Genomic DNA, 129321 nt, shown 5'->3' on the forward strand with positions numbered 1-129321 from the left:
TTTTTCAGATGTCTGCAATACAGGACATAGTCATAGTTTATATGTTATAAATCATGCAGCTCAAACTCCATGTTTGATGTTGGATATGATGTAACAGGAGTCACACTTTCCATCAAGTTCTAGTTTTGTCTAGAACAGCGTTTCCCAATTCCGGTCCTCAGGCCTCCCTGCTCTGCATGTTTTAGATGTGCCTCTATTCCAGAGCAGCTGATTCAAATGATTGCATGACCATCAAGGGCTGCATAAACCTGTTGATCACCCATATATTCAATCCAGGTGTGTAGCAGAAGGAAAACACCTAAAACATGCAGGGCAGGGAGGCCTGAGGACCGGAATTGGGAAACACTGGTCTAGAATATTTAACACGAAGATCTTGGGGGTATTGGAGATGGTTTGGCAAACTTGAGCTGAATCTGTGTGTTCTGTCACCAGAGGTTTTCGTCAGCTGGGGAGAGTACGGCCTGCAGTGCCTTAGATGTTGCTTTGTGTGTTTCTGTGACTTCCTGGATGATTGACACACTGTTGGAGAAATTTTGAAAGGTGGGTCATTCCTAAAGGTTTAGCAGTGTACTTTTTTCTCCATTTGTAGATAATGTTACTCATTCTGTATATCTAGTTTGTTCTTTAATTTCATTAGACTGAGATCTGTGTCTCCTTCACATTGTCAGACAAGTTCTATTTAAGTGATTTTTTTATTCTACAAGTCATTCTACTCTACAGTGAAAGCGTGTAGCGTGTGAAACCTGTCTTTAATGTTAAGTCTTGTTAAAGAAAAAGAAATAAACTTCTATTTTATTCAAATAAATTTTATTACTTACATGTATTATATTCCCTAATTACTATTCCGAGTATTAAATATCACATGAGAAAAATAAGGGTTACATTATTTAAAACAGCATTTTAAACTACCACAGATGAAAATGGCCGAACAATAAGAGAAAACGTTTGTTTTGGAAAATTCAGTGTGGTAAATACTAGAACATGCTAAATGTGGGGTAAGAAACTCAGAGCCAAGTGACTTTAGAAGTAACTTCCTTTTCACAGTGTGTATTTTTTGATGTTATAACAGCACTAATGCATGAAATACAGTCCACAAAAACAGGAAAGCAGTTTCTTGGGGGAATATACTGGAGACAGATATGCGAACACAAACGTACATTTATTTCACAGTAAATACAAAACCAAGAAAATCTGTTTACATGAATAACAATTAATTTGGATTTATAAAATTTTTTTGAACAATACTTACAAATTGTAACCCTTCTACATTACAGATATAAACTCTATCATTTGAGCTGCAGGTACATTTTCTGCAGTCTGTAATCTAAACTTACGAGTGACTTCCCAGAATCTCGTCCAGGTTTATATCTTTCATCCAGTCGTCGTTTCCAGAGCCCGACTTAAGCAGGGAGTCAATGAAGTCTGAGTCTGCATTGATTCCAGGGACTGTGTTGTCCCCTTCCGGGAGGAAGTCAAAGGTCAGACGGTTGGATCTGTTGTTCTGGTAGCTGCTTGAACTGGGACTGGCATCTGGAAAGCTGGCTGCCGGCACCCTTTGTTCAGGAGAGGCGTGGCTCAGGTTTCCCAGAGGGGATGGACAGCCCATCATGGCCTGACTCGGTCTGGCTTGGCCTGCGTCTCCTAGGGATGGCATCCCGGCGTCTGGTGCTACCTGGTTGGGCGGTCCGACGTGCCTCTGCTGGTACGGGTGATTCGGCAGGTCTTGCACACCCTGCAACTGCAGCGGGTTGGGCAGACGCCGAAGTCCAGCTGTCACTTGCTTGTTGGCTGACCCCCAGCTCAGACTGACATTTGTCATCGAGCCTCCTAGATTCTGTACTGGCACCCTGGAGGAATGCAAGTCAGCTGTTGCCCTCTGATGTTGCACACCTGCTACATTGTTCATCCCAAAGGATTTCCCCTGTGTGCTTGGTGCCAGGAACCTCGGTTTACTTTGACTCAGTCCTATACGACCGTGACTGTTTTGCTGCTGGAACTGGCCGATACAAGAACTTGGATGGCAGTCTGGCCTGATACCGAATCTGCGATCCGATGGTAAGGGGCTCATCTTTGAAGTAGGCCCGCTTGAGAGTTGGCAAGATATGGACTGCAGGTTATTGTCAGGACCGTTGCTGGGAGACTGTGCAGGGTTCTGACCTAAAGAGACATAAAAACTAGTCAGTTTCAGGATTACCAGTCGGGACTTACGCTGATGCTAATTTGCATGTACGGTAATGTTTAGAAGCAGAGTACCTGGAAAGATATTTGCTTGCTGAATCCCCACCAAGCTTCTCGACTGCTTGTAATCCGGAGGTGGTCTTGTGAGATGTCGACTGAACTGATCATGTGTGTTATCTTTATCCTGAAAAGCAGAGAAAAATTTAGACATGTACAATGGATGCTTAACGGACTGAAATGATTAATAGGATTAATCGTGATGTATCAATTACAGAAATAATCGTCAACTAATTTATTAATCGATAATAAATCAATTTGTTCTATCCAAAACTCTTCAATTGGCAGTTTTAGCTTCATCTGGTTCCAGTTCCGTAAAAAAAATAAAATAAATCTCCTATCACTTTTTGCTATCAAATTATTAATCAGTTAATCCAGATAATATTCACCAGATTAGCTCTACATTGTATTGATAAGTCAAACAGAAATGCTGACCTTTTCATATGTTGATGTTAGGAGTATTTTTTTAGCTGCAGAAAAAACCTGTTCGCTTTTTATTTGTTACTTCTAATGTATTTCTAATATTGAATAAGTGGTTTATAAGAAATCTGAAAAATTTGTCCATTTTTAAAAATCAGATTAATCGATTAATCATGAAAAATAACTGATAGAAAAACTGATTAGTAAAATAATTGTTAGTTGTAGCCTTTGCTTGACCACTGCTGAACAATTCTCTCAGCTCTAAACGCAGCTTACTGTGTTGCTGATGGAATGCTGCTGCAGGTTAACCTGTCTCTGAATGGGTGGGCCTCTGGCCGGGCCTTTCTGCTGGTTGCTAGGCGCTGACGGCTGCGGTTGTGATGGGGCTGATAGGCCTCCTAAGCTTCCACTGGTGGGCATCCTAGGACCAGCAGGAACAGCCTTTATAGAGGAAAAAATAAAAGATTTTTTAGTGAAGAATCTTAATAGAGTTGGATATCATTTAAAAGCTAATTTATTTCAGTAAATTATTTTAAAAAAGTGAAATTCATTCTATAAATTCATTACACAAAGTCATATGCTTGAAGTGTTTATTTTTGATGATTACAGCTTATAGCTAATAATAAAAACCCTAAATTCAGTTGCTCATAATTTAAAATGCTGAAGACAAATAGAAACATTTTTAATACAGAGATGTCACTCTACTGAAAGCCTATCCATGTACTTTACACTAAATACATTAGTGCATAATTGCAGCATAGTGTAGAGAAGAAAAGCCTGTGAATCTGCTGACGATTAATGCATTGCATGCATGTATTTTTGTCTGTCTCTCATCCTCCATTTGACAATATTTAATACATACCTCTGGTTCAGTAGTGACCTAGCTCAAGATGTGGAACAGTTCTAGTCTATATCATAGATGAGCCTATAGGTGGCGACACTTGAAGCTCTGACTACAGCTACCATTCAAGCCTTGTTAAGTACTAGAATAGATTTGTGCACCTTTTTCTATAACATTTTTCCTTTCACCAAACCTTTCAGTAAAATGCCTGAATGCACAGTCAATTTCCAACTTCTGTAGCAATTACCTTTAGTAAACGGCGTACTTGTGGCAGTTCTCAGTTATTGCTTTACAGCTGTGAAAGCAGCAGTAATATAAATATGTATATGTTTTAATTAATAATATGTTCTCTAATTTTTTAGAGAAACTATATTTTATGACTAATTAACTATATTAACATTGACATCAATTAATACTTATTCTGTGTTGTGAATCTGTAGAGTGAATTTCTGGTTTTTGAATCAAATTGGCAAAATAAATAAATAAATGCATAACATTTTTCATGGTATTTCTGAAAAGTGCAGATGAGTGTGTAAAACATTCAGTCCCTGCCAAGAGTCTTGAAATGAGCCATAACAAGGAAAATCTGAATCAATGCAAAAACACAAATCTACCACAAGAGGGCGAAATCTTACAAGCTACTAAATATCTGTGTGAAATATGCTTTTCAGACTCCAGAATGTGGTCAAGGCTACTCCCTCTGCAGATGAGAAAGGGAGACTCAGAGAGAGAAAGAGAGGCTTTTTTTGGAAAGGGGATGAGCAAAAGAGAGAGAGAGAGAGCGTCCTCCTCAAGGCCTGCCTCTCCCTTGATAATTGTGTCTAAAGAGAGTGGAAAAAATCCCTGAGACAGCAGGAAATGTGTGCCGATGGGAAGTTAAGCGCCAGCGCCGTGACCACCTCCATTTAATAAGCTCTCCTTTACTGATCACTGCGTGCTTTTGGCAGGGAGACATCCCATCCTCTGCAAATCCATTTGGCTCGTGACGCTGATTAAAATGTTGTAGCCTGCCACACTCGGATTTAATTGAGACATCCAAAAACTCCTCCTCGTATGTTTTTGCAGATAAGCTCTCAGCCTCACTGCTGTTTGAGATCTTAGGCTTTCTAGGCGTCAGAGCGGACCGTTCAGGACGCACCAAGAGAACCAAGTGTCGGGCTTGCAATGTGAGGACACCCTCACGCTGCTCACGAAGGAGGTTAATGTGCACTAAATCCAAGTCAACACATTGTGTGTACAGTGTCAGTCATTGTGTTGACTTAAAATGTTTCCCAGGGTGAAATGGATTAGAAATCCAACAGCGCATTTGGAAAAAGCTATTAGAAGACATTTTTAGCAGAAAATGAATAACCACAGGGCGGTGATTTTGTGATCCCTCAAAAGGAATAAAAAAAAGAAAGTGTTTATGTATTTTCACCGCATGAGTGCGTTTGAGCGAATCTAAATGAATGGCCTGACATTGTGAGAAGTAACAACTCAGATTAGAGAATGATGGGGGTAAAACTCATCATGACTTCCAGAGAATTTAACATTTTCTGCCTCTCTGACTGACTTTTACCCACACAGTAAATCAAGACTGGTAATGACGTTGAGAGAAACATCAAAACAGATCTCTCCTTTCTGCTCTGAGGTTTTGATTCACTCTCTCCAATTAGTGATTGTGGAAGAACTGGTGACCATCACTGAAAAACTGTAAAGGGCTCATTCCACCTAACCCTTGTTGTACATAAATATCCAAAGAAGGGGTGTTTTTAACTCGACTCAGTTATCCTTTAATCCTGATGTGTCATAAAGCTGTTTTCCGTGCCCCGCCGCCACCCCCCCCTTTCCCGTTTTTATTCTTCCCAAGCTTGTTTTAAATGAATACCACATGTGGCTCAGGCTCGAGAGCGAGGGAGCCGAGTGATTTAGCCCCTCATCCTGCGGCTGCGCGGGCCTCGCCTGCTCTCACACTGCACTTCCTCCAGTCTTCTCAGGATGCTGTCCCTGGGGAGGGCCTCGGCATCTGGACTTGGCCACTGCTCCTTTTCCCAGGAAACAAGTACTCCCTTCACAGTGCTGCCAGAGTGACCTGCTGGCTCAACCCACTGGGCCCTGCTCTCAGTCTTACTGAAGGAGGTGGTGCCACAAGATCATCAGCAAAATGTTTAGGACACATGGACAAGTTTTGGCAGGTACCCTCTTTCTTGTAGCCATTTCCTGACTTGTAAAGATCAACACACGTTACTTGAATGCCTTGTTCTTTTGACCTTCCCATTTTGACAATGGGTAAGAGCAATTACCCTGTTTCTAGTCCGATTTTTTTCTTAGATAAGCAAGAAGTTACTTCCTATGTCTCGTTAAGAACATATTACCGAATAGGTCGCTATTCGGTAATATGTCTCACTGCTGAAAGTCTCAAGGTGCATTTACAGCAGTCCAGTTTTGTCTGTTTTAATCAAATTCTAGTTTGTTTGTCTAGAAAGTCTGGTTCATTAACAGAGGTGTGAAAGTGCAATTGGACACTGATGTGGATCTCATATCAGCTGGAGTGAACTTCGGTGTGGTATAAATCTGAATGCTAGTCGGACTGGAGACTGCTCCAAAAGCAGGAAGTGAATCGGGTATTCTGGGTAAATAAAACCTAATCAAACAAGAGTCTAGCGATAGCGGGAGAAATGGCTCGTGTTATTTAGCCAAAGACAACAGAAAATTTCTACTCCATTTTTGCTTGAATTTTGTTGAGAAGAAACTTGCGCTCATGTCTTCTTCAGAGGTTTTTGTGTCATTTCCTTGATAATTTCCTGGTGCAGCGCCACCACAGGCAAACAGGTTTTTCAAAGGGTTTAGATTAAAGTGTGACACACTGCAGTGTGAAAGAGAACTGAATCATCTGAAGACACAACAAATGAACCCCAATTGAGCCGAGTCTGCTGGACTATCACCAGACTGTGTCTGAAACCAAATGAACTCTGGTCATGTCAGTGCAGAAACAATTTTCTTTACATTGACTCTTATATCTCAGAGCTTCCTCTGACTTGACATCAAGTCTATTTCACTCAGTAACAGATTTCTCACCGAAGAGTTTTAAGTGTCAGCATGACCTGAAAGTGCTTATTGTGGTGCATTCACAGATTGGAAAAAGCAAAAAATTCTGAGTCCCTGACTTGCTGGTTACAAGTTTATTAAAGAAGCTAATTTCTTGTAGTCACTTTCTAACTGAGTATAAAGATTAACAACCATCTGCCTTACTTGAATGAGATGTTTTTTTGTCTTTCTTATTTTCAATTCTGTGTACAAGCACATATATTTTTGCATGACAGGAAAAAGACAGTTATGAATTATTCATTTAAGGTTTCAACAGGAAGAGAGCCCCCAATTAAAATTCTGCATAGGACCCCAAACAGTTATTGACCCAGGGGTGGCCAATAACTGTTTGGGGTCCTATGCATGTAAACAATAAGGAATCAATAGGCACAGCACCGCTACAATCACAAAACATAATTCAGAAAGTGAATATTAGAAATAAAACTATTAAAAGTCTTAAATAAACACCAATCTGTGTTGGTTCAAATGAAGGTTCACAGATTTGTTCAGCGCAAGGAAGCCCACTGCTGGTCACTGCTGTTACACAGAGGGATCAAGCTGTTCTTTCAGGACTTTTATTTCTCTGGCATTATTAATTCAGCTTGGAAAAGATTTTGCTCTTTATTTTTTCCTTTTCCTCATTAGCTAGATTTTTAACCCTGTCCCAGCTGACTGCGACAGACAAACACCATTATCTGCATTTTTGAACAGACGTTCTAAAATTACAATGCGGCTCTTGTTTGTTTTCTCTGTTACTTTTTCAACTTCAATATGAGCACTGTGTTTGCATAATTTGTTCAAAACAAAAAAGCTCATGTAAAATACAAGGTCCTAGGGGAAGATGTCCCAGAAACCTTACCCCCTTTGAACTGTACTGCAGTCTCATAACATCAATATCTTAAGTCCTGAGGTTATTCAAAGGGCTTTGGAAGAGTCTGTTTTGTTTTTTTTTCGTCTAATTTATCAAAGTACATTTTTAAGACTTTTTTTTTATGATGCGTTAGTTTTTATTTGTGTTCTGGAATCATTTCATCTTGTAAACATTAAAATAATACAGTTCTATGTATTAGAACTGTATTGTCGTCTAGGTCTGCATGACACAGATAATGGTGCCAAAAATATTAAAAGTTGGACTGTAGTGACAAGAGAGAAATAGACTACGTTTGAAAATGTGAATTTGTTTCAACCAATAATATTGGAAATCCCATTTGCCCTAATATCGTCTTTCCAACAGACTAAATATTACAGTTCAAGCCAGATGTGTTTAAAACCATCCTTTCTGTGCTACTGAAAAAATTAAGAGAGTAGAAATGTAGTCAAGTGTCTGCTCAAAGTTTTGTTAATGACATCAATAAAAATCTGTATTGTTCTATGAAAACTGACAGAACATAACCAAAACCCAGACATCACTTTGACGATCGTCAGGATTGTTGCGGATGACGTCCGTGTTGACAGGTCTCCTCCTATTGTCCCAGCTAAGCATTCGAGCCGTGTCAGCACGAGGAACGAGAAACGGCAGCTGCTGTTGCTGTCGGTGAGATGGAAATGTCATAAAATAGAAAGAGCTTCTCTGTACCTCTCTCTTTTAGCTCTCGTCGCACACAAGGCTGCTGCATTTAAAAATCAGGTCAAACTGAATATCCTGCCTCTGGCGGCTCTGACATGCTGGTAAAACGACTCGCTATGGCTGTATCGCTGGAATCCCACAGCATGTTTGGATAACAGTTTCCATCTTCTGCCTCCAGTTTGCTGTAAATTCAGATGCTCATTCAGACATCTGCAATGTCATTTTGCCAAAATGACACCAAATTTAATTTCATATGAGCTGAAATTAAATTTAATGGAATGGGCAGAGATATCTGCAACATTTTTTTTTTCCTGTTTTCCATCAGTGTAATAACTTTATTCTATAATTTTTTAAATATGTGCTTATCAATTTAGAAGTACAGCTAAAAATATATAAATATTGTGAAAATAAATTGAAACTGAAATATACAGAATCATTGCACTTAGAGTGAAATATTTCAACACTTTTTATTTCTTATAATTTTTGATGATTATGGCTTGCAGATAATAAAGATCTAAAATTCAGCGTCTCCTATATTTTGGGTGTTGTTTAAAAGTTGAGTGGAAGGAAAAGGCACCCAAGCAGGTGAGATAATTGATCTCCTCCAGGCCACAGCGCATTAATGTGGTAACTCAAACTAAACGATCCCCGACCAAGTACTGAGCGTATTGAAATGAACATACTTTTCAGAAGCCTCATATATCTGTTTAAAACATAATTTTCTAACTTCTTGAGTAATATGGTAAATTTCTGAGACTAAGTCTTTTGAGCCTTCATTATCTGTAAGCCATAATCAGCAAAATTACAATAGAGACTTGAAATATTTCATTTAATAATGAAAATGAATCTATTTTATGAGTTTCACTTTCTGAAATGAGTGGAAAAATTACACATTTTTATGTTTGTACTTAAAACTTTAAAAAAAACATGCATGTGTTTCGTTAACTTACACTTTTTTACTATGTTTACCAAAGTTTTGTTTATTAGCTGTATTTCTAATTTCTTATCCTAATCATGTTTAGTCTACATTGACAGACTGAAATGTCTCTTGGGGCATTTTCACCTCTATTTCTGTATGATTCCTATAAGCTTTATGCTTTAATATAAAGATTTAATCAGATAAATGTGGCGCCGTCAGGCATCTGGAAATTGTACATAAAGATGCAGTATGTTTGGAGGCACACATTGCATGTATTGTATATTTACCTCCACTACCTAAAATGTTATGAGGTCAGAAGCTTCCAAAGTTGTGACATCATGTTGACTTTTCCAGAAAACTTTTAAAAGCGCAGCAATCATTGTGTTGGTCAATCTCTGAATATGAAGTTAGCAACAACATATTCTTATACTTCTATTATTCTGACACCAAATAAATTCAATGCTATCCTGATGAATAATATATATATATATTTGTCTCTTCTCCCTCTTTTTTTGTATTTGTGGTTTACAAATGTATGTATTATTTAAGGAATTTATTTATTTTATACTTTTTTTTTGTTTTTTTACAAATTGTAAGCAGTCTTATCTCTTTCACGTCTTTTCTTGTGCGATTTTAATAATTTGATCAGTTTTTAATTTTTTTGTACTTAGCTTGGATGGAGGGCAGTTTTTAAAACATCTTCTATTGCAGAAAGTTGCATGAAAGATGCAAGAATGACTGAAGAACATCTAGATAGTAGATGAAGAGCGTTAAAGCATGATTTGCCATTCACTCGTTTACTTCGATGTCTAAAACTCCCTTCCTTTTCTCCTCCTTCTCCCATCCTCCCCCGGTCGCTCAGGCACTTCCCTTGATCTGCACACTTTACAAGAGCTTTCTGTGTGGCTCACATTATCATTTCACACAAAGGCAGTCGCAGATAGTGTTGGCGCATAAAATGAAAGAAGGGACAGTCTAAATCTCCTCCAATCATAACAAATCAGCGATTCAACCTCCGGCACCAGGCTAAGAAGATTACTGTCATTTTCCACCACTTGTCCCTTGTAGCTAACAACCTCCAATTAGCAAATCCCGCTGCGCATATCTGCGCCCTGACAGGGAGCCACCGCGACAAGCAAAGAAATTAGAAGTTCTGCATGTTAATTCGCCATGCTCTGGCAATCTGTGTCAACGTCAAAACACTTGCAGGGGACAGACGTTTCGAAGGGACTCGCAGCAGCCAAGGTGGAGACATTAGGAAGAGCAGGTCCCAAAACAAACAGAACTACATTAGAGCTGTTTGAGGCAGCGGGGCGGCTGCAAACCGGGGGAAACCGAGTGAAGACGACTCCAAATATGAAGTCTGACTAAGCAGTGTGTTACTTTTACTGTACCTATGTGTGTGATTTTGCTTTCAAATGGTATTTATATGCGTTTCATAGCAACACTACAGATTATGGATGTAATTGTAACCACTTGTCTTAATTTTTCAATATTTGGCGATACATTCTGTGCACTACTCACTTACTGGCTTCTTTGTGAGATTTGTAAAAAAAAAAAAAAAAAAAAGAAATAGAATCCATTCAATACATTAAAAACTGAAAAATAGATTTAAAAAAATATTACTTCTAAGTTTAGTTTAAAAATGAAGAAATCATAAGTGCCACCAACAAAACTGTTGGTGGTGCAAATAAATGTAACTGAAGCATTTTTGTAATTTTTCCTTTTCATTTTACAATGATCAATGTTTAGGAAACATCTAATTAGTAATCTGTGGCTTCCTCACTTATTGGGCACAAAAATGAATATATTCAAGTGATTTTATTAATTTATTATTTCTTTTAATGGATTTTGTGTATTTAGTACGGTGTCCTTGGGTGCCGGGAAAGGCGCTTTCAAAAATATAAAATGTATTAAATTGGCCTGTCAATACTGACTGACTGCGACTACTCTTTAAAAACTGAAATGAGAACATATAATAACATGAATAACTTTTTTTCCAGCTTTCCTGCCACCATTAATTCTTCTTAATAGGAGCAAAGGTAACATCAGAATCCAAATAGCTTTGTTGGCCAAGATTGTGCGAAAAAACAAGGAATTTGACTTAATTTTCAAGCACTCAGAGCGTACAGACATACAGTACAGACCAAAAGTTTGGACACACCTTTCTAATTCAATGGGTTTTCTTTATTTTCATGACTATTTATAAGGCAAGAAATCCCACTTATTAACCTGACAGGGCACACCTATGAAGTGAAAACCATTTCAGGTGACGACCTCTTGAAGCTCATCAAGAAAATGCAGAGTGTGTGCAAAGCAGTAATCACAGCAAAAGGTTGCTACTTTGAAGAAACTAGAATATAAGGGGTATTTTCAGTTGTTTTACACTTTTTTGTTCAGTGCATATTTCCACATGTGTTATTCATAGTTTTGATGCCTTCAGTGTGAATCTACAATGTCAATAGTCATGAAAATAAAGGAAACTCATTGAATTAAAAGGTGTGTCCAAACGTTTGGTCTGTACTGTAAGTGTAAATGTTTAAACTTTACGACAACTAAAGTAAGGATAAAAGAACAATACATCCGTATTTGCAGTCAAATAATTAGTTTTCTTTGCTTTTTAAAATTCTTTTCCAGTGAGTGTTAAATACATTTTTGTCTAATATTTTAAAAAATACATTACAGAGTTGATATTTTAAATTGTCCTCAGCATTACATTAGGAATTAGCAGTGTAAGCTCCACTGGTATTTGTAAAATACCAGTCGATGCGTATTTGATGACAGCGGCCACTGTGGCTCAATGGGAAGAGTAGAGATTTTGTGGTCAGACGTTTCTGGGATCAATTCCAGTTTTCTTACTTACCACATGTAAGTGTGCCCCTGGACAAGGCTCTAAACCCCACTCTGCATATCGATGGATGAAAGTGAGTGCTACTGGGTGAAAGTGACTCTAGTGCTTTGAGTGATCAGAAAAGTGCTGCACCACGTGTCAAAAAAGTCCAGGGTGCTGTATAATACGAGATTTGTAAATTAAAGCTTCCATAAACAGCCATGTAATTAAAAACTGTTTTGCCTTTTTATGGAACAAACTTTTAGAAAACTGTAAAACAGCCAAAACACTGAGTTCCTTTAAATCAAGACTAAAACCCCATTTACTTAAAGCTGCATCTGATTCTTAATAACTGGAGCTTTGATAAATATATTTGATGTATATTTGCTTGATAATTTTGATGATGGCATTTGACAAAATGTAACGTTTTTTGCTGTTTCGTAATTAAATACTCTATTACGTTTTTATGGTGTAAAGCACTTTGAACTGCCTTGCTGCTGAAATGTGCTAATGTGCAAACACACTTGAATTAATCCAATTGTTCTTGATAAGGACAATCAGCTCTGCTCTATTTGTGAAAAGTATTTCATGTGTAGTAGAATTAAATGAATTTAATTATTTTTCATTCTAGTCTTGAACTTTTCAAGCTTAAATCTACATTTTATAATCTTAAAGAGGAGATAATACCTGACTGAAGGTCTTACCTGTTGCTGTTGAGGCATTCTGAATGGCAGTCCAGCAGAAACTGACTTGGGTTGTAAACAGACGGCACTCGACGTTGAGATCTGTTGGTTCTGGAAATGGAGAGCTGAATGTGCCTGGTTCTGGCTCGGCGATGGTGACTGTTGATGCTGCTCCGTCTTGGTCATCGAGTTTGTCATGATAGACATGGACTGACTGGTGGAATGAGAAACTTTGGGGCTGAAGTGCAACGTGGGCTTGGAACTGAGACCTTTCATGTCTAGCTGATGGGAGCCATTGTGCCCATTTGACTTAAACAGGCAGTTGCTGATGCCTTTATTATGAGAGCCCATCTTCTGCTGGTTGAGTGTGGCCTGGTTAGAGACTTTTGCTTTGGCGAAGCTGCTGGTGGTGGGTTGAGGGCTCATGGTTGTAGTCCAGCTGGTCATTCCTACATGCTGGGTCTGGTGCTGGTGATGTAGAAGAGCACCTGGTTGCTGCTGGTTTGCTGCCATCTGCTTGAGCTGCTGTGCGTGGGATATTTCCGGCCAGCAGGGCATGGTTCTGCTGTGTCCGGTCTGGGCATTGCCTTTCTGCGACGTGTTGGTAGAGGCGGTGCTGTTCAATGTGAATGAGGGACCTGCTGAGGCCGGTCGAAGCTGCGGTGAACCATTGTGGCCCTGTCCGAAATCTTGCGAGTGCTCCGTCTTTATCACCTTGTCCACCGGGGAACACAGAGTGGCTGCTGCTCCTGCTGAATTTGGCCGACCTAGATCCAAACCAAAGGTATCGTCCTGCTTTAGAATCTTCTCAAACTCAAAATCATTCAGAGGAGGCACGGACTTTGTCAGTTCATCAAACAGCTCCTGGAGTTCTGGGTCAATTTGCCCGCTACCTTCATCTTTGAAGTCGAAAATCATCTCAGAGTTTGAGTGGCCACAAGACTGAATCTCTTGGGGCTCCTTTTTCATTTCTTTCAGAGTCATGTGGAACATGTCAGACCCTATTCCATGGGGCATCATATAGTTCTTCCTCTGCAAGCCAATGGTTGAGGACCCTTGCAGAGGGTGGGTTAAGTTGTGGTTGCAGGAACCCTGACCCAGGCCACTTGCGTCCAAACGGACACGCTTAAAGTCGGATCCTGAGAATGCACAAGAGAGGCCGTTCTGCTTCAGTCCTGGTGTGTTTCCTTCCATTTTCCTTCGCAAAGATCCTTGAAGCTACAACACACAAAAGAGTAACATATTAGTAATTCAAACATTCAATCAATCCATTTTCCATTCAACTTTGCAGTTGAGGCACTGCTGTTAGTAGTAGGAAATCTGATCAACTAGTGAAATTCAGGAAGAGGCTTTTCTCAACAGAAGACCTATTTACCAGTATAATAAAGATAGGCATTTCTTACAAATACAGTTTTGTAGCATATAATATTACACACGGGGTGGTTACTAAGATCAAGATATTGAAAGGTTTTAAAAAGTTGCAATTTCAAAACCACAAGAAAGTTCCTCTAAAAAGTTACTACAATTTTAAGTAGGGCTGAAATGATTAATTATGGTGAATCAATTATTGTAGTAAACATCCATAATTTTAGTTTAATCATTAACTGGAGTATAGAGATAAAAAAAAAGTTATTTGCTAAAAGAATAACATATGTGGTGGCTTAAGGTGTATTAGTAATAACAATCTACAAGGGATGACTTTATAACACTATAAATTCCCAGCACAGCAAAAAGGTATATCTGCTTATTGAGGTTCTGATAACTGCTACCAAATTTAGCAGGTGTTTGTGCTACAATTTTTTTAATAACATAGAATTTGTTGCTGTTTGTTGTAAATAAAAGCAACTAGATAATAAAAATCTATTTATTTACATAACTGTAAATCCCCCAATCACATAAAAGTAATAGATAATTTCAAATAAGAAGCATATTTAAACATTTGGAGAACAGAAATGAGGCAGTAAAGACACGTTTGATTATGTAGTTCGAGGCAGTGAATGGGATGAGAAGATGGTTAGGAATCTGATACAGACTGTGGAAGGGAAGAATAGCTTCTTTGTCTGTTTCCCTCATTTGCATACATTATATTTTCCACCATTGTGCTTGGTTAGATGGCAGAGTTTCCTTTGTGGCTGAGATTCTGCTTAACATGCTGGTGCAGATATCTGATTTCCTTTTGTGCCATGCTCATCTCTTCATTTACGCATAAATATATAGCCTGACTCACAGCTCCAGTCACTCTGCTGTACTCCACAAAACTATTATCCATTAGCAAAGCAAAACACTGAACCAATTATTTTTATGAACTTGTTCACAAAATAATAAATCTTAATCTTCATCTGATGATAAGTTATTGACAACAATCCATTAGAAACAAGCAGCTTACTGTTAATCTCTGACTGTTGTTTATGCATACAAAAACAAACTTGTCCTGCCATGTCTTAATGTGGCAGCTGCATGGAAACAAAATGGCTCTGGTTGTAGTCCAACCTGCATACGGGAGAGCAGTATCACTGTTTGTTGTCAGTTTCACTGTAGGAACAAATTTGATTCATTTTCACCTGCTGGCAAACATTGCATTAAGATGATTCACCACCAGAGGGTTAGAGCAAATTCTGCACTTCATTACATGCCAAGCCAGCATTACCTCTGCTGCTACAACTGTGTTTGCATTTAAAATTTTTTATGAAATTCTGATTCCATGAATGTGTTTTACTTTGTTTAGTGAGCTGCAGGAAACTTTCCACCTCAGTGGACAATAAAGTTTTATCCATAGAATATAATAGAATTACTGTCCAGATTTAAGGTCTGCATCTCACAAAGCTTTTTATGAGAACTAATAATATTCTTTTGTTGCGTTACTAAGTTTGACTCTGCTGTTTGTTATGGATCTGTCATATTCTTTTATGTTGTTCTTGTGACAATGACAATAAAGATTTATCTTATCTATCTTATCTTAAAACACTAAAATATGCAACAAGTACACCAGAGTGTTTAACATAATGTGATCATTAAACATTGTGTTAATGGGGCGTGCTGTGGGGGTTAGCACGCCCCACGTTTGGAGGCCTTAGTCCTCGACGAGGACGTCGCGGGTTCGGCTCCCGGTCCCAACGACTTTTGCCGCATGTCTTCCCCCTCTCCTCACCCTCCTTCCTGTCTGCGTACTGTCGAAAAAATACGAGCCACTAGCGCTGCAAAAACTCTTCGGACAAAAAAATGGAAAAAACCCCCCAAAAAACAAAAAAACATTGTGTTAATAGGGAGTGTCCATAGTATTGCCTGTGGGGTTCCTATTAGGGTATTTTTAAAAGATGGATATCAGAGAACAAAAAAACTCAATTTTCAAAATGTGTTGTTGGCGTACTGTCTATAAGTCATCAGTCTCTAATGAGCTTTTTTATTCAAAAATTCAACTTGCTTTTTCAAGTGCAAGCCTAACAAAGCTGCATTTAAGTCAACCACATTATTTTGTTGCTCTAACAAACCAGAGTTTTCCTTAGTAATTAAAGTACTTTCCACCATTTACAACATACTGCCTGTGTGATGTCATCTGCTCATTAAATGCTTAATCATTCAAAGTGCAAGTTTATTGCACACACTATTAACTAGCACTGTTTAGAAGAGCCAAATTACCAACAGGTTATTTCAAAATGGAAAGTAAACTATTGCTGGCCAACTACTTAAGCAAACCGCTCCTAACTAGCTGAATTTAATAGATTTTTCTTTGTTTTCTTTTATTTAATTTTTAAAAAAATTTTTACATTCTTGAACAGTATCTCTTTTTATTTGGTATTGACTGACAATTGGTCTTAGATTTCTTGGCAAAACTCTTTTCCCAATACTTCCTGTAACCCAAGCGGCTGCAGCGAGGTTTAAAACTTACAAATAGAAACTGAGTTTTCCATGTCAATCTAAATATTGTTCCCATTTTACAATGAAATCCACAGTTTAAGAGAGATTGCAATGGCTGCTGTTTACGAACCAGAAGAATGAATTTTGCTTTAAGTTTTGACTGCTCATAGTTAACGGAAGCTGTATTTAAATGTTTTACAAGTTATTCTAACTAACACGCTAATGTTAGCTTAGATCTCCAGCCTATAACTCAAGTTTACTGAGGGCTTTAGCTGTAGAGTCAGCTGTTAATATACATAGGGCAGCCCTGCACTCCTGTTTGAACAAAATATAAATAGGAAAAAGGGGCTAAAAATGTTTATGGAAAAACATGTAAAAATTAAATATGTCCATATCTTTGTTCTTTCAGGTGAAGCCAAACATTTCCAGAGGGAGCAGGTGACCACTGAAGAGAACCACATTGGTGACAATATTAACGTTGATTAATTCAGATGCGTGAAAAATGGTTAACAGCAGCTTTAAGAGGAAGCAAGTAGGCATCTGTAAGAGGCTTGAAAAATGTAATTTGCAGCAGAGAGAGCAGCTTGATTAGCTGATGTACTGATCTGAGGCCTTGAAATTGCTTAGCTTGCCTAAACTCTGTAAAATCAAATCACAGATCAGTGAATGCAGAAGCACACCACAGTGTAACAGTCAGGAAACCTATAATATGGGTCCCCAGGACAGTTGAAGCATTAAGCAGTGAATTGTAATGTACAAGCAAGTAATAAATAACTTTGGATGTTTAGTTTCTAGTATCAGTTTTGTAAACTCTCACATTATTAGTGTTATTTTAATCATTTACCTTCATTGGGACAGTTATTACAGAAAGTGTTTTAAATATTGTGAAATGTTACCGTAGAATTTCCTTAAACAGGGATCTGGTAACAGATTACTCACTGTACTTTGTGACCAAAGATTGTCCAAGCTTGCTAAGATATAAAAAAAAAAAATATTGAATATATGTAAAAATAATGTCATATTTCATTTACGTCGCATTAAAAAAAGGTAAATAGTACATTATTTGGATTGTCTTCCTTTCTATTTTTTATGAGTTCACAGATTCTGTGACTTTTCTCTTCAGGGATTATTGAAGGATAATCTATATATATCCATTTATCTTAATTTGAAAACATCTATTTTACTAGGCCACTTGGAAGTAAGTGATTCGCAGTGAAATTATTAAACCTCCACTTGTTTGTTCTCAGCCACCTCTAACATCAAATCATGCTTTTGTTTCTCCACAACATGAAAAAATGTATTAGTAATGCTCCACCAGCACTTTCAGAAACTGTAAAGCCTTAGCGCGTGTTTACACCCTTGAAAACACCCACGGCCTGAGTGCAATACAGAATTAGAATGGTTTTAACTTAATACTAAAAGCAGAAAAGTACAGCATTTTGTTGTACTTACAAAAAAAAGTATGCGCCTACTCACAGAGCTTCTGTTTTTGCTCTTTTTTGTCAAACTTAAGAGAATCAGAACTCCAATTTTTTAAATCAAAGATAACCTAAGTAAATAAACTTCAGTTTTCCAATGCTGATTTTTACACATTAAGAAACTGACATTAAGCCTAATAATTGGTGGTGCCGTGGATCATCACACTTCCACCATGTTTGGCTTTAGGTATGATATTCTTTTTCTGTATTGCAGTGTTACTTTTACGCCACATGTAACAGGACACACACCTTGTGAGCCTAAAGTTTTTTTCTTTTTTTTTTTGGGCAACATAGACATTTCAGATAATCAAGCAAATTTTAATATTATAAGAAATTACAAAATCTAGTTTTCTGATTATAATTCATTTTCTAAATTAAGTTTTATTCCGTTGGAGCGACAAGCCTGGTTACGTATGCAACAATTTTGGGGAAATGTAGCCAGCAATTTTACAGAGGAGCTATGGATTAAACACTAGTGAAGGACAAACTCAGCTTTTGATGAACCTTGAGGCCTCAAGTGGAATCAGCTGGGCATTGTCCATGGAGGCCAGTGCCTACAAATAAGCGTGTTACTGCTGTATGCAAACTGGCATGATGCGAAAAAAGTGTTTTCATTGTATTGTCAACTTCGACATATTCTCATCCTACTGCAAAAACTTAGCAATTTTTTTTTTCTGGAATTAAATACATTTATTTTCAGAATTCCAATATACGCAACTTTATGGTCAGTGGAATCGCAGCATTTGATCCGTACCGAGGTGAAAAAGGCTCTTTTCCCTTCCAGAGCTTTCCCACACCGTACTTGCAGTTACTTTCCTTAACAAAATCTCTGCTGCTGCAGCAGCTTCAAACACGCCACGCATCACTCATCAATCTCAGGTGCGCCACCAGCCCAGCTAAAAAACACTTGGGCTGGCTGTGCCCCGCCCCCGCAGTGAACCACCAAAGATGCCAAAATATAAATAACAAACAATCAGGAGACAGAAGCAAATGCGAGCATGTAACAATCCTCGTCTGGGTACTCTGGCTTCCTCTACAGTCCAAAATTACAACTGTATGTTCAATTGGTTACTATAAATTATTCTAAGGTGTGTGTGTGTGTGGCATGTGATGAACTGGCCACACAGGGTGTACTCTACCTCTTGAGCTGGACGGAGCACCAAGTTTATACCCGCATGGACAAGCAGGTTTAGAAAATGGATGAATGGATTCTAGGTCACAGCTGCTTTTTTTTTTAGTAAAAATGTTTTCAAAAATTTTAATTCTGATATTGAAGTTCCCACCAGAGGATACAGTTCTTCTCTGCTACTACACCTGTTTGATGTTAAATTATTATAGGGGTCATAGAGACGTGTACAGTTTCATTTAAATTGTAAATGTGCACTCAATTAACTTTTTTTCCTTATGATCTCAACTCTTTGGCATAACTGGACATTTTAATGTTTCCAAAAGCAGACATAAAGAGCCCCTCTGGTGCAGGCAGTTCAGGTTCAGCCTTGTTTTGAACAAGAGAGACAAGAGAATGGCTCATGGTGGAAACACATCATGAATAATGGAAAGGAGGGTGCATGTGTTGCAAAAGCTGTTGTGATAATGGGGTTGCTCTCCTCCTGCTTTATGGCATTTAAATTTGTTTAAAGAAAAATGGACCTCATGATCAAACTTTGAGGTTAGAGCTTGAGGTTTATTAAAACCATCTTTGCTGGAGAGAAAAACCAGCAAAACTCAAATCTGGTTTTCAACATTTTCATTAGAAAAGTCCAGTCCAGTTCACACAGCTCTCGGAAGCAGTGGCCTCCTGCTGTAGCTGGCCTGAAATCTTCATGACTGATCTCAAAGTGATCTGAAAATAGATTTTTTGATTAACATTTAATGAGCTCAGATGCTCTGAATCACTTTGAAAGTGACTCCTGCAACACGAGAGGCTTAAACATAGAATATACTAATCATCTTTAATTTCCCTCTCCGAGTCTATTCTAACACACAAAAACAATGTGCAATTAAAATATGTTTTAAAGGTATCAAAAGAAGCAGGATCTTTTTTACACTGTTTGGCTTCACACATAGGAACAATAAGGGATTCCATTTTAAACAATCTTTTCAGTGCGGCATATTTTTGCATTACGCCATGGCAGCAAGGAACATGACCTTCAGCGTGTCAAAGGAGACAAACTATTCATGGGAGCTGGGAGGCTGGGCGCGAGAGTGTCAAGCTAAGCAGTGTCGTGATGCTGAGCGCTGTGGATGGAGCTCCGGGTTAGCCGTCAAGGCAACGCAACACCAGACCTCTTGGTACCATCTGTCAGTCCAGTGGCACAGCCTTCAGAGACAAGCATGCTCAAAAGACTGAGCACACCAGCCTTTAATCTTTTCACCGAAGCCCTGAAAGATGCTGCAACGCTCTGCTGGGAGAGTTAGAGATCTCCCGCCGACCGTTTTAATATGGATAAATGTCTCAAAACAACAAAAAATAAATATGACTGTTGGGTTCTTAAGGAAACATGATATACATGCGGGCGAAAGAGGTTGTTCTTTTTTATGTAGAGAAATTTATGGCTCGTTTATTGCCTGAAAAAAAAAGCCCCAAAACCAGAGACGGTTACATAAAATACATAAGCTACATAAAATTTTAGGACTGAAGCGATTAATTGGATCGATCGTGATGAATTGATTATTGAAATAATAACTAATTTAGTAATCAATTAATTGTTAACTGGAGTATAAAGACTAAACGAAAGTCAATTTGCTGAAAGAACAACATACTAAGTCAAATCTGTACAAAGAATTATACATTTTTTCATTTAAAACAATCTCTATGTTTTACCCAGAACAGTTCTACTGTCACCTGGTTGAAATTCTGGAACAAAATCTTTTGTTAAGCAACTTTTGCTATCAAATCAATGGGTTAATCCAAAGACAGACTACACTGTATTGTTAAGTCAAGCAGAAATGGCTGAGGATTTCAGTTAGAAGTTGTTGTTTTTTGTTGCAGATGCATACTTTGCTACAAATGATCAAGCATACGCTAAAGTGATGCTATCTGACAGCATTTTAAGCAATAAAATGGTTATTTTCCTATTTCAAAAATTAATTGCATTATTTGCATCTTTTAATGTATTTCTAATACATTCTGCTAAAACAGAGCTTCAATTAATTTAACCCTCCTGTTATGTTCGTTTCTAGGGTACAGCAAAAATGTTCGTGGGTCAATTTGACCTGGGGAGTGTTTAATCATGCAATAGTGTCAGAAACCAAAAATTCCTCCAAACATTTTTGTATCTAATTAACTCCAATACTAACCATTTCAATCAATATTTGTGCAATGATGTTTTTTTTATTTCTCACAAATTAAGGATCAATGACGACAACCCACTCATTTACTCATTTGTACATAAAAAATTGAATTTACATTTTTAATGTCCACTGAAAAAAAACCTAGACACAAAGAAACTATAATTTCCTTGAAATTGATCTTTGGTAAAAAAAAAAATTTATATTACACTTTTTTTTTTTTCAATGGGTGATCTTTATAATTGAACTTGAGACACATACTGTTCTGGGTCAAATTGACCCGCTGATTAAAATCAAGACAAATGAGTCATGTAGAGAGTATTTATGTTTTCCTCCACTTCTGCTGAGTGTCACTCAGTGTGGGTGGAGTTTGTCCACGGGAACAAAAAAGAATCCCATCAAAAGTTGTGTGAACACCTGCTTTCTCGCAGTTTCCTAGTGAAGTAAAGAAAATAGTGCGAAAGTGGGCTTGTGTGTGTTGGCGTGTGCAGGGGTGTGTTTGTGTGTGTGTGTGGTGAAATATGGTTCATAGCTACAAGGAAACATATAGAAATGGACATTTTTTAATCTTTTTTTGCACTTTAACCTGACTGCCGGGTCAAATTGACCCGAGCAGTATCTATGTAAAAAAGTAGACCCAGGGGTTGGTACAAATGTGTAAAATGAATAAGTTTTCAATTTATATGTAGAGTGCACCTATTAAGACAAATAGAAAAAGTTTCATGCAAAAAAAATACTTCCAACTATTAAAAAAAAAATTTTAAACTTTAAAACGGGTCGATTTGACCCGCAACATAACAGGAGAGTTATGATCAAGAACATTTCAACAAATCTGAATAACTTCTCTCAGTTAGGGATGCCAAAAGATCTTTAAACCAACAATATTTCTCATCTGAGTCAAATCTGTCTATAAAGCACCATCCTGCTGCTTTCAGGATTTGCTTTCATCTGGAGAAGTTTAATACATGAGGCCCAGATATGAAGGTGAATGCCTTAAGCCTGATGTACGTTTGAGACTCTTATTTTAAAGTAAAAACTGGAGTAATTCATGAGTTACCCTGTTCTGCTGACAGAGCTGGCTCATTATTTTGGGTTTTATATCTTTTGAATTGTTTCTTTGGCAGCACTTAGGGTCGTCTCAGGAGCAAAGAAATAAAGTCAGAGTGACCTGCCATATAAAAATGATTTGTAATCAGTGTCAGAAAACCAAGTCTGCTCTAAGCTGCTCACACGAAAGTTAGCCTCACAGCTTCCAATGGTGCAATATCACATTTTTGTCTGGTCAAAATCAAGCTGGAAAGTTTCACATTGAACAGTACTTGTTTAAAACACACATCTGTCCTTTTTGTGACATTATTTTTGTGCAAAAACTTTCAATGAAACAAGCACGGAAACAATGCATGCACCAGTCCCATCTGGACTAGAATGTTTCTCACTTCTGTGATCCAGATGTACTCTTGGATCACCAGTATTTTATTTATTAAATTCTATAGAGTTTTGCGGCTGTGTTCAGCTTTAGATTAGCAGGAAAAAGCTACACCTGATATCAAACACACAGCTTGCAATAATTTGTGCTACTCTATGACCACTGAGCTTGCCATATTCCATCACCTGAAACCATTTTTTTCCTACTACTAACTAAAAACAAGTACTTCTTTAACCTTTACTGTATCGTCATTAGGCAAAAAATGTTTAGTTTTAAAGCACCATTCATACACATGATAATTCTAGGTGCTTTACAGACAAAGCTACAGATAAAAAAACCAATAAAACATGTAATACTTTTTTAAGTTCCCAAAAAGGTTACTAGTCATTCTTTGCAGCACTTAGTGTTTTTTTCATTCTATTTGATTCTTTTATAACAGAAATAATGAGCCAACCAGAATGAATTGAAGTTGACTTCTGATTTAAAGATTTTGTGCAGTTACAACTGATTCTAATTTCTCTTAAAAACTATAACATAGACTACCAGTCAAAATATTTTTTCTTGCCTTTCTTTTGTGAGTGGTCAATTATTTCAAAAAGAACTGAAGAGAAATGTGTAACAGAGCAATTGGAGTGAAGCGGCGTTTAACTATTATTAGTAGGCAAAATAATTATGGAGTTTCACATCCTTATTTAGTGCAGCTAAGATGACCAAAACATCCTTCCTATGATATGCTGTAAGTTTTGCTCTCTCCCACAGCCTGATTAAACCACAAATCTATTTTCTCTCCTTGTAGAAAAGAACAGTTTCCTTTAAACATCTCTCCGCTTAATCCAACTTTTCACATTTTTAAACACTACATTTAAAAAATAATCAGCGTCCGAGTCTACTTCACTCAGAAACACCCTCCACACTGAAGAGTGTTGCCAACACAACATGAAAGGCTACGATATGCCGCATTAAGTAACTAGAAAACAATTGTATGTCATAGGTTGAGCTTCAAATCTATTAAATTTCTACTTCCTGACACACAACTTAGTTCCTCCAACACACTCCCAACACATACACACACACACACACGCACACACACACACACACCCATCTATTTCTGTGGGGCCTGTGCCATTAGGCTGCATAGGGATGTGAGTACCGGTTCATGGCATGCTTCGCTAATAAGGCTTTGTGCGTACTGGGACAGCGCAGCACACTGCAGAGGTGGGCTACTTTTGGCTCATCAGCACTTTGCATCCCCACACTTCCTGACACAGTTGTATTAGATTGAGGCTTCCCTCCAGAGAACAGGCAGGAGAAAAAGATGAACAGCAACAAAAAATAAAAAAAAGAAATAAAGCCGCTTTATAGCTGCCTCTGGGAGTTTGTAAGAGATCATAAAAGCTCTTTTGAAGACAAATCCACCATTGTTTAAGATTTCCCTACTCCAACAGTAACTGATATTATGGTCACAGTGACTTGGTAACAAAAATGTACTGTGGTCATTTATTGATACAGGAAGATAAAGCTGTCCGTCATCAGCGTACAAATGATAAAAGGGAGACTATGTAGGTATTAAATGAAGGCAGTCCGTAAAGTAAGATCTTTGTTCAAATAAGAATTAGCAAAACCACCTTATATTAAATGAGATCTGACTCGTTCTAGCACACAATCTTATCCACTTTTCCAGTTTATCAACAAATAATCAAAGGCAGCGCTGCGGCCCAACTCATAGTATTTCCTAAGAGGTTTCATATAGTTTCTTATCTGAAGAAATATCACAAGTAACAAAGGTCATGCCAAAGAAAGCTGATTGAATTGTTGCTTAGTGTTTATGTTTGGATGCCAGAGTGCTCCTACAGATACGTTACTAAAAAAATAAAAGCTTAAGTTTTTTTTTAAGAGTACAACCTCTAACTATTTTATCAGGCTTTAAATCACTGAACCGGTTTCCTGTTTGTAAAAGGATGGATTTCAAAATATTGTTGCTGGTCTACAAGACAGTGAATGGTTTTGATCCTAAAGTTGCTAGTCAGGTATTAACCATGTACCCCTCAGGTCATTAGCGGCCTGTTTTTTGGGCGTTGCCAGGGCCTGAATTGAACAAGGAGGGGCAGTGTTTAGTCGAGCTCCTCAGCTCTGGAATAAAAACCCTGAAAACTTGAAATGCTCAGAAACTGTTTCTGAGCATTTCTGAGCATGCATTTCTGAGCATGTCTTTAAATCGGGAATGAAGACATTGTTTACTTTCCCATAAAGGTCAAAGATGACTTCATTAGTTTATTTTTATCATGTCTTAGCTATTTATTTTTTTCATATTAGCATTTTAACATTTCTTCGCTTTCCCGTTGTTCCCATAAGCAACTATTATTAGCAATATATTGCTTGTTTTTACTATAGTTTTCTTTGTTGCTCCGCCCCTCCGTTCCTATAAGGCACCTTGAAAGCACCTTGTATTCAATTGCGTATGAGCGATGTGGTTTCTATAAATTCGCCTTGCCTTTTAATTAAGTGACAATAATCTGAACATTCTTGTTTCAACAAGGCGGTTTTAATGGCCGGCTGCAGATTATATTCATCACGCATCTTCTCCTGACAGATACAATGATTAGAGTCTATGGGTTGTTTCTCTGCCGGGGCATTAAGGCAGCACCAGCCAGGCCTCAGCACTGCAGACATACCACAGGTCACCAACATCGCAGTGACAGCCTGTCACATCACATCACCCATGGCCATGCGGCTCACAGAGCTCCTGACACCGCTGTCGCCTCTCATCCACATGTCATTCTTAACCACAAAGACATTTGCAGAGGAGGTCTGAGGGCTTCCCTGGATTCAGGGACGGAAAAAAAAAGAAACAACCACTGTGGTTAAGAGCAAAAGGATTCCCTTCAATAAATTATGCAAAGCCAGAAACTGTGGAGGGTGTTCTGCTAAACCTTAGCATTAAAAAAGAAGAATAAATTCAGATTTGAGCTGTTCCGTCTTGATCGCATGCTTTAACTTGTTCTTTTTCTTTGCATAAAAGGAAAAGCAAGTTTAAAATTGCTCATAATCTCGTTTTCGTCCCCTGAAAACCAACCGTCTGTCAACTTTTTTTTTATTGGCAAAAGAGCTATTTAAGATCAAAGCGTTTAATGTGATGGTGCGAGAAGCTTAAACTGTTATATGGTTCAGTGCTCTGTGAGTGCCAGAGACACCCTTAAGCTACATTTTAAAGGCTCCATGCTGTGCACCAAAAATGAAAGAGCATAAAGTATCTATCACAGTGTCATGTTTCTTTTAGTTGGGATATAGCACTCTGTCTGACTTAGGGGTTAAGGAACAGTTTTAATTCTAGGAAACTGCTGGAAGGTGTTAGATGGCAGACATAAATCTAAATATTAAAGGATTCCTAATTGCCCAGGTTTAAGTCACCATCAACTCATTTATTTTCCACTTGGGTTCAAAGGGAACTTCCAAAATCCAGAGCAACATCAACCATATGCTGCATTTGTATTACGAGAATTATGAGTAACATTATGGTGCAGAAAACTCCACGAAAACACTTTGAACTTTTGAGCGTTTCATCATTCGACCGCCACAAACTTCATTGGTCTTTTTTTTATTTGGATTTTATGTGATGTCCCGCCACAGCAGTGCAGTCTTGTAAAATAGAAGAAACATGATCCATTTTCTTTAATAAATGCATCTTGAAATGTAACATATGCCTATGTAATCAACTGGCTTTACTCTGATACTTCTTAAAAAAATGTAGTACCACTAATTGCTTTCATAAGGCATCTATAAAAACAAAAACGCAATTTAGAGTAATCACCTCATTGGTGGTGAGTACCGCTAACTAAAAAGTTAGCTATGCTAACTCAAAAGCATAAATCATAAACATTAGTTCTGCTAAAGCTAAACCCACCCAGTGTTTAGCAGAGGCTAATGTTAAAGAATCAACTTCAGTTCAAATTGTATTTGCATCCGGAAGAAAGTTAAATATTTGTAAAATCATGTACTTTTTCCCTTTACATCACAATAATCCATTACAGTGTGTCAATCCTTCTAAAGACAAGTATAGTTTGAGGTTGTATCAAACAAAAACTGTACAAGTTCAAGGGGAATGAACACTTTTGAAAGCCAATATCTACAAAAGGAAGTTACATAAACAGTGATATAAAAAAAAGGTCTCAAGAATCTTTACGTCTAGTTGAAACTACATGCCTACATAGTTTTTAGAATGTTGTAATTTTGATTAAAGGACAAACTTTCTGCACCCTCCGAAGCCTATTGTTACAGCCACAAGTAGCTCTTTCCCAGCAACTGTCAAACACAAGGCCTGCCTCCGGTCATGCCACAGGAAACGGCACATGAGTAGGGAACAAGTTGCCTTCCTGTTTTCAAAGAAGAATCCTATGGCATGCAGAACAGTTTCCTGCTCACTAGCCTCGCTTCACCATCTTCAACATCTGGCTGCTCTTCAGCATGCAGCTGCAGCCTAGCGAACGCCAACTGCTCCACTACTGAGTTGAGCAACACAGTTCTGCGCCATTCCAGTCATTACTTTGACCACAACAAAGAAAACCTATCGTGATGCTACAATAGCTAATGCAAGGCATGTTGGAATTATTCCGATTCCAGGGAAAAAAATTCTGATTAGATAATTTGTCCCACATTTGGTCCTACTCTGTGTTGTTTACGTCAGTTTTAGCCCACTATTTGGATTATAAATTCCTTGATGCTCGATTTGAAGTGCAGCGACTGCAGCTCCTAAACAGGAAACAATATTTGTCAATATCTGATGTGGCCCCAGCAAAGTGCTCTTCAGCGGCATTGCTGTGGCAATTTCCTCACAAAACAGGGATCCATTTTATATCCCGTGGGAAACCTGGGCTGAGTGGTTAATGCTGTGCTAATGCTGCTTCACTCAGCCAGGTCTTCATGAGCCCTGCGCTTTTAGAGAGGAGAAAACACATTTAGTGTTTTAAACCGCTTCAGTGGAGACAGTTTGAAAACTCTACCAGTTGTAAAAAAAAAAAAAAAAAAAAAGAAAAAACGAGTACACTTGTTGAGTTTTGCCATCCTTCTCAGCTTTCACTTCACACAAAATGCAAAAGTGAGCAGTTGAACTAATCTGCACTCTGAAACCATTCTCCTCCTGGTTGGGTTTGAAAAGGGACTGTTGCGGTTAGACGGTAAGGAGAAAAAATAAATAAATGAGTGGGAGGCTTTAAACTCTCGCTCCTATCAGTTCTGACATTCCAAATAAGGTCTGAGTGTTTGGTTCTGGTCGAAACGGACCCACGAAGCACTGCAGAGCTACAGACTCCAAGCAAGGAGGAGTAGGAGGCTGGAACGGCAAGGGGATCATCGTGCAGAAAATATGTGACCTCTAATATAAATTTATCATCAGCCTGATATTTCCCAGAAAGACAACAACAAAATATCATAGGAAACTGGCATAGCTCAGACGGTAGTTAGACATAATAATAAAAAGCTGGTTGATTTGATTTAGAGAATCAGCCAAAAAAAACAAACAAAAAAAAAAAACAGCTTCATCCACATATTGTTAATCACACATTCTTCTAAAGTTAAGTTGTTATTTATTAAAAGTGCTGAGATGTTTTGTTACAAACTCAAACATTTACTGCAGAAACTGGAAAATGCTGAAGGATTTTAATATATTGTGAATCTGTGAACTAATATTTAGTTGTAAAACAGTTTCTGCTCCACATCTGCACTGCCTGGACTCAAACAAATTCTGGCACTGGTAACCATGTATTCCAGCCCAGGACAACTGGACTGCATTCCCCAGAAACAAACAGCTTGATTTCCTTCTATCAGTTTTCTGTTTCATAAGGCCTGAGGATTGGGTCTTCATAATAATAATCTTGTTGGTCTGGAACAAAGAAGCTGCTTTCTTACTGGTGTGTTTGGGATTACTGAACATTTCAAGAGCACTTCCTGATCAGCACAAGTCAACTTGACCTCTTCAAGTATTTTCATGCATTCAAACTGATTCCTGATCAAATGTATGTGATAAATAGGACTGACACGTTAGTATGAGAATCATCACCATATATATGCACCTCAGCCCTGTGCTCCCAGGTACAATATGGAGTTTACTACAACAAAACTGGGTGTCACATGATTAATACATACACTGCAAAATCACAAAATTTTACAAGTAATTTTGGTCTAGTTTCTAGTAAGATAAAACTAACTTATGAGTAACTTTTCAGAAAGAAGCAGAAGCTTATTTTAAGTCAATTCCTTTATACTGATGAAAAAGTAATTGTTCCATTGCCACAAGACTATTTTCTCATGTTATAAGTGGCAGTGGAACAAGTACATCATCAATATTAAGGAATTATTGACTTAAAACAAGCTCTATTTCTTGCTGAAAAGTTACTTATAAGTTACTTTTGTCTGAGTTGAAGTGTACAAAGATATTTGCACTAGAAACTAGGCCAAAAATACTTTGTAAGATTTTGTTTTGGTGGCAGCGTAATTTAAATATTGCATTCTATAAGCAGCACTGTTATTTATGCGTTCATCCTGTCATTACGTAACATTCTTCCTAATTTTTAAATCAGGTAAGGTATTTTTCTTTTCTTTAAACAATCGCTTATTTTGAAATGTATGAACTTCACACAGATTTAAAGTGGGAAGTCGACCTTCTACACAACAAAAATCTGACCAATTCTGATAGTAAAGTGCATTATAAATTCTAAAATAAATTACCGGTATTTGGGAGGCAGACACAAGGAAACTCAGAAAAGCCTCTAACAACACATACAAATATTAATTTCACTGGCCTCATAGAGAAAAATACACCCAGCCAGCCACTATATGAGGGTACCTCCAAATTTTTGTGAGCCTGCAAAACTTTCCTTCCCAGGTAACCTTTCCGGTGCCGTGTTGTGCACATCCTGGTGATGGAACGATCAAAGTTTCAGGGTTTAAAGCTGCAGAGCAGCTAATATCTCTTTGCAAGTTTCTGCATGCAAGCCGCTCTTGTGTGTCTACGGGGCCTTGTAAAACCATGCTTGAGGTCTTTTTTACATGTTGCAGCTGGTGAGAGAGAGACACGGAGTATGTTCTCAGGTAAGTTGTTCAAGTGGAAAAAAACAACTTTCCCATGATGTGATGACTGAGTTTCATCCAAAATCAGAGAGGGTCAAAGCAGCATCTGTTAGAGTTAGGCTGATTAAGCAGATTTACACTGATAAAGTCAGTTATCTGAGAAAATCATTCCCACAAAGCCATCATTTTATACACAAAATAATGTTCAAGAAATAAAAAGTGAAACTAAACATAAGATAGAACGGTATGAATTTTAAAGTTGAGTTCTTTGTTCTGATAACTTTGCCAAACTAAACTAAAACTAAACACAGATGGAGAGTTTATGACAGGAAATACTTGTTGTAGTGATTTTATCTTTGCTTGATAGTGTTTGAGCAATTTTGCTGCATGAAATCACTAATCCTCACTCATTCATAAGTGAAAAGAGAGTCAATATAATCAGAAAAACAAAAGTTTGTTCAAGCCACATCATTTTGAGCTAGTTAATAGTATTACTGCCCTGACTGATGGGATCTCTTCCAAGGATCCCAAAGAAAAGCCCGAACAGCCCTTCAGGCGCCGATACCGATTTCCCGTTTTCTTCAGGATGTTTTTACACCTGATAGCCTGGCAGACTGCAACATTACGGTTACATTTTCAGCCGGTGCAGTTCACTTTCACACTGTACTGCATTAAACAAACCCAAACCCTTCTGCTGTACTGGCGCTGCACCAAAAACCACTGTAGGAAATGCCTTGAAAACCACTGAAGAAGACACACAGCGCAACTTCCATCTTCACAAAATGCCAATAAAAATGGAGTGGCGTCAGTTTTTAACTGTTGTAGAATTTATCTTCCATGAGCCGTTTCTCCTGCTAGCGCAAAACTCACGTGTTTGTTTTGGTTGCATTTACCCAGAATGCCTTGTCCTGTAGTCCGCTTCCTGTTTTTGCAGCGGTCTCCAATCCTCTAGGCATTCACATATGCATTCAACCCCCTTCAGAGTTCACCTCAAACAAACAGAAATCTAGTTTTTTTTAGGCGGATGAGAGTTTACCGTTTTGGTCCGGATCAAAGTTCGTTCATGCCTCCCCAAACAAACCAGATTTTCTACATAAACGAACTGGAGTTTGAATAAAGCAAACTGAACAGGGGTCCTGAGTTGGCTTTGCTTTATTTGCTGGTAAAATCCAATCAGAAAGCAGCTGGTTGGGCTTTAAAGGAGCGTTCACAAACACTGACTGAAATGTATAGCACTTATATAAAAATGATTATAGGCTTGATATGTTTAAAATAATGTTAACCAAATTAGGTTAAAGATTCCAGGACATGTATATTTGCAGAGAAACTGAGATGAGCGTGTCGCTTGTGTGGTTAAACTGTTTCCTGTGCAGTGTCCCTACAGAAATGCAGAACACAAGAGAGACAGTATGAAACATTTACTGCAAGAAATATTTTAACCACTCAGCAAAATTTCATGGGATTGACACAGACAAAAAGACTAAACAGGAAATTGTGGTGAAAGAGTGAAAGGAAAAGATATGTCCACATAAAAATTTCTATTGATGGAAAAAACTTGATTAAAATGAGATAATCGAGCTTGACTTGAAAACATTTTTCAATGGGATTCATTTTCAGCTTGGAAAGCAACAATTTCTGCATATTTTTCTCGTCCGTTATAAAGAGTTGCCAAATTGAAATAGCCGTGAAAGAGATTTCATATATTTATAGAGCCCATTAACAGCAGCAGCTCTTACAGTAGCTCTGATTACTTGAAACTCTTCAGTGGAAAATCCCTGTAAGAACAAGAGTGTACACTCAGGTATGTTTACTAAACTCAAAATAAGAAATGGAATCAAAGAAGGTGCGGTTTGTTGATGTTCTCCAAGACAGACAAAGACTAAATCAAAAAGGCAAGGAAAAAAAATTGATTTTTGGGGTTTTTACAAATTTATCAACAGTCAACTCTGATCAAAAAGAAGCAGGCTGATTGGCACACTACTACAAAGCTCCCATTCATATTAAAGTAGAGAGCAATAAATGAAAATCTTATGATGGTCTTTTTAGTTGCCATAACACACTCTAGGAATACTATGGCCACTTTGAGAAAGAGCTATAAAAATAAGTAGAACAAATCCAACTTTAATAGATATTTAATATTATTTACATACAGTTTGGATGTTTTGACATAAGAAATAAACTTACTGAATGTTTAATTTGTTCAAACAACTAAGATGGAAGCAGCTAAATAAAATAAAATATTGGTTCTATATAAAACATTAACTCAATTTCTAGCTGTAAGTAACTACGATGTAATTTGTACATGTAACTGTAACTTGTATCTGTAAGTAACTGTAAGTAACTTGTATGTAATTTGTAGTTTTATGTAACTTGTAGCTGTAAGTGAGCCCCTTACTTAAACTAGTTTTTAACCATTTTTGTTTTAAAAAAATGGAAGAAGAGATGAGACCCAAATTTAACTTTTTGGCATAACATGCTAAATGCTTTGAATAGAGGAAAACTAACACTGTACAGGACCCTGAACGCATCATCTACAGTGTAAATATTGATGGTGACAGCATCACGCTGTGGGGATACTGGAAGGAAGGCTGTTATAATGGGTAAAAGACTTGAGACTAGGAGAGAACAACAAATGCTTAACATACAGCCAGAGCCACAATGGTACGGTTTAAATAAGATCATGTTCATATATTTAAAAAGCAAAATATGAAAAAGCACAAAGGGTATGGCACTGATTTTGTTACTAATAATGCAGATTTAGAAGTACAGCCTGGTGCAGCAGGTGTCACAATCCCAGTTTCCCTGATAAAGCTTCACCAGCTGTAGATATGTGCTGTAATGGTCATCAAAAACCTTTGACAATGTTGGCTTTTAACTCCAAATAATCTGCTCAAAAAAAGGCAAGAATGAAAATGGGATGAGGTCCATGATCTCTATTTTTGCTGTAGTTAGGTTTTATCAAGGCCGTACACATGAAACTGCCATTTCCACTGCAGGATCTAATATTCGGCCTGGGTGGAAGAGATTATCCTGCTTACTTGTGTGAATTTCACAGCTCAACTGGCAAGGCGTCCCTTCACTGACTAGACAGCTGTTTTTCTCCCCCTCTCACTTTGACTACTTCAGGCAAAACAGATGAGCCTGGTGATTCAAACCCAGCCAAGGCAGCATAATGGAGAGGAAAATTCCCCTCTTTACTCAGAGAATTAATTCACTGGGAATGACAGCGGGTACAAGCACCGAAACAATGTCAGTACTTTAATCTGTGCTTTGAAAAGTATCCTGCACCACCAATCCAAAAGCACATTAGAATTTAAAATTTCTGGATAATGAAGGTCGAACGTTTTTTTGAAACAATTGTTTTACTTTTTAGTAACTAAGTACAAACATCTACTAAATACAAGTTAAGCAATGCTGGTATTTAAAAGCAGCAAATAATAACAATGGAATTTATTCAGTAAAGTACACAGTGGCGCCACCAGAAATTTTCACAGGGCCAGTAAAAGTTTTAAGATGAAACATTTGCATTTATGTTTTAAACGGGGAACATGACTGCATGTGGTTTTGCATGAACTGGACATGACTCTCTGTGGGGGCCAGTGGGGAGGCCGGCATTTTTCCAGGGGTGGCCATGACGCCCCTCCCCTCTTACAAACCTCCTCTGGCCCCCTTTTAGGGGCGCCACTGCAAGTAAACACTTTAATCCTCTACAGTTACAAACAGCAACTCAGACATTAATGACCTGCATGTTATCAAATAAATGCTTTTTCTTTCATAAATGGCATTAAAATGTAAAAAGAAATCCAGAAAGCAATTATTTATTTTAAAATACACTGATTCAAGGTTTCTTGGGTCATATGTTTCATAATGCAGAAGCTTAAAATGTAAACTGTTGAATAAGCAGGTTCATGTTGGCTGATTTAACTGATGTGCAATCATTGGTAGTTTCCATTATGGATGACATGGCTTCCAACCTAGGGCGACATAATGTAAAGAGGCGACATTAGAATAAAAATAAAGAAAAATCTTTTTACATATGTTAGTTCTGTCCCAAACATGTTTTTTACTGCATGTCCAATCAGTGGGAAGGTCACTGTGGGCCCACCGCTTCAGGGGGAAAGAAGTTTAGATTGGATGAAAAGTAAGCTAGGTGGAAAGCTGGAGGTAGGGAATGGCTGTAACAATTGCTGGTGTCAGAATGTTATCTTTTGGACTTGGAGTAGTTTGATCTTGTCTAGCATGATTGTTTATCCCTGATTCTTCCAAATTAAGTTGCTCTACCTGCTGTTTGTAGCAACCAGTTACTGACTTCTCATAACTACTGCACATGACCCTGACCTAAACTAAATTAACTACCCTTGAAATTACAATCAGTCAGCAAATGTTTTTAGTTGGAAAAATAAGACCAATTAATATAAAACACAGAATTTCCCTGTGATTGCTATAATTTTACTAAAGGATGAGAATATCTCATATGCAAGCTGAATTATTCATAACTCTGTTACAATTTGGCCTAATTAAAATGGGCACATTCAAGATACAAAAGCAATTTTGAAATTTTTACAATAAAAATCCTTCAAAGCGTACTTATTCATTCTTATTTGCAAATACTTATTTTTTTTAAATCAAAAAGTGATTGATAAATGTGATAAAATGACATAACATCATTTTTCCAAGTATCTTTCAGATAAGTTGAATCATTTTTTTTTTTTTTAAAACAGCCCTAGATTCAAATAAGGTGAGCACACAAGAAATACAAATACTGGTTAATTTACTGTCAACATATTTATCACAGTTGACCAAGGCTGTGTACAGCTGAACCACAGAACACCACACTGTTAGATTATGGCATGAAAAGGCTGGCTTTGTTGCCGGATGTGGGAAAAACATCCAATAGACTCTAAAAAAAGCACAGGAAGGAAACTGGGGGTGGGGTGGCAGCGAGTAGCAATGGGGGTGTGGTGGTGGAGAGTGGGAGTGAGAAAGGAATGTTCTCTACACTCTCCTTCTTGTTATCATGCATATGCACACATAATAACCCCACTTTCTCACTAACAGCTATGACAAGAATGCAGTATCACAATTTTTCTCTGCAGGCAGAGCCAAAGAATGGGTCCATACTTGTTTAATGATCGCCTGCCACATCTTAATTTATAAGTCCAGCAAAGACCAAATAAATTTAGGAGGGGAACGTGTCAATGAGCTACATTAAGCAAACGTTGTGTAATACTGGCAAAACAGGGGCTTTTGCTGATGCTGGTTATTAATTTATGATCAAATCATGAATTCCTTTAGTTCAAATCGAATCGGAATAAATTCTAGTGACTACTGCTCAGGCTTGTTAAAAAGGCTCTCAGGCAGACGAGACGGGAATTTGTGTGCACCCCTTCCTCCCCCACCACCAACCCTACATTTTTAAAGAGAGTATGCCTTATTTGGATTTATTCTGCAATTCAGTTTAAAAAGCCCCTCTCTCTGCATTTACAGTATAAATCTCCCTAATTGGCTCAAGACTCCTTATTCATCTTCTTGGGGAAACATGCGCCGTGTGGCTTTAAAAGATGGATTAAACAATTTGTACTTTTTTCCAGAGACAACTCCCCTTATTATACAAAAGTATATGGAACTGTAGAAGGGATAGGGAATTAAATCCCTTTATAAGACAGTAGGTTTCCCCAGCAACTTTATAGATATTGCTAATATACATCCTTAATGAGCGGGAAAAAAACATACCTAAACTACTATACATTGAAAAGAACGACCGCACCGGTGACTTCACCACTGATTCTCTACTTCATATAAACTTCCCACAATCCTGTGCTGTATCACTGTCACATGACAGTTCCCTCTACCTTCAGAAACAAATGGCAACAAGACAGAAATAAATATTGGTTGTAAATATCGGCCCAGTTTTATTGATATGACTGATATCGATAGTTTAAAAAATGGCTAATATCTAGCCATTGTTAGTGCAAATATATTGTGCATCTTTAGCTATAACATAAAAAATACCAAAAACTAAGCAATTATTTTAGGCATTTTTGCAACGAAATATATTTTTTTCAAGTCAAAGTACCTGATTATCTCTTAAATATACAAATTTGTAATATTTGTTCATTCAAAAATTTTGTTTTCCATGCCTTTCCTTGGAGCAGGTAAAAAAATTTGTTTAATTGTGTTTTTATTATTAAAGCCCAAATTTAACAAATCTAATACACACCTTTTAAGTTTCATACAATTATCGTCAATTCATAACATACTCTTTATCTTTGCACAACAAGCTCTGTTCAAGCCATCATTAAGAAATTAAATATGTACAAGTAGAAATTTAATTTCTTTTTTAAAAACATTTTTATAATATTCTATTGTAATGGTGAACTGTAAGTAGAAAACCTTCACAATTAGAAATAAAGACTTAGTCACTTTTTGTGTAAAAAAAAAAAAATAACACCCATGTATCCAACATTGGTGTTGATTTATCACATAAAAGCCTTATAAAATACAGTGACTTTTGCTGTTATAGCATGACAAAAAAATGTGAAAAAGGTTCAACAGGCAAGATGCTATAAACATAAAATTGTAGAAATCCCAGAGAGGAGAAAATAACTCACAATCTCATGCTAATGAATGTTGATTTTTACTGAAAACTCAGGCTGGAAGTTGTTCAACAGAGCAGAAAGAAAGCAGATTCTTCCCTGGTTTCATGTCCCATGTACGCTGGAGATGCTACAGCAGTGTCTGCGTGCCTCCAGGCAAAATAGAGAAAAAGCAGGCATCATGACTTCTCACCACGGCACTAATGCAAACATTCCAGCTGCTGCTTTTCAGGTTTACAGAAAGAACGGAGAAGAAACTAAACCATCTATGTGGGGGAGAAAGAAACACCTACTGGCTAAAGATCTACTACCTGCGTCCGGTGTATTGAGCACAGGCTCCGTAAAATCTGAACATACAGACCAAAAGAGTCGCTCTAGGGGTAAAATATCACTTGCTGAGACCAGAATCAATGTATACTTCCTGAAAATTGTTCTACTGTTGCTGCAAATCAATATTCAGAAGACAGAGAATAATTTGCACGGCTGCGTTGGGTAGAAACTATTCTGCCCCACATTAATCACTGATTACAAAAACAAAGATTTCTGGTGATACTACAATGAGCCTTATTTTCTGGTGCAGAAAGAAAGCAGATTCTACATGCTACATAGACTGTTAAAAAGCTTTCATAAGGTGTCCTAATTTTACATGTTCTTAGAGCTGATTATTTATTGCGGTGCGTCAAAGAAATAACATTTTTTTTAAAAAGCAATTCACAACAGGTCAAGGTTTAAATAATGAATGAAAAACAGATCAAGCAAATCTGAAAGAAGCCTGAACAATTTCCCCACTTTAGTCACTGGGATCATAATTGTCCTTTAAAACGGTAGAGAAGTCAGGATTAAAGTATGCTGCATATATTATCACAGAATTAATTACTAAAACCTTGTGGTTTCTTTGTCGTTTCATTTGTCTTTTCACTCTCAACACAGATTCCATTTCAACCAGAAGTATAAAAGTACAATAAAATTAAATTATGACATCTTTTTCAGTATGTTTGTTAAATTTCACAAATCAAGTCATGTTATAATGTCCTCATTATCACTTATTTTTAAAAGGCCAGTACCAAAATCTGTACTTGGTTATTTCTGTTTGCACGTGGTTTGAACATGGATCATATGTGGCAGACAAGCAGGGAGATAAACAAACACTTTGATTTTTATGTTATTTGTTTTTTACATGGGTTTAACCAATTACCGTGGTAACAAAAATGTATAATTCACAAACAAGAGACATTTTGAAAACTTAGTATAATGATGGAGAATGTTTTCACCCTAAACTGTCCTCAAAACATGAGGCTTGTGAATTAGCATGTAGCTTATACATCTGAACAACTCATGGCTGCAGTACGCAGGGGTTGACTTTTGTTCATAATTTTTTGTTGAGACTGTATATTTAGGTAATTATCCCTCCTGGGTTTGGATGCTGTGCAGCTGGAATGATTTTTCTCTTACTTTTTTAAAACTTTCTGACTGTTGTTACAATGTGTAGCCATGGCAACAAAGAGTTGAAAAGGAGGCTTCATGGATGCAGCGCAAAACCAGTCATAATCCCCACTCCAACGTTTCTATGGTCCAGAGATTTAAAGAGGAGTGGCAAAAGCAAATGACGTGGATTAGCAATGCTTCCCAAAAACTAATTATGTCACACAGAACACATCACTGTGCAATAATCGTCTTCCCTGCCTGGAACTCGTGTGGATAGTATGTCATAGCAGTCAGGAGACAGCCTTCAGCCAGAGGCCTTTTCAGATTTGTTGCAAGACTGACTTCAACTGCACATCCTTCCTGTCCACAGCCTCACTCTGAATGCTGAGTTACGACAACATTTAATTTCCCTTTGGGATAAATAAAGCATTATTAAATTGAATCCTTCCTAATTCATTTGACTTATGAATCTACATTTGAAAAAAATTATGCGACAAAGTTCACTCAGTTTCCCATGAAAATCTTTAGTTGACTAGAAAATCTCTACAAGAATTTGGCTTTGAGTGTTGGTTTTAAATCTAACTGAATGGTAGAGTTTTATATTACACCATTTATTTTCTTGACTTTTTCAGTTAATTCATATTAAGCATGTCAACTGCATTCATAGCAACAATTTCCCCCCAGAAAAAAAGATAGAAAAAAATGTCAGGAGTCAGGCTCTAACAGTTTGCACATAAACGCTCCCAATTGTCATATTTAATATTACCGTAGTTTGAGATATTCATTCGTACTCTCACAGTAGTGACAGTATTATTTGAAGCTTGCAAAACAATGTCTGTCAGCAGGTTTTTTGACTTTCACCTTTTTCAAAACGATAATATCCCCCAAAGGACAACTTCTGGAAGGAACAGAACATTACCACAATGCAAATGGAGTCACACTACGACTTCTACCCCAGAGCCCGGCAGAGCGAGGGAGAGAGGAGAAAAATAAGTGAGCGCTTGTGCCTTCTTTTCAGCACTCTACAACTCTGGAGCCTGGGAAATTCAGCAGCTTGGCTGGGCTCTGAGAAATATCCCGAGCTGTAATGTAAACATGTCTGAACTCTGATCTGGTGGGGCTCCTCCCCTGACCCCTCCCAGATTAACCTAGTATTCTGTTCAGTGGGTTGGTTGGTGACATCAGGAGCCCACTTACTCATTTCCTGAAGAGGGTAATGACCCTGGGGAGGACAGGCTGTTTGAAGTTCTGCTGCAAATATAGCTGCCTTTCTCTGAACCTTAGCACAAGGAAAAAATTTCTTTTGAGCCTGAAGTAGTTCTGCTGGGTAAATAGGCCATGGAGTAAGGCTGTGAAGTTAGGATTGAAGTAAATAAAGTGAATCAAGAATTGACATTATTTTTATTTAGTCATATTCATACACCTTAAACATTTTCACATTTTGCCAAATCACATATAGAAAACTTAGGCTATCTTACTGGAATTTTACAGGATTAATCAACACTAGAGCAAACCTGCCATGAGGAAGGACAAGTATGGATCGTTTCCAAGATTTGGTTTACAAAGATAAATCTGATGTACACATTGTTCTTCAGTCAGAGTTTCTACTTTGTTGATTCATATTTTGCTCCACTTACAGCTGTAAGTCGGCTGAGATATGAGCTTTAAGCAGCTAAAGACAAAATATTTGGTAAATTTTTCTGTGTGAAATACCTTACACTTGTTTAGGCTGAATGGAAAGCGTTGGTAAACATATATTTTCAACTCTCACCAATGGTTCTCAGTTAGATTTGGTCTGAACTTTGACTGGGCCAATACCAAATCAACTACTCTGATCTAATCTCAGGTTAAAATAACTGTATGCTACAATTTTCAGATTGTTATTAATAAAACTTGATTATACCCCATATATTGATTCACTCCCCATTCACAACTTTGCACTTGCTTGGCATTGGTCAGTTAAACAAAATCCCAGTAATATACACTAAAGTTTGTGGGTACGACATGACAAAATGTGGAAAAGCTTAAGAGGCATGATTACTTTTGTGGGGTATTGTAAACTGAGATTCTTGCTGTTCCCCACTGGCAGCTGTGTTAATCTGATCTGTTTACAACAGTATCTACAACACGTCCAGGAAACTCTAACATATCAGGTGGCTTATTTATCAGATAAATGTGAGAAGAGCTCCAGATAAGCTCCTGCTTATCCAACCACAACTGTCAACCCCTGAACAAAACACTCATAGTTCCTTCAAATCATTTCCCAAAGCACATAGACTTTTGTATTTCCAAGCTAAAACAATAGCGGTGACTTAGATTTTGTCCGAATGCAATAAAAAGAAATCCTTATGTCACATATATCCATTTGTCCTTTCCTTCCACTTTATGCACATTGGGCATGAACACCTGAATATGCCTGTTCCCACAGGGCTCCAGTTTCAGCACTGGTAGCACCGCGCTCACAGAGAGACACTCTAAGGCGCTACCCTTCACCCTCCCAACCCCCTCTCTCCATTTTCTCAAAAACACAGTTCTGCCCTCGCTTCAACTGAGACAAGCAGGTAAAACTTGACAAATCTGAAAGAGCAGAACAAATTACATCAGGCATGGACAGATACCTCCACAAGTGCCCTTTAAAAGTCTCAATAAGAAAAAGAAAAAAAGAAATCTTCTGCTACGCTAAAATCCCACAATTCGCACTAATTAGCATTCCTAAGCTACAAATGATGAAAAACTACGAAACGTTTGTTTCCTTTGTCCACTTGTTAAGCAGCACTCCATGAGCACTAAAGTATTAGTCTCCACAAATGTTCAAATCAATGGCACAGATAAGATTATTTTCACATAGTAGTATTCATATGAGGTTTAAAATGTAAACAAGAGTTTGTAACAACTGGTAACTTGCTTAAACCACAAACAAGCAACAAAGTGACACAATAGGGACTCCCTAATCCGAAACCACTGGGGAAAAGAGGAACATCAGTGAATTACCCAGTGAAATATTCACTTGTATGGAAATACGGTGTGCAAGGGTAATTTATATTCAAACCATGGAACAACTGTCTACACATATTCACAAGAGTCTGTTGCAGAATCTAATTTACAGTTGGTTGCACATCATTTTTAAACTCACTCTTCTACTACAGCGGGGCAGCTTTATCAGTTTACAGCAGTGGTTTCCAGCCAGCTGCTTGTTATACCTACTCTGCATGATTTACACAAAATCCACAGCTTATTCTTAAATAAATATCAATATGTATATATATTTTTTTTAAAACAGGAAAAAAACTAAACTATCCACACAGCAATAAGCCAAAGCAAAATAAATGGTTGTTAGAAGCAAACCAACAGTTCCCAGTGGTGGACACTCTTCTAGTAATCAGCTAATGTGCTAACAGCAAAGCTTATTTTTCCTTTAGCTCTTTAGCTAACCTCTGAAGTGTTAATCTACTTGCCTGTTTTGTAAATCTGCACTTCAACAAAGTTTGTTTATTTATTATTTTATTCTTTAAGTAGGTAGATGTTTATATCTATGCCCTTATTTTGAAGTGGATGAAGAAAGTTCCATTTTCTCTCTTCACGTTCTCTCTTTTTTTTCCTTTTATTTTTCAAGCGAGAGGCATACAGACAAAATAAAACAGAGAGTAGCAAACAAGATATGAGCATACAATATCTAATACCATTATACAAAACATAAATTGTAATGTCAAAAATAAATTAGCGCTTTAACATTAGCTTTTGCTAAACCATACCTGTCAAGGTTTGGACTTTAGATTACAGGAAATGTCGTTACAGGAGATATTATTGCACACCCAGAAGTCATGTGCTGTTTTTATCTGTATTAGAAACACTGGAGGTAAAGAGTGACTGACGATGAGGGGGGGAAAAAATTGTCATGTCACATAGAACCAGGTAGACATTTTTCATACGAGTAAAGTGCACTACAGGAAGTCGTGAGGACAAAATTGTTTCCATTGCCGATCGGTAATTAAAATGTTGAAAGAAATTGTTCTTCTATGGTAGCATTATTGAAACACATGAACATTTTAAATATAAGAATTGAGTTGTGTGATAGCTGTGCACAGGTAAAGGCTAAATCATTAGGATCGTCACTTTCCCCTGCTTCATTTTTCAAGCATATCACTTATCGGTAACACTCATTAGATGGGAGGCGCTGGATGGTGCTGAGACAGAACAGATGAATGAACTTGCTTGAAAATAGAACAAAAGCCAGAAGGATTGGTGGTGCTGCATCATAAAGCGGTAGTCAGAGGCGATACACCTTTTAATGTGGATTGTTAAAATTAAAAATTACATATAATTTTTCATGTACATCACAGTCTGATGTTGTGTTTTACTGTTACATTTTAGTGAGTTGAGTAAGTCTGTTACTTGAAATTCAAGCGTTCCTGAATAAATACATTTCAATTTATTTTGCTAATGGTTAAGTAAGGCTAAGGTTGGTGACTAACTCAACTTCTGGTTGAAAATTTTAAAAACATTTTTTCCTCTTATCAAATTTATCCTTTTCAGTGTTTCCCCCAACAGAATAAAAGCATTAAAAGCATTAAAAAAATCTCACACTTTGTTTCAGACAAAAATAATGCTGTTCAGCAAAGCACGGTATGGTTTGAATTTGAGCGGATCAATCAAGGAGAAAAAGTATCTTCCAATTCATATTTAAAGATCCATTTTATTTACTGTGGGCATTCTGAATGTGTGAGAATTCAGCAAGTTGAAATTCACAAGAGTGCAACATGGAGAAGTTGTTCCAAAAGAACTGCTGGCATTGATAAAAGAAAGAGAGTCCACAGAAAGTAGAGAAGAGCTAAAATAATTTTGATTAATAGAGTAATCATACAAATGTTGACAGATTTGTCATCTAAAAGAAGAATTACCAGTGCAGAATTCAAAAGTGAAAAATCAAATATCCTCTCCATCAGGGCCTGCTGATCCAACAGTTCTCTGTATAAACCCACATCTGTTATTGATATGGAACAATTTATCTTTCAGTTATTTCAAGCTTTAATAAACTGCCTAAAACAGCCCTTTTTCTGCAGTCTACAATTTCATTCAAATGTTTTCAAAGTCTGGAAAAGTAAGGAAAAAGAAGACAGAGAAAGGAAAAATCTTTGGATCCATCCAATCGACCATCCATTACTTAACCATCAATCGGTCAATCAATTTTCCATGTTTAATATTTGAAATAACCAACAAAAATATCTATGATTTTTTGTAGTAAAGTTTTGAATCTATACTTTAAGCTAAAAAAGGGACAAAAAGTCTGAAATAAAATGGTGTTTAACCCTGAAAATTTCATAGAAATTCAAAATAACAAATAACAGAAAGACTATCATGTAGAAGTAAAACTAAACCGGAACAGCAGCGAATTCCTTTTGTGAGCATCAAGTTTCGGTAGCACATAAAACCTGATCTTATCGTGTGAGATTATGCAGACTCATTCACTTTAACTTACATATTTTTTTATTTCCCTGCACAAAACAGGCCAGTCTGACACAAAGACAAATAAGGCTGCTCCACGAGGGAGGTAATTTTGCAAAGTGGGTGCTGATGGTGTAAATTCTCTAAACTTGTATCTCAAGGTAAAGCTGTTGCCTTGCAAGCTTTGTTTGTGGCCAGGGACCACAGCCAAGGACAGCTGGGAAATGTCGGAGAATAAAAAGGCTTTAGATCCCAGGCAGGCAGTGGTTCCAGTAAAACCAAAGGCAGGATTTACCCTAAAGGTCTGGCTGTTATAAAGTACAGCTCATAAATCAGCAGAGCAGACCAAGCCCACCTGGATTGTCAGAAGATCATGTTTTTTCTGAGCATATACCACTTACAGTGTATCATTCCTTGAAGAGCGAGAAGGAGATGGGTTTAATACATGATTTTTGCAGCACTCTTCAAAGACAAATACAGTCTTCCCATAGGCTGCTGAATAAAACATGAGGAGTGTGCAGCAGGGTGGGTTTTGCGTGCACTTGTGTATGTGGAAGGGTGTAAGACTGGAGGAATGAAAAACGGAAAGGTGGGTGAGGGGTTCTTATGGAACTGCTACTGCAAATACTGTACAACACATGATCTGTAAAGGCTTTTGATTTAACACATATCCTCACTGCCCCACCAGGTGTCTGGAAACTTCTGTCTGGATATTTTTCTTTGTTTTCCTGTGGTTTTTTTTACCTGTTTTTTTATTATGATTTTTATTTTGGGGTGGGGAGAGGCTGGAACCTCTTAACAAAATCTAAATTGGTCGGGGGAAAAAAATGATAAAAGTGGACTCATTTCAGGAAGAGAAGAGAATGCAAATCTTGCCAGGTACAGAGATGTCCCAGATTCACAGAGGATGATTTCCAACAAGAAGCTGCTGCATAATGCTCCACATAAAGCCTTTAAAAAATAAAAATAAAAAAGCTGAAGATAAATATTTTACTTTTTTAAGTAACAACTATATAACTATATGAGTTTTTTGTTTTGTATTGAAGTTGATATGTTATATTTTGGGGCATAACAAGCACCTGAAGAGACAAGATGATTCTAAAGAACAAGACAAGATTCTTAGTACTATTTTTTTTTGGAATCCCCATTTTTTGTTTTCACAAATACATTAAACTTTCAGAAATCACAACGTGTTTCAAGGAGCCTGTAATGAGTGCAGGACCAGCTCACACTCTTCAGTTTTTATGCTTGTCTAATTAGGTAGTAATGATGCCAAAAAACACATCTAAACATAGAAATTTGACTTTTTTCAATTTCACAAATAGAAAAAGGTTTTTTGAATCTCAATCGTTTTTTAAGGATCTCTGCTCTTCATACCTGCTTAGCTTGGTTCCCTTAGGAAGTTGCAAATTAGTTGTTAACTTTAGTACCTGACTAACTTTTACACTCAAGGTATTCTCACAGCGCTTAAAATGTTATCACATGCATAATCCAACAGTGGTGAAAGCTTCTACAGCACCGATATCAACAAGCCTGACGAGCAACTAATTAGTTTGTACATATAGCGCCAATTCACAACACATCTACAAGAATAAGCAATCAATTTGATACTAGTTATCAAACAATATATTTTTAATCCAAACTAGTAAAAGGAAAAAAAAGTTTTCTTTACAAGAAAATCCAGCTGACTGCATTGAGTCATCGACTTCACTCCTGGACCAGTAACGGCAGTGGTAAAATGTTAGCATTGTGTCATCGACTTCCAAATAGTCACTCACAATGTGAGTATGCATGTAGCGACAGTGGAAAGGAAACCTCTTTAACAGGTGGAAATCTTCAGGAGAATCTGACTCGATATGAATGACTACCTACCACAAATGACACAAGTGATATTGTATCTTATGTTTCTAGTTTTCATAAATCTCAAATTGTTTTATAGAATCTTTGTTCGACGTAGCCATTTAGCTAGCTCTAATGCTAGCTTTAACATCCCTAGCCGCTAACTATGATCTATGAAGACTTTCTCTGAGTTTTGTGATCTAGTTCTTGCAACGTATGAGTTGTACCAACAAGAACTTTGTTCATGCAACCTCAATTAAAAGAACTAATTTCTAATTTCTTGCCTTAACTCAATGCAAGCCCCTGGGTTTCCCTAGACAGAAAAGTGTTCAAACAATCTGAATAATAAAATGAACTTGACTGTGTTGAACTGAAAGTTTACAAAATTTTTGTCCAGAAAAATACATTTAGGTGAAGCTAAGTATGCTAAACATTTTCAAAGTTAGCAAAAGCGCTAAACATAAAATTAGCTCTGCTATTAGCTAAATACTGGACAAATTTAGGCATTTCAAGTTTCTCCTTACCATATATTGCACTTGTCTTGCTGAATTGAGACAGAACAGTTTATCAGACTTCAACCATGAATGATTTCATCGGAAGAGTTAACACTTTTCATGAAACAGGTTCAAAAAGGATCGCTAGGAGCTGAACATTGAAGAATTGGCTTCCAACAAGGACATATTTTTTTATTAAAATATGATTTGGGTTTCCCTAAATATTTGGCTTTACCAGAAGAAGTCAGATGCTGACATCAAGTACATCGCTATTTGTCTGCAGGCTTCAGTTTGACAAAAAACTCTGACCTAGCATTTCAAGATCTTCTGACTTGAGATTTCATTTCATCCTCGGTTGTAATAGTCATGACACCGCAAGTTTAGAGTAGTTTATTAAACTGAACATGGCCAAACTCTCACCTGTCATTGCTTTGATATTCAATAAGCTGTTAGCTGTGGCAAAACCAGAAAATTTACAAAATGCCTTGAGAGGAAATAACACTGTTAGCACTTAAGGAAATTGATTGTGATAAAACACAGTGTTTTTTCTTCAGGAAAAAAATAAATAAATAAAATTGTGCAATCAGCAAGATACAGTTTATAATCCCAACTGTAGTCTGGCAGGCTGACTGACATGTATGCCACTTGTACACATTCTAACCTATTTTTATTTGCACGAAAAACTGATTGCAAGGAACAACTAGAAGCACAGTACTGTTTTTGATTAATCATTCTGAAAGCTTTCGCTGCATTTTCTCTTGAACCCCATAAGAACAACCCACGGGTGCACAATACATTTTATTTTTTGGGGCTTGATAAAACTAAAGATAAATGCCTTGACGGAATAGGAAAAAAGAGTTTTAAAAAAATCCCAGTTTTATATCTTTCATCTTTGGTGAAACATTGTTCTCTCTGAAGTAGGAAAAGGAAAATATGTTGGACCACTACCAGAATGGTTATCCAACCTTCCAGACACCATCACACTGGAGCTAAGCTGCTGAATATCTCTACTAAACCCCTGATCACACTGGATAACAGCAGACAACAATTTGTTTGGCTAAAAAAGCCAATGAGTTCATAACATATTTGGTAAATGACGTCATAAAGTTAAAGGGAATGGAAAAATTAAAGCTTCAGTGAGAAATGTCAGTCACTGGTGAATTTGATTAGTGCTTCTTTAAAAATCTTATTTCTGCATTGGCTACCAGAAGAGAAACTTGTTAAACCTTGTAAAGCTGCCTCCCTGGAGAGAGCACTGTAATCTTGATTAAAAAAATATGTGATGTGAAGTTGTTTACAGCACATTTATGCCAATGTTTTTCATAAAACTATAATAACTGATGAGAGAGATATTCATTTCACATTCGATTTAGCCAAAAGACATGTGCAACTCGCTATTAAGGAAGAGGAAAAACTATCAAACAAATGAAGTAATTTAATGGAAACTTGGAAGAGACTGGGATAGCTTTCTTTGTGAGACATTAACGCAGCACACTAACATCCCTGTTCCCTGAAGACAAGCTGTGCTCACTTAAAACTATTTGGTGATGAAAATGTATGAACTGACCTCTGTTTGACTTTGGAATGTCCTGCGAGAAATGTTACAAACACTTAGGTTTTAAAGAATAATAATAATAATGATGATAAAACTGTGATGTGTCTATGATCAAAATGTCTCCATAATCCCTGATTCCAATCAAGAGACTTAAATTCACAAATAAATAGTTTGTGTTTCTGGAAATACGAGGAAGTCTGAGTTTGATTTGGGATGACTTGAGCAAAAAACTATGCTGTAATGAGCAATATTCCCTGATGTGTCTAAACTTTCTGGTTAGTGAAATCTGTGAAGAACTGCGGGTCAAAGGCAATGAATGAACAAGAATTTAAAACACGGAAGAAAAATTATAGACACCCCTCCTGCTTTTTCCGTGTTTGGTGATTGTAAGTTAGATTTTGTTTAATAGACCAAAACAATGTAGCGGGAAATAGTTTAGATGAAGTCTTTTTTTTTTTTCAAATAAAAATCACATGACATGTATTTGTATTCCACCCCAATTATACTGAAACCCCAAATAAAACCCTATGCAACCAATTTCCTTCATAGGTCACCTGTTATGTTGTTTTAAGCCAGCTTAGCTTTTACACAGCATCTCAAGCTGCTTCTCAACAATTCAATTATGGGTGCCAGACATGTTGTCCATAGAAAGAAAGCCATTTTTGAAATTAAGCTAAGAAGTCTTGTTTAAAGCTTTCCACAAACCAGGAAGGGAACAAGGGAAACATGTGGAAGAAGATGCTCTGACCAAAACAAAACTAGAGAACAAAAATACAAAGTATTGACTCACTTCTATTTTGATATGTTTTTGCTGTACTTTACAATCATGTGTCACTTTGTTTTTGAAAGTCTCATAAAAGTAAAACTGTGGCAAAAAACATTATATTGAAACCTATTTTAAATGGGTATTAAGCCTAAAAGAAGATAAAGAACTCTGTAAAGTAAATATTTAAACAAAAGGAACAAAACCTGATTTACAGTTTGTTCATACGATATAAAAACACCAGCAACATTCCACATCAGCTTCCAAGCCGTGACTTCTAAGAGAAAAAAAAATCCTACAGCTTATCCATGACCAGAACTAGGTGGGGCTCCCATGAACCTGGGTTAATTGTTTCACATCACAACCAGCACCTCTGATTCAGACCTGGCATGGCAAGAAATACTCACAGCACACAAACCCTGCCCCACAAACTCTCCATGCTCCACAGAAACCACAAGAGAGTGCAGTGATTTTCTTTTTCTCCACGCTATTTGACTAAGCTGTCAATCCGGTGGTCAGCTAGAAGTTGTATTTACGTCAGTGGTAATAAACTCTGAGGTCTCTCTGCGAGCTTCGAGATTACAGCTGCCACAGCGTTGACCTTCTGGTTGGAAATATCTGATCTGCCAAAAGAAGCAAACGACTCCAGTTGCCTATTTTCAACAATTTGTAAAAAGATTAGACACAAAGACTTTCCTTTTTTTGAGGCATGACAAATAGAAGCAGAATAAAAGCAAAACTTTATGTTGTTTTAAGCTAAAAGACAATAGCACTTCTAGTCCATTCAGTTCTGTGACGATCATTCCCAGATCTTTCACTGGGTAATAACAAAATCCTCCCAGTGCACGCAGGACTGTTAATCACCAGGCATCCCTCGTCTACTGCTTTTTCAAGGCCTGTTTGACTTTAAGTAAACATGTGCAGGAAATGTATTCAGTGGCTCTAAACATTTATATGAGGGCCTTGTGGTTCAAACAGTTTCATGGTCAGCAAATATTTCAAGAAGGTGCTTAGAGAGCCATTTGTTAAGCACACTATAATAGGTTATGACAATGCATTGCACGCTAGCGCGGCTGTATCATTGAGCTCTTAGTTTCCATACCCACTATCGCTCTCGTTGACAGACAGCGTAAGATAATGCTGGATCCCCATCTGATGAAAACAAATGTCTGTAAGATGTAATACAGGGGCTGACGTTTCGTAAGCTCTACTGAGTGACCTATTTCTCTGTTCGGTGCATCCACTGATACAGGTATGAGTGGAAAGAATGAGAAACCAGTGATAGAAAAAAAACTGGAAAAAAACCAGCAATCTAAAATATGACCTATCCCAAAGCGTTCAGTGAGTTCATCCAGACATTAAGGGAAATCGGTTTTTTTTACCTAAGCCAATAAGTAAGCTCTCATCTCTTCTTTCCAATATATCTAAAATTATCTACAAGACATATCTTCTGTTAATCTGGCCTCAGCGCTGTTGAGTGCTGCTCACTCTGCACAACAAACTAGTCATAATCTATCGTTTCGTTTGCCCCTCACTTGGTTTTCCATTCCGTTGCAAATTACAATGTGAATAGTCAATAACATCCACAGATATGCCCTTCGTTGATGCCTTTGTTCACAACTGAGAAGTGTGTACTACAATAACCTACATCATGAAAATCCAACACAGCAAGCTCAAGATTAGCTCTGATAATGGTGGGGAAAAGCTCTGTTTGCCCACCATCATTGGCAGCCATGCTAACTAGCGTGGCCACCAATGTTGTGTGTAGCGCAGTAAAGAGCAAGGGGGAGAGAGGGAGCAGCACATACACAAGCATGACTGACATCGCTAAGATCCTCCCCTTGACTCTGACTGGTTGTTTCAGGGAGACAGGGAGAAGTTTATTTCTGCAGATGGCAGTTGGACTGCAGTGAGGAGCGAGAGGAGCTTAATTTTTTTTTACACATTATCTGCCTCATATTTTAACAAATATGTAAAAACAAATATTTTTATAAAAGTTACTTGTCACATTAACCCAGGTAAATATGCAAAAAGCTATTTTCAATTTACACAGAGGTAATTAGAAAAAAGACACAAACATTAAACTACACAGTTTCCTTTCCTAAAGTAAACCCACAATGGAAATTGGTTTACATTTTGTCACTTTACCAGCACAACTTCAACATCAGTCCCATTCCCTGATGAAAAAAGTAAGAGCTCCACCCAGGATGTTTCTACCATGAACATGTAATTATTTTTGAAATGCCTTTAGCTTTTGCACATTGGTCACATGTGCAGATGTGCGAAGATGTCCTGATTACATCTTCTCCCATATCCTTTCTCTGTTTTCTACATGGCTTTTGACAGTCTCCAAATGGGATTCCTTTTTGCCCTATTTTACAACAATGGCTTCCTATTTGCCACTCCTCCATAAAGACCAGCACCCATATGCTCAAAGATTCTCAGAATCCTCTCAGAGAGAGCTTAAATATTCCTGCCAAAGAATCCCAATTTAACAGTGATTCAGTCAGGTGCTAGGAGCAACTTTGAGTGAAGACTTGACAGAAACTCAGTGAGGAGGTCTGGTTGGTCATGTTGCAAAGTTTGACGCCGTTTTCTAGGGACTGTGATTTATTGATACATGAAAGTAAGACATGAAAAGAAAAAAAAATACCTAAAGCAGGAAATTGAAAGAAATGCACCAATCATACAGTCTAGACTGCATTCAGAAAAGTGTCATGATTATTGAACTATGCAAAATTTAAATAACTGCTACACGGCATCAACATGTTTGATGACGCCTTGTTTACATCATCATAAATAATGAGGAGTTTGTGAACAACCTTCATCTTACCAAGGTCAAATTCTCATAATAGAACTGGAGAAATTCTAAGGTTTTTCCTAAAATAACGTCACCAGAAGCTCGGATTCGTTGAGAATACAGGAACAGATTTATAGAAAATGACTAACAGGTCCATCAGAGATTCTCTTGCCTGAGCAGAGGACATCTGCAGCTCCTCCAGAGTTACCAAGGCCTGTTCAGTTATGTTGCCCAACCTGTCAGTTTAGCTGTTTTGGCCGTCATGTTTTGGTTAAGTTGCATTTGTGCCAGATTCAGTCCATTTTGAATTGAATAGTGGCCCATGCTATGCTACATTATGTTTTCAAAATTAATTTAAAAAAAATTATTTTCCTTCCAGTTTACAGTTATACCAATACTATGCATTAGATTAGATTGTATGATATGATCTAATATCATACAATCTCACTAAAACACTCAGTTGCAAAATTACGTAATGCGTAAAAGAGCAACGGAGATGAATGCTTTTGCAAAGCGTTGTAGTTCTCACCCTCAGAATTTACTTATTTTTGATCAATTTAAGCATTAACTGGCTCCATCAGTGATGGATAGAGGCAGAGCACTTAATATGAGATTTCTGCTACGACTGCTGTTCTGCTTCACCAAATCATCACAAGCTGAGGGGAAAAAAAAAAGAGGAAAAAAATTAACCTCAGGCTTTATATGAACATGTACGCCAGGACTTCATTTCCTCTGCACATCTTGCTGCACTCATCAGTTTTATATAGAACACACTAGTCCCAAGTCAACATCAGTAAAAATGAAACGGTGCATGATAATGATGTTCCCTGACCTCTTTTAGACCGTCAGTATAATCCATGATGCTGCTGTCTTACCTCCTGTCATGTCTCACAGCTGAATTTAACTTAGCAACTTGAAAAGCGCACATGTAACATCCAATCATAAATATAAGGTCTCAATACAGCTGTGGGATATGAAGGAGATAACGTCTCTTGCTTCATTCCTGAGATAAAAAATAATAAAGAAAACTACAGAACCTTACTAAGTGCACTTTTATGGGTTTTACTGGAAAAAAAATGTTTCATTGTTTGTTTTTCTCTCCGGCATCTCGAGTGCATTCGGAAAGAGAACATCTGCAAACTCTCACCCCTTCGACTCTATATTGAAATGTTGCTTGGGAAATAATTCATAGTCTCATTGCTGAACTCCCAAATGCCCAATGAAAGAAAACAACACAATAAATCTCACATTTCACCAACTGCTCTCTCAACAGTTTCTGTACAGCATGGTAGTCCAACCAAAGTCAGAGAACATAGAAATTGTGTCCATTTATTGTATATTCTTTAGCTCTGTCATTATGAAAAAATATCATGCAGCAGACATAATTCAAGCAATGGCCATTTGAATTGATCATTTGAAAACGGCTGCCTTATTGAGAAAGAGAAACTGAACTTCCTGCACCACAAAACTGGATAAGTTCTGTATTAACTAGGTTAAGTGCAACACACACCTGCATCCCACAGTTTGAATCAAAAGTGCATGAAGACGTTGACACTCTGGAGGAAACTCTAAACCTCTCCACGGCCCAGTAACCCCAAAACTATTTCATTGTAGGTTATGCTGCAAACCAGCTTCAACAACATTTTTACCAGCAATATTAGGAACCTTTCCTGTGGATATATTTCGGCAAAGGCTTTGGTCTTATGGGTGAAACGGAGCTAAAATTCCTTCAACTAAGAATGCCTAAACATTTATATTGTTCTTTTAAATGTATATATTTTTATTGGTATACATATTTAAACAGGCTTAAAAGCAGGTTAGTTAGACTTTATTGCCCCAAAGGTGAAATTCGAGGAATACGTGAAGCTTTGAGATCTTTGAGAAGTTAAGCATTCTTGTGAGCTCTGATAGCCTAAACCAAGCTTAGCCATGTATTGGACCAGCTCAGTTTAGGGCTGCAACTAATGATTATTTTAGTACTCAATTATTTGATTATTTTGATGATTAATCAATTAAGCAGATAAAAAAGCATGGCACATTCTGCATAGTTATTTACCACTTTAGTTTTTTATACTATATTATAAATACTTAAAAAGAAAGCAAATAAACATCTTTAAATAAACAATTACTTTAAAAATATATTTATATATATATTATTGTGTGAAATTAAATTCCTTTCGTGAATACTTGATCTCTTGCAGTGTCCTCCTTCACTTGACATCACTATATGTAGGGTTGATCTGTTGACTATTTTTTGCATCAACTGATTAATAATTTGATAGAAAAATGTGGTTAATAGGATATTTCTTTTACATAATGTGAACCGGGTGATGCTAAAACTGAGGAGTTCTGGATAGAGCATATTCACAGAAAAACTTTTTTTATATCTTAAATGCAAAATGTACATACTTTTGTGCAATTTATGGCTTTTGAGTGTGTCGTTCTTTCAGCAAATGGTATTTTTGTGAGTCTGTATACTCTAGTTAACAATTAACCGTTTACTAAATTAGTTGACGATTATTTCCATAATCGATTCATCACGATAACTCTGATTAATCCTTTCAACCCTCTCTCAGTTAGCAGCCCCCATCTGGTCACCCCAAGCAAAACTACCAACTGAAGGTAAGTTCAGTGGGAATTTATAATATGGAAAATATGACTAATTACCCTGGGAGGCAAAGTCTTGGGGGTAGATATGCACTTTTTTAAATTTATCCTCTTGTTCCCACTCTTTTCAAGTTTTCTGAACTATTCTACACTGCACAGAATTTCTTTAAAACAATTTCATATTTATGGAATATTAAAAAGAAAAAAAAACACTATTTTGGCGACTTAAACCTCATTTTTAACTTAATGGAAGCCTTAAGATTGTTGGGGCCCAGAGGAAGGGGCTGGCTCAGGGCCTATTCAAACACTGAGTGAGTTAATCAGAACAATATTTATGATTCATGTCGACTGATGATCCCAACTTACCGCTATGCGGGTGGAAATCTTCTGCTCGCCCTCTGATCCCTTCTGCTCCCCATTGGCCCTGCTGTAGTCTGGAGGTTGCTGGTTCGAACCCCGACTCCCTTTGCTTTTTCGGTTCCCGGGCCCCTGTTGGACGATGTTAAGCAGGTGCAGCGTGTTTTCGTGCTCCCGGTCGGTGCTCTCGGCCTGACCCCGTTGGTAGCGGTTCTCGCAGGTGGAGTGGTGCCTCCTGAACTGCTCAATGCGGGCGCGCAGACGCTCCACAATGGCGTTGTGCAGCTGAGGGTCCGCGGAGCCTCCTCTGGAGGTGGCCACCATCGGTCCGTTGCCGACCACCCCGCCGGGCATGGCTCCTAACCCGACACCCAGCATGGGCACGAAGGTCCCTGCAGCAGCACCAGCAGCAGACTGAGCGGGAGTCGCCTCTCCCATGCCCGCTGGTCCCTCACAAGTTTAGAAAAGCTGAGGTCCTCTCAGCCAGAGCAAGAAAACAATGTGTAAAGGATTTAACTAGAATTCCATATGGAAAAACTGAAATGCTGGCCTATTTATTTTGGATATTAGTTTAAATTGACAGTTCCCATATGAAAACACCAAAGTAAGAAAATTCCCAAACTATTGTCCTATTGTCCTTTTTCTTAAAACAGAGAAAAAGTCCCAAAGTTACAGCATCCTACTCTTTCGGGGTAAAATGATTTCCAAACATCAGAGGAGTCGTGGGGGTCACAACTGGAATGAATCTTCTCTTCCTTAACGACGCGACCTCTGCTCAGAGACAAACAGGCTGCATTCAACGCGAATCCCTCCGATGATTCAAAACCATGGCACGCACAACTTCACTCCCACCGTCCGTGCTACATTTTCAGACGGTGTGTGTGTGTGTTACACCCGTTGCAAAGCCGAAAGAGTGCGACCGTCAGAGGAGCCGAGAATATGGGAGTGAGCGGTTCGTTCCCAGAGCGAGAGAAGCAAGCACATAAAGACACCGAATCCACAAAACTTCAAGACTCACGGCATTGTTGTTTGGAAATTAGTCCTTTCTCTCTTTGTTTGTCCATCTCCGTCCAGAAAGGAATTTGATCGCAAAGCAAGAGGGGGGAAAAACAGGAGGTCGAAACGCGTGGAGCCGTTAGAGTAACCGATTGAGATTCGTCTCAATAGTCCATTGACAATGATTTGTCCGTGTGGTAGACCGAGGCAATACCAGAGCTACTATACACAGACCCTCATTGTATGAACATTCCTCTTCTGACATGATGCACTCTTATGGACGAAGCCGGGTGTGAATGCACTCTAGTGGAGGATTGGAGAATTATCCTTCAAGGAACGCACCATGGCAGAGGGGAATTAATCTCATTAATGTTCCTCAAACATAACTAATTCAGTAGCTGATGAAAAAGTTCAGCTCCATGCGAAATCGTCTTGGGTTTCTGCTGTTAACTCTATGTTGTTGTGTTTTTTTTTTTGGGGGGGGGGGGGGGGGGGTTATAGATCCAAACAAAGCAGCGCATAATCAGTAAGTAGACGCAAAAGGATACAAATAAAATCTAAAAAGTGTGGCATGCTTATGTACTCAGCCCTCTCTATTCTTATAACATTAAATAAAAGTCAATACAATCAACTTTCTTCAGCAGACAAAAAAGCTAAAAAAAAAAAAAAAAAAGATTCCATCTCTGTGTTTTGATTTCTGCTGTGAAAACTGAATTTTCTTTTCACACTTTGATGTTTCAGATGATCAAGCAACATTTTATACCAAAGAGGAAGCAGCAAGAAAAACTAAAAGCTAAAAGAAGAGAACAGTTATTTATTGAGTTCACTTTTACTCAGAAAAAGACCATCTAAACCTAACTCCTTTCACAATGTATCCCCAGCATTCAGGTATTCACCGATTCACCTATTTGCATATTTATATGTGGAATGTAACTCAAACTTATTCATGAAAAATTAATTGGTTTACATTTTTTTATTGGATATACTTTTGAGCATATCCAAAAATCTCAAAAGAAAGTGAAATTTCAGAAGCTGAAATATGTAAGATATATTTAAATATATAAGACCTAGTGCTACTTGACAAGCAATTGGCTGGCGTTTGCGCGGCAACAAATCCAGGAGCGTCATTCATTTTATTTAGTGTGTTTGGTTGTAACCCCAAGAGCAGATATTAGCAGATATGAACTATTAGGAAGACAGTGGATATCAAGTTGTGGTATTTGGTGTTTGAACTATTAAAATACTCAGTTATATGAGTTTCTATAGAGGTTTCAATAAGTATTTGTAGTATTTGTGTGTTTCAGCTGTAGTCCCTAACCGCTGTGAATCCTAGAGGTCCCCTGTAAATGATGAATTAACTGGGAATTAATCTCCAAAAGCAAAACATCATGCGATGTATCAGTCTGTAAAGGGTACAAACGGTCAAAGGCATTCTTAAGGTTTTGGGAGTTCAGTGAACCACAACCAGAGCCATCAACCACAAATGAAGAAAATTTGAGTTAGTCCTTAACCTTCCCATGAGTGAAGAGGCAAATAGTTTTTCAAAGAACTGTAAATGAACGTGTAAGGATCTTAGTGAACATTTGGTGAATAAACATCATCATGAATGTCAAGGAACATCAGAAGACAGTCCTGAATTAAAGTTGCAAAGAAATATAAGTCAGGTTTATGATGTAAAGCTATACCCCGGTCTTAGCATTTCACAACATGTTCATGTTGCTACACTTGTTAGTGTTGTGGTTTCAGGATATCCAACAGCTGCTCAATCAGGTCTGGTTGATCTGTCTCTCTTACCAGTAGTTTTGTTTTGTTTTTTTCCACTGAAAATAGGTCTCAGAAATCCTTTTTTCTTGAAAGAAAACAAAACTAATCATGAAGCAATTTAAAGGGGACTTCTTTTTTTAAAAACAGACATACTTAATTTTTTTACAGGTCTTTTAGTCCTCAGATCTATATCCTACAAAACACCTGTGCACTCAGACGAAGAAAAGACAGAATAATGCTGTATTAAGATATTGTAAAAAATATCTTAGTATTGATGGCAATAATTGTGCATTTGGTGACTGAAACTATTTTTTGTCTTTGATTTTTTTTTTTACTCAAAGAAATAATGTCCTCAAATTAAAAGATAGACATTTCAAAAAACTTCACTGAGATTTTGCTTCAAAACATAAATTGTAAGAGGGTTTTTCTTTTTTCTTTACAACATTACAGCGGTCAATCTTGGATTCAGGAGGAGCAGTGTGGTTTTTGTCCTTGTCATGGAAACTGGATCAACTCTACACCCTCAGCAAGGTCCAGGAAGGTGGGAGTTTGCCCATGCACCTCGATTTATTAAATAAATCGAGATTTATTGGATTTGATTTTTTTGTGAAGCTCGATTTCTTTACCAATAATCTGTCTCATACTATATTGACACAACATAGTGGCTGTTTTAAAACATATGTATAACCGATCTGCACATTGGAATATTAATGTGGGTGCACCTCTTTCAGCAGTTGGTATTCTTAGAAGAATATTATATCGGTTCTGTCCAAAAAATGTGTGAGTTTATTGATAGTATCATGTCAGCCAAAAGAATGGTACAACCAGAGTTTAACTCCTTGGTTTATTCTACTTCCACAGTTTGAGTCTACCATAATATTGGAATGACAAGGTATACTTGTGTATCCCAAATTAACTGTACCACATTGCAATCACACTTGCATAACTTCTCAAACTCTTTAGAAAAAAAATGTGAAGATATACATTAATGTTAGTAGAGAATTCTTCCTCACTTGTTTTTCTTTGTTTTTTTTCACAATTATCAACTGCAAAACACACAATAAATTAATAAGTTAACACACAAGCAGTCTGCAAATGCTTTACAGTAGTAGCAATAACAGTGGTTTTCTTTAAAAAAAAAAAAGATCATTATCAGTACAGTACGTCATCGGTCTGACAGTAGATCTGAGCATTGTTTTCAGTCTCAAACTGCCAGGCTGTCACTGACCATAACTCAGCTCAATCTACCACAACACGTACACAGCTCCCCTGCTCGCAGCGAGTATCTCCAGATAATAAATTACACCTCCACTTCACTTCAGAGACTGACAGGTAGACAAGCTCTTCTTCTTCAATCTTTTCTCCCCTCTTTGTAAATCCCAGTTCATCTGGGAATGTTATCAGCCATCCCAAATTTATGAGTGGTTCTTGAAAAGCCTATTTTGGAATTCAAAGCTGAATTAAATACAATCTACAACACATGTTTGCTAAATTTAGCCTCTGTTTGTATATAACACTTGGTTATGTGAATCAATAATAATAATAAAAATGATTAAAAAGATTCTGAAAAAACGTAAAAAGTGTAGAAAAACATAAGCAGTAAATATTAATTGATAACACCATCCAGCACTGCATGGCCATGCTTTTCTTAATAAGTGGTTCCAGCCCACAATGAAATACCGGACTTCACTTCAGTTAGAAACTGATCACCCAGTTGTTCTGAATACAATGTGGTCCTGGTTTGGACAAAATAATCAATAATCAAACTCCTCCACAGCAGGAACTACATTCTAAAATAAAATGAAAATATAAGGCAAATTAGAGAAACACAGATTCATATGAAATTAACTTCTCAATTTTATACAACTATAATTACTGATGAGTCCCTGTGTTAATGTAGTGCACTTTTTTGTACCAGACAAGTGCAGCAAATTTCAAACAGTCAACAATATGAACTTAAATATGTCGTTATGTTAATAATTTACATATAATTAATGTTCAGAGATGTAGTGTGGGAAATGTTAGGCTTGATGCCAATGCTGTGAATGCTTGACATATACTACTGTTCATCTATAACTTGGGTAATGGAGAACTTCTTGCTTTATTTTTACTCCCACCTACTAAGGTTTCTTGGTCAGTGCACAGTTGCATGGAGCTGCATGTGAAAATACTTTAAAGGGAAAATATATTTTATAGCCATGAAACCTCTAAATATTGGAAGTATGGCATTTTTTTTGTCTTTGTAGCCATTTGGAAACATGAAGTGAGTAACATATATGGATGATGATGTTTCAGGAGTGACTGATAGAGAATTGTACATATGATGCAGACTGTTTTCTTAACAACACACGGATGTTTGGCTGCCTAATGGCGAGCCAGAAAAAAATGACAAAGGGAGCACTTTTGCTTGAACAACCCAAACTTTAGGGAAAAGGACACATCACAATTCATGCCATGGCCACGAAAAACAGGCTTGAGCAAGTAGTTAACAGCCAGACCACCAAGGCAACTATAGCTGTTGTTTGTGAGCTTAAAGTTCTTCAGGCAATATAGTGGTTTCTACAGTAGTTTTTACTTTTTATGTGTTCTCTGTCAGTGCAAGGCATCTTCTGATTTCCACAGATTGGGCTAAATCAACAGCCATATTTTACAAACAATCTCCTGTGTGTTTACTTGAAATAACTAGCTTCAGTTGTGACTCGATTTATCTCTCTGTCTGAGAAAAATGAAGGTGACGGTATTTGATTAGAGCTGCAGTCTGACTCTATATCACTATCTTAACAAATAACTACCTCACTTTGGTGCAGTTGAACCTTCATGACTAATCCACAGACTGATTATGTGGAGAAAAGCGAGACTAGCATAACTACTGTATAGCCATATGATGGTAACACAGATTTTTTTAAATGTGCCAACACATGGTTGAGCACATCAGAGTAACAAGTTAATCAGAACCGGAGCAGAAATTGCAATATCAATCTAAATCCAGTGTCATAAGTTTTGACTTTTGAAATGCAGTTATTTAAATCTTTCTATAGAGAGCCCATATTTTTTTAGATCTCCTCTACACTGCTCTAGGGCAAAATTTCTCGCATATGTTTCTATATGAATGTTGGCTTTATGAATTCAAATATGAGCTGGATAACTTGCTGTTTTTGTGTGGCATCTCTTATTGAACATTGTCACTTTCTTGGATGAGTTTTGGCTTTTGTTTAATTTTGTTTTCTTCCGTTCTGTTGTACAAATTCTTGATTTCAATCATGGAAACGAATAAATCTAAAGTAAGCTACATGTCTTAACTCACTGAAAAAACTGCAACAACAATGATAAATGCCCTTCAAAACCCTACAAGTTTTTTTTTCCTTTCATTAGTTCTGTTTATCTGAACACTACTAACTTGATAGCAACACGGAAATAATTGGACTGCCATCCTGAGCCTGACAGCTTCTAAATCTGGTTTGGTTTCTCACCTAATTGAAACTGAGGCAACCGTCATGTGCAGTTATCATTAGGTAATCTTGACACAGGCCTTTTGCATATTTGGATGGCTATATTTCTGTCTCCCCTTTCCTCTTGCCAGACATGCACTGCTAAGCTGAAATGATTGCCTGCAGTGAAAATAATCTCCTCCTTAGTGCTACTGCAAGACTCAGCACAAATGACAGATTGAAGTGGGGGGGAAAACGAGAAAGTGTGTTCAAATAGGAGAGCTTCTTGGCATCCCTGAGACCTGTATGTGTACTGTCAGAGTATATTAATATAGTTATCGACCAGTTAGCTAGCGCTGCTGCTCAGAGTAAATTATCATCTGGATGCAACCAATATCTGCTGAGGTCTGGTAGGACAGGTTTAATCATACAATATATTTGAGCGAACCGGAGAGATGGCTGAATATGATAGTTTTATACACTCTAACAGTCTATTTTTAAAGCTTTGGCAGCTTGCTTTTACCTGTATGTCCTGATATCCTGCATGCTAGCAGTGCACTGCAGAAGTAATTATCACAGAGAGAACAGGCATAGGATAATTATGGCTTTTTGCCCCGAAATTTAAGTCTTACACAAGTCCAACTGCTATTTATGGTAGTGATCCGAGCATAATCCTGGAGACTTAACAAGGGATTTCAGTTCTTCAATTTTTGTACGAGTCAGTGTCAGGATTTGACGCCCTTGACAGGCTCAGCTGACTGCCGTACATCAGTCCACTCCTGCATCGTATTTTGAAGCGCCTGCGTCTTTTCTTTGTCCACTTGGACGTAGTCCACCTTCTCATCAGACGTCACAGAAGATGTGGAGGGCTGCGAAGTAATAAGAAAGGGATAATTAGGAGTCTGTTTGGAGGGTAGACAACATGGCGGTATGAAAATAACAAACGGTGGCATGAATTTAGTCTACAAATACAGGGCCCTGTAATATTATTAGTAGTCCTGGAGCTCTTTCTCATGTTACAACCACAAACCTTAAAGCAGCAGTATGTAACTTTTATAAAAATATGGGGTTTTTTTTACATATTTGTTAATATGACAGTGCTAATATGTAAATAAAACTTGAGCTTGCTTTTTTTGGAGAAGGCTTTTGGATGTGTAATCCTGTGGGGCGTGCTTCGGGAAGCCCCTTCATACAGTCCCTCTATAACCAATGTCATAGTGTGGTCTGCATTGCCAGCAGTACGTCGGGCTCATTTCCGGGGAGAGTTGGACTCAGCCAAGGTTGCGCTTTGACACCAATTTTGCTTACAACACTTATGGACCGAAAGTCCAGGCTTAACCAAGGTGTTGAGGGTATGGCATCTCTGCTTTTTCCAAATTATGTGGTTCTGTTGGCTTCATCAGATCATGATCAACAGCTTTCTCTGAATCTGTTCACAGCAGAGTGCGACTTGAACAGGATGTCTTCAAATCTGCATTCTCCAGGTCGGGGCCAAGGTCCTGCCCCAAGTGGAGGAGTAAGTATCTTGGGATCTTGCTCACAAACACGTGAAAAATTGAGCAGGAATTAATGTTTTATTTTTTTAACAAATTTTTGGTACTAGTGGGCTTTATTATACAGTAGTCCCACAGGATGGGGGCAGAGAGAAGGAGGGGTCAGACATGAGGCAAAGCAACAGAGGATGGGAGTGAAACTCAGTTTAATTTTAACTTTGTTAAAATTAAACAAAGTTTAATTTGTTTCATTTTAACAAAGTGACGAGCCGTGTTAGGGCATAACACGGCTCATCACTAGTGAAACCCGGTGGTGGCAGCATAATTTGTTAGGTTTATTTTTTCATCAGCATGGACAGTGATGGAAAGATGGATGAAGTTAAATAAAGAATCATCTTGGAAGAAACTAACCTAGAGAATCTAGACATAAAAGCATAACACCCTTCATGTCAACACAGTTTGAAAACCATAATCCATTTATTTTGAAATATTGAAATACTTTTAATTTGCTCAATTACATAAAATTCTAATGAAATAAATTGAGGCTTGTGGTTTTGATGTGAAAAAATTGGAAAAGTTCACGTGTCCAAGACGCTGCAGATCAATGGCTCACCTTTCTGTGTGGGCTGGGTGAGCCAGGCTGGAAGTCCAGGGCCAAATAGTCCACGTTCCCAGACTTCCGAGGAGCTGGGCTGCTGGTGCCACTCATGGCTGGGGAGGTAGATGCTGGATTCTGCTAATGGGACCAGAGTGAGGTTTCAATCACACATAGTGCAATGAAACAAAGAAGCCCAGCGTACTCTGCCCTGCAGCTACTGGAACTTACCATAGCCACATAATTCTCCTCGCTGTCTCCAGAGTCGGTGCTGGTGATGCTCTGCGTGGAGATTGGTCGACAGTGGTGGGAGGCGTTCATCTCATGCCTGAAACAAAAAACAGATAGGACTCTGGGTGACCTGAGGGAGAAAGGACAGGCTTTACCAGTGAGTTAGACTCACATGGGACGCGTCCAGGACATGGTGACGGGGCTCTTATACGGCAGCTCATCTATGATCCCATTGTTCTTTAAATCAAGTGGCGTTGGCTTTGCTGCAGAAAACAAAATGCAGACAGGTTTTATATAATCAAACAGCTGTACAGACTCTGGGAACAAAATACATCTAAATCTGAACTACATACGTTTCCTGTTTGGTTTAAGGTTACGGTTGATGGGAGGTGGTGTAACATCACTCAGACGACCGGGCCTGTGACACAAGGACGCACTGCTCGCCTTTCGGGCAGGTAACGTTGCAGAGAACCCTGGGAAATCGAAGTGATGAGGCCCAGGACTCATGGGAATGTAGACATTCTTAGGACTGTCAGCCTGGGCGGCGCTGAGTGGCGAGGAGCCTGGATTCATGGGAACGTAGTTGTCATCTGAGTTACCGCTGTCCGAGCGCGTCAAGGGGGTCTGGCTCCTCTGGTGGAGGATAACAGAAAATGATGAAAGGTGATGCACAATGCCTTCCAAAAGTATTCACACACCCATGTAACTTTTTTCACATCAGCACCACATTGGATGTATTTTATTTGGACATTTTGTTACAGTCAAACACAAAGTGAATAAATTGGAGCTGCAGATATTTTGTGTGTCAACCAGCTTTGCACATATAAAGGCTGAAAGATCTTCTCACTCCGCTTCCCCAAAAAGCAAAAGCTCAATTGATTTTCTAGGAAGTGACTGCAAAGCTCCTAAACATTCTCAATTGGACTTAAGCCTGGACTTTGACAGGACCATTTCAACAAATGAATATGCTCTGGAATGTGAATCTCGCTCTAAAGTTTTTCTGTTTTCTAATAAAAGCTCCAAGTCCTTGCTTAGGAAAAACATCAGCACAGCATGATGTAACATTTGTAACAGGACAAAAAAGTTCAAGTCACTTTAGCAAAGCACCGTAGCTTAATCTCCCAGCACATGAACATGCAAGCAAAAGGTATTCAGATGAATCATTAGTCTTTTGAAAAAAAAAACAACAACAAAAAACTCACCAGGTATGAGCTAAACCCGTCATTAACAGACTCCACAGACTGGCCCGAGTTGTTGAAGTGAAACAAACGATGGTGGTTGTTGATTTCAAAGGAAGAGCCTGTGGAGGGATGCAGAGACATAAATCATTATTTACTATTGCCCCAAAACACTGGCGGGCACTTGTAACTGAAAGATTAGTTGAGCTAACCCTAAAGCAATAATCACAAGCATTAGTTCCACCAGCGCCAAAGCTCAATACCAACATGGTATTTAGCAGAAGCTAATGCTAAAGCATTAAACTCAACCATATTGATACCCACCCTGTATCAGTGACACAACATATGTCATACCATAATATGTCAACCTTTAAAGGTTCAAATTTGTTATTGCTTTTCACGAAATTATTCTTTGGAACAGACCTTTTACCTGCAAATATTTTTATATTTAAGTATTAACAGTACCACTTGAAGAAAGACAACAAACAGAAAGGTTTGACTTTGGTGGACTTATAAAACATGCTTGAACTTGACAAAGCATTTTATATGAAAGGAAGAGAACACACATTGTGTCTGAGAGCATCATTTTTTAAAAATTGTTATCAGTCTGGAACGAGGCATTCTGGATCAGATGGTATGACTTGAATTTTATTAGTGTGTCAGCAGAGCAGTGCCTGCTACACTGGGTCCTTTGTTTCTGCCCAACAGCTTGACTTAAAGTGAGCGACAGAGGAAGGGAAGGGAGAAAGAGGGAGAAAAATGGAGACGAGCAGCAGAGTCACTGCAATACAGATGATCAGTTGAGACATAGATTTGAAAACATGAAAGAGAGAAACCGGACAGTTGTAAAAGATTCGTCAGTCTGCCTACCTCTGTGGAGCCTGATATTCTCCACAGCAGGGAGAGTGTTCCTGCGTGGAAGGGCAGACACTGCAGATGTCATCTCCCCATTCTGACTCCCAGCCGACTGGGGACTCCCCCAGTTCCCTTCAGACCCCTGGTTAGGTTTAGGGGGCCTAGGCGGAGGAGCGCAGGAGGATTCAGAGCTGGATGGCGTCAGGGAGTTGTGGTTCTTGTCAAATGTCCGTGGGATCTGATAAAAGGAGCCGGGCGTGGTGGGAAAGTCATAATTGTCTGGCGAGCGCTCGTTGCTGTGCATGGTGGCGAGGGTGTTGCAGGGAGTTTTGAAGGTATACACCTCCTCGTTCTCAAAGTCAGGGTCGCCGAGGCTGCTGTGAGGTGGCGCCTCAGAACTGTAACCCCGCGGAAGAACGTAGCAGGCCTCCTGTGACGAATCATCGTGCACGGACAGCTGATGCTTTCCTGGCTTGGGTAGGCTGTAGAAGCCATGCAGCTGAGCTCCTGTGCCGTTTAGACAGTTTGAGAAGCCGTAAGAAAATTTCTGCACCGGAGAGTCGCTCCCCAGAAATGTATTGCTTCGTGTGGATTGAGAGAAACTGGCACTCCTGCAACACAAATATATACATATGTACTCAGTCAATTTTCTCTGTGCTTAAATATATCCTCAAACACATCACAGTTTAATAATAATTTAAAAAAAGAAAGCACACTATGTAGGGCTGCACAATATCAGCAAAAATATGCTGGTGCAATGTTATTGTTGAAAGTTGCTATGACAACAGTAACTGCATTTAATCACATTCTGCTCTCTTTTCTATTATTTCAGGGTTCTCATTATACCTTATGAGCTCGTTAACCAAAATCTATATCAGCACACGAACGCATGGCAAAAGTATAACCGCTCCAGAAATATAGAGCATAAAAGCTTTATTTTGTAATTATGATAACGCACACAATAATATTGTGGTTTTAAATACCGTGCAGCTCTACTTTATATTTTCAAGAGCAGTTTAGATTAAATGTAGTAACACAAAAGGCCATCAGATGGCGGCAAAGCCCTTCACTGGAAACAAGCCTGACAGGGTTTCACAAACAAGCAGCCAAAACTATTCGTACCCCTGGAAGATTAAGGTTTAAGACTGAGCTGTTCAGCAACTATTAAAAGGATTTGATTGATGTAGTGGGAGAAAATTGTTTTCCACTGATAAAAGACAAATGTAGAATTTGCTTTCAACGTAATATTTTTAAAATAAACTCTAAACAAAAGCGGGGCATATGATGCATTGCTTTACTATCCCATCTCGTTTACGCTCAGAAAAGCTTCTTGACTGGATGAAAATAAAATCAAAATTTGCCTTAGAAATGATTTTTGCAGTTTTACCCCATACATTAAATTATAAACACCAGCAAAATCTGTAATTTTGGCTGATTAGTACTGTTAATTTTAGGATTATTTATATGGCAGGAACATTATGGTATTTTTCTATGCATTTTACAATTTCTTAAAATTTTCACAATAAATTACAATGTTTTCTATAAACATAAAAGTAAAAATTACTTAAAAAATGTTTCTTGAGTCATGGTAAATTTTTTCTACTGTAATATAATGTATAAACCATTTACATTTTACAGTCTATAACTTTTACCATACATTTTACAGATTGTTTTTTTTCTACAGTGCAAGGGTATGAATCATTTTGGCCTGCAATGCATTTAGCTCAACAAACTTCATACAAGAATTGTTTAATTATTATTTTTGTTTGTTTTCTTTTTCAATCACATTTTTTACTTGACCAGGAAAGAGAAGTGCAAATGCTACATGTTTCCCAGAGATTTTTACTCTCAGATGGACACTCTGGGGACATGCCTCATTTACTGTCTCTCATTTGCACGGCTCGACCTGTCGAACAACGCTGCTCAATATATAATACATTTCTGAACCTTTGTGCAGTGGTCCCATTTTATTGATGGACTGCTAACCTATCCAGAGTCTCGTAATCTTATATGTGTTGACTGCAGCAGATAGAGACATCGGCCCCCGTGCGAACCTGATTAAGCAGGTATAGATAACGGATGGATGCTCATGAGATCCTGGGATTTTCATTCTGACATGAATCTCACCCTGCCACCAGATGCTTCTCTTAATTAGCAGCCTCTTGATGCAAAACCTTCTGACAAAAATATGTTCCTCCAGCTGAAGAGATGGAATGTGAGGTTTGATTTTCTGAGTTTCACAAAGTCCCAGCGCAGCAAATTTGCATTCAAATCGTGCAGCTGAGAGCATGGTTCTACCCTGCGTGAGCCTAAAATGTACGGAAAAGATGAATTGCCGCCTCGAACTCATTGATCATGTGCTGCACAGACTTTCTGCCGAATGGCGGCGTAATTATGCGGCCTCAGAAACAGGCAGGATGGCAGGAGATGAGGAAACTCTTAATGCAAAACTCAGAAGTGATTTCATATAAACATTTGTTTCCTTTGTTCTCAGGCTCTAAGCGTAGCTGACAATCTGTATATGCAGTCTCTTGTTGATGCATGCCAAAAACTATTCCATACACAAAACTCAGTCTGTTCTATTAGGAGTTTGTTGAACTCTTAATAAACTTCAACATAAAACATGATGAAATGATAATTAATGTAACATGTAAAAGAAATAGGGAAGACTAGTTTTAGCAGTTCTTCATCCTGTGTTGTACTAAGTTGGCCTCTTTGTATCTAAGATGGTTTATTTTTTTGATGACAAGGTTTGATGTTTTTTAAAATAATAAATTGTAAATATTAATTGTTTTTTAAATGAGAAGGCAAATGTTATTTTGTAGGGGGGAAAAAGCCAAAAATGTCTCTTTGGGTTGTAAAGGTGGCTGATCTCTTTGACTAGCCAACATAATGTACTCCTCTGTTGAGTGGAGGGGTAATGCTGTCAACACCATGTTTTACTGTGGGAATGGTGTGTCAGTTTTGAAGACCAGATCTTCATTGAACATATTCTCCCACATGGGGTGTGAAAGGTTGCAGCTGAAAACAACTGGTTGCAGTGAGTTTTATTTTGGGATATCAGAGTAAATGGAGGTGAATGGAAATACACATCAAACTTTTAAGTTTCCTATTTCTCACGCCTCCTTTTTTTTTATTATAACATTTTAAAAGAAGGAAAACTCAATCTACAAATATAACTGAACATAGGAAATTGCCCTCAAAAATGCAAATATTTGTATATTAAAACTTCTTTTAGTTTTATTAGGAACTGTAATCTGGGCACATATTAGAATATAACCACAAGTTTGCTTCCCCTCCGTCTTACAACACTGACTATTTTTAGAAGTATGAAGAGATCTCTTATCTCTTCATGTTGGGTTCTCACGCGCAGCTGGATAACTCTTCCCCTGCAGCAGTAGTTTTAACCCTCTGGGGCTTCTGAGCAAAGGAAGAGTCACAAACCTGCATGTTGACCTGCATCAACGGAAAACAGGAAACCGACACAGGACGTCTGAGGATCAGGACATTTACCGTGCACTCTCTGTCTTCCTGCTCATGCACTGGTGGAGGAGGAGGTAGTCCTGAGGAGCGCTGTTGGACAGGGAGCCGTGGTGTGAGTGGCGCACGGGCACGTCGAAGGTGAAGAGCACCGGCTGGCTGGAGTGGACAGGCGCCGATGACTTCCGTTCTCCGCTCACAGGAGCCATCGAGCCAGTGACATCTGCTCCAACAGATCTAGGCATATGGTGTAATCTGCTCTCTGCAGGCAGGCAGAAATAGGAGAGATTGATTATTTACACGGCTGTTTTTTTAACAGATCTGAACATGCTGTGAAATGAAGAGCAAATTTATCAGTCCTTGTACAAATGGTTGTAAAATGTGTCAATCTTTACAAGAGAGCTTTCCAGAGAGCAGTTTTAAATCTACCGGAGAGTTTGAGGTCTTGCATTGCCTTGTACTCTGCACTCTAATCAATACAGGAGAAGGATCCGTCTCAAGGGAGAACAGAAAACAGCAGCCCTCTGCTTTTAGAGCTGCACAGAGCCATCGGCTGAGCCGCACATGATCCAAGTTACACTTTGAAAATCAGGGTCAATGTACTTTGATTGTATTGAGCCGGGCGTTGCTTTGTGAAGACGGACAGAGTGACCAAGCCAGTCCCACCGTCTTATTGTTTCAGTGTGGCATCCCTGTTCTTTTTTTTTTTTTTTTGCTTTGTTTTGTTTTTTTTCTACCGACTACAAAGAAAAGCCAAATCCGAGATGGGGATGTTGGAAACGAACTGGGCGGAAAGCCAAAATGAGGAGGTGCTCAGCATGTAGAGAGTGGGCGGTCTACTGATCCATCGACCGATGATGCTGTGTGCAACTAGAGCTGAGGGAGACATGAAAAAAAAAAAGCTTAGCTGCTGCTGAAGCTAATTTTTCTCCTTCACTCTCCAGTAAATGCACGGACAGCACGAGAATATCAATGCAATGCCACCGACTTTCACTGCAGTCTAAATATATTGGGCTTATAATTGATTTGTTGTTTGTTTTGTCACTTTAACTGTGCAACCTATAAAAAGTAAAAATAACAAAAAGACAAAATATGAATTGAAAATGGTATACTGCCTCATTGAATTTATATCTAGTTATCTAGTGAATAAAACACAATTTTTAACTATTTTCTCTTTAAAATGGAAAATATTGTGCTAAAACCATACAAGTCATCAAAACTTAACATATGAAACATAAATAAAGCACAATTTTCATTTTCATTGTTTAGCAAACCATTTTAAAAGCACCTTCTGCACCTTGAAGCCACATTTCAATAACAGGAAAGAAGTACCATATGTGGATGATCACATCATCTGGATCAACAGTGTCTGATGAACCATTGTGATACATTAATTTTACTGTTTATTAGCAAAACAGAAAAAGAATGGAGTGAGCACTTTTGGTACATTTATGCAGAAAACCTGTCAAACCAACCAGCAATAGTGTTTTTCTGAAATTTCTGCCGCATAATTTAAATCCAAATTTTTTATTTTTTTTTTTGTTTCTCTGCAGGAAACATGAGTGAACTGAGTGAAAGTAAACAGGGGAGGAGGACATATTTCTGTGTTGGGAACACTCTCCTTCCCTCCCCCCCAAGTTTCCTAAATAATTGTCACAAGTATAAGAGTAATCAAAAGAACAACACAGTTTTTGTCTTTGATGAGAAAATAGTGGTGTTACTTAGCCAACATCCTAATTTTATTGAACGTAACCATCAACAAAACATTTTCCATTGTGGCCATAGTGTTCCCAAAGTAATGTCCTCTCTTCAGCAAATTATGTCTCAGTTCTTCTCAAAGTGAGACAGAAATGAATATAACTATTGTAAGTTGTTAGCCTGACCACAACTGAAAAGGAGATTCTGTAAAAGAATCACATGTCACATGCCCTTCAAAGAAGACCTTTTAAATTAGTTACACAAAAATGCCAGTCTAGCCTTTAAGAAGAATCAGTGGGTCTTGATTAGAGCTGCAGAACACAAATGTGTTGTGTGAGCATCTATGTTTTTGTGTGGGACTGGCGCTGGGTGCAGTATTCTGGAGTCCTGTTTGCTGAATGAGGCCACATTCAGGCCTGGAGGGAAAAAAGCCTCTGTTATGAGGTCTCCAGGCCAGTGGACACCCGTGAGATGCATAGGCCAACAGTCACACAGGCAGGGACTCCCCACACTGCCCCCACCTCAATGATCCTCAATTGAACCATTGTCCTGAGTGATTCCATTCTCCCTGGACTGGTTAGGCATCATCTCCTTTCTCCACAAAAAGCTTTGTAAAAGCTTTCATCCAGCGTGGTGAGCGTTAGCCCCTCTAATATGGGTAAATATATTGATTTGTTGTCAAAAGACAGACTCCCCCGCCCCTGCTGACATGGAGAGCTGCTTTGCAAAACAAAAGTTGTTTGTATTCCTGAGCAGAATAAAATTATCCTAGGAAATTCCTTGAACGTAATCATTCCTTGTTGATTTGTGCACAATAAATAATATTTTTTCTGGCTCTGATTAGCACCAGAAACGGCTGTCAGAAATAGAGCAAGATGAAAGATTACTGGTCCAGTCTGCTGATGGAATAGATGGCTCATCACTGACACTAATGGGCCTGATGATGTATGTCACCTCTGGGAAGCAACTCCACAAACTCCTTACAGTCATAACACGAGGATTGAGAAAGAAGCACAAAAATAAAAACAAAGACACAAGATTCTCAAAGATACTCCCAGATGTATTTTTTATATAAATAGTAGCATTCAACTTCCCTGAAAAGGTAATATATCATATTTTAGCTGATAAGGAAAAAAAAGAGACACAAATGGCACAAACAAAAAAAGTTGTTTTGGTTTTTTTTCAAATCTATTCATGTTAGGTTAACGTTTAATTGGGATTTTATGTAATAAAATGTAATAAAATCCCAACAAATTAGGATTTACAAACAACCAACACAACTTGGTGCATAATCCTGAAGTGGAAGGAAATTGAAAAAGCTAAACAGTATATTACGTGTTTGTAGTCATCCCCCTTTACTCTGAGACCCCTTAAAAACATCAAGGACAACCAACTGTTAGCTGTCAAAAGTCCCTTAATTGGTAAATACAGTTCATCTGGGTGTCATTTACTCTTAAGAGATTTTGTCACAAAGACCTCAGATGTTTGCTTGAGAAGAATAGTAAAAAAAAAAAAAAACTAATAAAAAACCAAAACACAAGGACCCCAACTAGATGAAGGACCACAACTATTCACAATACACTCAACAAAATCTGTTGTAACTAAATTTGTGTTTACATTTCATGAAGAAGGAAGTAGCGCCAGATCTCTTCTTCAGAGGTTTTCATGTTGTTTTCTTCAGTAGCTCCTGGTGCAGCGCCACCACAGGCTTGGAGGTTTTTCAAAGTGTTTGGCTTGTTTGACAGTGCAGTGAAAGCGAACCACACCAGATGTAAATGCAACTTTGGTTCCCGGTTGAACTGAGTTTCTGTAATTCTAGCAAACTGAAGTTCTACAAAGTATTGACTCAAAAGGGTTGAGCAAAAAATTAATTTCAGCACAGGTTTCTATTTGAAATTATATACGGTATATATATATATATATATATATATATATATATATATCATGCATAATTTCTCCTATTACTTCACAACTGTATCTTTTAAATAAAACCAATTAAAATACACAGTGAACATTGTGGTTGTAGCACAATAAAACCTAGAACAGTTAAAGAGGAAGTTGTACTTATTACTAAGGGGCTGCATTTATTCTAAGACATCAGCAAGACATTTTCAAGAAATAAGTTAGTCTCACCGTGATCCTGATGTCTAAGCCAACATCAGGCATCAGCAGAAACGCCTAAATGGGCCCTTTAGCTTGGCAAAAAGTACACAGCTATAACAGGTCAAAGAGTTCCAAAGTTCATGAGCAATTTTCCAATCATGCTCCATAATATATCACCTTCTGTCTCATTGGCTCTGTGGCTGTAATCTAATAAAAGCTAGCTGCTGGTCTCAGGGGGCCAAAATTAGAAGTATGCTGCATCACTCATGACAAGAACATCTTTGTAGGGGGCTCATTTCCTCCAAGTCCGGCCAGAATTGGATGAGAACATGTCCTAATTTGATCTCAAAGAGTATGTAAAAATAGAAAAAAAAAATCCACTGACCTGTTGAAATGAAAAGTAGGATGTTTGAATATTCTCATACAGGCATACCTTATACCATATTCCATAAAATCTTAAATCGGGAAGATTTATTCAGTCCGATTGCTTTCAGTCTGAGTTCTACTAAAATGTAATTCCCTTAACGTTCTCTTACAAGATTGCATTTAAACACATAGTCTTAGAGTTCAAACAACTACAATGAGCGCTGCAAATTACCACCAGTTCTTTCATGGCTTTATTGGGTGTTGGAGTGGCCAAGACACAGGTCATACAATTTATGTGAAAGTACCCTTAGAAAAAAATGGCTGCAATCTAGGACTGTGTGCTACCCTAATGAGTAGCTAAACTGTTTTCACTGGTGATCCCAAGTGTACGCATGCATTATTAGTTATCCTAAATGGATCTGCCAGGCCTATTTCCATAATATATCAGTGTGTCCCAAAAGAGCAACTCCATTTGCAGGGGTTTGAGGTCCAAAAAAAAAAAAAAAAAGATGCTAGACTTCTGCCAAGATGGTTCAGGCCAACACTGGGTTTACAGGAAGCAAAGAAAGTCACAAAGCTTCATCATGCTCAGTGAAAACGGCAGAGATCATTTACAGGAGCCTTGCCTGATTGCATGCCCGCCTCTCAGCATCATGTGAGCTCCAACGTTAGACCACCACGACATCAGTTTACCTCGATATGCCAGATTAATCAATCATCCAAAAACAGGCTTGTCTCCACGACGATGAATTACACTCAGGGGCAAAATGTAAAACAGCAGGTCATTTTCAGTGGCCTGACCTCATTACTGTAATGTGCAAACAAGCAGAGGAATACAAAACTTGAAGCTGTGCAACAGTGAGGTATAAAAACATGAACATTTTAGAGAGCTGTGCTGAAAACTGTTCATTTGACCAAAAAAAACCTGAAATAAAGTACAAACTCTTTCGGAGATGGCTGCTCTACTGCTAGCAGCTAACGCATCAAACTTCAAATATATTTTAATTTGAACATTTTAGAATTAGGAATCAGTCGCTTTAAAATTTCAGCAAAACATAAAATAAAAAAAAAACACATAATGTAAATTATTATCTTAATGTATACCAAATGTAAACATCAGGTTTGCACCATTTTTGTGTTGTTCAATCACATAAAGCCTGAATCAAACACAATGAAGTTTGTGACCAATGCAACCAAATGTGAAAACTTTTAAGCAGTGTAGACACTAAAGCAAAGCATATGATCTTTATTTATTAAAGACGGTTGGATCTGAAACATGCAAAGATGCATTTTTTGCCTTTTTAAAAAAAATAAATTTCAGTTTCGTTAAAGAACGATGTGTTCTAAATACCACAAATGAGTCAATTTTGGCCACAACATCTATACTACCCAGACAAGTTCCTCTTTCATAGAAATTGCAACAAAATACCGTATTTCTTACCAATATGCAAAAAGAGAGGTTTTCATCACACTACAAGAAGCACCGAACTGTAATATACTGTTAGGATACTGTTGATTTTGTTGAAAAATATTTTTTTTACAAATCCAATGGCCTGAATTTTCTTTATGTTTATGTATTTCTTTATTATATCATAATCTTAAAGATGAAACTTCAGATGGAAAAATATGTCGTCGTTCTTTTTTGTTATTTCCTTTTTTAAGGAGCAGACAGGAAAACAGACAAACTGAAGACAGAAAGAAAACAGCGGGAGCTGCACTGCAAAAGGACTGCTGACAACTAAAATCCTGGTCCCTTAGTGGGGATGATCCTTGTCTCCGAGTTCAAACAGCAAGCAGAAAGCAGAACAAAGCCCATGATTGACTAAACGAAGCTCCATTCATTAGATTGTGCTCGGGGCTGGGTCTCTCTGGGCACAGACACACGCCACACAGCCAGCCATCAGTGTCTGATAACAACAGTGCTAACACCCAACAGCAGATTGGGAGAACCAAAAACATATGTAGCCGTGGATGTGTTTTCAGAAGCCATTAAGAAGGTATGAAAAGACTTCAGCTGTCCGGTTTCTCTTAAAAACGCCTTTTCCAGGGTCTCACTTTGTTCAAACTTAATGTATGCACAGCGTCTGCATAAATTCTGTAACAACAAAAAATAAATAATGTCAAATGAGTTGTCAAAAGAAACCGAAACGCATAGTTAAACTCAAACATAAATTGATCTGTATCTAAAGCTGTTAAGCTTATTGTTTTCGGTGGGATGGCTGGAAGCTGCAACAATAAAACAACTGTCCTCAGACAGCTTCACAGCCGTAGAAACCTGACCTTCCAGTGCCATGGAGGCATTATTTCAACAAAAATCAATGCAGATAAAGGGCACTTTGGTAGGGGAGAAGGCATGCTCTCTGTTGAAGAGAGACTAAGAAGCCTGTTGTGAGCAAATGCATAATGCATTTATCCATATTAATATTGTACAAGCATACATTTATTTACTTCATGTGGGTATGAAGAACACTAGCTTCAAGGATTGGTTGGCCGTCATTTCAATTTCCCCGTTTTCCCTGATACAGTCTGTTCACAATCACATTTACATCTAAATTTAAAGCATTGTTTCCAAAAAACAAGACAGATTCTTGCGTCTTTTAATGCCGGAGGTTACTTTACGCAAAGAACAGGACCCATGTACAGTAACTACGAGCAGCAGATAGGTTTACAAGTCACAAAATTGCTAACTGTGGCATCACAATGTTTTATTTACGAAATAGACAAAAAGATCTATCAACTACAATGACAAAAGGATGAATGTTAGAGATGAAAAAAAAAATCAATTGTTTTTAACTTGATCAGCCATTGGAGACTTGTTAGTCGGAAACTCAAAAATGCAATCTTTTGGGGGGGGGTTGTTTGTTTTTGGTGAGTGAACACAGGATACTCAATCACTAAGAGGTAAGGCTAAAAGACCTCGTCAATGTGGAAGTTGTCTCTGAAAGAAGAAAATTCTATTTGTTTTTCAGGATAAGTGAGATGTTTAAAAGTCAGAGTTACAATGTTTTCTGCAGAGGCTGCTTCTTCAGTTGCTCTTTTATTCCTTTGTGCTTTTAAACTGTTGCTCAACATACTGGACTTGAAAATATTGGCAATTTTTGGGGGGTTTATGAATTCACGTAAGGCGATTCACTCACTATGAAATACATAGAAAATGTTAACAGCTCCTGTGCTCACTGTGCTAATTGAAAATATAAGATGCTAAATTTAGCTGAACTAGCAACAATATTTTGTCTTAAAATAACAGTGAAAGCCTTTTCCTGAGATACTAAATAATAATTAAAGACAGCTGACTGGAGAAAAGCACAGATAATAATCAGTCTTTACGAAATCAGAACTGGCTAAACAGGAATCTGCACCAAAAAGGCAGACAGTTCATGTCAGTGCATCTCTTGTACAAATGATTTAGTGTTGTCTATTTCTTTCTATTTGTAGTAGTTGGTTTGGAGCCTCCATTTGACATGGTCCAACTGATATATGTGCTATTTGTGTAAAAAAAAAAAAGAAAAAAGTCTTTTAAGCGGAGAGGATTCTGTTTAACTTAGCATATTCAACCATGTATTTGATTTCCATCAACGTTCCCTTTTCTTGTTTAGGTCAAAGTCAGATGTCAGAGTTTTTTCTTGAGCAGTTCAAAAAGACCTTTGACCTCAAATGTGATGCCGGTGATAACCCAGTGATTTTCATTTAGTTTCAGGTCAAGACTCTGGGTTGGTCAAGTCAATATTTTGATGCACTGAGATTAACAGAAGCTCAGTCTTTATTCAATTTTGCAGTGTGCAAGAATATTTCTGACTGACTGGGATAGATAACACTGAACAACATAATTCAGACCAATTGTGTTGTTTCAATTAGTTTACAAAAGCCATGAGAACTCATCTTGCTTTAAGTGTGATTTTAATCAGCTTCATTAAGGCCATCAACTAAAATTAACTAGCACATTTTTACATTTGCACTGCTACCAATAATCTGCTTCTATATTATATTCACACTATTTATTGTATAACATTTACATATATTTAGTACTTTGATCTTGTTACTGGTACTTGTAGATGGTATATGTTTATAAGGTTATTTTATATTCCTTGCTTTTTTAGCTTCTTTTCTAAGTTGCATTCTTGCAGACAGCAAAACATGATTTTCATTGTAGAACGAAATGTGTTTCTGCTGCACACATGGAAACCAAATACTGAACTTGAACTCTAACTAGGAAGTAACTCAATAAGTAGTAAGGATTAAACAAATATCTCAGTAGGAAGGTTGATAGTGAGTCAATGGGTAAGTCAGTAATAAAAATTAAAAAAAGGCAAATAATAAGTAAATGCAGAAAGTCACAAAATATCCAAGTAGTGAGTTAGTAAGTAAATTAGTATATGAATAGCAAGTAAAAAGCAAATAAATAGAAACGAGTACGTATATATAAGAAAGTAATAAGAAAGCAAGTAGTGAGCCAATAAATAAGTTGGTAACTAACTAGTAAATAAGCAATAAGTAAGTAAAGAAAAGTCATAAAAAGCAGCAAAAATGAGTACATGAAGTAAGTAAGCAAACAGATAAGTAAAGTAACAGCCTATAAATATGTAGGTAAAAAGATACATACATAAAATGTAAAAATAAATTCAACAAGATTCTTTAAATGTCATAAATATGAGAGTTTTTTTCAGACAAGCCTGGTTTAGAGTATTTTCACTGTAGAACTGTTGCCTTGAGGTCCTTAAAGCAGAGAAAAAGTGATCAAATAAGCGTTGACAACTTTAAATCACAAAAGAGTGGTTCTTCTTTTTTTTGAAAAATGAAGATGGGTAAGACTAGAAGGGCCAATAAAACATTTCAGATGATGCAATTAAATTGTCTCCTAGCACCATCAAGGTTATTTTGATGCAATTCATCACTTCTCTCATCTCATTTGTCTTGACACGTTTTACATGCATGAGAAAACAGTTTAGATTTGACGTGGTTTTCGTTTTGTCATATAACGCGGACTATTGAAAACATGATAAGGAATGTGTAAACATTACAGAGTTCTGTGATGTAGTAGTTTCAATGTATAATAGGAGTAAAGCACTGGCTGCGTAGAATTTATGTAAATAACAGCACACCTGTGTGACATTCATCTCCACACAAACTACCCGATAACCGACAAACATGAGCCAACAACAACAACAGGATCTGTTGTTTCTTGTTTCTTCTTCAGAAAAATAAACAACAGAGCAATTAAGCAAATATAAATTCAGTTCCAGGGAAGAGAGCTTTATATTTCCTTTCTTTGAACTATGAGATCTAAAAATATTTTTAAAAACAGATGACCTAATCGGCTGCGAAATTCTCAAGTGTGTGTTGTGGGAAAGCCTGTACATGTGTGGCAGAAAGTGAAACGAAGCCAGGCACAGCAAAAAGGCCAGAATGACAGAGAGTCAATTGTGTAACAATTAACTGTCACATATTGCTCTTGGCTGTCCTTCCTCGTCGCCGCGAGACGCAGCTTGCTAACGCAGATTAGGGCCAACTGAATGACAGAAGGTGAGGTTCATATCAAGGTGCTTATATAACTGCTGCTGGCAAAAATCCCAGCAGAATCCTCTGAGAAGCGCAGACGGTTCAGCCCTCTAAAACATGCTGTTGTCCAGTTGAGTCCATTTACAACACATCTACATGTATTTATCCAAAAACCTAACAATGTCCTTTTCAGGTTTTGTCATATTACAACAACAAACTGTATTTTGCTGGGATTTAGGTGGTGGACAAACAAAATGTTGTACACATCTGTAAATGTAAAGAACAGGAGATGTATTCAAGGTTTTAAAACTGTGCCTATAAAACAAAAATTAAATATTTGAAATTTAAAAATTAGCAGAATATGCCAATTGTTTATTTTTGATTAATTGTCAGAATAATCAAAATAATAATCAATAACTAAAATAATAGCTTGTTGCTATTATGTTTTGCAGTCTCTAACAGGGCTTCTCCCAGGTTGCTGAAGAATAGCACCCCCACAGCATGGTGCTGCCACCACCCTGCTTTTCTTTGAGGATGGCATTTCTAAATTTTTTAGTCTTTAGTTTTTTGATGTCTTTTTAGTTTTTCACCACATCGTTTCACATGTGTTCCAATTTCACCTTCATGGGAGCAGAGTACTCTCATCTACTCCTCTAAACGGCTTATGGCAAACTGCAAACGCTCTTCTTACGGTAATGTCTTGGGAGGATTGGTGTTCCATAATTATTCCGTTTTTGCATGATGGATTGAAGTGATTTATATTGTAGCCTAACTGTGCTCTAGACGGACTGATCTGGTGTGTTCCTGTGTTCTTGTGATGCTGTTTGTTTCTGGGTAAATGAGTGAAAGGGGCAGAATATTAAACCAGATATATTTTACTTTTAAAGACAATTCAAAAACATGTCATTTTACCACCAGGTCAAGTTTACATGCTATCTTTACATAGTCGTGCATTTGAATACTTTTAAATGGGACATTTTCTGCATAATCTTTAACTCATAATAACTAATCTATTTGAACCAAGATACTCCTTCATTTGCCTAGCTATCCTTCTTTTCAACATATTCCTGTTTATGGGGCCCCACTTTAACATTTTGAGGGAGAACGACTATAACTGTCAACATGTATAATTTCCATAAGAGGAACTAAATTCTCAGGTTTTTAAAGTCTTGCTTGTTTTTCTTTCAGAGAGGGAATTCCCAGAGAGTCTGATGACACAATCACTCCGATCTATAACTGACTCTCGTGTCTCTTGGCTTTAAAAAGAAAAAAAAAAAAAATGTTGAACGTGCTTCATTATTTGTGTAAATAACACCAACATATCTGATGGATAGCGTCAGAGAAAAACAAGCAGAGGATCCTGCATCAGCTAAGAAAATGCAACCAAAACCGGTTTAGGCGCTGCTGTGTGAACAACACAAACAGCTTGAGTTCACACGTTCAGCTCCGGAATGCTGCATTCGTAACAGAAGGTGCCTTACTAGTCTGAGTGGGAAGAGACATTTTCCAAATGCGATGAGAATTTCCACACCCCAAAAACTGCTTCATCAGTTGATCAACTCACAAATTTGCACCGCTTTTCTGAAACATTTGCTTTGTACCAACCAAAAAAAGAACAATTATTGTTGATGAAACTATTTAACTATATCTATGTGCATTTCTTTCTAGTGTGACATTGCAAACAACTTGTTAACTCTCATAGGAAGCAGGTACATCTTTTTCATCGACATGACTGTCAACAAGTCTAAAAGTCGAAAAAAAAAGAGAAAAAAAACCACAGGCCCAAAAGGCCTGTTGTGCAATGTAGGTTTGTGAAGGAAGATGCGTGCTGTTTGGACCCCTTTTAAGATGTTTGTGCTGTTCGTATGGCAACTAGCAGGCAGAAAATGGAACAGAAAAACAGGAAGACAACACACAGCTTTCAGAACACATTAAAGATCATGCAAACCAGACCAATTGCCTTGAATAAAACTGCTGCTTTTATGTTGTTTGACACAAGATACAAGTCTCCATTAGACTCCACAAAACAGCTCAAGTCATTTGGTCTTTGACTGGGCCATTCTGCCACGTAAAAATAGTTTAATCAAAGCCATAACTCTGGGAACTCTGATCAGGTCCCAACCAGATCAGAGTTGGGCCTTTTGCCAGCCTCTCTGAATAATGTTGTCTTTGTAGAAGAGCACCGATTGCAGATTTCTCGTCAATCACCGATATTTAAAAAGCCTGATCTGCTGATTACAATTTTGGCAGATAACAATTTTTTTGTAACTTACAATATCAGATTTTATAAGGTCATTATACACCTATGAACATAGCAACAAAGTTGCTCAGTTGGCAACAGTGGGTTGACCATAGTTAAACTTTGATGTCCCAACATGACCCGGTGGGCAGGTTTGCTGTGTCTCTCTCACAAAAGATTTGCTTTGCTGTGCAGGGGCGGATTTTCATGTTTTTTGCAGCGGTAGATTAGATCAGATGATAAGATTGATTTTACATGAAAGTACTGGCCAATCGTTGATCACCCAGATCAACGATTAAAGAAATTGGAGTTCATTTGGACAGTCACATTTTTGTAAGGCTTACAGTTTTTCCACATTCCTTTCATTTTCAGATGGTGGCTTAAACGGCGCTCCACAAGAAGTTGAAAGTTATGTTCAAAATTATTTTTCTACCTTACCACTTAAACTTCTTTCAACGGTAAAGAATTTTACCATTTAAACTTCTTTATAGTTTGTCCACTGTTGTCCTCTAACAAACCTATGAGGACTTCTCAGAACTGCTGGAAATATATACTGAGATTAAATTAAATACAAATTGGTTCTGTTTACTAACCGGGTGACTTTCTGAAGGCAATTAGTTGCACTTGGTTTTATTTAGGAGTATCAGATTAACAGAAACTGAACACATATAAATGACACACATTAACTGGAAATAATACAGGTTAAAACTTTCTTATTTCAAGTAACTTCAAAGTGTGTCTCACTGAAATACTGTTAGTTTTGGTGCGATGAAAGTATGTCTCGTGTTTTCCTTAGTTTGATCCTGGAGGCACCAACATGCTGTTAGATGTTATTTTTGCCTAGAAAGCAGTGCTTTAGGTTTTCAGAGAAGGACATGCTTAAACAGTTGCCCATTTTAACTTCTCTATTTAGGTTTCAGAGACGTCGAAAGCGTGAATGAAGACGCATTTAGATAACGAAGGCACTCAGACAGAACTTCACAGAAAAAGGAACTAGATACTTTTGTGAAAGCAGAGCTTTATAACAAAAACGTGCTGTACATGATGTTCAAACTATGATGACTTATGCAGTTGTCATCATAACTAAAACATTCCCCTCCAGTCTTCAAGTCATAGCCTGCTAGCTACTGTAACAGCCGTAATTGTGTAGTGTCTCTTTAAGATACACTGGTATCGCTAATGATGTCACAAGTATGCCCCACGTCTCTGTAGAGAGCGTGGGAGAAACGTGCTACGGATGGACAGATGAACCGAGACGGACATGTTAGCTCCCTAACTTTTAGTAACGTTACGGGTTGTTTGGACTCTGCTCATTTTCATGTTTGACAATATAGCAGCCGTTCAACCGGGCTTTGTAAGGTTGGTGAAGAGTGTGTTTATTAAAGGACAACACTGTGGAATTCCCAGTACCAGTGCGGTTGTGAGTTTTTGACGTCCTGACGAGTCTGCCGCCTCCTCTCCTCCCTTAAACACAACCCAAGCATTACACTACAAACAATACAGTTCAAGAAGTGTAGAAGGACCTTGTTAATTGGCAAATATGGTCCCAAGGGAAAGCTTTTGTGATGCAAAAATCATTAAAACTTCATAACAGTTTTGTTTTTTTCAGTCTACACCTGGACATGTCGCATGTTACAGATGATCAACCATGTGCACAGAGATTAACGTTCACCAGCTGTCAAATGGTGGGAAAACAACAACATGGAAGGCAAGGGAAAACACTGAAACAGCAGCTCATTTCACAAAATATAGTTCAAGGTTTGCAAATGATTACGACGCTTTAACACTGATGGCAGAGGAATTAACTGACACTAATTCCAGGTTTTATGAGCAGTTAGCATGCTAAAAGCTAAAGGTAAAAACATTCCCACATGGAAATAGCATTAGCAGGGCTTTTCTGTTAAGCACTTCCATTATCATTTATGATGCCAGGAGTACACTCACTAACAGTGGTGGGGGAACAAGGCACTCTATATGTGTAACAACTTTTACAAAAAGGATATGCATCATCAAGCTAACTTTGACATGTCCACACTGAAACAGTCAGTCTTCTTATTCATAAGCAACAAAAATCAGATGCTCACTATGAGAAAAGAAAATCAATAATCGAGTCTGTCAGGGAGATGTTCCAGTTCTCTCAAATAAATAAAGATAAAACCCAACTGTCCGAGTGTTACCACGAGGTTTTAAATGTGTTGTTTAAAGTAGGCATGGGCCAGCTGGTATGAGGCTCTCACAATATGACAATCTTGGCCAAAATATTATGCTTTCATGATTTTTACACCAAAAGTCAAAACAAAAAGTGTATAATATGATTTAATTTCTGTTACTTAGAAGATAAACCTTTCATTTTTGTATACACCAACACTGTAGTTGTAACATTTTTACAATTTAGATTATTTATGTTATAGTCATGGCTAATTTGAGTAATAAATTAAGAAAAAAAAAACACTTCATGGTACCTTCCTCTGTTCCAATAAACTGGTTAACATGAGTGATGGCTGGCTCTCCTTTAGTTTGTCCACCATTGCCATCTGCGTTTTTCTTAAATATAGATATTTCCAAAGAGCCAAAAGTGAGAGAAAAGCCTTTTTTCAGCCAGCTGATCAGCAGGAACAGACAGAGGAAGGAAAGAGTCTGCTCTATTGTTTCCAAGTCAATAAAAAAAACTTACCCCCTTGTTTGAAAGTATACCTTGATATTGGTAGCTGGTTCACCCCTAGTTTACAGCATAAAAACTGGTTGCCCAGGAATAAAGATGAATAATGATACAATAGTTTCATTTATCTCACCCGAAATGTAATTTTATAATTCTAAGATGAGCAGAAGGTCCCTTACCATGAGTGTCGTCCGACTGGTTAAAACCACACAGCTGACAGATGGAGCGGACCCACTTGTTCATCTCGTCCTCCGTCTCGGCGACGAGATAAAAAGTGCGATCGGACGTCTTGATGTCGAAAACAAAGCTGTCCTGGAACTCCTTCCTCTTGAAGGTCAGGCCAGCGTCCACCTGCTCGCAGCAGTGCAGGTCGATGACCCGGATGGGCTTCTTTGAGTGGTCGTTCTTGTAGTACTCGAGAACATCAGGGTCACCGCTCATTCGGCCACTCCGAAGTATAAACCAACGTTTCTTCCATGCCTGGAATTTAAAAACAATAAGAGTGCAAGTTAATTATCCCAAAAGAACTTCAGCACAGTCATTTATTAAAGCAGCATCTTTTTATTGCGAGCATTTCAAGAAATAAACACTTGTGGTTAAGTTCAATTCTTACTGTGCAAAAGGTGAAAGTGTTGCAATGATAACAGTCTCAACAGCTGGACGTGTGATCTGATGTTTACTGTTGATCAAAAAGACCAAAGAGGAAAGTCTGCCTTTTTAAGCACATGTGGTTGTGTGTGGTTGGTGTCTGTCTAAGCGGCTGTGAGAGGAAGGGGGGACTAGCAGGTGTTTACTCCCTCCCAACGTATTTCCTGTGCAGATATCCCTCTCTGAGCGAAGAGAAGCAGCGCTCCTCCATGACAGCTTCACTGAAAGACTGCAGACTCCTTCCGTTACCAGAACAGGACAAAAGACGACACTCTGCTTCATTCGAATCCAGTCGTGTCAGCATATGGTCGCCAAATGTTTATCTCAGACAAACAAACTGCACCTTATCCATATGAATTGGAATATCACTGAAAAGATCATTTATTTCAATAAACTGGAAAAAAATGTGCCGGGTTGTGATATAATTTATAAAACCCCAAATCCTGTTTTGTTTTGTTGTAGTTTTTTCAAAGAAAATTACAATAATAAAGATTACCACTAAAAACAAGTATGCATGCAAGGCTGGGCCAACGGATGAGATAGAAGAAGAAGTTAAATCCATCTCTTTCACTCATAAAGGGCATGGATTAATATCTCTCTCTGCCTGGTTTTCTAACTATTTGTGAAGACAGAGATTTTATGAGGCATGGCCAAAGCAAATGAGGTGGATTAGAAGGGTTATTACAACTAATGCTCTTATCCAGGACATGTTACTGTGGAGTATCGTCTCTGCAGCCTGGAAATTGAGCTGCTAGCATGTCATGACAGTCAGGATTTGCCATGCAGCAAGCGTCTTTAGTCAGAGGTTTCTTCAGATTAACTGCAAGACTGACTGCTACCAGAGATCTTTCCTGCCTACAGCGTCAACATCCACAATGGCTCCACCAGATTATCAATGACACCTTCCACAAGGAGAGTAAGCCGCAAAAGGTCATTTCTAGAGAATCTGTCTGTTAACAAATTGCTCTCTACCTAAGGAAATTAATGGATAAATTTGTGGAAAGAAAAAAATGGAGTAGAAGGAACAAACAGGGAAAACTGCAGCGTCAAGAGTATTGTGAAGTAAAGCCTGTTCTAGTGCACAAATCAAAGTCAGCGCAGAAATTTGTAGAGCATTTTCATTCTTCCTTCTACCGACAAGCTTTATAAAGAGGCTGATTTCATTTTCCAGCAGGATTTCATACTTGCCCACAATGCCAAGGGTACTAAAACCAGCATTAATGACCACATTATCAATTTTTCTCAAAATTTACCTGACTTAGACCACATTGAGAATCTGAGAATTGTCAAGAGGAAATTGAGAGGCACAACAAAGCAAACAAACCAAAGGCCACCATTAAACCAGAACCACAAGCGGATTTCCAACCAAGTATTGAAAGCATGAAGTGTTCACAACATAGACATGCTCTTCACAAGGCCAGCATTCATGCATTAAATCCTTTTTTATTGTTTCTATCAATGGTGGACACACTTCCACTAATATACTAATAGTGGTGCTAATTTTTGCTAACTTTGATTAGCAAAACATAAAGGATTCAGCTTCCCCTAAACTAACATTTCCAGATAAATCCTAAAGTGCAAATTTAATTGGCTGTTTGTAAACTTTCACATGAGTGAAATAATTACTAAATAATAATTACTAATTCTTCAAGAAGTTAGACATTCACACTGTCTTCACCCATTTCACCCACACCAGTTCTGTTTCTTCTTCTCAAGCTTCCTCTTTTAATCTCAAATAGCATAATTGCAAACAAAATAAAACAGACAGTAGAGAACAAAATATAAAGATAAATATAATATGTAAGGGTGTTGTAGAACCTGTGAATTTAAAGACAAAATTAAATTTGTGCACAGGGGTTGTAGTTTTTCAAGGGCAGATATAATTTAAACTGAAGTTAGTGTTTTAGCATTAGCTTCCACAATATACAGTGTAGGTGTTGTGCTTTAACAATAGCGGAACTACTGGTTATGATTCCTGCTGTAGGGTTAGTGCAACTACAATTTGAGCTAGCGTTGCCCACCACTGGTTCTTTTCCAGATTATCTAAATTTTGGGTTTTAATGAGCTGCAAGCCAAAATCATCCAAACAAACAGTAATAAATATAAGATATATCCATCTGTCTGTAATCAATCTACATATCATTTTTGTATTGAATATATTGAGTCACTCCTGCTTCAAACCAAGAACACCCCTGTATTTGATAATTAGATAGGCACAAATGAAGAAGAGCAGCCTTCCATACTTAAGCTCCACATGGTTTTCCAGCAGCCATCTAAAGAGAGAGTCTGTTCTCTGTACTGCGACACAAAAGAGGAAGATAGACCAGGAAGGGAAAGGGTCGTAAAGGAGTGTTAAGGGGGGGTGGGTGTGTGGGCTGTTGGACTTATGCCAGGGATGCACTTCCAGCAGGCAACATCTCACATGGAGGCTGCTGACACACAGAATCCTGCTGGACCCCCGTCTCTCCCTCCATCAACACAGACACTGCCACAAGGCCTCCTCTCTCTCACCCCCCCCAAAAAACCACCCTGCAAATATGATATTCCTAATCTCTTCTGGAAGTATGAGCACAAATTTGTTCTATTTTGGGGGCCATTAAGATCAAGACGCAGAGATGAAATGAGTGATGGCTGAAGAAGCTTCCCCGGCTTCACTGCTCTGGTAATGTGTCTATCGGCAACCTGTCACCATCTGTAGCAGCTCACAGCAACACCAGGAAAGACAAGAGCGGAATCCTGTATTTTCCTATCTATGTTCGGATAGAAAACATTTAAAAGCTACAGGAGACTAAGCTAGTAGGGTGTATTCGCAAGTCTGAAAACACATGAGAGAAGTAAAAATGAAGGAAACAGAAGATGTTTGTTCGATACTAAGGATTGACTTACAGAGCAAGGCAAAAGGAGTCTGGATGTCTCCCTGGATTCCCTCTCTGTTATGTGGACTTACTTCCACCTGGCTTTAACAGAAATAGGATGAAAGTAGCTGCCATCAAGGAACTTTTACCCAGATACTAAAACAAAACATGTATCTAGAATACCAAAGAAGTGAGAAATAGCATAGTGTCAAACAGGAAAGTCCAATTTAGCTGATGACTATATATTCATATTGTTAATGTATAAATCCAGGGTTAATAGGTATTTTAGCAAAGCATTATGATCATTCTTTTCAGAACTGTTTCGACTGTTTCAAATAAGGCCATACTGATATTAAACTGACTGCCAGATTTGGTTGTGTTTTGACTATTTTCACTTTGCGACATTTTACCTCCACTCAGGTAAACAAATAGTGATACACCAAGTCTATATAGACATGTATGACAAACATTAAAACTATGATCTTTCTTTAAAAAGTTCTTAGGGAAATATCCGAAAATATTTGAACTATACCAGCTCATCATTGGGAGAACTTTATGTACAGCCAAGAAAAATAAGAGGCTTGATTAAGGCATTTTTACATTGCTTTGTCCAGGCAACAACCCCCAAATTCTTGAAATTAAATCAGCACATTTAAAAAAAAAAAAAAAATTTTAATATTGTCCCCCTGGCTATTAAGCTCTGTCTGCATCTTAAGGCCAAAATTTTCCAAATAGGAGCTTCCTCTCCCGGCTTTATACTGGAGTCTCCTCCCACATTAACAGACATTAACAGACATTCATCTACTACAGTCTACTGCATCTACTCATTCAACACACACAAATAACATTTAGCTAGATATTAAACTAACATTCAAACTTTTGTGCCCACAAATATTTTTGGCATATCCATGTACTGTATGTACTTCTTTTAAAACACAGCCCATTATAACCCTGGTAGTACCTGCTGGATGGTTATAAAAACATAGTGCTTCATACAACACAACAAAGCAACATAGTTCTATTATGCTTTTAAGATTTAATGAAACCCAAATAGTGTTTTACATTGCTAAGTTGTGTGTTCATACTGTGTACAAACTACTTAAGCTATAACCAATAACAATTGGCACCAGGGGTCCTGACCAAACTCCCAATTACAAGCAATTCATGTAGCCGCAATTTGCACAGCCAGGTTTTTTTTTAATGATGCATGGTTTCATTTGAACACGTTGTCAAACATGCCTTGCTTATTGCTCTCGGTTTTTCCTGACAAAGTAAATGTTGTTCACCATTTACACTGACTGCTCCAGATAAAAAGGAACTGCATGTAGTGAAGTAATGCTCACAATCAAAGAAGAAGGGTTTCCTAGAACCCTTCGGTCTTCTTCTAGGAAACAAGGGCAGCAAATTAATTAAAATGAAAATGGATTAAAAATAAATTTGTTGCCAACACAAAACAAAATAAAGCCAGAGCAGGAAGCTTGAAGTAGTACTCAGAAAAAAAAAAAGCCAAATTGGACTCTCCTAAGAACAGCAACCCAAAAGAGCAACCTCCCATCTCTTCTGCAATAACTTGACTGACATTGTTGGGTGTTTTACCTTTTAAACTGACATAGATCTTGTACACTGTTGCCTCGTCAGCAAGAATAGCAGCTATTGGCTCTCCTAAAAGGAGCTGACATCATCACCTAATTTGCATATTTGGTTATGTGTGATCCAGGCAGTAGTAGAAAGGAATATCAACTCCGCCAAGACAGAAATAAGGATTCCAAATATGTTTAGAACTACAAATGAACTACATAAAATAATTCAATAACATAAATAGTTTGCCTGAACCTACACTACATGAATCGGTTTTGTATAATACCAAATTTAACCAAAAGACAGTAATCACAGGCACACACAGCAGAGGTGAGACAGTGACTGAGGCTGACATTTAACAACCATGTCACCATCAGTTGTTAAAAGGATGTGTACATAAAAATGAATTCACTTTTTCTGCTCGTCATGACAACAATGCTCCCCCACTTTGCCGTTTTCAACTGTTTCTAGGGGCGTTGCAGTGAGAAGCAGTTTGCATGGTAAGCTTTGCAGCCTTGCAGTTCCACCAAGCATTTGTTAATTGCTGCTGCTGCCGCCTGCTATGTTTTTGATTAGGAAATAATATTATAACACAATATAAAGTTTAAAAGAGAGGATTTTGCACAATACCCTCACCGTTAAAGAACTTGGATCCGTATCATGACAGAAAGAACCTCATTCAGGACAACCATAGCTACCTTCAGTTATTTAAAAAAAAAAGACGTTTTTCCTACTTTTGTCACCTAATTAAATACAACCTAAAAATATTTTACAAATAATATTTTGGAATGCATTACCTCCTTCACAAATAAATGTTTCCTTATTCAAGACTTAACTTGAATCTACATAAACCCCACTGTAATTCTACTTTTCCACTGATGTTTAACTCAGCGACAGTAATGTTGTACCTGTTTACATCTTCATTGTTTCCAGGAAGTGCAGGTCATGATCTTATCTGCAGTGTGTAGCTGATGCGACCCGAGGTGTTGGGGTACGCCACTTCTTGTTTTATTTCAGTCAAAACGATTCACTGATAACTGCTAACTTCTGCATCAGGAAGTAGCGACATAAAAAAAGTGATGATGTGTTTAAGAAGATCTGATTAATTGTGAATAAATGAATGTATTGTGAATAAGTGTGGGAGGGTATTAAGGGGATCTACCGGGGTAAATTATAACGGTGCAGGTTGTAGTACAACTCATTCCAAAGAAGTAATAATACTCATTGAGTTTCCATCAAAACACAAACATGGCAACACACAAGACCAAACACAGTCTTTAATAATATGGCTCTGGTCTTAAGGATTTTGTAATTCAGCATTGAGAGAAATGTAAGCGTCATGTAGATGTTTTGCCTTTTCTGGAAAAAAGGAGTGCTTCACTTAATTGAAAGCTGGAGCGATGCCCAGTTTAAAGAGGTCGTCTCAACCCGGCTGGGTTATTCCTGGCATCCATCAGCTGTGGCCGGGGTATTAGGCTTTCAAACTAAAATTTCTTAGCAAATTATGAAATATGACAAGATAAGTCACCGTTTCTAGTGAACTCATTCCAGAAATCAGTTACAAAATCTGCTTTTATGTGCAGCTTAAATTTGAGAGAACTTCCCTGGTAAAGTGGATCATGAGGGAGGAGGACACAAGAAAATGAGTGAACCCACCCACAGCCTGTCCTACAGAGCATGTCTGAGCCTATCGATCACTGTCTAAGCACTGGGAAGTAAGAGCTGAAGCTGTAAAACTAGGCTGAACTCGCCACTCTCTCCCCTCCCCCTGCCATGGCTTTGGTGTAAGCTACAGCTCTGAAAAGAAAAAAATAGGGGGGTGGCTAGGAACACTGCCCTTGATAACAACTGGACTGGACAGTTCTCAGGAACACAAATGAGCGTTGAACTGAGCCACAGATTACAACAAAAACTAGGCAGAAATCTAAGTAATCACTGCAGTATTGTAAGAGCAACACATTGCAAAGGATGTGTTGTAACTCTCATATACTGGTGTTTGCTCATCATATTACACCATCCACAGAGACAATAAAGTCAAATAAAAAGGTGAATCCCAAACTAAAGATAACACTCTGCTCAACGCAAACCCCTGTTTCTATGAATGTGAGTCAGAGAAAATCTTTGAAAGTACCAGATAAGGTTTAAGTGAAGAATCAAACGCTATGTAGGTTATAACGGGTCTTAACTTAAGACATAAAAAAAAGAAAAGATTGCCTGTCGACAGTGAGAGAAGAGCAGCCATCCGCATCTATGGGCAAGGAGCATTTAGTCCCCTCAGTCTTATTCAATCATCCCATGAAGGCTTGATCTCACCTTTTCCCACTTGTCCCATGCCGAGACGAGCCAGATACACAGAAACTGCAGCACAGCACAAAGGATAATTTTTCTGCATCTATTTTAGATGCCTGGGAAGGAAAGCATCTAATAACAAAACCATAGAAAACATTCCTCTGAGCAGGCTGCTTACTAAAAATAAGAACAAAACTGGTTCATCTGGCCAGTTTCTTTTGTTTCTTCGGATGTTGATCGTTTTTCTATTTTTGGGAGAAGGAAAAACAACGAATCTGTAGGAGAAAAGTCAACAATTCAGAAAAGTGACAGTTTTTCTTAAGTTTTCTAACAATACATTGAACCCAACCCACCACAGGGAGAGTCGTGTTTATTTGCGTCAAGTTTCTCACTCTTCCACCACAAAAACCTAAGTAATCAAGTTAATCAAGGCCCAAACAATCAACTAAGATGTGCCCTTTTACTAGAATGGAGAAATGTCTGTGTTTAATAGTAGGTTGTGTCAACAGGAGGGATGATGGGAATCAGCCGACATGTTTTTTAAATGTCTATGAGCAAACATCCAAGTTAAACAAGAGTGTTATTCAAGCTACAGGGTAGAACGGTCTTGTTTACCTCTGGTCCTATTAAAGCAGCAGGGGGAGGAGTCAGCAGGTTGTTGTCTTTTACTCTGCTTCCCATAGATCATACCTGTCGCTGCAGCACACACACGCACACACACTACACAGCTGCACAAACACTGGCACTGTAGATCTGTGCCATAGCCGTGCAACCACCTCACCTGTAGACATCTGCTTCCCTAAGAGGCCATCTTTTATTTCAGGCACATTAGCGCTGACTGACGGACATCTTTTGAACCTGACACCTGCTTCATCCTTGGCGATGACATCACTTCTGCTGCTTTTAACTGTTTATTGATCTAACCATGAGCAAGGGATATGAAATTTTTGGAAAGTTACTTTCAAACCACAAGAAATGGCAGTCAGTTTAAAATCCTTTCATTGAGGTGCCAGAAGCCTCCACGCCACCTGTTGCTGTGCACAGCTGATCGGCTTGTTGAAGGCAACTATACCTTTTGCTTACACTCAAGAAAGATTAACTTAGTTATTTGGAATTTTTTTCAATCATGAAACTGCGGGTGTGTACAAATTCATGGGCTGCATCTTTACGCTGAGGTAAGGGCGGGAATAAATCTGAAGGTTAAGCTGTCCAGTCGCCCACCTCGGGTCTTCACAGACTTTGAAGCACCCAGCCTACGTCGACTGGGAAGGTCGGGTCCTTTAAAGACTGAAGCCCACAGTAATGGTGTGGAAACTAAAGGAGAGTGACCCATCACTCTTGTCAAGGTAATATTTTAAAATCATGGTTGGCAAGGTATATACCATATTTCTCTTAAAATGGTGTTCTCCAAGCATTGGGAGATTAAATGTAAATGTAAACTTAAAATAAAATAATCATATTAACTATTGTGGGTAAAATCAAGATATAAGATTTTTAACAGAACTATCTTTAAAATAGCAATGGGTGATATTTATTTTGCTTCCAAACCAAACTGTCTCCCCTTTTTTATTTGTCTATTTTGTAAGTATAGGGAAAAGGAAATGGGGGGTCTTTCAGGAAGCTGACTTGCAGTGCACAGCTACATGGGAGGGCAGGGCAGCTCTTTAACTGTACCTTATTACCTTATTACTTGAATTATTAGCCTACACTGAAAACGGCATCAGAGCAGCCAAACGTGACAGTTACTGTATTACTTTGCTGTGATGCATCACTTCTGCTTTCACTTTATAAACTCCTTAACAAAGCAATGAGTTGCCAGCAGACCTTTTGGGGTTGTTTCTGTGTAACAATGAAAACAGGCTGTAAAGTGAGGAAATACAGTAACTGTCGCTATTGGATTACATGATAAATTTACCCAACATCAAGACACACAACCGCCACTGAGAAACATCCGTAGAAGTTTCCAAGTAATAACCAGGAGCTGTAAAGTGACGTAATGTTTTATTTTATGGTAATGTCACATTTACCTAGTACTAAGATAAGCATACAAGGAAACATTTGTTAAAGCCACATAGTTGCCGTGACTAACTTTATTAGTTAGTTTTTTTTTATAACAACCATTAACTAGGGCTTTCCCATGTGCCGTTTCTACTTTATTACACTGTAATAAAAACTGTTTGAACTTTTTATATAAAAAAATATGAAAGTGCTACTATTTTACAGCAAGCTGTAACTGTGTAGTTGTATTGTAATATTACCAAATTATCACAACTTTTCAGCCAAGATTTTACCGCCTTATAATCAACTATAATATTGCAATATTTGTCAAACTTTAAATTATAAAATTTCCCTTTTATTTGTCTCAAATAGTTAGCAATTCATGTTAGGCACAGCAGATTCAGTCCATCCACATTAAATTAAATACTTTTTTTAGGCATCCCATATTTATGTTCTTAAGTTTGTTTCAATACTTTGAAAAAGTTAGCAAAATTTCAATAAACAACTTGGCTTGACCTCTCATCCCATCTGGTACCTCAAATAGGCCAAAAATGTTCTTCTCTCAATGACAGAGCAACAGTTTTACAATGCATTAATTAAAGCCTGGGACTGTTAAAATGGCCACCACAGAATGACTGGATGCCTAAACAATGGTGATTCCGGTTAATGTGGCAACAGGAGACAAAGCTGTATAGACAACAGCAACAGAGGGCTGATTATCCGGCCCTAATCAATAGCGGGTCACCACATGCCAGCAACAGATGTGGGTTTCAGGAACACAAAAAAATAATTAAAATAGAACAATGCAGCTGCATTTTACAAAGCAGAAAATACACATTTGAAATCGGCATCACATTGCTTTCCAAGCTTATTTGGCATAAATTAGCAATTATGCATTCAAAATTTTAAAAAAAGATGCCACAGAAAAGCTGGATGAGCCACTAAATGTATCCATGCTTTCTTTTATGTGCTTTACAGGTGTCATATGTCTGTATATAGACATCAGACAACAGTTTACATGAGCCTAAATAAACCACAAATGCTTCCTTCTAAGTTCTATAGTTCACACAAGGTTTTACATCTCTGCTCAGTGTGAGACATTAACCAGACAGCTGTCCCACTCAAAGTTTATAATAAACCTTTTCTGGCGCTTAAAAAAAAAAAAAAAAATACAGTCACAAACACAATTGTGCCAGGAGAGTGCATCTTCTAAAGCTCCAACCTATTATTTGTCCTGACAGCTGAGGAGATCCAGAAGCTCCACTGTGGTTGGATGCTTTGTCCCATTCATGTACCCAGAAAAGGAAACATGAAAAGATGTAAAACAGAGTTTTAGAGTATGAGGTTTAAAAGATGTAGGAAACAAATAGAATCCTTAATTTAAGATAAGAATCAAGCCAACCATCAGCGACGAGGACACATCGAAGTTGAACTCACAACTTTGACAGACAGCTTAAGCAAGGTGACTGAAACTGTTCATGACAATAACTTTTATTACGCAAGATCAAACTATATTTTACATTGTATTTTACTTTTTAAAAAAAAGTCCTCTGTGAATGTTTACTGACTTTTTTGAGCCTGTTATTGGTGATGAAATGTGTTGGATTTTAGTTGTTATAATGGAAATATTTCACCTTTCTTTTGAATTAGTCCTAATTCAAAATCAGAATTGCCTTGTTTCTGTTTCCCCAACTTCCTTTTTCTTTTATGGTTATGTTTTTAGTAGAAACTGTGATTATCTTGATCTGAACTTCTGGGGTGCAGATATGTTGCATCTCAATGGGACCAGTATAAACACTGACGTCCACAGAACGCTTTAAATCTCTTGATCGCCAAACATTTCTCATAAATTTTCACAATTAGAGTCAGCTGCAGCTCTCATTTTCTTCCTCTGTGACTGAGCCAAATGGAAGAGGATGTTTAAATGTAGTCGCATTTAAATAGCAGTATTGTAACCTGAATTCCAGCTGCTATACTTGTAACACTAGCTTAAAGGGACTTTTAATGGCCAAGTAAAAACTAACTGTAACCAAGCTGATTAAGTTTGAGTGGCTTGTGATTGATAGTGTTCTTGGAGTAACATTTAAACAACTTCATAATTGTTGTACAGTTAAACCCTCTGGAGTGAAATACAAACTGATTATATGGGGTTAGATGGTTCACTTATAATATAAACGTCTGGAGGTGATGACATACAAATCACAGTAATGATGCTGGTTAGAAACAGCAAACTTCTTTTGGTTTTATAATCATTCTCCACTTTGGTGGAGACAGAATGGCTTCACCATTGAGCACTTTTTAAATCCCAACTTGTACTACCGTTCCTGTCTTCCTAATCTTCAATGAATAAATAGCCAAATAAATATTCTTATACACAAACTCAATTTCAAGCACTGGGATTAGTCTTGGTTTGCCACACAGATACATTTATTAGGTGTAGCAAATGGAATAATGTCACACTGTCAACTTTGAAAAGTGTTTTTGGCTGCTTTGTCTTGAGACCTATAACATCATGCTATTTTATTTCTGACTTGGAATGAATATATCTACTATTTGCTACAAGCCCAAACACAGTCAATATTGAAACATTTCAAAAATGATGATTCATACCCTAAACAGCTCAGATTGCAACTGCAACTCAAAACAATGTTGACCGATACAAAATGTATCATGCAACAAGAAACTCAAAACAAGTGCATGTTTTAATGTGTTAAGATGGTGAAGGGTTAGCTATGAATTTCAAACAGACAATGTTTTCTTTTTTTTTCGTCATTTGTATAATTTGTAAGTTCATATTTATTGCAAAGTAGGGCCTTTACTCAGGTTCTAAGAAATGAGGCCAGGCATTCACGTCATGTCATCACGACTCCCGACTCAAGAGTTCAATCCAACAGGTGTGACAGTGATTAAGAAGCTTCTTGCATTTGACAGCTACTGGTCTCCTGCAGTTCAAGCTTGGCTGGGGCGGAGGGCGGGTGGTGGTGGGGGGTGTGTCAGAGCCTGCTGCACATCACATGAAAACAACCTCTAAAAAGCTCTCAGCAGATATAATCAGCCTCAATTTGCAGCTGAACGCTTCCATTATTATAAAAATGAGCAATCTCTCGCCATGTCTCCATTTCAGCAGAAGGCTGGGCTTATTTAGCATGAGCTCACTCCGACAGCTTAACTAACGGGAGGCATTATCTTCAATCAGAACTCTTTGTGCCGTTTCCCCCTGCCTCTGCCATCAGCGTCAGCTCCTGGGCGCCTGAGTGGGGAGGTCGTGCTGTGTGCATCTCCTGGTAATTCTCAACAAATACAGGGTGCATTTAGATACACAGAACAGAGTAAAACTCAATTAAAACAGCAAGGTTTCATCCAGCTGAAGGATTTCCATACAAGCACCTGAACTTGGCACCTGTTGGACCATCACTCCAATTCAAAAACATCCTTTATTTTTGCATGTTGCCTGAGACCGGCTGTGGGTGTTATCGTCAGCAGAGGATTCTAACCTTTAGAGCAGCCCTAAATAAATGAGAAACAATTAAGGAAAGCAACTGCCAGGGAATGACACAAACAGTCCAGATTAGATAACCATTAGGTATCTCATCATTAAGCAATGAGTTACGACTTCAAAAGTATTATAATTTAACTTTTTATGGGTAACATCCATTTAATAAGATGTTTTCTTGAGCTGTAGGGAGAATGGGGCAAAGCAGCGCTGCTCCTCCCCCACCTAATGCTGTGCAGCACCAGTTCAGGTACTGGATAGTTGTATCCAGGTCGCAAAACAGAAACAATATAAGGAGTTTGGAAAATTTTCAGGTTGTGGAAAACATGGACCATCATACTGGAAAGCATGTTTAGATTGGTCAAGGAGGAGGCTAGCTACCAGATCAGATAGCTTGTCTAACTTACCAGCTAATATCACCTTATCAGTTTGTTACTCGATAAAGAGTAAAGAAGCGAAAAGTCGTAACGTTCTGCCCCACTTTTTAGTTAGCTAATAAAAGGATTTCAGTTAATGCTGCATTCAGAAACTTTATTCCTGATTAGTTTTTTTTTCTGTCATTGAACTCTGTACTGAATAATGAACAACAGAGAACAACAATGACGTTGCATCTAATTCTCAAGGTGAAACTGATTAGAAGACATATTTGGCTTTTATGAAACCTGGCAGGGAGAACCTAATCAATGTGTTAAATTTAAACTGAATTAAGGCATTCAATTTTCATTTTACTGAAATAATTTAAGAGCAAGAAGGGAAATCCTGCAAAGAGGAAGAGGAGTCCTGCAAAATTCCTCAAGCTTGTCAACAGAAAGAGATATGTTGGTGAGATATGTGACGAGTTTGTTTTAGTTCATGAAGTCATATATCTGACGCTAAAAATTGCATTAAGATTTAACTTGAAATCTAAATGTGGGAATCGCAAATACAACTATCTCCATTTTAACTACGTAATGCTAGTTCCTTTTTACTGAAACACAATGACTCATCAGTGTTTGCAGGGAAGATTTACTCAGGATTTCCAGTTGTCAAAAAGTCTACTTTAGATTGTTGTTGGTCGTTTAAACCTCTTCTAAAGGCAGAGCTAAATTAGACATGGTTAAATATTTCACTTACAATTCGAAGAAGATGTTGGCACCTGACCACACTTCGCAAATCTGAATAGCATAAATCTAACAAATGCTAAAAATGACTTCAAGTTTAATTGCCACGAGATAATAAATCTGTGCGTCTCTTTAAAAATAAGGAGGCACAGCTTCAGCTCCACAGAACATTTAAAAACAGGATTTAAAAAAATAAAAGCTAGAAAGAAATTCCCAAATTCTAGTTTCAGCCACGACATGCAAAGTTAGCTCATTATTCTAGGTTTTACATGCTAATTAAAGGGCGTGTTGAACAAAACATTTTTCCACCGCATTAATCATTTGTTTCCCTGTCATGCAGGGAAACACTTGCTTTTTTTGCTGTTTTCACTTTAACTAGAGAAACTACAACCACAAGGTTCTACTTACACATTTCCAACTCCTACGAGTAAAGGTTTGACATGAAATAGAAACTCATATCAGTATTTGACATAGACATAGCTGCTAATCAAACTCCCTTTTTTACAGTGTAAATATATATACTACAAGGAGATTTTAGTTACAGTTCAACAAAATGTTTTATTATTTACAAATTTAAGTCTATTTTTCAATTACTTACTAAATCCTCCTTTACTTTAATAACTCCTATTGGTAACACAGACATCCATCTTACACATATGTGTATTCATCTACATATCTTATTAGCTCTCCAGATTTCACACAAGTTATCATCTATTTGAAAATGTGATAGACTTCAAAAACATCCCAACAAATATTAATAAGTTGCCAGTAAGAAGAAAAACAACTCTGTTCCACTTGCTGGAACAAGTTGTTTTTTTTTCACACTTAGACCACAGAAATTATTCCCCACTCAAACCTAATTTGTTAGTAATGTTATTGACTTGAGAACAAACATGCATTTTCTTTTAATTTTCTATATAATTCAGTATTTCTTCCCTTTCTGTTTCTTCCCCAGGTTCCCTGTTCACGTCGTGTTAGCTGACAGAGTTTATGAAGGGTTAGGGTCACTGCAGTATATTGAGGAGTAACTTCTACAGATTGAGAACATTGACATGTGCATTACGGTTCCAAAATCAGACCTAGTCAAAGAGAGGAACTAACTAGGCTTTTTAAAGTCAACCAGGAACTTTCTATTGAGCCCAATAATCAATGCATACCAAGGTTCTAAAAATCACTGAAGCTTTCTGTCACAATGCTCCCAAGGCCTTTATGAGGTAAAGGAAATGCCAAACCAAGTGCAGCCACCGGAGATTTCTGTAAGCAGAGCAAACCGCCAGTTAGCTGCCAGAAGAAGGCTGCTACCTGTTTTACTTGTTTGCAGGAAACACAAAATTGTTTGTTTGCAACAAAACAGACTAATGTGGAAACCAAAGGAGCCCTAAAAGTCACGCTTATTATTTTGATACCATATAAATAAAAACGCAGTCGGCATCCTATGAGCACCAGCTTCTACCTGCAGGCTGGCTACCGGAGCAGATAGCACAGCTACATACACAAAGAAGGTCTTTGTGCTGAATTCCGTTTTTCTGATGAAATTGGATTTTTTTTGTGTGGGTGAGCTTTCATACTTCTGAATGATGCAACCACAAACAGACTTCTGTGTGAATGGTTCAGGACCTTAAAGTGAAGGAAATAATAATGGATGCCACTGTCTACTATCAGATATAAATCTGATTTAGTACCACATATGGGAGTGGATGTTTGTGTGTGTGAAAAGATTGGGATTTGGCTATTGAGACTACAGTGAACAAGTCAGATTTGGGTCACCTTTACCAGCTGTGTGAACGCAATCTAATTTACAAGAGAATGCCAGTTATAGTTGCGTCACTCTACAAGAAAAGAAGCAATAAAAGTAATTATTTGTGCAACAAGTACTTTAAAACTCCTACTGAATTTATGGTATGTTATTTTTATCACAATTATTTTTATTGTGGTAATTAATATGTCTCTGTGTTTCGACTACATCTTTTAGCCAATCATCTTACAAATAAGCACGTTAATGATAAAGCTATAGTCAGCTAATTCCCTGACATGTTTTACATGTCTTCTATGAAGCTAAGAGTCAGTATGAGTATGAGAAAGAAAATTAATAATGAACAGAAACAGGAGGCTCCGCGGTGTTGTCAAAAGCGTTTAGCGAGGTCGAAGCCATCAATTAAAAGAAACGTTTTGCACTTTTCCAGGCCAGTTAGGCGGGTTCAGATCCTGGGACGTCACACCCACACACGCCTCTTCACTGAGTGCTGACTTCTTCCAGCTGGTCACAGACATATTCTGCCAAGATGCAAGACAAACAAAGTTTGAAAAAGAAAAAAAAAAATGTTTCTCCCAACTTCCATAGCCTTAACTGAGCCATCTGAGGCAGTTTACTTTGTTTGCTCAGGATATTGTTTACATAGGGCATGTGAGTTGTGAATGTCATGATCCGTATGTGTCTGTTTATTCATTCACGGCTGGATATACAAAGAACGGTCTGTCTGGTATAATAAAGTTTATCTCAGGTTGTTTCTGTGTGGCTAATTTATATTATTAGCTCCATCGTACAAAGCTGTTACCGTGGCGTTAGTTTACTTTTGGAGAGTTTGGCAAATAAGCAGGACATTCTCACTCCTGGTCCAAATCACGAGAGATAGCAAGGGGAACATTTTAAATCAATGGGATCTAATTTCCTTCAGAACAGTTCTATTTTAGGCTCTACCGATAAAGTCTTGATAGAAAGAAGTGCATTTACACACTTTGCAGGCCAATTTGATTTCTTTCCCTGTCATGAGACCTCTGTCAAAACACTTCCTGAAGGTACCGTTGAAAGGAAGTCTGGCATCTGCTGTTGGTGAAATAATTACATTTTGAACCAAAAGAGTTCATGGCAAAGGGCGGGATATTATGACAAAGTGGAAACAGGGCCACCATTGGATGCTTTAGTAAAGAGAAACAAATGTGAGCGAAATATGTAACCGAGGCTAGTGATGCAGATGCTAGCTAAAGCTGCACGTTGCTAAGTAGAAAGATAAAGGTTTATAAAGTCCTCTGGACAAAAATAACCAGATTAATCACAAAATCATGGAAGATTGCCATGGAATCTTCCATGGCAACCATTAGGAGTTGCATAACCGTTTGCTCTTATAAACCAAACCAAAACCCAAATGTCCTTGAGCTTAAGGTTACAAATTGATGGATGGACAATGTCCTTCAGGACTTTCTAGTAGAGCAGAATTCAGATCCACAAATTACACCAAGCTGTCCGTGCCCTGAAGCCATAAAGAAGCCCCAGACCATCACACCGCCATGTTGGATTGTTCTGTTAGTCAACCAAATATCTCCTTAAAAGTTTTAGGGATCACCTACATCTCTTTTAGAATATATATGGGACGAGCCTTTGTGATATTGTTGGTCAATGTTGGGAATTTTCCAACAACTGACTTCTTTATTGTTGAATCATGAAAACTGACCTCAACTGTGGAAAGTGAGGTCTGTGTGGCTTTAGACGTTGTTACCATACGAAGGTGATATTGAAGCCCTCCAGGAATAATTGCTGTAGCCTGGCCACTCAGGGGGAGGTTTAAGACTTCATTTGCCTAGCTATGGTTTGTTGGAGTAGGTTTGCCTACTTCCTGTGGTCAGACAGGTGCTATTTGAGTTATTTTCTGCTTCTACATTTAATCTGGTTATCATTTGAGGGTGGTAAAAAAAAAAAAAAGCAAGACAGAATAAATTTGTAGGGGGATACATACTTTTTAACAGCGCTGCAAGTCACTGCTGTCACATCAAGCAAGCCACTTTTGCAGCTTATGGGGAAAAAGGCCTCCAGATGAAATGGAACAAGGAAAATGCCTGTGTGAACGCTGGTTGTCTGTCAAAGCAGGAACTGGGAGGTGTTCAGGGCTGACCTCTGAGGGCAAGGACTTCCCAAAGCCCCTCTGCAAAACAACTGTCGACCCGGCAGCTGACAGAGGGACACGGACCACTGTTGCCGCTCTCCACTGCCTGCCTTCAGAAGTCACAATCTCCCCTGAACACCCCCGCCAATCATTTCATCTTTCTCCTGAGCACCGTCAACCAAGGCAAGAAATTGAAACCGTGTGAAACCACGAGCGGTGAGAATGAAGACTAAGAAGCAGATATTACCTTGCCGATATGATCTGTCTGGAATGTGGCAGTGCCTCAGTGAATTTGAACAGACATGCTTCTAATGTCGCACACAACAACAGGCGAGTTAAGCAAAGCAGTGCGGTACTGACCTGAGTACATGAGCTGTTTTCAGAATTACACAAAGCATATGATTCCTATACAACCTAAGCTTGCAAAATTCATTCAGATGACTTACAGGGCCTTGTGAAAGTATGCATATTCCTTAAACTCCTACGGATTTTGTCATGTTTTACAACACCAAGCTGTAAAAAGTAAAAAAATGTGGAGTGCATTCATATTCAACCTCCTGTTGTTGTTGTCTGTTATGCAAAGCTACAAAAATCAAATTTATTATGGTTTTAATGAAGCCACAATGATGAAGCATAGTGTCTAATAACTGATGGAGGAGCAGAATGACCTCACATGAACTATGCATGAGCTCCTGGCTAGAAATCCTCGATCCCTCAGTTGTTTTCATGTTCCTTGTGTTTTTTCTGGCCATTGTTCAGAAATAATAATAATAATTTTTTTAAAAAGTAAGTAGGCCACTCCCTCTGAGTACTACAAACACCCACCCATGGAACATTAATCAAAAGAGATAAACCTCAACCAAGTGATTCATTTGAACCACAACCGTTTTCCTTTTTTTCTTCATCTTCTTGCATTGTGGAAATGTGGTGTGTGTGAAAATTGACTACACATGTCCCCTGTGCTGCTGTCACATGCTCGAGGGGGGACACAGCAAGTTTATACCAATCATGTGGGATGCTGGAGAGTCGTGAGTCACTGCGGGGACCTAATCGCGTTTGTAAACAATTAGACAGCATTTAACAAGAACAGGGCAAGCGTGCGAGTGTATGGAAACATTGTGGCCTATCTTCTCCAGAAGCAACCAGCGGGGTTGCTGCTTTGCATGCAATTTGCATACCCAACCTCCAGCAGTGATAACCAGTTTTGTGTTTTTTGGTTTGTTTTTTTTAACTATCAGCAGCTCTGAACTTGCATGTTTTGATCTTCAGAGGTCCCACACAACTTGTCCTTTATACAATAACCAAGTATTTCTCTCAACACTTATTAAGAAACACTGGTCCAGTGAGGAAGGAGTTGCATATTGACAAGGAAGGCGTTGTTACAGATTAAAGATCATTGCCACTGTAGCAAATAATCTCCAAACTGGAGCAGCTTTGTAGAGGGGAAAAAAACACATTCCTGACATTTCCTCCTGGCGGTGTAATAACCCAATCACGCTTACTACCCAACACACCTCCAGGCTGGAATGTTTGAGACATCCGAAAATATCCCAAGCATTAACCTAACTATGTCAGATGACAGCAATACCGGTGAGTAAATAGCCCTGATTGTCCATAGTATGGCTTTAAGTGGAAGGAATTTCAGACAGATTATGACATTTACAAGTCTGCCTGCTCTGGACACCATCTCATGACTCTGTTTTCTGGCTGAAGCAGTGTTTGTGTGCTTGTTGTTTTTTTTAGGTTGGTTCACAAGGGTGAGACGCAGGGTGAGAACGCCTCAGAGTGCTGCTCTCTTGCCTACAGGCCAATTTTCCCTCCCTCTTGTTGTTTATATGAAGTTCTGTAACCAAGCAGGTTTTTCCCCCTCCTCTTACTATTGCAGCTGCCGATCCATAACGTCCACATGGGTCTCTGTGTAAACATGGTTCCAGCTCCAAGTGGAAAACAATGAGGAAATGACAGGATAGTGGGCTGCATTGAAGACATTCAAGGATGGATTTCCAAACGAAACACATCGAGATGACATCATGGTAAAGTCAGCTAGCAGGGAATATGGAGGAGGTGGGTGGGGAGCAAAGGGGGAGCAGTAATGCAACACCATACATAAACAGTAGACAGCTGTATTTATAGGAGATTGTCTCATGGTTCTATCTGCCTCCATAAATCCTATTATCTGATTTGCAGCTATTCTCCTGCCCAGCACCCAACAGGAGGCGCAGCTTTGTCTTCCCAAAACAATCAAACCGCGTGCAATTTTCACCGTTGCCGTGAAGGAAACCGGTCGCATCTCTGCTCGATTAGACGTTACCTCATCACAGCCAGATAATGCAAAATCATATCCGAAAGCTCGTTCATCCAAATCACAAACAGCTGTCTGATTTTATTCCTAACCCCCAAATTATGATAGGACCGCCACTTTGTAAACACATAAGTAGTGCTGTAGATTTTTCATTTAACCACTTCAGCCATTTTATATACAATATTACATAAAAAATACAATTAATTATATATGATAATAGACATAACGTTGCCTTAAATTCAGTAATGCATCATGTTACTGAATGCTGTGAACTTAATCATTTGCTACAAATAATCGTTTGTAGCAAAAGATGCATCTAAACCTAAAAACTTTTTCTAACAACAACATGTGAAAAGATCTGTCTTTTCTGCTTGATTAACTGATTAGCAAAAGGTGCTTAATAGATTTTTTAAGCACAATTTGTACCAGATGATGCCAAAACTTAGCCACTACAAAATAGTTTTTTATTTTATTTTATTTTAAATGTAAAAAGTATTTCTTTGTAGTTTTGACTCAATGTTATTTTTTCTGTAAACGTCCCCTATTTGAGTCTGTATGCTCCAGTTAACAAGTAATTTTTACTAAATTAGCTGATGATTATTTCAATAGTCAATCGATTCATTACGATTAATCGCTTCAGGTCTAGTTTAAAGTGTAATTCAAAGATTATCAGATGTGTTGTGCAGCAGGAGACATAGTGAGGTGCACCTGCTCCAGTGTGACACCACTTATCTGAGATGCAGATGAACAACAAACACAATTTGACAAAGAGGGAACAAACCAAGACCAAAAAACAACTGGGTTACCTCTGTGCCAAACTTCTAAACACAAAAACTGCAGCGGAAGCGTGCTTCACTCACATATCTCCTCAGCTTTTTCTCCGGGGGTGATTTCCTCAGCCAGCCCTGAAAGATGACTTCTCCTCCGCTCATGTTTGCCCAAAGTGCGTTGCGGCTGCTGCTGCTGCTTCTTCTTCTTCTTCTTTTTGCTTTCAAAGTGCAGTCTCCCACTAATGCATGAGGACTCGCCTGTTCAAAGCGCTGCTGTCGGTTCTCGGCTCTCTGTGCTGCAGTCCGCTCCCCCCATTTGAAATCAGAACAGGGAACAAAGTAGGAGATGGAGAGCGGCGCAAATATCTGCCCAGGCGCTCAAACCCACTGCCAAGCGGAGTCTGAAAGTAGGCACGGCCGGATGACGGTGAGCCGCGCGGGGGGAAAACTAGTCAACTCCTACGAGGCGAGGAAGTATCTGTGTGCGTCTGCAGTTTGTTTTCCCGACTCATACCACGCCCACCGCGCAGAGAGAGGGATGGGCCGCTGGGATGAACAGGATGGAGGAACAGCTTGCTTGATAAAAAAAAATTTAAAAAAAAACCCAAACAAACAAACAAAAACAAAAAAACATTAAATGGTGGGGGAGAAAAAAAATAATTATTATTAAGCCAGTCCCCATAAAAAAAAAAATAAAACGTAACATTTTCAAAAACTTTTACATAAAAAAAGCTAAGTGTTTTAAGCTTTTTGTTGGGGAAAAAAATCTACTTTTAAAAGGTTGCTTAATACTTTTCACAACAATAGTTTCTTAATATAATAATAATGAAAAAAAACAAAGAAATTTTTTCAGTGGCCTCCCTACTGAATACAATGTCGCATCCTGTCATTGGAAGAAATATGATAAAGCACCCCCTGGTGGAAAGTTGACAGCAGCTTGTAAATAGAACCGCCTTCCCCCAGAGTTACCCTTTCAACTTTTTCATTTCATTAAGTCCCAACAAAAACCTTGATGGACAAAACGTTGGGAAAATGGGAAAACAGAGAAGTTATTCAGCCCCCTTCATTTTGATACTGTGAAATAAACTTCAATGCAGAAGTCTTTCAATCTCATTATGAATGGAGGTGTTCTGTGAAAGATTTAAATAAAAGGCTTTAGTGGACAAACAGCCCTGGAAAAGTCAAGGTTGTGCAAACATTTACAAGATGGTTCTGTTTTAAAACAATTAAAAATGTCAAATATTTAGAAAACATTTGATCACTTCTCTTCCACTTCACAGCTACACTCTATTTTATTACAGTTATAAAAGTTTAATAAAACACATTGACGCATCCAAAACATATCGTATCTAAAGCTAAAGTGAAAGGTGATTCAAAAAAATTATTAGAATATGACAAAATGTAGAGGTGTTGCATACATATATATATTTTTAAAGACACTGTCCAATGTTGAAAGAAAAAAAATAAGCTTAGTATCTAGTGAGCAACCAAGCATCCCAAAAATGTTTCATAAATAAATGCTGAGTGTAAATGACATAACTGGTGTGGGAGCCTTGAACATCTAAATATACGTATATACAAAACAGTAATGAACACACATGCCTTTGATATTGTAAATTTTATAAATGGCAGAAACATTTACATGAATACAACAGATTAGACAAAAAAATTTGTGTTTTTATAGGAGGCAAGAATGTGAAAATCTTGGGAAAGGAATCACATCTTTAATGTTGTCAACTCCAAGAACACACTGCAAATAGCGTTCAAATCCCAGTCCAAAGCCACCGTGGGGGACGGAGCCAAAACGCCTTAAGTCCAGATACCTACAACAAAAGAAAAATAAATACTAAAAAACACATAATAACGTCTGCCTTTTTTAAACAAAAATATTGGTAATGCAAGTGTGTGGGTTATTTTATTAATTTTACCAGTTGTATGTATCCTCTAGTCCAACCCTGGAAAAGAGAAAGTGATTACATAAATAAACAGCTCAAAGGAATCAACATCAGCACTAAAATATGTATTTATACAAGCAAATAGAGCTATATAATCACAGCTACATAAAACAGTCAGACGCTAATATTTTTCTCCGTTTTACAATAAACAGTCTATTCACTATGCATTCTTATGTAGTTGTAGTGTTGCTTTAAATCAGAGGTGTCCAAAGTGCGATTCGGGGACTGTTTGAAGCAGAGACTGCAGAGAATACACAGGCTAGTTAGCATAGCCACCAATGGCTTACGGTAAACAGTACGTTGTTTCTCCGCTGTTGGCACAGCTGCATCGTATACATGAACATGACTGACAGCGCTAAGACCCTCCCCCTGGCGTTGACTGGGTGTTTCTACTCATCAGTAGTGAATTTCTGCAGATGGCAGTAGCACCACAGGGAGGAGGCAGAAAAGCTAAATATTTTCATTGATTATTTGTCTCATGTTAAACTGTCAGAACATACTGACTTTTAACAAATGTAAAAAAACATATCGTTTATCAAAGTTACCTACTGCAGCTTTAAATATTTCCAAGAACTTTCAATCAACAAACAGCACAAAATTCAGAGCATTTCTTCCTTTAAGCCAGCTGTTATTCTAATCAATCATGAAATGCTTTGCAGATTGATGCAAACCAAACATTTACTGTATCACTGCCTTCCCTTCTATGTGCATTCTCACCGTTTCAGCCGAGCCATCAGCAGATTCAGCCTCTCCTCTCTCAGCGAGCCCCCGCAGAGCTCTCCAACTCCTGGCACGAGGAGGTCCACTGCAGCTGCCTGCGCACAAACGGCAAAAAATCAGCTAAGATATGCAAATCACTGCTATGGCCCAACTGGGATAAGAAGGAGAGAAAATGAGCAGTGAAACTGTGATAAGTCTCTGCATTCCTTCTTACTGTGTGCTTGGGATGGTCCTGATTGTCTCTTGCATAAAACGGCTTGAGGTCATATGGATAATCGGTGACGAAGACCGGAACACTTCCGCAATGTTTCACCAGATACTTCTCATGTTCTGTCATAAGGTCACAGCCCCACTGCAGAAAAAACAGCAAAGTTCAGAGAGGACATCTGTGGCTTAAACAACAAACATCGTGTAAATCCAGAAGAAAAAAAAAAAAAGATTCCACTTACATCTGTGGGGAAGGTAAATTTCTCAGAGCTGCGGTGTAGGATATCTATTGCCTCGGTATAACTAATCCTTTAAGAAGATAGCATCACACAGTCAAGATTTGACGTTATTTTTTTCCTGTGATTCAGCTTTAACATAAACAACAAGAACAAAAAAACACTCACACAGGGAAGCTCTTGTTCAGTATGGCCTCTACTGTGTCCTTGGGTTACATGAATGCAGCAGAAACAGAATGTTACCAGAAGCTATAATGAAAGCCCAAACAGTTTGGAGCGAAGATCCAGGTTGTGAGCGTCCTTCAGGACTCACCCGGTGTCCGGGAGTCACATGGCGGTGAAACAAATCCACGTCCTCCGCACAGCGAGCCAACACGCGCTCGGTGGCAGACCTGAACACGTCCTCCATGACCTACAAAGCAGGACAGGTTTAATAATTGAAGTTTTCATGTGCAGCTGCTAACAATGATAACTTTGGAAGTCACGCTGGGAATTTTCTTTTTAAACCCCAACTTAGTCGATTCGTCTTAGGAGGCAGTGGGTATCACTTTGCCAAATGCTTGGAAGATGAAACGTGCCATTTAAATGGTAATGCAACTTTAATTTAAACTGCATCAACATCATACATAATATCCCAAATATAAACATACATATTCACCTACATTTGATTAATTAAGCAACTTTCAGAGAATTCAGAGCTGGCTATTTGAACACTTTGGTAGTCTTCATTTACATTTTCTTCCTTAATGAACCTGGCTTTTAAGCATAGCTCATAGATTTTTCATCCAACTGAAATTGGGGCTTTGAGCATTTAGAAAGGCTTGCAAAAGTAGTTTTAATGTCTTTTTGAGATCATTTTCTCGTTTCAATCATCTATCCTCGTCAGATGAAAAGAATACTTAACATCCACACAGGAAACACAGAGGAAACGTCTTCAATATTGGAGTTATCATACAAGAGAAAGACTGAGCTGCTTCAATTTCAATTCTGAAGAATTTAGAAAAATTCTTCAGACTTACTTCTAAATAACAGCTAGAGTAAAAATAGACTTTCTCTTAAGAGGAAGCTACAGCTATAATTAATAAAACTGATAAATGTTAATAACACTGTTTGTCATTTGAATTTCTGAAGATCGGGGGACGATGTATTATTTTTTAAGCCCAGTGTTTTTCAAAGTGGGGGCCGCGGTCCCATAGGAAGCCATCAGGGGGCGATGTGGATGCCTCCAAAAGCTTTAACAATAATTTCTTAATTATAAAGTGTCATTTTGTGTCACTATTATGAAATATAACTTAAAGTAACTTATTGGAATGTTAGTTGCCATGTTTATTTTTCTGATTGTCAGTCACATGTATCAAGCTGCTTTGCTCATCAAACTAGCTTACAAAGCGCGAAATGGACAAGTTCCTGACAAGAAAAAGACCAAAGGAATGGCCCGGCCCAGCAGCCTCACTGTGGAGAAAACTACTGCAATAAAATCCTAAGAACTCATTTCCAACTAAAATCAGAAGGTATGAGAGGCATTTATGCTAAATAAATGAATAAAAGTTAATGTTTCTTTACATATTTTGTAGCATTATTTTTGTTTGTCTGCAAAGGGAGTCGCTGCCCAGAAGCTAATGCCGTTTGGGGGCCATGGCTTTGGCTTTGAAGCTTTGAAACTCCTGGTTTAGCCTGCCTCATGTTGTTTAATTTAAGTAACTGCTGGTTCTAAGTAATCAAGTTTCATCTGAAAGCGAAACATTAATAAATTTAATTTGTCATTTAACAATGGGTCAGCTTTGTTTAAACAGCTTGTTATTCTCTAATAAATTAAATCTTTCAAAATGTGCAATTTGTGTTTAGTCAGGTTATCTATGTGGGATTGATTGATGATCCAAACTATTTCATTGCATCAAAAAAGAAGAAATCTGTCAGCTGTTTGAAACTTGGAGACAATTTAATGTTCATATAGGACATCTAATCTGTCAAATCTATCGAAATCAAAAGACGTACAAAAAAGTTTTCAAACAAGTAAAGCCGGCTAGTCCAGTTCTTTAGACCTACAACAGCTTTTAGGTGCATCCCTTCCATAGCAAATTTAAACTAAATGACCTGACTGACATTCTCATAATTTAATCCAGACATTTGATTCACTTGTGTTGAACCAGGCAAACACCTAAAACATATGGATCCCAGCTCTGTCATAAATATTCATAGCTACAATTTCATTGGTGTAGACTTACATAAAAATAAGAATGTGGGTGTTTTTATCACTTAAAGTACAGCTTCTAGTCACAGACCCTGCCATGTTCTGTGGCTGCTGTAGCAGGGACTAAGTTAATTATTTTCTACCATTACATGGTCCAGTACATCTGTAATCACGTCTGTTTTCAGATTTTTTTTCTGCAGTCTCAAACGTAATTTTCCACACACAGGCTCAATAAGATCTTTATCACAGTGTGATCTGTTTGAATCTGTCTGTGACGTTAAATTGCTTTAGCAGAACCTTTCAAACAGAAAGTTTTACAGCGGCATAAACTGATTATTATCTACTTTCAAAGAAAACAAGGTTGTTTTACCTACAAAAGGTGTTTTCTACCTTTCTAGGTCACAGATTTTCTGCACATTTTGTAGTGCTTTGTTGACACTTTGGTCACCAAAGTAGATTCTGGAGAATAAACTCTTAACATATTGATAAATAAAGCATTGGTTATTTTGGTGAGAATAACAGAATACCTTGGTGAGATCCTCTAAGGACTCGGTGAAGGAGATCTCTGCTTCAACCATAAAAAACTCGGCCAGGTGGCGCCTGCTTTGGGAATTTTCTGCTCGAAACGTTGGCCCGAAAGTGTAGACTCTGGAAAAAGCCCTGCAGTCATAGAAACAACAGCACATAATCTTTAACATACATTGGCTTGCATGCATCTATCAATCCATATCGATATATGTCATAAAATTTAGCTCACCCTGACATCACCTCCAAGTGAAGCTGTCCTGATACAGTCAGAAATGCAGGTACAGAGAAAAAGTTATCATCATCCACAAAAGCCGGACCTGATGGCTGTGGTAAAAGCAGATTATTTATCATTTAAACCATTTGCTTCATATTGGAGCTGAGCTTTAGATATAAAACAAACAATTGTATCAGAGACTCACCTCTAATTGAAAAAGCTCTCCTGCTCCTTCACAATCATTTGAGGTGATAATAGGAGTGTGAATCTGTACAAATCCATTATTCTGATACCAAACAAAAAGAAAAACAACATATTGACGTATGATTTGAAATAAGTTAATAACACCTCCAGCACCAGGGTCTTACTTTAAAGTATGAATGAATTGCAGCAGTGGCCTCACTTCGTATCCTCAGCAGGGAACTGAAGGCGTTCGTTCGACACCTGAGATGAGGAAGTTGCCGGATGTATTCAAGACTGTGTCTTTCCTTGATTTTAAATGGAAAATTCTGTGGAGAGAAAAAAATTATACAATAAAATATAAGGTTGCTCAGAAGGTAAAGCATATTTTGACGCTGTGGTGTGTTGGTTCTTACGACAGGGTTGCATTCTCCGACTACACGGATTTGTTCTGCTTCCAGTTCAACTGGCTGCTTTTGATGAAGACTTTTCTTAAGAATACCAGAGACTTCAACGGCACTACCGAATGTAAGCAACCTGTCATTTCAGGAAAAATTACATATTAGAGAAGGGACCACAGGAATACGGTAAAATACCATCTATTCATGCTTTATTTAACCTGTAAGTACCTAACGGGGTTTAAAATCTAATTTACAAAGGATTCCTGGTTGGCATAAACATTTAGAACAGGTTGAACTGTGAGGTAAATACTGGGATTACTGCTTACGGATCATTCAGTTTTGCATCAGCAACAATTTGCAGAGATTGCAAGGAGCTTCCATCGTTCACATGGAGAAAGATGTTGTTCTTCTGAGGTCTGACAGACCTTACCCACCCCTGCAACAAAGACGATTCAATCTATTTATGAGGCATCCTTTAAAAGCAAAAATATCTAATCAATTTTTAAGCAAAATTAGTGACAAAACTCCTGTTTTTGAATGTAATCTACATTTAATCAATCAATCAAATTTTATTTGTATAGCACATTTCAGCAGCAAGGCATTTCAAAGTGCTTTACATCATTACAAACACAGAAACACAACGCAATATAGAATCAATAATCAAAACACAGCATTAAGTCAAGTTCCATCAATAAATTTGTAATTAATTACATTTCAAATACAATTCTAAACAGGTGGGTTTTTAGTTGAGATTTAAAAGAAGTCAGTGTTTCAGCTGTTTTACAGTTTTCTGGACGTTTGTTCCAAATTTGTGGTGTATAGATGCTGAAAGCTGCTTCTCCTCGTTTGGTTCTGGTTCTGGGGATGCAGAGCAGACCAGAACCGGAAGACCTGAGAGGTCTTGTATTTAAATTACAAGCCTATAAATAAATTGGGATGTATTTTCTTTATCAAGTCTGTTTACAAGGAAAGTAATGCTAGGGGACATTACAAGAGAGTTCAGTTTAAATTCACACAAATGTAATCAAATTCTGTCCCGTCAATTACAATTTAACAACACAAACAAATTTCAATCAAACAACCCAGACAATTCAGGCTTTGAACAGAGAGTATGGTAGTCTATGCTGGGAAAATACATATTTTTATCCCACAAATGAAAGAAATAAAAAGCTTCTATTACAAGCCGAAGATTATAGACCTGAGACCGCTACCTGGACTTTCACAGCTGCTCCCAGCTGAGCTCCAGAAAGTGCTTCGGAAACTCGGAGTTTTGTTGAGGTCTTCTTACAGTAGCGTCGAAGTCCCACCGAGAAAACCCTTCGGTAAGATGATGCGGTTGCTGCGGACACGGAGAACGTCTTAGCTGCAGTCTGAAACATCACTGCAAGCGCCGCACTTTCCCCACACAAAAGCAGCTCTATAACCCAAAAATCTCACGAGAACAGGAGCAAAGAGAAGGCAACATAATTCGTGTTAATATTTTTCCTTAGGTTGACTTTCAGCTCTCACGCTGCCACAGCAGTGTGCAGCACTTCCTGTTTACGTCTGTCGCAATACGTCTGCACGCGTCACGTGAGTGTTACAAGACCAATCAGATAGCGCCACACTGTGAATTTAGTTGGGAGTTGTAGTTTTCTAATAATTCTTCGTTTTAATTATAATTATTTAAATATTTCTAATCATTTATATAGTATTATATCCTGACGTTTTGGTACATAATTGATAGTTGACGCCAAAAAAAAAGGCTAGGAGCAAATTGTTCATGCTGAATAATAGCATTAAAATTTATTGTATTTTTTTTCTTTGGACAATAACATCAGAAGACCAAAGAGAAAGTTTTACTTTTTTCTTTGAATAATATCTCACAATATGACTGATAAAATGCAAAAGAAAACCAAAAACATTACAATTAGTCATGCTAAAGTTATTAACATGAGTGTTAAGGTAATAAGGTTGAAAACCATTTACCCTGGGTTACTTTTCTAAATCATCCTTGGTTCAAATTGACAGATCCAGATTTGGGATGATTTAACGCAATTAGGTTGGGCTACTGATGTAATTTTTCATGCTGGGTTAGGTGTATTTCAAAATGAACGTCAATGGAGAGTGATGAGAATGATGAGCCTTCTAGGCTTTTCTGTAAACCATCAAACTGTTCAGAATTTTTGTCCGAGTACTCAACTTATGTCCCGAGACTACATACGCAAAATTTTGGCTACAGAAATAATTCTGCAGTTCTTCTCTGTGCATTGCTCTAAAATATCTCATCTTTATTGGTTTTATGACCAGTTATTGTCTGCATGGCTGCCATTGACTTTATTGGCCAGGATTGGGTGGACAAACAATGAATGTGACTACAGATTGCAAGTGGTCACAGAGTACAGATATGAAGTAGAAATTGTATAAACTTTAGAAGAAATAAAACAGGAATAAATTATCAGTACATACATCTATTTGCAGTCATTTTTATTATGATAAGAAAGAAAAAAGAAGATTTGATGTCAGTGTAAAAATGCATATTTTATTTCAAGCAAAGTAGCTGACTACTCTGGCTGTAAGGTGTTCACTGTACTGTATTTATCAGAGAGACAGCCTGGGGAAAGAAACTGTCTCTGTGGCGGCTGGTTTGTGCAAATAGCACTCTGTAGCGCCGACCAGAAAGTCAACATTTAAACAGCCTGTGTCCTGGGTGTGTTGGGTGTGCAGAGATGTTAGCTCCCCTTTTCCTGATCCTAGACCTGTACAAGTCATGGATGGAGGGCAGGTCAGCTCTGATGATCTTCTCTCCAGATCTAATTGTTCATTGCAGTCTGGCCCTGCTCTGTTTTGTGGATGGACGTACACAGGACAGACTGAAATACAGCTGTTTAGAAAATGACCAGGTAAGTTGAACTTCTTGAGTTGCCACATGAATTCCAGTTTTTGTTGGAATTTGTTGGCACAGCAGCTGCTGGGTTATTTAATTCACCAAAATGTTATGTTGATATTGTTAGAGATGAAGTTGGATAATTTTAACCAAATATTAAGTCAAAACTAAAACCCAGATTGTTTAGCTTAACACCAGATTAAGGAGCCTCATCACAGACCGCCATTTTGAGCTTCAACCTCAACGTCTTCCACAGGATGAAATAAGAAATTGTAATAGTTATTCCTAAAGTAATGCTGCAATCATGCTAATACTAGTAGGGTTTGTTAACACCTTAATTTCGCAGCAGAGAGCAACTTTGAACATTAGCCATTTACCTGCTAAATAGCTAGCATAAATAAGTGCAACTCACGTTCAACCTTCACAAAATGTTAATAATTCTCAATATCCATTTTCAACTGTCAAACTTTTTACTAGGCATTATAAAGTTATTGACCTCATCTTTTATTGGACTCTACCTTCTTCAGAATTTAACCACCACTCATTATTTTCAACCCAAATATTAACTGTTAAGCTGTCCAGGCTATTCATTTTTTCAACACATTCTTTGGGAGTCTTACTACGTGTCGCTTTAAATAGATCTTCTGGGTTAAAAATCTAACCCAAATATACAATCCAACATTTACTGTTAAAGAAAAAGTTCTGGATCAGATTTAAGTTTGATCCTGGACTGGGTGAACAAAATCTCCCTAATGAGGTTTATAATGTAGAATGAGATGTGAAACACACTGTATTTTCATCATTTTGCCGATGCACTGGTGGATTGATTTTGAAATGAAGTAAGAGAAGTCATTACAGCCTCATAGAAATTCTCCTTCATCTTGCATGATGTATCTGCCGTCAGTACGGGGTTCATTTGTGCGTAAACCTCGTTAATTCAGTCCCCTCCACGACACCAGGGTCTCTTCCCACCATTTGCCGCTGGAGTAAATCAGATCATGCCAGCAATATAATAAGATGCCTAGACAATTATTCACCTGGTCTTGCCTGTCAGCACTGGAGACCCCCCCTGCCATTGGCTCTGCCAGCATACAGAAAGCCAGGTTCCTTCACCTCCGGCTGCTTATGAAATATCACCATTAAACCCAACAAGATCCATTTAAAACGTCTGCAAATTCATTGATATTAATTATCTCCAGCATGGATAGAGCCATTAAGCACGCTTTCTCATCTTAACATAAATGGGGACATTTACTGATTAATAGAGAGGGTGCTGACCTCTAAAGGTGCTTAAAAACGACTAATATTCGCAGCCTAAAATAAAGTGGAAATTATACATTCATTAATTTATTAAACTGGGTGAATAAGAAAAACTGCCCTCCCCCAGCATCTTCATGCGCAATCTCTCACTCTCCCACAAGGAGGTGCTGAAGCTCCATGAGAATTTAAAATACCTCTCCAAATCCCCACCAACTGCATATTTATTCATTTACCCTCGAGTTGCCTCCAATATATTATTCATTTGCTGCTCCAAGGTCTTCTGAAATGAAAACAAGCTGGCATTGTTATGTTCTCTCTCCAGTTCCACCAAGAATAATGCGAAGGGCCTGCTGGCTCAGGTCGGCAGCAGACTGTCCAGCGCAACAGTCACCTCCGATTTCACCCAGAGCTGTTCTCAACCAAGGAACAAGGAACAAGGAGACAGGGGGAACCTTTGTGTTTCGCTGACTTGATTTGCAATTTTCACTTCATTTGCAGGCTTGGCATATGACAACTTGCATGTGGGAGAAATGCCTGATGGCACGTCACACCAGACTCATATCTTTCCACAGAAAGCACAAGGCAATGCATGCATGAAAGAATGTGGAAAGCTGTCTACAGGATTGTTGCACGTCAGAGCAATAAAACCCCTAAAGTAGAATCCTTTCCCCCAGTTTATAACAGATCAGGAAGAGGGCTTTAATACTATTAGCTTGTATTTAGAGCCTTCTGTGGAAGAGTTGTTTGGCAGTGGCCTGACAACCTTATTTGGTCTTAACAACTTACAAAAATCAATATAAGATGAGTCAGCAAAACAAAGGATTTTGCTGTAAAAGCTTGGATCTCAGGAAGACAACTGAACTTGGAGAGTAAGTGCACCCTCTGCTCTCTGCCGGCCCGCTCGTCCAACGACTGCAGAGCTCTATCGACAGCACCGCCCGCCACGAGGCTTCATCAGCTCCTCCAAATATTCTGCATTCACAAATGGAAGGCCGCATTGATTTTATGTAACACGGCTCGTTAAGTGCTGATTAGACCATTATAGTGATGTGATATCAGGGAATGGGTTTGGGTGACAGGCGGCCAAACACAAATCAAAAGGAACTAATAACCCTTTCTAAAAGAGATTTGGGTTGCTACAGTGCTTCTCCCACCACTCCTCAGTTACTACCACAATGCTGTTTGTGTAGGTTTGTCTCTAATGGACCGGTCTCAAAGTCTCAAGCTGACACAAAATATCTATTATCAATGGTGCGCAACGTTCTCTGCTCTTAGAAACAATGCCATCAGTCCTCATTGAGTGATATTTTCGATGTATCAATAAATTCAAAGTGAACTTATGCATTTGAGCATTGAACTATTTCACTTTAACTTTTACGAATGAAATACCCCATTAGTACCTTTTTCGTATTTATGTGTCCAAAGGTTTGTCTTTTGAATTTGAAACATATAGGTCATGTAACTACAAGATCAAAAAGCTATGGTTTTTGGTCTGTTTTTGATTTGTGACTAGAAAGATTAAAAATGACCCAAATAAAAAATAAAAATAGGAATGTAGTCTTACTAATCACAGGTTTACTGCTGATCACCTTTGTCCTGAAAGCGTTTTGTTAAGCCTGTCTTTAACAATAAAAACCCTTGCACTGATGAAGTTTGAGGAATTACAGTTAAGTTGAGTAGGATTATGCTGTCAAAGCCCCACATAATTTTATCTCAGAAGGTGCTTGGTGATAAAGAGCACTGCAGCTGCGTCTTTAATTACACCACTGTTCTTATCTTGAGTGTCACATGACTGCTTTGCTTACTGTAAGACCTCCTGTAAGTGAACGGAGTCGAATGCCATATCAGTGCCCAACATTCAAGTACACCACACCTTATGATTATTCTTGGAAGCAACAGCCAGGGTTGTGTGTTTTGACTCCTGAACGCTGACAGAACTGGGCTATTTTTCATACCTTAAGAAAATTCCCATGATGCAGATATGAGACAAAAGGGCAGACAGATGATATCTGCCATTAGGAGTATTTACAACCCCTCTAAAAGTGTGCTATCAGTTCTGCACTGAAACCTTTTCTTTCAATGGAAGCAGTCAAAGACAAGACTCTCCTGAGATGGCTGAGAATAGATGGGGAGAAATAAAAAAGCTGAGGTAATATTAGTGTATTGTATTTCATCGCTCAGTGTTATCTTCCTGTCTACTGTAAAAACACAGGTTATGGGAAAATTAAACTATTTATTCTCCATATTATCGGAGTTTTTAACAGCAACATGGCTCCTCAGAAAGCAGTTTTGGGCTTATTTCCATAATCTTTGTTAATAAAACAATTAGCACAATTCTAAATTCTAGTTTTGGGGGTCTATTTTTATTCTAATTAAAACTTAAGGTGAAAAATGTTTTTTAAATGCCTAATGAATTATTCCTCTTCCTGCAGCAATAGTTGTGGAATTGATATGGTAATGTGAGTATAGTTAAATATTAAAAGTTATGCTCATTTTAATTTGTCAGCTTCAGTTGAGCTGACACAATTTAAGAAGAAAGTAGCATGTTGGTACTTGATCACTGATTAAATATAAAAAAATAACATACTTTCAGTCAGATTTTTCAAAGGCAGATTCCATTTTGTTGAACATTTATGATCTGTTGTTTTTCATATCTAAAATCTTAAGACAGACCACAGGCTAAATCAATGAATTTTGCAGTCCAAGATTCACTGATTTAAAGAAACTGGTGAACAAGTTTGAATTTATTGTGAATTTTCTCTAACCCACACAGGTAAAAAATTGCACATTCACAGACAATTACAGATACACTTCCACAAATATAGGCATGAATATAAGTTACAGAAAACCATTCCAGTATCACGTTTCTGGCATACCTTGACTGGATGGTTGACCTCTCTTCTTTTCAGAAATGGTAGTTAATTTATTCTGGTTGGTTTCCTGACGTGGAATACGCTTTTAAAAATAGTCCATACATTTTCAATAGTGTATAGGTCAGAGATATTCCAGAAGCTTGATGTTGTCCTGTTGGAGCAAACAGCTATATGTGAAAGTTACAACTGTCTCACCCAAACTGTCCCTACTATCATCTGGTAACGTCTTCTGTAGCACTGGGCAAATCTCTACTAAAGCGCTGAGCTGCTAATAACAGAAAAAGATTTTTTTAAGCACAGTTGTTAACTTTGAAAACCATTAGCACACTTAACTTCCCCTAAATATATATTTTTTGATTTTATCAACAGTTAAGAATTCTTCAAATAGTTAGAGGTTTATATACATGCTTTTATTTTTAAGACTGTTAGCACAGCAGTTCCATTTCCTGTCCTGGTGTGCTCTCTTTTTTTTGTTCCCCATCTTTGGGGAACAGACAGTACAGAACAAGATACAAACATAACTACAATATCCAAGAGCATTATGGAACATGTAATTTATAAAGTCAAAATTAAATTGATGCCTGTAGTCTTTCAAGGGCAAATATAATTTGTATTAAAGTTAGTTCTTTAGCATTAGCTTCCACTAAATACCTTGGTGTAGTTTCTTGGCATTAGCAGAACTAATGTTCATGATTTTTTTTTTAGGATCTTTTTAGTTAGCTGTGCCCACCACTGGTCTTTGGGATAAAGATTTTGTTTTATTTATTTTTTTACCTGTGTGGATGAGACAAAATATAAAAAAATATCTGGAAGTCGTTGAAGTTCTATGTTTTTTTCATCCAGAAAATAAAATGCCTCAAATAAAATTGAAGTCCCAGCATAATGTGCCATTCTTGCTGATGATGAGTGGATGTAAACTATTCTGTATTGGTTAACAGTAGCATAGCCAGAAAACTGCCTGTTTTTTTTCATGCAGGAAAACCTTTTAACCCATCCGAGGAGCTCCATGAATTCCTCTTCCCTGCGACACTGCCCATTTGTCCCTGTTGTGCAACAATTTCATAATCTGTAGCACACAATTGTTTGACATTTACTGCTAAACCAGAGGCCTTTTGGCCACATTCTGCACTCCACACTGAGTGGCTTTTCGTTCAACGAGCACTTTGTTTTCCAGGCCAAACACAATGCCCCGTTTTGAGAGTACCACCAGTAAAATGATCAACAACTTACCAGCAGACAACTACAAACGAGCACAGAGCTTTTTCCTGCTGCTCAGGTGGGAACATTCGTCCACAGCCTAATCACAGAGGATGGCCGTCCTCCGCATATGCATTTAATTCACCCCCACTCCCACTGGAGCTCAGAGAACCCGACAATAAGTGAACGATAACTGGCTCCATTGCTGTGAGCAAAACGATATTGCTTTTTATAACAGGAATAGGTTATTAGAGTCGACACACGATGAAATGCACAGTCTAGTTTGACATCAGCTCCTCTCCCGTAAGTGTGTCCTATACCGGATGGACGTTTAATCACAAAGGTCAGGGAGCTCGAGTAAATTATGTGAAACACCTAGGGCAGCTTAATGTCTTTGCCAGTGGCTGTTTGAAGTCAGATAATGGGTGTTGGAACAAGTCTTTGTCCTGCAGTCCTGCTCTGGAGATGTGGCAACATGTATTTCAGCAGATCAAAATAGCAACCAGTCTCCTCCTCTCAGAAATGCTCCCCCAGCACACATCCAATCATAAATCGATGACTAATTACTTGAGTTTCTCCAGACACAGCAGCTACCCTCTAATTAGCAAAACAATGAGTGGCGATGTCTTGGGCTTCCATGTGGGCTTTCTGAGTCGCGCTCACTGCATCATTCTGTAAATGCGGGTATTCAAGCAAACTATTTTCTATTTTTCTGTGAATTTACAAAAACAATGGAGTGTGCCCATATGTTGTTTATAATTATAGCAGTTAGGTCCTGTGTGAACTATCCATCAAAGTTAAGGGAGCCGGCAAATCACATTAACCGCTCGCTATTACAGTGGGGGCGTCATTTTCTTTTCCCGTTTTCTAAAGAATGACCAATGATCAAATGAAAAACAACCAGAAGAGAACATATAAAAACTTTATTTACCATGACATAATGCTTCTTCCTGCAGCTTCGGATTTTACATCTTATTTATTCATGCAGCCAATTTCCATTCAAGTGCTGCTGTTGAAGAACAACAAACATACTGAAATATCATCATTATCTATCTGATAAAATGAAACAGGGCTGCTCAGTGGCGCAGTTGGTAGCACTGTTGCCTTGCAGCAAGAAGGTCCTGGGTTCGATTCCCGGCCGGGGTCTTTCTGCATGGAGTTTGCATGTTCTCCCTGTGCATGCGTGGGTTCTCTCCGGGTACTCCGGCTTCCTCCCACAGTCCAAAAACATGACTGTTAGGTTAATTGGTCTATCTAAATTCTCCCTAGGTGTGAGTGTGTGTGTGAATGGTTGTTTGTCCTGTATGTCTTTGTGTTGCCCTGCGACAGACTGGCGACCTGTCCAGGGTGAACCCCGCCTCCCGCCCGGAACGTAGCTGGAGATAGGCACCGGCAACCCTCCCGACCCCATTAGGGACAAGGGTGAACAGAAAATGGATGGATGGATGGATAAAATGAAACACATGCAGAGTAACCTCCAGCTTGGCACAGAAGCTGCATTTCTCCGTGTCTTGTTTTGATATAAAGCACTGGCGTTGTGTATTCAGAAAAACTTTGGCCGCAACAAATTAGACTTTCTGAAATCCAGCCTTTATATATTCATCTTCTTCCAGAGTTTGCTTTCAAGCTGCTGTTTTGCATTTACTTTTAAAGTGGACGTCAGCATCTGTCATTTTTCTGACAGCAATACCATACACCAAGTGGTTCAAGTTTAGTCAATAATCTGTGGGCTTGTATAGGAACATCTCAGAAATATTGATACTATATGCAGTATTGGTATGGGTTTACACATGTAATAGTCAAACTTGTCAGTCTTAGTGAAGGAATGAATTCATTCAACTGGACAGAAGAAACTCTTCACACAACAAAGAAAGGATCATCAACACACTTATTTCCAAATAAGTCTTAGGATTTAATAATTAAATATCCCATAAATAACTTATTTCTCTAACTACCAACATACGACCTAGCTATGACGGAAAAGAAAACTTTAATAAGTGAAGGATCAAATCAAACTAATTACTGAATTACAATAAAATTAAATGGAATACTAAAAAATAGCTTAAAAACAAGCCGCTGCTACAAACCAAAAAAAGTGATGTTAGCAGCTGCTGACATGCAGAAGCCAAATGTCTTCTGGAGAAAAGTTTTACAGAAACTAAAAGTGAGCATTATAGTCACAGAGACAAGGACAATGTTTGGATCTAAAACCATACACTCAGATTTAGTTATATTTAGCCAAATATTAGTGGTGGTTGATGAATAAACTTCCAAATAAATTCAATTTCCTGCTATTAAGACATAATAAAGTTGCTTCTTTTCTAATTATTCCATCCTAGAAAACATAATTAAAAGCCCCAATTTACTATACTTTCCAGGCTATAAGGCACACTTCTTTAATAGCTTGGCCGGTCCTGCGACTTTTACTCAAATGCAACTTATAATCCGGAAAATACCATACTATAAAAATCAATTGCAGAAACACATGTAAACTTCTGACCGATGGCGTCTGCATATATTACAATGAAGATAAAAAAAAGTGAAGATCTGATGTTTCTTGCAAGTAAACTCTTGGTTATAAATGTGGAACAGCACTGCACAGAAAAAAATATTGTTGGTGGCAAGATGTTCCATGTGTCACATAATGCTAGCGTTCAAAATTCATTTTTCAAAGAGGCTGCAAATATAAAAACCTCCGGCTAAAAACATGTTTCTCGGCTGCAAAAAGCCATTGTGTTTTCATGCCCTGCTTAAGGAAGGGAGGTGGGGGGGTGTTTGAAGGGTTTACAAGATGCCGAATGCCCAGTGTAAAAATAAATTCCCTCAGGCAGATCTACATAACACTGTTCATACTGAGCCCAAAGGTTCTGTAACCGAAATAATTCTGTCAGACTGACTTCAGGCTTTTCACTTGAAACTGAAAATCCAACTCAGCAGACATGGAGAGGTCAAAGGGAACAAATTCTGCTGTTTTTTTCCCTTTCATTATTTTATCCCCCCTTCAAAACAACTTTGTTTTGTGCTTGCAAAAAAAAAATTAAATTAGGACCTATAATTACACTGAAGTCTGTGTGACATTTAGTTTTCCTAATAGCAGTTGTGTGTCAGCTGCATGTGACAGAGGCGATTAGAACAAAATCTATTTTAGGTCTAATTCTGATCTTTTTTCTGGTTGATTATGTAAAGCAAAAAAAAAAAAGTCTTTTGCCACAAAGCGCAATAGTGCATCATCAATAGTCTGGTAACAAAATATAATATTTAAATTTGTCAAAAAACTCAATAATTTAGTGGCTTATTATCTTCTAATCCAAATGAAGAAGCATCATCTGCTTCTTTCAGTCATGAAGTGACCGATCCATCCATCCATGGTGCAAAATTGTGACATTGAAGGAAATTTATACACATTTGGTTGTTTTGTTGCTTCTCAAAACAAACAATAATCTGAAAAGTGTGGCAAGCATCTAGATTTTGCCCGTTCTTTTTTGCAAACTGGTGTCGGTGAGACCATGCAACATATTTCAAGTCAAATCACTTTTAAACAACTTTCCTTTACCTGCTACAGATAAACATCCCCTCAGCATAATACTGCCAACACCATGCGACACTGTGGAGATAATGCTTCAAATGATATGACACACATGATTCTTCGAATGGAGGCTAAGGATTGTTATTTGTGGCTCATCTAAGCATGTTTCACCTAAAGGTTCCCAAATGTCCACCAAATCCACCAAAAAATAAGGACCCAAAGAGTGCCGGCCCACTTGGTGACCCCCATAAAAAACAAATAATTACAGGATGTCACTCTGTATTTATTTAGTTTTTTTCTATTTTGGTCCTCCATACACCTCAGGGGTTACTTTAATGTGATTCTAAAAATCATCTTTCAACCCCCTAGTTAGTGTCTGGTGACCTCCTGGGGCTCCTGAGCCCCACTTTAAGAACGCCTGGCAACAGGCAAGAGGCAGAGCTCCATATGGTTTTCCCACTTACAAAATGCTATGCAGAATTTAGTGTAAATTTAAACAAGAAATATAACATATAAACAGGGCTACTACTTACTAATACACCGTAAAAAGACACATGCCTCAATGTTAGATACACACAGCCTAAGCATTTCCATAAAAAGCATGCATTGTGTTAAAATCTATACACAAATACAGAAAAATATACCTGTGGTGACAGTCTCTCAGGGCAGAATAAAAACAAAATGCTAACATATGACATGCATGCAGGTGCAGGCAATAGAAACAGCAAGATGGCAACAACTGACAGCAAAAAGGAGGGAAGTGCAGCTCAGAAGGGCTGAAACAATAAAATGCAACTCAGCGATAGTACTGCCAAAAATCTGACTCACTCCTGTTCTGTACCCTCTTTATCCTGTTCAGAGAGGTGAAGAACAGCCGGGACGGGCTGACGGTCCAACACAGTCACACAGCCATGCACACTCACACTCTTCAGAATACCCAATTAACTTAGCTTACATGTTTTTGGACTTTGTGAGAAAGCTGGAGTACCTGGAGAAAAATCTGGTGGCCACAGTTAGAAGCTGAAAGCTCCACAGTGAAAGGCCCGCTCTGAGATTCTTGCTCAAGAAAACAGAACCCCCTGCAAGGGTAAGAAATGATACAAGTTGTTAAATAATTATATATTTTCACTCTTTAAACAGTGTTCTGATCAGTGAAAAATAGGCTATAACTCATTATGTACAAAATCAGGAAGATATAGTGACAAATGCCTCACCGCCCACTCACCACACTGCCTCGGCGTGTGCAACAGCCGTGCTCTTACCTGGAAATGCAAATTTGAGCACAAATAAGATACAAAAACTCATCAGGCACAAAAAAAAGGACACATAAATGCTAATGTCAACTTATTTCTCAATTCTGCTTGGTTAAGTGTAGACATACAGGGCCAGTTCACACAATGCAGTTCACCTGAAGGCACTTTGAAAGACAAACAGTTGTAGTTCACATCTAGTTTTATGGAATTCAATTAAGTCCCATTGCAATGCTGAGATTTAGATCCAATAACACAAAGTCCAATTATGTATAGTTATTTTACATCCATCCATTTCCTTTACCTGCTCATCCTTGCAGGGTCTCCAGGGTTGCTGGTACCTTTCTCCCATGAAACTGTGGGAGAGGAGCAATACACACTGAACAGGTCACCAGTCCATCACAGGGGAACACACACACACACACCTGCATACAGTAACACTTAAAAGAACTTTAGATACACCTACTAATCTCACAGTAATGTTTTAGGGCTGTGGGAGAAAGCTGGTGTATATGCATGCCTGGGCAGAACAAACACACTCAATGCAGTTACATCTTGGGGACGGATTCAAACCCCAAACATTCTTACTGCAAGCAGCAGTGGTTAAACATTCATCTCAGGAAGCCAACAGATTGCACTGAATTTTAACTTCACACTGGTCTCTCATCCTGACGAAGCACGCAGCGTGCAGCTTTTGCCAAAAACAAAAGAAAAATCCTATGGAAACCATCAATTTTTGTTTACACATCTTGAAGAAGGAAGTTCCTCTTCAGAGGTTTTTGTGTCATTTCCTGCAGTGATTCTTGGTGCAGCGCCCCCACAGGCGAAGGGGTGAACAGGCTTTTTAAATGGTTTGGTTCATTTGACAGTGCAGTGTGAAAGTAAGTTGCACCAACTGAAAATGTAGCAAATATTGCAACTTTGGTCTCCAATCTAACAGAGTCTAGCAGACTATCAGGTGTAGAAACACAATGTTTCTCAGCTGGCCTTAGAAAGCCTTGGGATTCCACTGGAAGATCTGGCTGAAGTGACTGGGAAGAAGAAAGTGTGGGTCTCTGCTTAGGCTGCTGCACCAGCAGCACTCAACCCCAGACTAAGCCAAAGATAATAGACAAAATATTTTTTTAAAAACAACTTTAGGAGACCTGAAAGTGTGGAAATATTTTTAATTACCTCATTTTAGGCAGTACTCTATTGAATTACAAGTTTTGGAAATTGTCTCTGCCACCTTTGCACATATAGAATTATATATTTGCCCATTCTTATTGTGAAAATAGCTAATGCCTAGTCAGGCATGAGGCCGATTAACATCAATTTTCAGGTCGTACCATTGATTCTGGGACATAGGTTTGGACTTTAACTGGACTGTCCAATAAATGAATGTAGTCTTAACCAGATGATTCCATTTTAGGATCTCTACCCAGCTGACAGAGTTCATTCCCCTCACACACAGATGATGGCTTACAAATCTTCTACAACATACAACATTTTCTTTAACACAAAACATTACATTTGTAGAACAGTTGCTTTTTATCATTACGGTCAGGTAGCAAACTCAACAGCACTCAACATTCAGAGATCAATCATTAGGAGAAATCAATAATGTTGTTTTTTTATGGTCATGAAGTTACAAGAGGAGCCATCTGAAAACATTAAGCATTCAGTAACCTTCCAGTATGTCTAAGTGCTTTCAAACATGTGGCTCTGAGTGCGTTCTGATGCCTTGCCACGGACAGATTTGACCTCAGGCGTAATTAGCCTAATAAAAGCATTAGATATGCTGTCAATATGATTTGCATAATGCGCAAAGGCAGTTTTCTGCCTGAATGCAAGGAGCATAGGTACGACTTAGAAATTCTGCAGAGATAATTTTTTGTGCCCCTTTGTTCCCACCTGTCTGGGATGGAGGGGGTTGGAGGTGGGGGTGAAGGCAGAACCAGCTGCGACTTCCACCTCTGTGGGGTCCACTGAATCCACCAAGGAGTCCAACACGTTCGCCTTTTCTAAAATCAAAACATTTTTCCTTTCTTTTCGTTGAAGGATTCGTGTCTTACAACTTTTTTTTTTCCATTAAACATATTCCAAATCCATAAAAAAACCCCATCTTGCTCAAGAAAAAAGTTCTTATCATTTACATAATACTCAAGAAAAGGTTTTAAAGAGATGCAAATCAGTTTCTCTTCATTCGGCTTGCTTTTCTTCCATTCCGTGTGTCAAAAGGTGACAGCATCTTTTAGCTGCAGGTTTAAAGGTGAGAAACCCCCAGACTATGAAACGCTGAGGCCAGGTTCAATATGACTGCACTTCACAGATTATTGATAATCTTTGCATTGTTCATGTCAGGGAAAATCACTTCGCGCTGAAAACCGTGTAATGAGCTCATTCTTGCACAGAGGTCAAAACTGCCACATTATGTTGCCTTAAGAGGGGGCAGCGCAGGCTCTTTTACAAGGCTCTTACACCTCCTTTTTTAGGGGGAGATAATGCCTCACATATTACAGGCAGACAGCATGGCACTGCCTAAGGTGTTGCTGAAGCACATTTTCCATTTTCACAGTGCAGGTCAGTTTGTCTGAGAGGCAACACTGGCCTTTGCATGACCTATGGAAATATTACACTTCAGAAAACCATCACATTGGTTTTATTTCCAAAGCTCGGCTTTACTGAGTGCCTCCGTGGCTGCGGCGTTCCCGTCATCATGTTGGGATTCCAAAGTAGGAGAAAATGTGCTTACCCCATTTGCTTTTATGGTTGCTCCATTTGCTGAGCTGTTGGAAGGAGGAATGTAAAACCAAATAATTACAAATGACATTAACAAATGCAACTTTCACACAGAACATTTCAGCATTTTCTCCCTTCATACAACCACAGATATCACCGTGCCTTATTGAGATTTTACACGAAAAAGAAATGTATACATTGTGTTACATTTTTACCTTAAAACGTTTACAATTTTTACTTAGCCCCATTACTCTAATTCCATTAGAAAAACCCAGTGGAACCAAATCCCCGCTCTGTTAATGTCTCGGAGTGGTGGTGGGTACAGCTAGCTTCAAAGTTTGTTGCACTAATTCATAAACTCTAATCTTAAACATAACTCCAGCTACGCTAAAGCGCTACACATACACAGTATTTAGCAGAAGCTAATGCTAAAGCGCCAACTTAAATTCAGATTGTATCTATCCTTGAAAGACTACAACCCATGAGCAAACAAAGAGAGAATGTGAGGAAACTGAACTACTGACTAAGCAGTCCTTACACCTTAAAAACTAAATCCTAAATATAAACATTTAACTATCTGAAACATTTCTAACAGTCGATAACCAGATGCAGATATCAAACTGTATTCAACTTAAAGTTAATAAAACAACCAAGGACACAGGCAAACAAGTTGGGGGTAAAGTAGTGGAGAAATTGAAAGTAGGATTATGTGACAAAATAGCATTTTAAGCTAAATTAAATTAATTACTAATAGGACACCACAGAATCCTGATGTGAGGATATTTAATGTTAAAACAAATACTGGGAAAATACAAAGGAAATAGTAACATGAGGATCTGAGAAAGGAATGACTGAGCAGAGAAGTATTCACACTGTGAAGGTTGATGACTTGATTCAGAATCAGGTGAATGAATCTAATGTGTTGCAGATGTAGGTGAGCAGGAACCGCGATTTAGAGGAAGAATGACGAGAAATAATGTTTTCCTCACAGTAAAACATGCAGCTACTTAGTGTAGATGGTATTGTGCATTAAACAGGAAAAATCAACGTGTTGTAAAGCAGCCAGAAGAGCTTTAAGAAGAGATATGCAGGGATGAGAGCTTGGTTCATTTATTTTTTAAATGTCATCAGGTGTGGAGACTCACAAGAAAAAAGGAAAGTGTTGTTTCATAGTTTGAAAATTTTTGGACTTTCTCACAGAAAGTGAGTGAGAAGCTTGAATGGTAGAAGCAACTACCATGGCTGGCAGCTGCAGTTGAACAGCAACAAAGAAGAATAGTTAGAAATGTAAATGCAATAAACGGGGGTAAACATTACCAAGAAATTAAAATATCAACGCGACGATACCATTATAAACTAAAGAAAACCTAGATGAACACAAGAGCTAAAATTGCTAAATAGACATATAATAAGACAAATGTTAAAACCTGATGGTTTTACTCAGGAATCCAAATGATCTAAAATTTTGAAATTTATTTAAAATTATGTCAGACAAAAGTGATTTATCCGTTAAAAATCCTTAAATGTGAAACAATGTTTTAAAAAAAAGAAAGAAAGGAAAGAAGAAAAGCCCTACGGAGAGAAGTCTTTCTGCATGGATTTGTATTTTAAAGATGTTGGGGAAACTTAACAAATCATCAACTCTGTCAGGGTTCTGCTCTCCCCAAATGATATTTCTGGCCTTCATAAAAATAAACATCATGTATTTCCTTGAGATTGACAGAGAAGGCAGGGGACAGCAGGTGTTTCATTTCCGCACCTGTTTCCTGACTTCGTGCATGATTCGTGGAAGGAACGGATGGTTAAACCCTGGCAGAAATCAACCTTTTGCTCATTTCTATGGCTAAAACCTTTCCCTGTGTTTATCCAACACTTGGGCCCAGAGTTATCGGTGAGAGGAAACAGCTCAAGTGTGAAAGCAATGTGAAGTTATCTCTTCACATCAGACGCAGAACAGGTAATAGGAAGCAGTTCATGCATGCTTCTCAGAGGGAAGGTTTGCCTTCTGCAGCCGAACAGAAATTCAGGCTAGAGAGGAATTTTCTTCCTCCTTCACAGAACTGCAATGACAAATATTAAGAAATAAAAGGTTATATTTAAAAATGGAAATTCAAAAAGTTGTCAATAAATAGATCATTAAGTGATTACTTAAATTATACAAGCGGAAACAAATAAAAACTTAAATAAACAGTTAAATATGTTATTTTCACATTTTTGCATATCTGGGAAAAACTGTCGAAATATATTTATAATGGTCTAGTTGTTTTGAGTCTCTATAATATGACATTTTAATATTAGAGCTATAATGTATTTTTACAAATTATGTTTTGGTGAATAACATCAAATAACTATTTTTTATCTCTACATTTATCAAATTGTTACACGTCCATTTTTGTTGAATTTATTTATTTCCGGTTTCATTTCAGCATGCGTAAATAATTTATGTTCTTTTTTTTATTTATTCAATACTTATGGTATGAAATTACACACATATCAAATGATATATATTTTATCACTGAGCCCAATACAGCAACCTTCACCCTGACCTTCTGCTAGAGGTTGAGGGGAAGTTGCTGTTAATCTGATTCTACTTAAAGGACAACAATCCTGGAGGCAGAAGGACATTTTGCCTCTCTGCAGCAGAGAAAGTCACCCTCCACAGGGAAAGCTCTTAGCTTGTGGCACTCTCTGCTCTCTTGAAGAACGTGCTCTTTTTAGACTCATGCGCCATATCAAGGAAAATGAGAGCCACAGTCGGAAATATTCAAACCTGCTGCAGCGAACATCCCGAATGTGAAGGTTCGCTGCTCTTATTGCAGACAAATCAGTGGTTTCATTGGCTTAGATAGATTGACGCAAACAGTGGAGATGGATGTGTCGGTTTTGACAAACAGGTTCAGGTTTCCTTGGAGAGCCTCTGCTTGCAGTTTGCGTAAATCTCCCAGGCTCCCCTGGTGCCACCGCACACTGGCAGTTAACTCCCAAATCTTTCGCAGCCTGCTAACAGCATTCATTACCCCCTGAGTTTCGCTTCTTTTAACAAACTTATCAGGTAAAAAAAAAACAAAAAAAACACCTCCTGGTGGTTTTCTGTAACATCGAAGGATTGGTCCTCGACTTTGACAGGTTAATTAATAGTAAAGTTGGGCTCAGCCTCCCTTGAGGCTTGCTTGTCATCTGAAAGTTAAATACATCCACTGCGGAGACGGTTTTATTAATAGACCGTACTTTATGAACTGGCATTCAGCCACATGTTCACTTCATGCGAGAAACTAATGGTTTCAAAGCCTAAACAGGTGGCAAAGCTTGTTTAACCGAATAGAACAATAATAAATTATCCTACTGTATCAAATTAGGCTCGTTAAGGTTTGTTTCCTAGGGAGAGAATTATTGTAGGGGTAATAGACCGGAGATGGAGATGAACGGTTAAAATCCAACATTACGCAGTGAAGAGCATGGAAATGCTTAGCCTAGCAAAAGTATTCACTCTCCTAGAACAGCTATTTTGTCTGTTTAACATTTCGTTAAGCTACAGCTATAAATTTAATGCATTTTCTTGAGAAGTTGATGATACATTAAATAAAAAAAAAAAACTGTAATCTGAGACAACACTTAAAATAATTTCTTTTAAATGCATAAATTATTTTTGTATTTTTTTTAATGTGAATTTTATTTTGTATGCCTGCTATTTTGAACATCATTTTAAAGACGCAGCTCGAACAAAAATGTTTCATAATTTCATATTTCATGTTTGTAGCCTTTTCTATCAAAGAGAAATACAGGAGGTTTCCGCAGAGGTTAGGGCGCACAGCCTTGTGTGAAAAGCTAAAATCTATAAACACTTGAGACTGTGTTGAAAAAAACACTTAAAACTTCTACGGCAATAGTTCAAACTCCAGATACATCTAAATATACATCGCAATAAAAAGTATCTTCAAACTACCGCAGAAGCT

The 129321-nt window shown here is 38.0% G+C and overlaps 3 protein-coding genes across 4 annotated transcripts; all 3 read right to left on the reverse strand.

Moving 5' to 3' along the window:
* Positions 1-1097: 1097 nt before the first annotated feature.
* Positions 1098-54824, reverse strand: maml2 (mastermind like transcriptional coactivator 2). Its single transcript, XM_027998918.1, has 5 exons — positions 53561-54824; positions 12583-13779; positions 2932-3096; positions 2254-2362; positions 1098-2157 (listed from the first exon to the last, which is right to left on the reverse strand). Exons 1-5 carry the CDS (start codon positions 53987-53989, stop codon positions 1331-1333), a joined length of 2727 nt encoding a protein of 908 aa, XP_027854719.1. The 5' UTR covers positions 53990-54824; the 3' UTR covers positions 1098-1330.
* A 2250-nt stretch (positions 54825-57074) lies between these two features.
* Positions 57075-103558, reverse strand: gab2 (GRB2-associated binding protein 2). Of its 2 annotated transcripts, none has more exons than XM_027998824.1 (10): positions 103134-103558; positions 82312-82612; positions 67605-67833; positions 64107-64702; positions 63261-63358; positions 62412-62691; positions 62231-62321; positions 62059-62155; positions 61846-61965; positions 57075-60608 (listed from the first exon to the last, which is right to left on the reverse strand). In XM_027998824.1, the coding sequence occupies exons 1-10, from the start codon at positions 103203-103205 to the stop codon at positions 60465-60467; spliced, it is 2028 nt and encodes a 675-aa protein (XP_027854625.1). In that variant the 5' UTR covers positions 103206-103558; the 3' UTR covers positions 57075-60464. The 2 variants fall into 2 exon arrangements, with proteins under 2 accessions (XP_027854625.1, XP_027854624.1); XM_027998823.1 differs by having other exon boundaries at positions 61846-61968; positions 103134-103557.
* Positions 103559-104646: 1088 nt separating this feature from the next.
* On the reverse strand, positions 104647-111226 carry nars2 (asparaginyl-tRNA synthetase 2, mitochondrial). Its single transcript, XM_027998825.1, has 14 exons — positions 110887-111226; positions 110002-110111; positions 109691-109811; positions 109463-109603; positions 109300-109380; positions 109110-109204; positions 108880-109012; positions 106475-106573; positions 106330-106367; positions 106168-106234; positions 105933-106070; positions 105716-105813; positions 104972-104998; positions 104647-104866 (listed from the first exon to the last, which is right to left on the reverse strand). The coding sequence occupies exons 1-14, from the start codon at positions 111052-111054 to the stop codon at positions 104722-104724; spliced, it is 1461 nt and encodes a 486-aa protein (XP_027854626.1). The 5' UTR covers positions 111055-111226; the 3' UTR covers positions 104647-104721.
* Positions 111227-129321: the final 18095 nt, after the last annotated feature.

Source organism: Xiphophorus couchianus, chromosome 18 (assembly GCF_001444195.1).
Source record: "Xiphophorus couchianus chromosome 18, X_couchianus-1.0, whole genome shotgun sequence".
In the NCBI taxonomy this organism is placed as follows: Eukaryota; Metazoa; Chordata; class Actinopteri; order Cyprinodontiformes; family Poeciliidae; genus Xiphophorus; species Xiphophorus couchianus.

What these genes read in the sequence shown, in the direction of transcription:
- maml2 (XM_027998918.1), bottom strand. Translation starts at nt 53,989, where the DNA reads ATGGGAGAGGCGACTCCCGCTCAGTCTGCTGCTGGTGCTGCTGCAGGG. An exon ending in GAATGCCTCAACAGCAACAG is followed by an intron (nt 3,097 to 12,582) that starts GTAAGACCTTCA and finishes TCCTCTATAAAG; the next exon opens with GCTGTTCCTGCTGGTCCTAG. An exon ending in AGCATTCCATCAGCAACACA is followed by an intron (nt 2,363 to 2,931) that starts GTAAGCTGCGTT and finishes TCTGCTTTTCAG; the next exon opens with GATAAAGATAACACACATGA.
- nars2 (XM_027998825.1), bottom strand. Translation starts at nt 111,054, where the DNA reads ATGTTTCAGACTGCAGCTAAGACGTTCTCCGTGTCCGCAGCAACCGCA. An exon ending in GATGCAAAACTGAATGATCC is followed by an intron (nt 109,812 to 110,001) that starts GTAAGCAGTAAT and finishes CTGAAATGACAG; the next exon opens with GTTGCTTACATTCGGTAGTG. An exon ending in CTAGAGGATACATACAACTG is followed by an intron (nt 104,867 to 104,971) that starts GTAAAATTAATA and finishes CTTTTGTTGTAG; the next exon opens with GTATCTGGACTTAAGGCGTT.
- gab2 (XM_027998823.1), bottom strand. Translation starts at nt 103,205, where the DNA reads ATGAGCGGAGGAGAAGTCATCTTTCAGGGCTGGCTGAGGAAATCACCC. An exon ending in AGAAAAAGCTGAGGAGATAT is followed by an intron (nt 82,613 to 103,133) that starts GTGAGTGAAGCA and finishes TTTAAATTCCAG; the next exon opens with GCATGGAAGAAACGTTGGTT. An exon ending in GAATATCAGGCTCCACAGAG is followed by an intron (nt 63,359 to 64,106) that starts GTAGGCAGACTG and finishes ATCCCTCCACAG; the next exon opens with GCTCTTCCTTTGAAATCAAC.